We start from the raw sequence: 121,736 nt of genomic DNA, 5'->3' as shown, positions 1-121,736 counted from the left end.
ACCCTGCTGCCTGCTCTTGATCCTTAATCCACCTTTTCTTTCTCTCTCTCTCGCACTCTATTATGTCTAAGAAAGATTTTCTGACCGTCTGAGGTCTAAGCCGATTGATCGGTTGATTGTGTAGTTTGGCTCGATGATTGTAGATTGTTGGATTGTGCTTTTGTTCTTCAGTGTTGGTTGAACTTTTGTATCACATACGATAGTGGTAACTGATTCCAGCAGCGTAGCAGTCACAGTATGTGGGGAGGATGTGTCGTCCCGTGCACCTGCAGCCTAAATCAGGGCTTCTACTTGATCAACCGTGGTTAACTTTAATAGGCCGCAGGAGGCTGCTGAGAGCTGTTGTGTAGTCGAGACATATGGGTCAGTGTCTCATGAAAAAGTAGCACAGTGATGTCTTAGATAGACTCAGCAGTGGGCCATGCATTTTCCACCTAGGCCTTCAATGGCCTCCAACTTTACTTTCAAAACACCTCTTAATATGATTGTTGTGATGCCACTGCTATGGAAACCAATAACACAACAGAGGATATGCAATAAACCAGGACGTTGCATCGTATCTCAGAGCGAGGTGAATGCCATTACTAAGGCAAGAAACTTACTTAGAACAATTCAAAAAGTCTCCTCTCACTTACTGCAGCCACAAATCCAGCAGAAACATCAATTGACCCATTAAAATGATAAAAATATACATAAAAGATGTAAATGTAATTCATTTTACTCACCAGAACTTAAAAAACTAGAGTTCTCCCACCACTCATGGTTGCAGTCTTGAAAGTTTCCCCTAGCAGGGTCAGGCTAGCTAGCTCCTGGGTTGGGCGGCCTGTTCCTTACAATATCCAATATGATTGGATAAAAGCCGTAACATGAAAAGAATAGGCTATTGGGAATAATTTAGGAAAATTAATGGGAAAATATAGTGATATTTTGACAAAGTTTAGGCCAGCAGAGAAGGCTTTCCTTGATCCACAAGGGAAATTGTCTGGTCACAGTAGCTCAATTACACATACATACATACATACATACATACATACATACATACATACATACATACATACATACATACATACATACATACATACATACATACATACATACATACATACATACATACATACATACATACATACATACATACATACATACATACATAAAATAAAATAAAATAAAAAAAAACACTCTTTGTAAAAAATGCTGGTAAAAAGAAAAATAGACAAAATAATAAAAATAAAATAAATTAAAATAAAAAAATGATTTTCTTCTCTAACACTCCTTCTCCAGGAGAGGGCGGTGTTGCTCTACTTTGTGTCACACCTGTCTCTCAGTTAATATATATATATATATATAATTTATTTGTATGTTTAACAGGAACAATGTAATTTTTCCCCATTTTTATTTCTCTGTGTAATAGGTGCACTGTCAAAGTAATGACAAGAGGAGCATGTGCACCAATAATTTCGTTTTTTTTTATTTAGTTTTTTAAATGGTTTTAATCTTTGGACATCAGTTTGCGGGTGTTGTAGCATAACTAAACGACATATGTTGTACATGCCGGTGCCTCCCGTTCAAAGCCCCATCATCACTCAGCTGCTCACCTTTGCTGCGATCCTGCGCGTGTAAATTAAATGTCAGCCCTCGCAAATGGGTGTTTAGCGTGAGAGATTACCTCACGCGCGCGCGTATCCCCGCACAGAATCCACACAGCCTTCGCTGGTTAATGATGCTCGCGGGCTGCAGACACCCCCGCCTCCCTCTCTCTCTCGTTCCCTCTTCCTTATTCACAGCCGGGCCCAGGGTGACTGGAGCCTCCGCCGGCCAATCGGCTGCCTGCATCCCGCCTCTGTCATCAGCCAGTGCTGGAAGAAGGGATTGGCTCGTGCGATCGGAGCTTGGGAGGCAGATGAAATGCCAGGTCTGCTCTGCCTTTGGGGATAGCCAAGGCTGCCTTATAATGGGAACCAACACTTGCTCGAATCGGGGGCAGTAACATCCAGATCAGCGCCGGGAAAACACAGGCAGACCTCCTGCAGCTTCTTTTTTTTTATTTGTTCTTCTTCTTGTTTTAATCTGTTGCTCTTCTTGTCTACCTTCATGTGGAGGAAGAGGCTGCTGGTGGGCTCTGTCACTCCCCTGTCCTCATCATCCACCCTCTCCGGAACAGGTTGATCTTGAATTTTTTTTGTTTTTTATTTTGCGCCGGAGAGCTGCTTTTTGGAATCTCACTCCTCCATGTACGATAACTTGTACCTTCATGGATTTGAAGACTCGGAGGCGGTGAGTGAGTCGTCGTTGCGTGGCCGCCCGCTTGATCCCTTCCACAAACACCCAACAGAATGCGCCGAGACTCGAGTGGGCTGAGCGTGCACTCTTCTCGGGGGAGTTGGAAGAGGTTGGGGGAAGGGTGTGCACGAGCGTGTGTGTGTGTGTGTGTTTGAGAGAGTGTGTGTCCATAAGCTAACAGTGCTGTTTTCTCAGAGATGCCGTCAGGTGGCTGGCAATTTCACCTCCCGCCCGTGCAGAGCGCACGCAATTATTTCTCTTTACCACCCTCCCGTATGGCTGAATGGCTGCTGATCATGATCACTGTGACCGTATGGATGCGACGGCGGCATCTCGCTTGTCTGTGCGCCTCTCCCCTCATCGCATCCCACGGTACGTCATCGAGGTTCACCGAAAAGACCAGCAGATGCGCTCAATCCGTCACTACGGCCGTCTGCGCGATGCTGAAGAAGCGCTGTTGCGTCCGCCTTTCATGCAAGAACTCATTTAGTACAGCATGCACGGCGACGTAACAGGTGCTGCCTTTGACACAGAGAGGCGAGCACCGTTATTGACGGGCAGAGCATGCACGGGATGAAAGTGTGTTGCAGGAAAAATGCTTACAAAGGCAATAATAAATGTAGGAGCTGCCGCCGGGTGTGGAGGGGAGGAGGGAATCCCACTGAGGCAGAATCTGTCAAGACCCTTCTGTAACTCCACCTGACGCTCTGGCCGCCGCTCGGAGATTAAAAGTGGAGGGAATTCTTTTTCCTTTCCTGTCTGCAGTGAATGCATCTGTGCATATCTTGTGATGATGATGATGATTGTTTTGCATACCCAGCTCTGCTAGTGGCGTGTAATATTAGAGACGCACGCCTCGTATTGGGATTGTTCAACACGTAGGCAAGCTGTAAGCAGTTTCAGTTCTCGGTCAGCCACGAGAGATTTTGGCAAGCGCTGATGGCGATGAGGCCCAGCTCGCAGTCGGGGTTCCGGCTCCTCGTGCTGGATGAGTTGGACGAGGCTGAGGTCCCTGAGCTCCCCGCGGTCGAGCTCTTCAACCTCAAACTGAGAAGGATGCTGCTGCTCCTTTTGCACTCATTTATGCATTTGAACAGGAGAAAATACACGTTTCGAAAAAATACACTCGTCGACAAACGTGTCCACATACTTTTGATCATGAGAGCTTTGGCCGATTCAGAACGTTTGTACCAGTTCCATTAATTTTAGTACCTTTTTAGTATCTTAATTTGACTTTTTATCAAACATACACAGTTTTTTTTAATATTTCAAACCCAGTATTACTCCCAAAATGATTGTTTTCTGTCTACATCCCTGACAGTTCAGTACAATCCAGAAATACCACGTGTTTCCTGTTGTTTCTGCTACGTGCAATCGTTTTACTGTAATGGATCTGAATAACTGATGAGGCTGGAGACTATTTACTTGCAGGATCCTCTGTAAAATCATATTTTTTCCTAGGAAACTGTCTCTTAAATACTATATATAACTAATTAATTCAGCCGCTGCTCTCGCTTGAACACATATTCAGGAAACGTGCGCTCCACATTGTTCCGTGATTAGAGCATTTACTGGCAACGCAACAGAAGACATCTCCGAGGCCCTCGCCGTCCTTGCGGTTCGCTATCAGCGCTTGCCATTACTAGCCCGTGGGTGTCTGTTTTCTTTTCGGAAGTGAGACTTCATCCAGGAACGTCTGGGGCGGCAGGCACGGAAACAAATGCTCTTGCTGCATCGACCCGCTGGATCCTTTTATTACGTGACCTGTTTCCAGTTCATCTCCTGAGATTGTGTTCTGATAGTAATAATAATAAGGGTTCCATGAATTATTTTTAATATTTGCACAATCAGTGAGAATTGACTGGTCCGACCAGAACTGAGAGATGTGGTGTAAACCTTTGATAATCTGTTCAATAGGAATATACACCTATCAGGCATAACATTATGACCACCTTCCTGACATTGTGTAGGTCTCCCTTGTACCTCCAAAACAGTTGTGACTCATCAGAGAATGGACATGGGCCTTCTGAGGGTGTCCTGTGGTGTCTGGTAAAAGAATGTTGTTAGTGGATCATCCCACAGATACTCGATCAGTTTGGGATCTAGTGAATTTGGAGGCCAGGTCAACACCTTGTTCTGTTTTTCATGTTTTTTTGAGTTGTTCCTAAACTGTTTTTGTGTGTGCGTCAGGCTGCATCCTGCTGGGGATGGCTGCTGCCATCAAGGAGTGTCATTGCTATGGGGTGGGGATGCCTGGTCTGGTCTAGGTGGGTGCTACATGTCTCAGTAACATCCACATGAATGAATGCCAGGTCCAAAAGTTTCCCAGCAGAACACTGAATTGTCGCAAGATGGTCAATGTTATTTACTTCTCCCGTTGTCGGTGGTCGTAATGTTGTGGCTGATCAGTGTATTTGCTCCTAATAACCACATAATCATGTAAACAGATGATTCCTCTTCCCATTGAGCACTTGCACTAAGAAAGCAAGTAAAATCATGTTAATATATGAAATAGAAATCAGTTTTTTATCTATATTACATTAATTTCCTTTCTCTTTTAATATATTTTGTAAAATTATTTTTGGGGCCTATGCCCAGTTACTATTGATTCATTATTTAAAAGTTGTAAAATGAGTTGCAAATCCAACTTTACTGATCACAAAGAGAAAACAGATGATAAACGTAGATGTTATTAATAACTTCATTGCAGAGCAGCCTTCCTTCTCTGTCCTGAGGGAACGATGCAGACCACTTACTCCAGTTCTCCGAAGTGTTATTTAATGTGTGACTCACCTTTACAACAGCTATTATGCAAAACACAAAGCCTAGTAAACCCGCTGCACTGACTGATAGTAGCTCTACTACCGCGAGTGCGTTGGAGGGAGAGTTCTGTCGGCGTGAATGAAGACGTTTCAAGAATCCATTTAGGGAGTGTGTCTCCTTTAAAACAGAACCCGGGGGACGTTGACCTTCTGAGCTCCAGGCTGGCGGCTGCACCGACGGCTGGCGGCTGCACCGACGGCTGGCGTTGGAGAGAATGCTTTTAGCCTTACGGTCTGGGTCCGATAGGAAGAGAGGTCATCGTGAGGAAGGAGGATGTCGAGGCCTGGCGTCGGAGCAGATAAGGCTTGAGTGTGGCTCGATGGACTCAAGACCGGCCACTTGATGCTCTCAGATAATGACCCGCAAACAGCTCATTGTCAGTGTGTCAGTAGAGAAAGGAGACAGGCGCAGAAGAGCTGTTGCTCTGTGCTCGTGATAGTAATTTTGGGAAATGTTTTAAAGTGCTCTGAGTCACATACACTGATCAGGCATAACATTATGACCACCTTCCTAATATTGTGTAGGTCTCCCTTGTGCCTCCAAATCAGTCGTGACTCATCAGAGAATGGACATGGGCCTTCTGAGGGTGTCCTGTGGTGTCTGGAAACAGAATCTTGTTAGTGGGGGGGCCTTTGAGGATCATCCCACAGACACGTGATCAGTTTGGGATCTAGTGAATTTGGAGGCCAGGTCAACACCCTGTGCTGTTCTTCATGGTTTTTTGATTTGTTCCTAAACCATTTTTGTGTGTCTGCATCCTGCTGCCATCAAGGAGTGTCATTGCTATGGGGTGGGGGTGCCTCGTCTGGTCTAGGTGGGTGCTACATGTCTAATAGTTTAGACTTCTGCATCAATTTGATGCTATAGCTACGGCGACGGCACAGACCCTAACGCCGTAGCCTGATGTGCACCTCCTCAGAAATGTAACTACGTGCCACGGCGACGCAGACCGCAAGAGCCGTGATTGGTCCGAATGGTAGTAGCATGTTTCTACTTTAGTATTTCCGGCTGCTTCTCCATCTCCACAATTTTCAAATTATTTGTTTTGGACCAATAAAGATAGAACACATCGAGGAAAGGTTAAGTGAGGAGGTTCAGATATACAAACATTTGTATGACTCCAAAAGTTTCCCGGCAGAACACTGAATTGTCACAACATCGTCAATGTTATTCACTTCTCCTGTCAGTGGTTTTAATGTTGTGGCTGGTCGGTGTAGTCTTTGTCATTCCAAGTTAAAAAAAACTCTGAGATGATTGCTGGTAGATGATGGTTGCTACTTCCAGCTTCTTAAATGTGAGCTTTGTCTTTTAAAGTCATCGTAAGTTGAACGTTTGCCTTTTAAGGCACCAAACCAACTGTGTCGGACCCCCTGCCCTCCTGGCAGCTTTTCAGCCGATACGGTGAGAGAGACGTCTCTGACTGGCTGATCAGTTTAGCGAAACCGGCAGCAAACCAGAAAAGAAGAAGAGAAACGGAGGGGCTCTTGTAGCTCTTCCTAGCCTCCAAGCTAATAGTTGCTCTTCCTGTTTCCCCTTTTGAATAATGAATAAATATTTCTGCCACCTGCTGGTTTTAAAAGTCATCTTCTCTCACCCAGGTGCAAAATGTTTCGTGGTGTGTTCAAGTGCAACTTCTCAGCATTGGGGTGACATGAGTTGTTTAATGTCGGATTGGTGTGTCTGCATCTTTAAATTTAAAAACTTGCCTAATCTCTTAATACCTTTCCCACATTTTCATGATGCAATTAGTAAATGCGAAAAGCAAATGCTCTAAAATAGTATTCCTGTTTGAGATGTAATCAGACAGTGTTGAAGGTAAAAACGTATCCAGTAATTCATAAAGCAGGCGGTCGTCCACCGTAACCACTGGTGCTGCTTTTATTTTCCTTTCTCTCCAGTCCTCCAGTTATAGATTTCATTTGTAATGAGGCAGTAAATAACAGTTATTTGTATCAAGGAAAGACTCCCCTGGCTCTGAATGGATCATTAGCAGAGACGCCTGGAAGCCCTGGACAAAGGCATTAATCCTCTCTGTCCGGCCTTGGCAGGTTGATTTCCAAGACTTACTGCGATACAAATCCTCTGTTACACATTCTGACAAGTATTTTCTTGAAGTTATTGATATGCAACAGCGGTGATATTTCAACTGAACGCTTCAACCTTTAGGACAAGAACCATTTTCTTCGTCCAGTTCAGCAACTCAAAGCCGTTTTCTCGTACTAGGACTAAGATTATATGCTTTCTTTACCTGCATTTCCTCTAAAATTATGAGTTATACGTCACGTCCATGAGTCAAGCATGCAATTAAACTGATTATTGGCAGGATGCATTTACAGTTTCATACATAAATGCACATAGGTAACATACTGTACCGTTTAACCGTGGCGTGTAAACTGCAGATTGTGACAGAGTAGCATCTGTTCTGCTGTGAAAGGACAATAATTGGACAAGATGGAGGCTCTGAAGGAGGAGGAGAAGAAACTGATGAACAGGGCAGAATTTAAAGCAATACATCATCCCTTAGTCCCGGTGTCAAACCAGCCTTTGTAAGCATGTTCCCCCTCTTCCCAGGAGAATTACCCGGGTTGTTTGTGTGTATATGTGAGTGAACATGTACCATAGCTTCCACATATTGAGAGACGGCGCTTGAAATGATGTCAAAATACAGAGTAGATGGAAATGGCAATCCCCTCGTCCTGGGTTGTGTTAAACATGAGTATGTGACAGAATCCATCGGGGCAACAGACTGCGCCGTTCACCTGCTAGGTAAACATTTGTGCTGAGGTCCAGCTTTTCACCCCGTCGTTTGGCTGAGTCTGCAGGACTACCAACATCCGCCAGCCGGCTCTCTGGCAAAATTGGAAGCAGTATTCATTGGTCTTGACAAGCCTGAGCCGTGTCGGCGTTAGTCCACGAAGCATCTCCACGATTTAATCATCCACACTCATAGAAATTTAAGATGAATATGAGTTTAAACAAGATGTAATCGTAGATTGATCCAGTCTTAAAACTCATAAACCATAATTATTTTACTGGAGGAGCATCTCAGATTAATAGCGAATAAACTCAGAAATGCTGAGTCTGTTTTACTTTGCTATAAAATTACCCATCTACCAGGTTAAAGCTGAAATAAAAAGAAAAACGACACGATCAGCAGCTAGGAAGCAGCCATCGACCACACTCACTGTGTGATGGCTCCAAGCTTCACAAATGTGACCCGATGGCTCCTGATTCAAGCAGCGTAATCAGAGATGGAACGCTTCCAAGATTTGTTCACGCCACGGCGGACACTCGGTTGGAGAGAAACCGAAATGTATTCAGTGGAGATCACAGATCTGTGAAAGGCTGAATTAGGACATATAGGGGTTATAGGTTGACTATATAATGAGATTGTTGGACCCGATGTAACTGCATGCACAGCCAAAATTAGAATATATAAACTTATCCAGCGCCACCATCTCTGAATACATCAGCAAACGCCTCCAGAACTCAGATCTTCCGCTGACGAAATTGTGAATACCAGAAGAGGGGTTCTGTTGATGTGAACACGGTAAACATGACATCATTTGAAGTCGGTATAATGCAATACACTGATTTTATAGACAAAAGGTCTAATGTCAGCTTCACTTTGACATAAAAACGCCTGTGTTTGGACCTAAATGTTGCACTTAAACACCAAGACTTCAGCCAACGGCTAGCTGGCACAAACATTCTGCACCTGAGAGGAAATGACTCTTCCTATCAGCAGGTGGCAGTAGTCTGTAGTCACCGATCCAAAAGAAAAAGTGAGCCAGGAAGGCTAGGAAGTTACAAAGGGACGACAGAGCTGGACATGTTCCCCCTCTTCCCAGGAGATGAAGGTGTACAATTAGAGATTTGTGCTCAGCTATCCAAATCCCACACGTATGTATTTTCTGGATAAATCATCTGTTAAACAGTTCTGTCACAACGCATTTAAGTTGTCATTTTAGCCGTCAGCTGCCATGTTGCCTGACAGAGATAAAGGCTGGCAGAAGTGTGAGTGTTTACATGGAGAGGTATTTCTGGCACACCTGGTAATACGATATCCAGCTGTTTGGAAGCTATAGCTCAGACAATGGGCTGCACCACCTGCTCCACTGTCAACATGGCACTGTTGTGCTTTTATGATTAATTATTTTTAAGCAATTCACCCTCTGGGATGGTACGGTGCTACTGTGATTCTAATGCATGAGTTTTAGAATCTGGAAGAAACCGCACATATGGTTATTTACATGCACTTGTACACTGAGCAAGTGGACTTCATATTAGAAAAGTATTGGTATGATGTTTTAAATTTGGAAACCAGGAAGTAGATTGTACTCATAGTTAACTTACAGTGAAGGGCCCTTGCTGTTTAGTGGGCCGCCCAGAGTGCAATGAACTGCTTTGATTGTATAACATGAAAGAAAAATAAGTCATTAAAATGCATGAGTACATCTGTGTATTATGTCACGGAGCACCTCTTATATATATATATATATATATACAGTTAACGGGTGCATGCCGTGGCAGTATGCAGCCTCACGTCACGCTACATGGTTCGGTAGCAAAGTCACTGTTGCGTGCAGCAATGTTAACTGCATTTTATCTGCGGCGCTTCCGTGGTGTTTCTGTGCCTCCACAAATTGAAAGTGAGAGAACATGGCAGACGGGCGCGGATCGTGGCAGATCTAGGCAGACAGATTGGCGAACAGTGAGTTTTACAAATAGCTGCAGACGGGTTGGGTTGCGGACACTTGTGTGGCAAATGAATCATAAAGATATCAGCGGCGGTGGTGTTGTAGCAGCAGCAGCAACCGTGCTCGCTCTCATCCCTCAGGCCTTCCTCTCATTCTGTGCTGGTGACGGGGAGAATAACTGGATGCTGACCCCTGGAGAGCCGGGTTTGTGCAGCAGCCTGCAGGGCGCACTGCATTCTCTCTACCTGTACTAGAAGACGATGATGAGCAGTAATTAGCTTTTAGACCCCAGAGACTCTGAGCAGTGTGCTAGCTGTTCCTTGCCTGCGAGGCCGGTTGTCCAGCGTTTATGCTAATGTAGTAATTACTCAGCTGTGGTGTAGCGTGGAGTGCAGACTTTGTGTTACATAGCAGCGGCATCTCAATCCATCACAGAGAGAGAAAGAAAAAGTGGACGATAAAGAGATAATCTGCAAGAAATTAAAGTGATCTAATAACATGCTTTTAGTCCCTGATCATTTAGTGTTACTACAGGAGAGCTTGAAACACATGCACACTGCAAGGTATTCTTTTAAACCTTTTTCACTGCGTAAGATTACATAGGAGCTCACTTTCTGCAACGGCAAATTACAAATGGTAAAAAAGTGTTTGCCGTTTTTGTAAACTCCGATTGTTTCATCAGATCACTTAGCGACTTGTTACGCTAGATGAAGCATACGGAGACCTGGAAAGTAAATATCGAGAAAAAAAAGGATGTTTTTGTGCAAGATCTCAAGGCGTATTTACTTCCTGAGATGTTGCAAAGGTTTCTCAGTATATTGCAAAAGCACATCTTTTCTTTTTCCTTTTGTCATAGGCCATATTTTTTTTCTCTCTACATCGTCTCATTGGTTCTGTAGAAGCAGATATTCTGTTATTTTGCAAAGAAAATTCTGTTTCATTTATCTTAACAGACTGCAGCCTTCAGACACTGGTTGAAGAACTCACAGTGGTGAAATGTCTTTGAGAAATTGGTCCAGCTGTCTTTTATCAGCATGTTTTTGGACACTGTTTGAAGTAGTTTGAGTAGAGGTGAAGGTTCAGTTGACATTTATTTGGTTTGAGACACCACCAAATTAATCACAAGAATGATGAATTAACCAAATCCTGGTTTCTAATATGGTCACTCCATATTATATGACATTAAAGGGGAACTGCTGTTTTTTACAACCTGGACCTTCTTTCTGGCGTGAAATATGATTGTTTACTCACCCATATAACTTTTGTGTAATATGTTTTCCTTCGGGAGATAATTAGATCAGCATATATCCGTGTAGTGGGAGTGAATGGGGCACCGAAACGCAGCCTCTAAATAACGCATTATCTGCCGCAAAACTCGTTCATTTCACCAATGTTTTGTTATCGTACATTAGTGCTATTCCCCGTTGAGTCCAGAGTTACCTGTTATCATCATCCGGGGTCTGTAGATTGACCTACCTGTAATTTGCTACTGCTATGGTTCGTCCACAACCTCAGAATCAGAAAAATATTCATCCATGTTGCAAAAAACCAGCAGTAGCAAATTACAGGTAAACAAGTCGACCGTCGCGGGTGTGCGCGGCGCTCAGAGATGACATCATCCAGGTCAGTAGACATCTTTCGGGGTCTGTAGGTCAATCTACAGACCCTGGATGATGATAACAGGTAACTCCGGACTCAACGGGGAATAGCACTAGCGTACGATAACAAAATATTGGTGAAATGAACGAGATTCGTGGCAGATAATGCGTTATTTAGAGGCTGCGTTTCGGTGCCCCATTCACTCCCACTATATGGATATACGCAGATCTAAATATCTCCCGCAGGGCTACAAATTACACAAAAGTTATATGGGTGAATAAACAACCGTATTTTATGCCAGAAATAAGGTCCAGATTGTAAAAAAACAGTAGTTCCCCTTTAAAGCATTCTATGCCGCATTTGCTTTTGTAACTGTGGAGTCAAGTTCCAGAATAGTATTGAATTTACAAGTGCAATACTTTTTTAACATTAATATTTTCCTTAGTGTTTTTATTTTTAATGTTTTATAATGGAAGACAATTAATGACATTTGCCGTCCACTTACAGGAGGTTTTGCTTTTGTGCTCTTGTTTAAACTAAGTGATAATGATGTAGCGGAAGCCCAGTGGTTACAGAAGCCTAGTGTTGGGCTCACTGGTTCGATCTCCTCTATGTCCACCCAAAAACGCTTGGACAGGTTAAATGCAGAGAGAAGTACGTACATATATACGTGCCAAATAAAGTTCCTGGCTGCGCTTTCATTTGTTGAGTTAAAAAATGTTACAAAGGCACACCTACATGCCACCAAACTGTATTTTGTCATGGTGCACAAATGTACAAATCTTCCTTGGTGCAGTTCTAACAAACTGGACTCGAGGCCAACTCTCTGCGTGTCAACACAAATGGCAACAGCGCCGGTCAGCCAAAGGTGAAGTCCTCAGAGCCAAGGCATATTGTACGTTACTGTGGTGCAGAGATAATCTGAGCAAACTGTAAGTCAGCATTGTTTGAAAATTACACCCTGTAGATCAAAACATCTGCGATAATTGATGGGTTGTAGTACAGGTCCGTTAGCCACGGCCATACTTAGAGCGTAAGAGAGTATTCCTCAGGAGCTCAGGAGCCAATAACATTCAGCTGATGTATTCACATTGCTTGGCACAAACTAATTGTACAACAGCTTTCAGGGCTTTTGCCAAAAAAAATGTGGAAGGAGGGCTAAAAAGCAGAACAGCCAGGCAGTTTTAGATTTATTTTTACAGAAGTGCAAAAAATAGAGGTTTGACAGGCGGCCTGGCAAACAAGTAGATGGGAAGGTCATAATCAAGAACGTTTATGTGAGTTAGTGAAAGTTTAACAAAGAACAATGGGAAAATGGCTGAGGATGATTGGTGGATTGTGAGATATCTCCATATAAACGGCCGTCTCTTCTAGTATTCACAAAATGTTTGGAAAGATTCAAGTTTAGGTGGATGATAAATCAATATAGTGTCATTAGCCTTTGCATTTTCTCCATTAGTTCGCCAGCTTGCTGAACTGTTAGCCTCGGCGGCCTAGCAACGCTGAACATTTTGTGCACACAACTTCCCATGCCGCTACCATCACAGGCTCACAAGTTGAATTTTAGGGCAGCAAGAGCATCGATGAGCAGTGACATGAGGCCATCTCAATTTTAGCAGTGCTCGATTCAAAAGTGCTTGAGCGTGAGTGGAGCAAAGTCGGACGGATGACGCCTTGGTAGATAGCCAAGGACAGTGAGAGTTGTAAAAGAAAAATGTGTAAAATAAGTACAGTGTGTAATCCAACATTTCTTTGTAACTGGTTGAGGTAGAGCAGAGCACAGTATTAATTAAACGAAAATGTGAGTGAGGCTAGAGGAAGTGTGGTCGGGGCATCAATATTGTGGTTCCACGTGGCTCCACTCTCGGACCGTACTGGCTCTGGCTCCAAAGTCACAAGATGGCGTCGTCCATATCCCAGGGAAGGAAGCGTCAGTTTGGTCAATGCAAGGAAGTGGGGACGCATTGTCCATATTTATATACAGTCTATGGGCTCAACATATTCTATATTAATTATGACAAAATTTAGCAAACATGTCTAATGCTGCCTTCAAATAGAGCTCATGAACTTGTAGTTACAGCATATGAAGCCGTGTACGCAACTTGTTTAGAGTTCAGCTGGTAACATCTCCGGGAAATCGTCAGAAGCCCGCTGCTAGGCAACTGTTAGCGTCAACGGTTTAGCAAGCTAACAACAGAGTAGCTAATGTAGAAAATGCAAAGGCATAAGGAAAAGATGAGGTAGCTAGCCAGCAACCTGCAAGTGCACCCACCTGCCACTCAAAACATGGAGGTCTATTGCGATTGGCTCGCTGTTGGAGACGGCCTCAAGTGGTCATTCGAGGAACTGCAGCTTTCGCTTAATTTTTCATAGGAGAACACTAGCTAATAAATAAACGGATTTATGGTATTATTACAGCCATATAATCCGTTGTCAGCATGGAAGGAGTCTTTGCCATGGCTTGGTGTGGTGATCAAGAGCCCTCCCCTCTCTGCAGGATGAGCAGCTCACTACATGCTGATGCTGGAGCTTGATGAGCACACTGGTGCCATAACAAGTCTCCGTTTAGGGGAAATTCGCTCCCCAGCCACGCCTCCGCTCTTGCTCCTGTTTATGTTTCCACATTTTCCTCAGCTAGCCGGTCACGGTCTTGCCGTCCTCCTAGTTCACGATCATCCCTCTCTGCCATAAATAAGTGGGCGGGGGCGTATTTACTGCTCCTCTAACCCAGAAGACACCGACTTGCAGCTAATAAGGAAGAGAACTGAGGGAGCGGCTGAGCGAATGAGGAAAGAGATGACTCCGGTGATGGTGATGCGACGAGACTGATCTCCAGCCTGGGGCAGGCTCGGAGGTTATCACATTACTGGGACGCCACCGGGTCCCAGAAGAGGCCCCCAAACACACAGTCTGGAGACATTTTAAGTACCAGCCAGTCTTATGAGTGAATGCAACGGTGAATAGAGTTGTCATTTTTATATCATAATTATATACTTGCAGGCTCCTCAGTCATCAGATCTCAAACAGCACATGACAAACGGCTCTATACGGCCTCATCGTCAAACGAATGCCAACGAATGTAATTTTGAACAATGGTGCTGATCTCTCCTTTCAGAGGATTCCAAGAAGCACTGAAGGTTTAAGGGGATTTTCTTTTTCCTTTGAGCCGCCACTCGTCATGTTAAACATAAAGCTAAAGGCAGCTAATTTAAAAAAGGAGGAAACTGCTGGCCTGTGTCTGGACTGCAAGCACTCGCTATATCTTGACATATCTTGACTGCATCTAAGACACAAAGCCCACTCTTGTAAGACAATTTATTTAAAACAAGGGAGATTTAATCAAACAACCTGAGGAAGAGGTTGAGATATTTTCACCAGATCAGGGCACCTGGGTCCTGAGGTGGTGACAGGCATTTCAACATTGAATTTATATTTGATCAAACTGCCATCAGCTGATGATGTCTCTCGGTTTGTGTCCTCCGTGCCGTTGCTGATTTTATTCCTGCGAATAAACCAGCATCTTCTTGAACCTTCTCTCTGCCGACCGGTGCATCATCTTTAATCTGTCAGCTTTTGATCTTGCATGGAAAGTAATGCGACGGATCATGTGACACTTCAACGCCCCCAGCCGCACACACACACACACACACACACACACACACACACACACATGCCTCCTTCTTTTGTTTGTTCTTCCCGGCTTTAAGAAACAGGATCTTGTCGGGGGCCTACATCTATTTGCATTTGAATGTGTTTCCTTTTGATTGGGATGTATGAAATTACACAATAGAGCTGTTTATTATTATTATTATTAGGTGTCCTGGGCGTCAGGTTTAACCTGTATCACATCGGGAACGTTGGTTGTTGACAGTCTATATATTGTTCTCTTGTTCTGCAGGGCTCAGCTGATTCCTACACAAGCCGACCGTCTGACTCGGATGTGTCCCTGGAAGAGGAGAAGGAGGGCGGGCGGCAGGAGAGGGAGCAGCAGGCCACTGTTCAGCTGGAGAGAGCTAAGGTCGGTTTCACTGGGGACAACAGAGATACGCACTGTACTGTACTGTACTGTACATGACATTAAAACGTACACAATCTGAGCTCACAAACAAAAGTCACGTGATGCAGAATCACTTTTGGACCTAGCATTCATTCATGTGGATGTTTCTTAGACATGTAGCACCCACCTAGACTAGACCAGACACCCCCACCCCATAGCAATGACACTCCTTGATGGCAGCAGCCATCCCCAGCAGGATGCAGCCTGACACAGGCACACACACACAAAAACACACACAAAAAAAAACATGAAGAACAGCACAAGGTGTTGACCTGGCCTCCAAATTCACTAGATCCCAAACTGATCAAGCATCTGTGGGATGATCTACAGAGGCCCCTCCCCTCAAAGGACCCCCATTAACAACATCCTGTTACCAGACACCACAGGACACCCCTCAGAAGCCCCATGTCCATTCTCTGATGAGTCACAACTGTTTTGGAGGCACAAGGGAGACCTACACAATATTAGGAAGGTGGTCATAATGTTATGCCTGATCGGTGTATGTTCTGCGCCTGCGTGAAAGCTTATAAATCTTCTCGCCAGAAGGTGGCAGTAACCTGTGTTCCATTCAAAGGAGAAACTGTGAGGCTAGGAAGAGCTACAAACCGTCACACTGAATCATGCTCATTAGTTGGTCTACAGTTTATTCAGATGACCCGTTGAATCATCTGATACAGAAGGTGTCAGGAGTCTGACTAGTTCAACAACACTGTGGAGAAAAAAAACAAAGCAACAGACACTCACCTGCTCAAACACCTGCAAACGTCCCATCTGCTTGCTTGGCGTGTCATGTCCTTAAGCATACAAACCGATCCTGTTCCTGTCGCGTTTTCTGGGCTAAACAACCTCTTTACTTTGCCTCGCCGTCTGTCCTGCAGAGTAAAGCGGTGGCGTTCGCCGTGAGGACCAATGTCAGTTACTGCGGTGCGCTGGATGAGGACGTTCCCGTGGCGGGCACTGCCGTCTCCTTTGACGCCAAGGACTTCCTCCACATCAAAGAGGTACAACTCAGCCACTATATAGTGCTTTTAATGCTGTGGCAGTGCATGAAGTGAGTCCAGGCTGCACAGTTCAGTGTTTAACCACAGGAGAAGGCTTTTCTTTACTATATATATATATTTTTTTCAGACTTTCTCTCGATCTTAAATAATGTTCACCAGTCGTATGTCATGAAAGGATAGATATATTGTTCAAAATTCAATTAACAACGGGTGTTAATGCTTAAAAGGCGAGGTTTGGAGTTTTAGAGGAAGTAGTCTCACCACAAAAGTCCATACACAAACCCCTCTGGAGCTTAGTCATCTCATCCTGTTCTTAGTATTACACCAGTGTGGTGTAATACTAATATGTGAAATAATAAACTCAGAAATAGCTCTCTGCTTTGGGTCAGGATGATATTTATGTGTGTCCCTCCATTTAGTCTCGGGAAATGAAATAGATTTTTGCTGCACACAGTCCGTCTGCAGCTTTGAACGTCTCTTTTGTGTTGCTATTACGTTGTACATTGTATTTTCAGACCCAGATATTGGACACGATCTCTGCAGATGTAATAGTTATTTCGATTACACATCATGTTCTTTTTCGTCATTAAACTCTTTTCCCGAAAGAATACTTCATTCTTATCTTGTTTAATCACTGATTTTCTTTCTGCAGAAGTACAATAATGACTGGTGGATCGGCCGCCTGGTCAAAGAGGGCTGCGACATCGGCTTCATCCCGAGCCCTCTGAAGCTGGAGAACATCCGACTCCAGCAGGAACAAAAGAGAGGCCGCTTCCACGGGTGAGCAGGGGGAGTCGGCGGCAGATATCGCAGAGGAGGCGCACGGATCAAGAGGGGATAAGGAGAGATGGAGCGTTTGTGTTGAGTAGAAGAGACACTTTAGGGATGAGTAGAGGCTGGCAGTTGAGCTGGCAGATAAGCAGGAAGTCGGGTGGATGAAAGCCAAGTTGTGCTGCGCGGTCCAGCCTCTCAGAGGTGCGCCTGGATCGTGGCCATCGCAGAATTTTCCATCAGATGGGGCGATTTTTTTTTTCTTGGCCCCCGAGATGACTAATGAGTGCTTGTCATCTTTTCTCAGTTATAATGGTGACACACAAAAAAAGTCACTTTGCACAGCTTTTGGTTATTTCTTTCATTTTAATTTGAGCCAAACAGCAAAACAAATCAACAAAGCAACACAGACACATGGTCAAATTAAAGACACGATATTCTTATACTGCTGAACCAGCCTTCACACCAACGAAACAAAACAGACAATAAAATAATATTCAATATAATAATATATAATAATAATAACTCAATAGTAGACTGAATTAAAGTGTATTCATTAGAGGAAAGGTGTAGGAATTACAACTGATTTTACAAACCGTTGTTGGAGGTCTTGACTCCAAGCATAGACTGTATATAAATATGGATGACGCGCCCCCACTTCCTTGCATTAGCTAAACTGACGCTGTTTTCCCGGTATACAGGCGTCGCCATCTTGCAGTTTTGTAGCCAGAGTCTGAGCAGTACGGTCCGAGAGTGGAGAGACGTGGAGCCTCGATATGGATGACCCGACCACACTTCCTCCAGACTCACTCGTGTTCTCCTTTAATTAATACTGTGCTCTGCTCTACCTCCACTAGTTACAAGGAAATGTTGGATTATACACTATACTTTTATTTATTTTTTTATTTTTTTACAACTATCATGGTCCCACAGGACGCTTTACGGAGCGTTTGGCAACTGGTCGTCGCCATTATGTCACATCATGTTTCTATAGCGTCAAATAACTAACTAAAACTATACTTTTCCAACGAAATTACACTTGAACATACATCAACATTATATCAACTACCTAAAATGACAGAAATCATCCTTGAAAATTTTTTTTGACATGTACTTTAGTGTTTTAGTTTGGTCCAAGTCCCATCCGCTAACATGTAGGAGGCGGAGCTTATGAGCTATACTGCAGCCAGACACCAGGGGGAGCTCTACTTGCTTTGGCTTCACTTTTGAGGAGCAGTTCTATGATTCTAAGGAAGTGTGGCATCTGAATTTGGAAAGTTGCAGTGATCCCTCACTGTGTTTTCAAACACAATAGGAAACATAATAACTTAAATAAAAAAGTAAGTAACTAACTGATTTCAGAAACAAAAGGTGCTGTAGTTTTGAGGCAGGGTATCCAAAAACAGGCGAGAGCCAAAAACCAAAAGCAAGAAAAAAACAAGGAATAAGGAACAACGATGAGTGGAACGGAAATACCTCGAAGAAGCTTACAAAACAAAAACAGGAAACACAAGAAAACATTCAAAAGTCCAAAGCATGACGTCATTATGTGCTTACTGTCAAAGAACAAAGAACATGGCACCACCTTACCAAGATTTCACATAAAAGCAGTTAAAACACATCCAAGAAATACTACCAAACTCCTTATTTCTGTCTTTAAACTGCTATTTTTGTGCATGAACACAGTTTCTTTCTCAATGGAGCCTGACGGTTGATAACCTGCTAGAAAACCCATTAACACTTTCCTCTTTCTCTTCACTGTTATCAATCCAGCAGCAAGTCCAGCGGGAATTCCTCCTCCAGTCTGGGAGAAATGGTTTCAGGCACATTCAAGCCCAACCCAAACTCTGCAGGTAAGAAGCATTACGGTCAGAATATGTAATGGGAATTTGCTTGTGCCTCTATTATTCACCTCATGTGGTTTTGTCATGCTTTACAGTGTCTCATGTAATTGTCATTTCCAATACGCACTTACTCACCTGATCTTTCATGACTTTTTCAGGAAAGCAGAAGCAGAAAGTGGTGAGTACTGCAACTGAAAATGGTTTTAAATGGAAAAATGTCTTCTTCTTATGTAAAGCACAGGTAATATTCACAGGAAGTACTAAATTGTTCTGAACTTGTCCAGATTATTTAAATACTATCAAAGTTTAAGCATTTGAAAAAGACTTAGGCCACAAAAAGTACAAACTATACTCAGAAAATGTGACTTTTTGAAATGTAATTGCTTAAAAATGTAGGAAATTTGTCATTTTTTCCAATGCCAATGTCATTTTTCTTGATATTAATTAGATTATAATTTTTAAATATTTGGCGCAACCACCGGAAATTAAAATGCAAAAAAAAAAAAAAAGGAATTTAAAAGTGATTTAATGTGATGTCTTTTATTTTTTTAATAGTAAGCAGTGATAAATCCTAGATTATAATTAAACAGATTTAATTTATCAGTATGTCAGTGTTTCTATGTCTAGAGAAAACTAAATTAATCTAAATATATTTTCCCATATTTTGATTATTATGAATAGAGGATCCCAAATTGCAGGAACCTCTGAAAACTTTAAATCAACGTCTGCACTTTAAATGTTATATTGATTTCATCTTCATTTTCAACTGATACTTCAGTATGTTTTGATCAACAACTAAAACGACAAAAAAATGTGCCAGTGTCCAAACACATATGGACCAATCTGCATATTGGATTTAGTCCAGATTAAAGCCCATGTTAACTGAAAGAGTTAAACTACCATTAAACCAGTCCAGCACATTCTAATCCGAGGTCACGAGCCATGCATGAAGTCATTTCTTCATTTTGAATTAATTGGGTTGTGCATCTGAGTCCCATTCTGCTAAACTGCACGAGGTTGATTATGTCTCCAGCTTCGCTCCCTGCACCAGGACCGGGCTTTATCTGTTATTAAAACTCAATCTCCTGCCATTTATTTGGCAGATGCACTTACAACGATTAGGCCGGCTAGTACTACAGTGAATATTACAGGCGTGGCATTGTTGTGCTTTGAATTTTTAGGTTTTTACACTTGTGATCGGGTGGACAAATGGTCTTGCGATCAGGGACAAGCAGACTTATTGCATGTCCAAATACTCCCAAGTGTCTCATGTCATATCTCTTCCGCCTAGAGCATTTGCTTGTTTACTTAATGACTGATTGTAACTGTGTTCCCACCCTGACAGGCTGAGCACGTCCCTCCATATGACGTGGTTCCCTCTATGAGGCCGGTTGTCCTGGTGGGACCGTCCCTGAAAGGTTACGAGGTAGGATGCACCGCTGCTCCTGACGCGATATGACTCAGCCTTTTATTTTCATACAATATTTACATTGATAAGGTTTTCTGCAACTGATAACATACTGAATATTCTAGGTTGTGCATTTATAAAGACATTTTTTATTACTGTGACAAGCAAAGAGTTGGGTTTTCATACAAAAACATGTATCTCAATGGTAAAAATGAGTTTTCAGACATTAAACTTAAAAAAAAATAATAATAATTTGCCACATCATGGGCCTATTGTGACATTTGACACGTTGGAGTGACAATTCATCCTTAATAACAATTCATACTGAATCACCATTTCATATGTCGTCTGGTTCTGAAGGGAAAGTTCCCAACATTAAAATAAATCAAAACTGCTTGATTTATATCATCGGTGCCACGGTGCAAACAATAAAAGGAGGTGGTGGTGGGAGCTGGGAGCTGGGAGCGCTTGGAGTCAGTTGTCATGGAATCGCAGCCCTCGCCTCCCGTTCCGCCGTTGCCGTGGCAACAACCTTCCGGGGTAAACCGCATCGTTCCGAGAAAGTGGAGCACGGGCTTTGAAATGAGAAACGCGGAATAATACACTAAAGGTTTTATTTATTTCATTTTTTTAGTTTTTATTTTTTTTGAATGAGATGAGTCATGTTCAGATATTCACGTCACACCCATCTATCTCTCTCTCTCTCTCAAATTCAAATTCAAATTCAAAATGGGCTTTATTGGCATGAAAGTTTCTTAAAAAAACAATATTGCCAAAGCAGAGCATTAAAGTACAATACAATAAATCAAAGATATATACATTATGAACATTCTATTAGTTATATACAGTGTGTGTGTATGTGTGTGCCTCGATCACTCACTGTCCCTCAGGGTGTGGCATGTTAACACATACTGGGCAGCAAGGTGTGCCCGCTCTCCTTCTCCGAGGAGTATTTTTAATTTGGAGAGGTCGTCCAGCTCTTTGAAACCTGGAACCAAAGAGCTGAACTTGTTCCAATAAATTTTTCTAGTGTCATTTAATTTTGTACATTGTAGGAGAAAGTGCATCTCTGTCTCAACCTCACCTGTCGAACAGTGACCACATTTTCTGTTTTCTTTTGGTTGCCATGATTTTTTGTGTCTTCCTGTTTGGATTGCCAGTTTGTGGTCACTGAGCCTGTACTTGGTTAGGATCTGTCTCTGCTTTCTATCTCTGACAGTAGAGAGATATTCTGCTAATTCATAATCTCTTTTAAGGGCAAGATAACATTCCAATCTACTTTGGCTTTTAGTTGTTTCTTCCCAATGGTCCAGATAGCTTTCTTTACATTGTGCTATAATTTGATTTACCCTGATTACTTTTTGTAGAGCAGTGTTGTGTCTCTCTCTCTCTCTCAATCTCTCAATCTCTCTCTCTCTGATGAATCAGATTTTGTTTTCTTTCTGTGTGGCGGCAGAATGAGGATGTAGTTACTTTTATCGCTCATATGTTGGTGAATAAGAGTCACGTGGGCCGCGCTGGAAGAACTGTATTCTCATCCAATATGTTCAAGCAGAAACCCCCCCAAATAACACAAAAAGGTGCACTTTCAAAATGCTACAAAAGCAGAAGTACTTTTGAGGCATATTGTTTTGTTTTTTTGGAAGTTCCTCAAAATTTTTGAGTGCAGTGCTCAGACTTTTTCAGTCATTTCACTATTTTTCATGTGACAGCTGATTTGTGTTTCGGCACAGAGGACACGAGGCCCCTGTCGGCAATCCATCACCGTCGAGCTCATTCGAACAAATCAGAGAGACGAGCGCCACAGCCAAACACAGCCAAACACAGCGCTTGGCTCGATTCACGCGTCCACCGCCTCGAGTCAGAAGCCTCAAACTATTCCTATAACTGTTTAACGGCGACTTTCTCTTCCCGTCTTGAACTTCTCGGCCTCATATTCGCCAGCCATATCGGAGGCCGCGCTTTGTGATTGTACCGAATTCATCACCCGTGCATCCGTCTTTGCAACACATCTCACTGTAGCTCTTAATCACTTTATTTAATGTGGCCCGCGCTCAGGCAGCCGGGAGGAGGAGGGGGGGAAAAAACTGTGCTCACTGTAGGCAGTCGCTCAGTCGAGTGTGTAATGCACAGACCTGGCTCTGCAACAGCATGAACGGGCAGCTTCAGAGTGAATAATAAGAGTCCAGTTTATCTGATGCCGCGTTACAGGCTTCGTCTTTAAACCTCTCCTTCCTGGTTGATCTCCGCAGGTGACGGATATGATGCAGAAGGCGCTGTTTGACTTCCTGAAGCACAGGTTCGATGGGAGGTGAGCAGTGAATCATCTCTGGATTGTTGCCTCATCCCTCTGCTGCCGGCGTGCTCTGTGTGACACGTGTGTGTGTGTGTTTCCTTTCAGGATATCCATCACAAGGGTAACGGCCGACATATCGTTGGCCAAGAGGTCAGTACTAAACAACCCCAGTAAGAGGGCCATCATTGAGAGATCCAACACCCGCTCCAGCCTTGGTAAAGCTACAGGAACTGCCTCACTCAATGATGTGCATGTCGTGTTGGTGTCGAGGAAGCCACCTTCTCTCTTCCTCTTCTTGTTCATTGCTTTTTTTTTTTTTTTTTTCTGTAGCGGAGGTCCAGAGTGAAATAGAGAGGATCTTTGAGCTGGCCAGGTCTCTACAGCTGGTGGTTTTGGATGCAGACACCATTAACCACCCGGCGCAGCTTATCAAGACCTCATTAGCGCCCATTATCGTCCACGTGAAAGTATCCTCACCTAAGGTAAGATTGAAGGCTCAGACAAGAGACAGACTCTTTCTATTCTCTTTCTATTCTCACGTTTGTTTAATACTCTTAACAGGATACTATACACCAATCAGCCACAACATTATGACCACTGACAGGGGAAGTGAATAACATTGACCATCTTGTGACAATTCAATGTTCTGCTGGGAAACTTTCGGACCTGGCATTCATTCATTGGTGTGGATGTTACTTAGACATGTAGCACCCACCTAGACCAGACCAGGCACCCCCACCCCATAGCAATGACACTCCTTGATGGCAGCAGCCATCCCCAGCAGGATGCAGACACACAAAAACGCTTTAGGAACAACTCACAAAGGTGTTGACCTGGCATCCAAATTTACTGGATCCCAAACTGATCAAGTATCTGTGGGATGATCCGCAGAGACCCCTCCCCTCAAAGGCCCCCCACTAACAACATTGTGTTACCAGACACCACAGGACACCCTCAGAAGGCCCATGTCCATTCTCGGATGAGTCACAACTGTTTTGGAGGCACCTAAAATATTAGGAAGGTGGTCATAATGTTATGCCTGATCTATGTTTATAGTCTTAAAGCTCTTTAGGATTAACATTCTTCAAAACAATATGTGAGTTTTAGTTTAATTTCCTTTTTATTTACATTTCTAAGTGAACTATGAGGAAACCCGTCCAGGCAGTGAGTCTAAAGCAGAAGGCATGACTGTTACTCTGAGTTACGGGAGCAGTGACAGGCGTGTTATTACTTGCGTTGTTCCGATTTTCTGGAAATATATCTCCTCTCGCAAACTTGCATGTGGCAGATTTATTTAATGTCGGGAGGACCATTTTAAATGGGCAGGAGATGGTGATAAAGAGGCCCGTCGAGCTAATATGGTGGCCGGTTTACGGCCCAGTAGGTCTTTGTAGTCTGTGTGTGTTCCATATTTGGAGATATTCCCCATGTGCTTCCCCACAGGTCCTGCAGCGGCTCATCAAATCAAGAGGGAAATCTCAAAGCAAACACTTGAACGTGCAGCTTGTCGCGGCAGAAAAACTGTCACAGTGTCCCTCCGTGAGTAAAAAAAACTTGAAAAAAATAATTTAAAACGTAAAAGAGCAGCAAGTTTGTTTTATTTTGAAGCCGTCGGTGGTAAAACTTTATAAAGAAATCCATATGCAGCACCAGCAGCTACACTGTCTCCACTTCCTCTCCCTCCTCAGGAGATGTTTGATATTATTTTGGACGAGAACCAGCTGGAAGATGCGTGCGAACACCTGGCGGAGTACCTGGAGGCATACTGGCGTGCTACACACACTTCACTTAGCACGCCACTCAACCCCCTGCTGGGACGCAATCTGGGCTCCACTGCTCTCTCCCCGTATCCGGCTGCCATTCAGGTGAACGTTTCAGGCTGAAGAAATAACATTGCCTTGTATTACTTTCCTTTGGTTAGTTAAAGTTTGAACTCCCGGATGATTTATGGGTGTGTGTAATGAACCACAACTTCACATGTGTCTGTCTTCAGAGGAAAACATTCCATTACTCTGAGTTAATACCAAGCCACAAGTCATTTTTTTAATGGCAGCCAGCGCTATGAAACTGAATACTGGTGCTTGACACTTGTCGCTGCAGGACGGGCATGACAAACCAAAGTTGAGCCGGTTACTTAGGTTACACATTGCACTCAGTGTAGTTAAACAAAGGTGGTTATGAAGGAAGAACAATTCACTAACAAGACCAAACCTCAGTATGTACCGAGAAGTTTATTTTGAAAGGTAGGGGATGGGATGCGAGGAGCCCAATGGTGGTCCTCCGATGTTCAGATAGAGGAACCCAGGGAGTGAGATTCAGGGTGTTGGCATATCACTGGAAGCTTCGGCTCCCCCGGTTCCTGCAGTGAGATTGTAAAGGAGAAGAAAGAACAGAGAGACGGTTGGGGTGGGGGTTGAGAACTGAGCCAAATGGACGAGGGGAGGTTAGACGTGCCTGCATATGCAGGCGTGGGTAATTGGATGTTTGAGGCGTGGACTTGTTCCTGAACTTCATAAAACGGGGTATATATACAGATGGTGTTATTTGTTAATTAAGTCATTAAGTGTCACGTTTTCTGTCACGGTTTAGTTTCTTGGGTTTGTTTATTGTATTTTGTTAATGTCTCGGTTTTTCATAGTCATGGTTTAGTGTTTAGTTTTTCAGTTTTCTGTTTCCTGTTTTATTTTGTTAAATTCTTGATTTCCTGTGGTGTTCAGTGTTTTCCTTTTGATTAGATCATTGGTTTCACCTTGTGTTATTTCTTGATTTGCTTCACCTGTGTCTCGTCACCTCTGTTCCTCGTGTGTGTATATATAGCCCTGCCTTCCCCTTTGTTCCTTGTCGTGTTATACTGTTTATCTGCCACGTTTCATGTCATATTTTTTTTATGTTTGCCATGCCATAGTTTCATGTCTTGTTCTAGTTTTTTCATAGTGTTTTGGTTTTTGGATTTCCTGCCACCTCGGCAGCGCTTTTGGTTTTGTTATCTTTGGTCTTTTTTTTATTAAATATCTTTTTTTTTTTGCCTACTTCTGCCTTCAAAGTACTGCATTTGGGTCCGAAACTCCCATCCCCGCTACCCCTTCGTGACATTAAGTTAAAAATGTGTGTGTCTATGTCACACATACAGCAGTATTCACGGTGAGAAAGAGTTTGTACAAGTTAAAGAGGAACAGGACGGTGCAGTTAAACTGTAAATATGAGTATAATAATGTGTCACAGAAGTAGGTGCTATTGGAAGGGGACTGCTAGTGTTCATTAGAGTGACGTCCTGAAACTATTCATGCCTTGTTGTTTTTGGCGTACAGTGCTCCGTAGCGCCTACCAGAGGGTGGACTTGAATCAGGCTCTCTGTTGTGGAAACAAACCCGTCTTCAGTGTGACAGGGGGACATGCTGTGACACATCAGCCAGTCCCGCTCACTTTTAAACCTAATGACGACATAAGGTTGCAGCTCAGGTTGTATAACACCCGACTGGGGCCTTCCTGTGTGGAGTTTGCATGTTCTCCCTGTGTCTGCGTAGGTTCTCTCCGGGTACTCCGGCTTCCTCCCACCATCCAAAGACATGCTGGCTGAGCTCTCTTCTTTGCTGTTAATGGAAGCGACTCTTTATATGCATAAAAGTGTCTCCTTTTGTTTATTTTTACCATCCAACTCTGCAGCTCTTCGCACATTTGAAGCGTCTCCTGGTCCATGGTTTTGGGTTTTATTGCACATTTCCTGTACGCTGGAGGTTTCTTTGACGGCAAAAGTTATTCATTCCGTGGAACTTGTTTACTAAGGTGTAAATTTAAATTAGTCATTGGCATACTTTAATACAGTCCAACTCTCTTCAGATCATAGCTTCACAGGACAACTGGATGAATGCCATCTGCTAATGAACGGGAGACCACAGGAAAAGTTCCAGGAATGGGGCCAGATTGTGCCTTTTACTTTTCTCACACCTATTCAAAGTTGGTTTGATATCTATTTATATATAACTGTTATATAGCTATAGATATATAGTGGGCACAGTTACATGTTGGTTAGCACTGATGCCTCACAGCAAGAAAGTTCTGGGTTCCGTGTGGGTTCTCTCCAGGTACTCCGGCTTCCTCCCACCGTCCAAAGACACGCTCGTTAGATTAATTGGTGACTGGCGACCTGTCCAGGGTGTACCCCGCCCCTCGCCCAATGACTGCTGGGATAGGCTCCAACCCTCGAGAGGACAAGCAGTGACAGAAGACGAATGAATGAATATTGCAGTCGTAAAAAAGTAGTTGTAAATGTTTGCAGCTTACTTATTGGTGGAGGTCCACTCTTCAGTCCATTACAATTGTTCGCTGTGGAAAAATAAATAAAAAAAACAATCTCCTGACAAATTTTACAACCATATTTGATGACTATATGCAGCAGTTAAAGTAAATTAGTAAATAATTTTATATGCAGTGCTGTAAGAGAAAAAATAATAAAAAGCAGCACCAGCCTTCTAGGAACAGTTTCTCCAGGAAGTACCAGGATGTTTTCCGAGTATCTCGAAGAACCTGCCTTCTGGCGGCTCAAGTCTCAAGTTTCAGTGTCTCCTCTCGCTTCATGTATTTTCAGACTGAGAGATCGGGGCTCTGTTGCAACCACTGCTCCTTGCTCTTTTTGTCTCTGATCAGGGCTCTTTATGACTCTGTCTGTGTGTGTGTGTGTGTGTGTGTGCAGTTGTTTCTATGCTGCTGAATGAATTCAGGACTGATCTTGATGTCACTGCGCGGCAGATAAGAATCTTTGCGTTTCTCAGTACGGACGAGACAACAGTTTCTGACGAAAACCAGATATTATTTTGCAGTTACGAAACCTTAATCCTTCAAGGGACGTCTACCATTCTTCACTGCTGCAGCTTCTCAGAAAACAAAGTGCTTTCTGGGATTTCTGTTAAAGCCCGATACTTCAAACTCTGACTCATGAGTCCAGAGCGCCAGAAATCAAACAAGAGGCTTTTTGGTTGTAAGTTTTCCTTTTGAAGACCACTTTCCATCAGAGTGTAGGTGGGTAGGCCAGGGTCAGGCTGATTTTTACCACCTGTGAGCTCAGCTTAAGGTGCTGCTGGACATCATTTGATTTTAAAGGGAGGTCATCTTGATGCATCTGTTGTGCTCAGCCAACCACTTTATTTCTAACTTACAAAAGCACCATAGTCTAAACTGTCTAAAATATTATATTCCATCTCATATTTACACATAAAATGAACAACTATCACATGTAAATTCATGAATCACACGTAATATAGGTTCTGTTTAAGTGTAATGCTACATATAATCAGTATATCCTCTCTCAAACAGGCCCAAAGAAACCGAAACAGCAACCACACGACGGACCTTTCCCCCGTCGAACGCCGCAGCCTGATGCCCGCCGACGAGAACTACCACAACGAGCGAGCGCGGAAGAATCGCAACCGCATGTCCTCGGGCTCCCAGCACAGCCGGGACCACTCTCCTCTGGTGGAGGAGGATTACCAGGACCCCTACCAGGACTCTTACAAGCCTCACCGCAACCGAGGATCCCCGGGAGGCTACAACCAGGACTCCAGGCACCGGCTTTGAGCTGCGGCCCTGCTGTTAACAAAGCGCGGGCCCGCCTTTCTTTAACGCAAACCACCACGAACAGGAGAGCTGAAGCGGCTCTGACGTGACACGATGAAACTACTACACTCATGTGGACTGTAACAACCTCTTATTTCTGTGTAGTACCTCATTTGCACCCCCTTTGGCCTCAGCTCCTGCCAAATGGGCGTTTGGAACAAAAAAATAATAATAAAGAATCCTGCTCTTGCTTAGATGTGAACGAGGGAGTGGAGATGAAAGTAGCACGAGAGCAGAAACGTAATGTTTTAAAGGGAAGGCTGAAGCTGGGCCTGATTTGAAAAACGCTAGCAAGGGAAAGTGTGGGGCGTAGGCTCCTCTGGACCCTTCCCACTATCTCAGCTGTTACTGTAGCATGCAGGTAGGACTGTAATTACAGGCCTGACTCAAGCCGGTGCCAGACAGCATCCAGCAGTGATGATGAGCACAGAACTTGTTTGCACGCGTCCGGGAGCTCGTAGAAGCAGAGTGTAATGCATCTGTAACGCTCCTCAAGTTTGTGTGGCACCGTCCTCGATGTGAGTGTAATAAACCCCCCCCGTGAAAGCTTGTTCCCAGATTTTATTAATTTGTTTTTGAAGTGACATGGATGGTGTTGTGGTGTTCTCTTCAGGGTTCATGCGGTAGCTTCACGTGCCCCCATGTTCTTTTTTGTTTTCTCCAACTTTTGCCACATCGTGACCGAAACGTAAAAGTCATGCAGATACTATAATATATTTCAAAAGCTCCAAACCTCAGGAACGAGAGGTCGTTTAGACCTAGAAGTGTAGCGTTTATGTTCTTACCCATCCGATGGGATTTTGATTCTGGGCGTCGTGTTAAGTTGTTGAGAGATTTTATGATTTAGCCGTCACAAGAAAGCTATAAAACAAGGAGGAACGCTTCCAGCAAAGGAGTCACTGGATCGTTTTTTTTTCACGAACCACTCATTTATTAACTGCACTCATCTGCCATGTGTTTAGCAGCATTTGAGATTCATAGAATTGGATTTTAGCAAGTGGCTTATATTGAGGGCTTCCATGTGTAAATACAGATAAAATATTTAAAAGGAGAGAGAGTTTAATTTATTTTAAGTTCACTACGTTAAATCACATTCCATCTGTTTAATTTCTTTAAAATCTTCGCGTACACATATTAATTATCCTTTATTATTAAAGGTTTCATAAAATAAACAGAGTAGCAATTTAACAGACCCCTCTTTCACTTGACTGGCTAGGACCGCTGCATTTGTCCTATTACATGCTACTTTCACAGAAATTAAAGCAGCGAGCTGCAATTCGAGTTTCTACGTGTGCTACAGGATTGATATATCACCATATTTTAATGACATATCTTTGTATCTTGTAATTTTTAGATATTAAAACTCTCATGTTGAGTTTTATTTTTTTTCTTCTCCCCCCCCCCCCCCCCCCTTTTTTCAGTTCATAGGCCAGAGCTGCCGTTATCGCAGCGGTTCTGGAAAACAAGGACGATGGACAAGGAGACTTCTGTTCTTATCTGCCATATACAGTAGCTTTTGTTGTTGTTGTTTCGAGAAGAAAAAAAAACAAAAAAAACAGTGGAGCATACGCAACAATTTAAAAGATCTGAATACTGCCTGTGAGAGAATGATGCATCGATTAGAAGTTTGTGTGCACTGTCATTTTACAATTGTAATGAAATAAACTGCCCTTATGCCGTTGTATGAATGGTACTGTGCTTATTTTTTTTTATTTTTTTTTATCCTGCTCTAAAATACACTACACCTGTCTTAATAATTTTGATGCAAAATCTAAAATGTATTATATGATATCAAAATATTAAAAAAAATGCTTGTTTTTCTTACCAACAATGAAAAGTAATTTATTATTCATATAAGTAAAGTCTGTTACGTTAAAGATGTAATAATTTATATTTAATTATTAAACTTCACATACTAATATAATATAATATAATATAATATAATATAATTTAATATAATATAATATAATATAATATAATATAATATAATATAATATAATATAATTTTTCTTTCAGTCTGTAGTTCTGTCATCGGCTCCAAGGCACCCCTTGTGCGCATGCGCAAGACTGACAGCGCATCGCACTTCACAACAGCCAGCTGACACCAAGGAGCTAGCACCAGCGGTGGTTGTCGTTTTGGTTTTGTTTTAACCGTCCCACTTGACATATGCTGCCCGTGTGACAGACATAGTCGAGATTAATTCCTAACAAGTATGGCGGTCGCTCTCAAGCGCCTTGACAGCTCTCCGTCGGCGTAGTTAGCGAGGTGAGCTAGCCAGCTAGCCAGCCGTCTGTAGGTAAAGTTTAATAGCGCTGGGTATCACCACGGCTAGCTAGCTAACTTGCATCGGATTCTTACAAGCTGGCATCGAAGTCCTCCGCCGTCAGCCATGGGGATACTGTTCACGAAGCTATGGAGGCTTTTTAATCACCAAGGTAAGAGTGGCGTCGTGGCATATATATCGCGAAACTGTCGGAAAAAACGGGAGCTAATTTGGCTCGGGTTGGTCAGAGAAGGCCCGTTGGTCTGCTGCTTTCTTATTAGCCGAGGAACCAGGCAGCTTTCTGTTCATGACGCTCTATAAGATGTGTCTTATGATGTCTGCTGTGTGTGGCTTTACGTTTTCCACATTCAATTCTTGCTGTTTCGCCTTTTTATTGGCAAAAAAAATAAATAAAACCTCGCTCTTAGCACACCGTCTCTGGCTTAACTTTGTGTTAGATTATTAATGCAGGTAGCTGAAACCTAGTCTGTGCTCGGTGCCCGGTGATCTTGAATCATTGTGAAACCTCCTGTAACACGAATCCCGGCGTATGGTCCAGTGTTTTGCCCCGGTGACCGGTATTGTGACTGGAGGTGGCCACACACACACACACACACACACACACACACACACACACACACAAAGCACACTGTAGACAGCCTCATCAGCAGAATGCTGCGGGGCCAACAAGTCCCAATGAATGACTTTAGAGTGAATCACACTGCCTCTGTAATGTCCATGTAATCACATCACCTTATCAGTGTCACGTCAAGAATTCAAAGTGCACCGGCATTCATTCATTCATTCATTCATACATACTACATTCGCTTGGCCTCTCCAAATCAGGGTTAGAGTTCAACTATCCGGTTTTGTTTTGTCGTGGCACGACAATGACTGTGACGTCCGGACAACAAAGCCCGTATATATATATATCTCTTTCAGATCTAACAATGCTTCAGTGAACTTTGCTCCGTTTCCCGTCCTGTCCCCGGAGCCTGTAAAGCTTTTATTGTAACCCCTGCATCTAGTCTGGGGTTAGTCTCGCCGTGGCCGCCGTCCCCAGCTGATTGATTCAACCTTTGTGTGACAACAGTAGTTCATTTACAGAGAGGAAAACTTGTGATTCCTGTATGTGGTTTGAACGTTAAGGTCCTGACTTAACAACGTCCCATGATGTTCTTCCAGTTCTGTCGATTATTACCAAAAAGAAAAAAAAAAATAATAAAAGAAACCATTTTTAGCTGACACGCTTGGCAACAGGTGGGATACGAGATAGAGAAGAGGCAAAATCAGTTCCTCCCAAGAGTTTGAGCATATCTAACCATCACTCTGCACGGTACAGTGGTGTCCAATAGCGTTTGCCCACTTCCTGATTTTGTCACACCAGATCAAACAAACACATTTACATATGAGACAGATAACATGTAAACACAAAATCCAGTTTTTAAATGAATTTATTATGAAGGGGGAAAACCAAACCTACATGGCCCTGTGTGGAAAAAGCGATTGCCCCCCTAAACCTGATAACTGGTTGGGCCACCCTTAGCAGCAACAACTGCAGTCAAGCGTTTGCCATAACTTGAGACGAGTCCTTTACAGCGCCGTGGAGGAATTTTGGCCCACTCATCTTCGTAGAATTGTTGTAATTCAGCCACACTGGAGGGTTTTTCAAGCATGAACCGCCTTTTTAAGGTCGCGCCACTGCATCTCAATAGGATTCAGGTCAGGACTTTGACTAGGCCTCTCCAAAGTCTTCATTTTGTTTTCCGTTCAGAGGTGGACTTGCTGTAGCCTGGTCGTTACCATCCTACGTTTCCGCCCGAAATTTGATTTCGGTCTGGCACGTTAGTCTGGCCCAATTGCACTTCCGCGGTTCGCGTGTAACCGCGCCAATCAGCGAACAGTTGAGTGATGACGCGGAACTCGCCTGCCGAGTTGCTTGTAGTCCAGCCAGCGAAGCTTGTAGTTCAACAGCATAGCAACAATGGCGACGGAGGAAGAGACGCCGGAAGCCATCCGCGAAGTTGTCTCAACTCTCGAGAGCATCACGGAATTAAAACCAGAACAAGAGGCGCTTGTCTTGTCAATTTTATAAATGGCAAGGACGTCGTAGCTCTCCTTCCAACTGGCTTTGGGAAAAGTTTGATTTATTTAACTGGAAGCGGAAGTGGTAAGCGTAAGAGCCTGAACTCCGGCGCACAATATGCGTCATTACCAAACGTTGCTGGTTGGTTAAGGGAACTCCAATGATTTTAAACCTCAAAATAAGCATCCGCCCATTACGGAGACAGATTCCTATTACATTGGGCCAGACTAACGTGCCAGACCGAAATCTAATTTCGGGCGGAAACGTAGGATGGTAATGACCAGGCTAACATTGGAGGGTTTTCAAGCATGAACCGCCTTTTTTAAGGTCGTGCCACTGCATCTCAATAGGATTCAGGTCAGGACTTTGACTAGGCCTCTCCAGAGTCTTCATTCTGTTTTCCGTTCAGCCGTTCAGAGGTGGACTTGCTGGTGTTGTTTTGGATCATTGTCCTGCTGCAGAACCCAAGTTCAGCTTGAGATCACGAACAGATAACCAGATGTTCTCCTTCAGGATTTTTTAGTAGACAGCAGCAAGTCTTGCAGGTCCTGAAGCGGCGAAACAGCCCCAGACTGTCACCATATTTTACTGTTGGTATGATGTTCTTTTTCTGAAATGCTTTGTTACTTTTACGCCAAATGTAACGGGACACACACCTTCCAGACAGTTCAGCTTTTGTCCCGTCAGTCCACAGAGCATTTTGGAGTATCTTGGAGCTCATCAATATGTTTTCTGGCAAAACTGAGACGAGCCTTTATGTTCTTTTTGCTCAGCGGTGGTTTTTCGTCTTGGAACTCCGCCATGCAGGTCATTTTTTTGCCCAGTCTCTTTCACCGACCTTAACTGGGGCAGTTGAGGCCTGCAGTTCTGTTCTTTGGATGTTGTTGTGGGGTCTTTTGTGACCTCTTGGATGAGTCGTCGCTGTGCTCTTCGGGTTATTTTGGAAGGTTCGCCGCTGTTTTCGCCATTTGTGGGATAACGGCTCTCACTGTGGTTCCACAAAGTTTTAAACATGGATTTACAACCTTTTCCAGACTGATATAGACCTCAGTTACTTTCTTTCTCATTGGTTCACAACCTTTTCCAGACTGATATAGACCTCAGTTACTTTCTTTCTCATTGGTTCCTGAATTTCTTTGGATCTTGGCGTGATGTCTAGCTGTTGAGGAGGAGGATCTTTTGGTCTACTTCACGTTGTCAGGCAGGTCCTATTTAAGTGATTTCTTCACAGGTGTGGCAGTAATTAGGCCCGGGTGTGGCTAGAGAAATTCTTTTTCACACAGGAACATTTTCCCCCTTGATAATGAAAATCTTCATTTAAAAAAACTGCATTTTGTGTTTACTTGTGTTATCTTTGTCTTACGTTTAGATTAGTTTGATGATCTGAAACATTACGTGTGACAAACATGCCACAAAAGAAAAAGAAATCAGCAAGTTGGCGAACACTTTTTAACCACACTCCATTTGTCAAGCACAAATTGACCAAAATAGACAATATATATTTGCATGATATTGGTAATTATAATACAAATCTTGTTGGAAGTTTGCTTTAGGTGATGGGGAGCCAGTAGGAGCGTACCATCCCTGTGCAGTGTGCATTAAAAAGATGTTAACAGCAACTTATCTCGCACCTGCATAAACTTCACGTTTGATGCCACTGCTTTTTTCGCACCAGCTTCTTTCAGTTGCAGTGCGGTAGACACCGTTGTGAGATGTGTGTTGTGTCTAGTCTGTGATGTATCTGCTGGAATAATGTTCCTCCTCCTCGTTGCCACCACAGCTGCTGTGGGTTCAGCGTTGTGAACGTTGCATACGCAGGGGGCCGCAAAAATTAGGGTCACAGACACTGAACAATGTTAGCACAATACCTAAAAGTCTGTTGGAGCCATTGCCCTGTATGCTCATATCAACAGAAGACCATACGTGCATATGTTTGTGTGATGCTTGGCTTTTTCCACAGACCAAACACAAAGATAGTTCTGATAAACCGTACGCATGTTTAACACCGGAACAACGCTTTGATTTAAATCTCCTTCTGTCATGCTCGAACGTTTTTTGATTACCCATTTGAACATTACCACCAGTCGCACCAACCAGACTTTGTTCCTCATCTGCCCTCATCTTCCTGTCTCGTCACATGAAACATGGCAATTGTTCGATTTAAAAAACAGCCTTTAGTGCTGCTCCCGATGCGTGAAACTTGGCGTCATGTCACAAAAGATTTACAGAAAAGCAACCGCCACTTTGATCTCTGTCGCTGTGTCATCTTTCGCCTGCCTTTATCGCGTCCTTGTGCTGACTGCAGGACCTCTTTCTACCTCTCGTCAATTCAGCGTATCAGCCGCGAGATAGCAATCGATCCTGGTTGTCACATCTTGTTTGTCTTATTCGCAGGTAAAGCCTGTGTTTGTTAGAGAGAGACGCTATAGATGCCGTCTCCGCAGCTGCTGCTGCTGCTGGCACGCGCTTCTGAAAACCCACCCACTAACGCATCTACAGCTGTGAAAAGCACGCCGTTCACAATGTCCCAGTGGCGCTACATGTGCGAAGCTACACAATTCGGTATCAAAGGATAGCGTTAGACACAGAAAAGGCTGTTGTTTAACCGTCTCAAAGCACCGTCCCACATAAAATTAAAAAAAACGCCTTTTAAACATATTACTCGTCTAAGTTTACATAAGAGTCTTGCATCAGACCGTCACCAGCTCTTAACCCACATACTGATGTTGGTCTTTGTCTTTATTTTCTTTCAGAGCACAAAGTCATTATTGTGGGCCTAGACAATGCTGGCAAGACCACAATTCTTTACCAGTTGTAAGTATTGAAATAAGCTTCTCTTTTCACAACAAACGGCGTAAATAAGAATTGCACATGGCCATTTTGTGAAGGGTGCTTTACCCGCTCATAACTTCACATTTTTTCATTGTAGCTCAATGAATGAAGTGGTGCACACTTCCCCAACGATTGGGAGCAACGTGGAGGAGATCGTCGTCAATAACACTCATTTCCTGATGTGGGACATCGGGGGTCAGGAGTCCCTTCGGTCGTCGTGGAACACGTACTACACGAACACGGAGGTAACTCTGACGGGCCGACTGTGTATCAGAGGAGGACTGCTGAGATTCTTGAGACGTCTAATTAAAATAGTGGAACTGTCTGAGCTATATATAGACTGTTAAATGGTTGAGACTGATGACTGATGAGTGTATACAAAAGGAAGAGCAAACCAGTAAAAGGAAAGTGCAGTATGGGATGATACTGATAAGGTCTGAGACGCTATATAAGGTATATCAATGTACATCCAAAAGACGTATGGGATACAACAATACGATCCACCCTGCAGAAGAAAGAAGACTAGAAAAAAAATGAATAGGGAGAGTATGTCATCTGCATCTTCTTCATTTACAGCTGTGTTATAAACTGCATAGACTCTCTATATACATATATACAGTATGTGCTGCTGGCAGAACCCCACAGCTGCAAAATTTGTTCACGTGTATTGCCATTTCTACTGCTGTGTGTGGTTTGTAAGACAGGAACCTGGTTTAAAAAAAAAAAAACCCTATGTTCTGCTTTGATCAACATGTTAAACACCTGAAGGAGCTTTCTCAGAGATAGACAGGAAAGGAAATCCTGCGTTTTGTGTTTTGTTTTGATCGCATTATGGTGCTTGCCACATCTCAGATGCAGCTTTGCCTTACAAATTTGAGTCCACTCTGTACATAATATATTAATATGTGTATATAGTGTATTATTTCTCAGCCTAAACATATCAAGAAACTATTTTTGACACCTGTTACCTGCAGTTTGCATTTTTTTTCCCCCAACACAGCACACTTTAAATCAGCACACTGTTAGGTCTCATTTCTTTCACGTAATTGAGAATGTCTGCAGTCATTCTGGTCTGGCAAAGTTGACATCTTCTTTAATTAATTGTCAATTATTTCTCTCTGTCTTCTTTTGACTAGTTTGTAATTGTGGTGGTCGACAGCACAGACAGAGAAAGGATCTCCGTGACCAAAGAAGAACTCTACAGAATGCTAGCACATGAAGTGAGTAGCACAAAAACGTAATGGCAAAATAAAACTGTATTATTTGTGTTCATACAAGTTTACATTGTTTTTTTTTTTATATATATAAATGTAATAAAGTGTTATTTTAAATAGAATACAATTAAAATGCATAAAAATAAATTGTGCTCAGAGATGAGGCATCTAAAAGTGCACAATATCTGTAATTCTTTCCCCCCGGGCTCATATTTGACAATTTAAATTAGATAACGGTAGAAAAGGTGTTGATTATGTGATCCTTGTTTCTGCTTAGGACTTTTTTACTCATTTAAAATCCAAATGTTAAAAGAAACGTAGCCAAATTAGACATTTAATTGCCCCGTGCTATGAAATATATCAACAGATCTTTTGACTAATGCTATTGAGGCATACATCAATCTGCTATCAATCCATTTCTATTAACGCCTTACCTGTAGAATCACTGAGTGAGAGGTAGGAAGAGGTGGTGCAAGTCCATCTACCAACCTAACATGCATGTCTTTTGGGTTTTCCTTAGCTTTTAGAATATTTAACACCATTTCTTGTGGCTCTTGTTTACTTGCACAGCTTTTAATATGTAATACTGGTGACTGAGTTGAATGTAAGTCCACTCTCTGTGATTGTACACTCAGTTATTTCACCTCTTCGAATAAAAATGATAACGATCCGTGCCACGTCATCTTTTGATGCCTCTTATCTCTTCTTTTAGGACTTAAGAAAGGCCGGGCTGTTGATCTTTGCCAACAAGCAGGACGTAAAAGGCTGCATGTCTGTGGCTGAGATCTCCCAGAGCCTCCAGCTTACCTCTGTCAAAGACCACCAGTGGCACATCCAGGCCTGCTGCGCCCTCACTGGGGAGGGGTGAGAACTGCATTTATTACTCAGATATTATTATATGAGAAAAAGTACGACTTCAGTTTCTGTTTTAATACGTTAAAGGCACGCAGCTTTTATTTTAATGCTTGTCTGTATTTCTGTCCCCCTCTTGTCCACATCCCCCATTCCTCTATCTCTTTCCCCGTTGTCATTTTTTAACCCTCCAGGTTGTGCCAGGGTCTCGAGTGGATGATGTCCCGGCTGCGTGTGAGATGATGAACTTGATGACTTTGATTAGGAGTGCGCCCTTTCTGTTTTTTTTTGTTTTTGTTTTTTTTTTCTGCCTCCAGACGTGAGGATGAGAACGAGGGGGGGGTGAGGTCAGTTGATGGATGGCCCTCTCCTCTTTCCTGTGACGCTGACATAGGCAGACCGCTGCCGGGACGTTACATTCTCCTGTAATAATTTATTTTACGAGAAGACCTCTGAACAAAAAAAAAAAAAAACACACGACCTTTTCGGAAAGGACGATGGACAATAAAGAGACTCGAATTATTTAAATCTCTGCACGGTTTACCTTCAGCAAAACACACATGTCGGCAAAGTGTCGGACTCTGGAACTGTACATGGACTTGTTCTTCAGATGTGTGTGAGTCTAGCCCACGGTGGCCTTGCAGTATTGCCGGACTGGCTGTGGTGGTTTTTATTGCCCCCGCCCCCTCCCAACCCAACCCAACCCAACCCCACCCCACTCTGCCTCCCACCCCCGTGTGTACAGTCCAGTATTCTCTCTTAACTCGGTGCCTGCAGCAGAATGTTCAAGCGATGATGGTTGATGGTGACTGAAACATGCAGAAGGGAGGGTGGAATCACAAAGCGCCCTCCTCCTTTCAGTCCCTATGAATAATCACTGAAATAAAGTGTTTTTATCCGTTTCAGGTGAATTGCACTGTGTCATGAATGAGTATTTATTTCAGGTGACTCGCTAGAAAGCTCTTTTTATTCTTCGTAATTCATGTTTTTTGTTTCTGTCTTAGTCCTCTAGGGGGCAGAATGCGTCGCGTGAACTCATTGTCTTGTCGGGCGATGCTTTATCAGAGAGCAGAGCAGCTACAGGAGTAGAGTGGAGGCAGCCAAAGAGTAGGAAAGAAGAGGGATTCAGAAAGTGAAGACGAGACCTGCTCCTAAATGTAAGCAGCTCACAGTGAGTGCAGAGTAGTAAGGACTGTATATCAGTGTTGCCACATATAACAACACCCCCACCCACCCAGATCTGTTGTCATGGCAGTGTTGCTGCGAGGCAGTTGTGTTTTTTTTTTTTACAACGTCAGCAAACAGCCCCACCATTAACCACAATAATACTTTGACTTGTGATTATCCTTTCATCAGCAGCCTCATAAACACCGTAACGGCAAACACAGAGGAGCTCTCTTCTTTGCTGTGAATGGAAGCGACGCTCGATGTGCGTGAAAGCGTCTCCTTTTGTTTATTTTTATCATCTGACTCTGCAGCTCTTCGCACATTTGAAGCGTCTCTCGGTCCACAGTTTTGGGTTTTATTGCACATTTCCTGTGCACTGGAGGTTTCTTTGAAGGCAAAAGTGGAAGTTGTCTACCAAGGTGTAAATTTAAATTAGTCATCGGCATGTTTTAATACAGTCCAACTCTCTTCAGATCATAGCCTCACAAGACAACTGGATGAATTCCATCTGCTAATGAACGGGAGACCACAGGAAAAGTTCCAGGAATGGGGCCAGATTGTGCCTTTTACTTTTCTCACACCTATTCAAAGTTGGTTTGATATGTATTTATATATAACTGTGGCCGACTGGGCCTTTCTGTGTGTGGTTTGCATGTTTTCCCTGTGTCTGCGTGGGTTCTCTCCAGGTACTCCAGCTTCCTCCCACCGTCCAAAGACATGCTGGTTGGGTTCATTGGTGATTCTAAATTGGCCGTAGGTGTGAATATGCCGATGGCTGTGTGTTAGCTCACACCTATTCAAAGACAAGCCGACCATAACTCTTCACAGGACAAGCGGTTACAGAAGATGAATGACCAAAATACCAATTCCTTCAACACATTAGTGCTAATACAAACTCATTGACGTTCTCTAATTTTGTAATCATTTGCCACCAATGCACAGTCCGAATTTTGATGACCTCAGTTTGTTTTAGGCACTGATCAGTAACTTCTCAGACCTAGACATTATAATCACTGCAAATATGTGTTTATAAGGATTTATCCTTCGGTTTGTACAGGTCTAATATACACTCGCTTTCTAGTTCATTGAGTACACTAGTGAAAAGAAAAATGCATCCTAATGTAACAGCCTTGCACCGAATCCCCTTTAATGGCTGTTATGATGTCCTATTCATGTGGAAGTGGTGTCAGAAAGGGGTTAATTCAATTGTGTGATCATTTTGGAGGGTGTAGTTTGTGGTGCTGTATTGAATTAAGCGCAAAAGCTGTTTTATATCGTTTAGCCAAGCCCACTGACTAAAACGGAGCTGTCAAAAACGATAGAAACATGTGTCGTACAACTCAATACAGTTCAATGTTACTGCAAACCACAGCCTCCAAAATGAAAACAGATTTAGTGCCAAGACCGTGACATTAGTGACCAACCTTAGGCATCTCCTGTTTGCTACAGATCCACAGAGGCTCCTTAATCTGGAAGCCTTCCTGATTGTGAAACAACAACCTATCTTGATCAAGACGGGTCACTCTATAGCTGATCAGCCGGTTTAATTTTGGACTTTGTACCTCACTAGGATTCATTGTGTTCTTTTTGGCGTTAGCGGGATAAGATTTGCAGTTGGCAGTGTTTATGTTGTGGTTGTCTCCCCTGCAGCTGTTGTGTTTTTGGTCTCACCGGTCATCGGTCATTTTTTCCAGTGACTAAGCACCGTGTTGCCGCCCTCCCTGGGTGTCTTTGGCATTAGGAAGTCATTCTCCTGACTGCTACAACCATTAAAAGGCTCCCCCATTACATCTGAATTTGTCGTACATGTAAGTATTTTCATGGCCTGAAAAGTCTTCTCCGGCCATCTCTCAAAAAAAAAATAAAAAACTGTTTGTAGCATTGATGTTTGCACAAACCTGTAAGGGCTTTGTTTCTGGAGGAATGTGTTGCTGTTGAACTTGAACGTCATTATTTCATAAGCTATGCCAACGCAACGTGTACTTCTCTATTTGGGGCGAAAAGCAGAACTATCCAAGATTAAAATCTGAGCATCAGCCCTTCAACTTCTGCCTTCTTATCAACTTCTTGATGAGAAGTTGATGGACTGTGTAGACATCGGGGTTATTCTTCCATCCTGAAAAAGCTGAAGTCCTGTTCATTCATTCATCTTCTGTAACCGCTGGAGCCAATCTTAGCTATGCTACCCTGCACAGGTCTCCAGTCTATCGCAGGGCTGACACTGAATTCTTGTATATTTGGTAAATCTATTAAATTCATGTCATAAACCATGTGTAGATACCACTAGGAGCAGGTGATCTCAACCTTTAAAACACACTTTTTTATTTTTTATTTTAGTTTTGCAGATTAGGTGAGATCAGAACTGAACTGCAGGGATGTTGCTAATGAGGACCAAGCTGCAGTCAGCCCGGTGCATCACAGGACGGAGGGACACGACGGGGAGACATTCAGCTGTTGCCATCCATCTCGGTCCCCGGATAGCACCCTACTCCTGGCGCAAAAGAGCGAGAGTAAAGATATGGCATACCAGAGAGATACAAGTGTACACTTTTCATCCTCTGTCCTCTGTCCTCTGCATGTTTACAGTAAAATACAGCTAAATTTAACCGTATATGCAAATCGCCTCAGCTGTACGGTCTTATTGTAATATCTAGAAATAGATTTCGATGTATTTATAAAATATTCAAAAGCTTTGCATGCACTGAAAACACACGAACCGTGAGTGGCCTATCTGTCGCTTGTCCTGTAGTCTTCATTATGAAGAGATAATATGTGAAAATTGTTAGAATATAGGCTAGCATCTAGAGCTAGTAGTAGAGTCAGAGCTATACAGAAATATGCAGTACATCCAAACTTTGTTCAAATGCACAAAAGAACAATTAAAGTTGTAAGTTCGAGGAGAGATCGATTGGTAGGGTTAGGGTTAGGGTTAGGATGCAGTTGTTTGCATTGAACATGCCATGTATGCATTACGCAACTTCATAATTTGGCAATTTGTCTTCAGATTGAACTACTTTACATGCTAGGACGTGGCATGTTCATAAAAACCGAAAATATTGGGTCTGTTGTGGCGGCTCAAGTGCAAAAATAGAAAAACGGTTATCCAAGGACAAAAACCTGGCACTTGTGTTTCAGTGTAAACATCAAGTAGATTTAATAAAGAGTTGGAACAAACTCATACAGCCAGGCGGTGAGGAATAAGATGAGGGTTTTATTAGCACAGGAACATCACATGAACATTGCCCACACAGTGGACTAGTTGTCAGTCGTCTGAAATGTTTTCTATCTTGATGTCTTCGGTCTTCGTTCCAAAACATTACTCATCTACAGGCTCATCCCTACCCAGTTAGGATTGGTGATTTATCAGGAGTCATAATAATGTTTAGTAGCTGTTCACATGTGGTTCATGTTCTGTTCCTCGCCGTGTCTCTCAGGTCCTCAGTTTGATATTGACCTGATTTCTTGACAGGACGCAGCCAGCTCAGGGTCAGCTGACAGATGACCTCAACAGATCTGACACTCGCAGCCACGCTGGGCCCGAAGCTGGTCGCCTCATCTCATATTCTTAGATTTAATAATTAACAAAAATCAAAACAAAACAGTGGCATTATCTGTCAACTTCCCAACCGCCACGCTGCCATTCACTCTGGGTGGGTCGGTTGTAGTTTACGCTTGTCTTCTTGAGACCCCGCTGCCTTCCTCATAACTGTACCGCTGATGCATTAGCCTCAACAGGTGCTCCTTTCTGAAAGGATCACTTAGGTATATTTAGATTTTGAAACCTGAGAGTGCTGGCCTCTGATTGGCTGCGTCAGCCACATGATAACCTGGGTACAAACCGCAGCTGTGTGCTGTCGCCCAGTGTTTCTCTGGAGGGAAGCTGGGGAGGCTTTTGGCGGCTTGGGACACCATTAAACTTTAACATAACTGGTAAGCAAAGGAAAAGGATTCAAACAAACAAACAAACAAAAAAGAATGCCCTGCAAATCTGTCTATCTCTACACCCTGCATGGCTTTCCGTCTGCTCGGATATCCTTTGTTTCCATCCTCTGCTGCCATCTGCATCCAAGAAGAACTGACTGAGGAATAAGGAGTGCTAACTCTCCGTTGCACATTGAAGGAGTAACCAAACAGATCTGGAAGACTCAAGCAAGATCAGACCAGGCCCACGTTTGGATGTATCTGAAATTTCAGCTGCAGTCATCAGGCCATCTTCTTCCCAAAACCTCTGCACCTCTTGCCTGTTTTGTTCTTCTAAATCTACCTTTCTTTCGCCGTTCCATGGCAAAGAAAATCATATTTTATTTTAAAGACAGGGCAATCAAGTGCTAAAAAAGGTAGTTAGTATGTCATCCTATATTTAACCTGCAGCCTCAGAAGGCATTGCATCTCCATTTGCTAAACAGAGTCAACCAATCGGGCCGTGGCATTAGCTTACATGTCAAATAGCTGAAGCACTGTTGGGCAGCTGTCGCCAGCCTTCAGCCAGGAGGCGCAGCTCTTTGAGCCGTGTTGTGGCATGTCAGGGGAGGAGGGGTGGCTGTCACACATTCAAAAGGCAGGGGGGCCTATTATAATGCGCTCAGCGTCTCACCTTGCTAATCTACCCTTCTCCCTTGTCTGAGCTTTGATTGACACTGTTGTGCGGCGTTTCACATTTTGTCGTTTTGTTCAGGGGCTAATCACAAAGTTGGACTATCAGTTTGAGACCCTAGTGGATGGCAAGTGAGGCTTCGTTACTGTCAGGAAATACTGCGGGAATCTTTTGCTGGTATGACAAGAACATTGATTGAACATTTTTTTTCTTGCATGTGTTTGCTGTTTTGTTGTTATTATCATTATTATAATTTTTTTTGAATAAAGTAATCAGGGAGGGCTGGAAGCATCCTAAAATATCCCTGCAGCAGTTGTCCTTTCACGTCATGTCTAAACCCCAGTATACACTGTTTGAAACTGATGCTCCTGATAAAACATAGCTTGCCTCCCTGTTAGATGTGCTTTCCTGTGTATAAATATCAAAAATATGAATGTCAGACAAACATAATCTGCTTTTTTTTTCATTTATTTTCTGAAGAACCGTACCAAAAATGGCGGAAGTAGTGGAAGAATATGAGGAATTTGAGGAGGAGGAGGAGGAAATCATCGAGGAGGTTAGTGGACATCTTCTTTTTCAGCCTGCAGTAATAATGATTTGAAATTGAATTCATCCAGATAGAGGTAATCTGCTGGATAAGTGGCAGACTCTATGAATAGTTAAGTCAGTGACGAGTCCCCTTCCAGTCAGCAGTTCGTGTCCACGTCTGCTGGTATATCCCGTTTCAGACGGACACCTTCTGATGAGTTTTAAGTCCTCGGTTGGCCTAAACCATCAGCTGTAAATCAAATTCTATTTTATTGGCGTCCTTTTGAAGGTGCGTCTATCTTTACCTGAGCCCTCGCTTTTTAGCAAACTTGTGAAAATCTGTGATATAATCATTACAAAACAGCCAGGTAAAGTTATTTATTTCCACAGACCCCAAGCATATAACTTTACAACATTCATTCAGCTGGAATTTAGTTGCAGGCAAACATCATTCTCCAATATACCTATTGATGAACACATTTTACAACAACATAAAAAGATTGGATCACATACAACTTGGGGCTGTGCCAGTTTCTGGAAGTTTAGATTTTGTCTTTTGCCTCAAATGACCTGCTGAAAATCTGTCACACTCATCATTTAATTTTCTTTCCTCTGAATTATGTGATTAAACCTGAGATATTTTATCCTGCATTTTTTAAATCCATCTTGTGTATGAAATACTGTCATGTCACACTGTGCCAGTGTCCGATGGAAGAGTGAAAACAGAAGGCTAACACTTAATCCCGTATTTCCTGGCGAAATAGGATTAAAGTTAACCTCGTATTTGTTCATTCTTAATATTGCTGATATCTTATAGGGGAGGCCGAATGGTGGTTCTTGACTGTCACGATGTTTTTTTATCAGTCAACTGTTTTTGTTTTTTTAAATCATTTAACTCCCATATAACATATCAACGGTTTCGAGGAGATTTACCATCTTTACTGCAAAGATGTAAATCGTCTGGGAGGCGGGATACGTGGAAAATCAATACACTCTGGTTTCACTAGTACTTTCATCCAGACTGTGGAGAAAAAATTGCATTGTTTTCAGAAAGAACTGAGACGGCTTCTTATTTAATCTACAGAATGGGGAGAAACATAGTGCAGCTCAGGTCATAATACATAATATGTAAGAGACACACAATCACTTTAGAATTTAGAAAGCTGTAATGATTATATGATTTTAATTAATCCTTTATAACGATCTATTTTTATTTTTTTCCCTCTTAATTTAAAAAAAAATGACCCAACTTCCCGGGTCATTAACAGGGTGGAGTGTAGAGTTCGCCGTCTGGCATTCAGACAAATTTAGAAACCAACTTCTGCAGCACATTGGCAGAGAGATGGAGAGAGGAGGAAGACGTAGAGGGGGAGAAAGAGAGAGAGAGAGAGGGGAGAAAGTGAGACGAGGCACACTCTGATAGCCCGGAGGATGTTAACGTCACAGAGCTAGAAGTTTTCTTAGGGAAGGCGAACGCACAGAGGAACATGTCACTTTCGTGCAGAGTGCACAGTCATACGACTACGGTTCTCTCCTGTCTGATAGATCCAGATAGTGAAGCCTCTCACACATGTTGGTTAAAATGATTGAGATGTTCTTTCGCTCAGCTCTGGTTGTTCCTAGATTTCAGGTAGATTTGAAGGACGTTTGGCTCTATAGTTTATGCACCTATAAAAAGTTTCTCTGACCTGCGCAGGGGAAGTGTATTTCAGGCAGGCTGCAAGTTATGAGTCCTATTCGTGGAACAGTATATATTCCAGTGTGGGAATAACGTCACCTGATCAGAAAAGCACTCTTAAAGGTGTTGTTAGTATAAATAATAAAAGCTTCAAGAAAGTCAGTACAATAGAGATCAGTGGGGTTGTTATTTAAGCTATTTTTATCAATAAAAAGTTAGAAGAACTAAATTCTAAACCAGAATTGGATTGATTCCATTAAATGGGGGTGGGGGGGTATTTTTGTAATCCTATAAACCCACAAAAAGCCGCATGCGAGCAGAGACATGGAGATTATCAAGCTGTCCAAACAAGTTTGTGTACCGCCAGTGTGCCGTAGCAACTGATAACGGGAGCAATGGTCTATGAAACGACAAATAAGAATAGAATTATTGTCATGTGAGAGCCTGGTGTTTATAGACTCGGTGAGAGGATCAAAGATTTAGAGCTGACGGGCTCACGTAGCGTCGAGGATATTAATACGACTTTATCTTTTGTATAATACAAGCTTAATTAGTCAGAAATTACATCGTGCTGTAAGCCACCTCTGGGGATTCAAGCCTCGTATTTGAGCGGAGTTTATAGCAAGTCACAACAAAAAATCCCAGATGGCGGGAGCGTTGGAGAGAACAGCTAGTGATGGATGAACACCAGAGCTGTGGAAAAATCACCCTCAATCCACAAAAAAAAAAAAAAAAAAGAAATTCTGTGCTGCTTCTCCCATAACTTGTTTTGAAAACAGAGTGTTTCCTATATTTGTAATATGTTGAGCAGACTACATCGACGACTGTCTCTGAGCACAAGACTCAGGTCTTTCAGGTAAAAACACCTCCTCCCAAGGCGCAACAGTTCAGTGGGGCAGGGCACCCTTGTCTTCCCTTTGTCTTATGCCGACTCCGCCTCCTCGTCTGCATGCCTGTATGTGATAAGGTGCTGCTTTTGTTTCAGGGCCTTTAAAGTTACATTAGAAATCGGTTGTAATTTGCTTCTCTGTGGCTTTTCCGTGCAGCAGATGAGTTACTGTAATGTATGAGCCGTTGCTGAGCCTGTAACAACGCATGCAGCTCATTGGTCTCATAGATATACTCAGTAGTAGCTACTGATTATTCAGCTTCCCCCCCTCTGCTTGCCTTGGGTTTGTCTCCCCTTCAGTCGCCCCTCGTTCAGCATGATTTTAGTAATTCCATTATTCTCACTCACTGACTTCCATGTAGAATAAATTAGTGCTGAATAAATCCTCCACTTACCAAAGGTGAGTAAGTACACTAATGGGTTTATCGCAGACTTAGAGAAATCAGTTTGGTAAGAGGCTCTTCTTCCACCTTGGCTATCTTACACTATTATTTCTACCTTTTTTTTTTTCCTTTATGTGAACATAGTTTTACTTCCTGGCTAATTTATTTTGTAATATCTCTGTTAGACGGATAGTTAACTGCATTTCCCCTCTGTCCTCCACCAGTCTGGATTGCCCACCAGGAAAGTCAGGAAGAAGGTCAAGGTGGACACTTCCAAGTTCATGACTCCGTACCTGGCCCACAGCCAGAAGATGCTGGAGCAGTTCAGCCACGTAAGGAACAAGTTTGGGCTAAAAAATCGATCCAACGCCAGCCAATAGTTTGTCTTCCGGATCTTTTGATGTGTAATAATTGCATTTGTCGTCTTGCATTCAGAATATGTACCGCAAGGCCTATGATTTGTCCAGAGGGACTCCTCCTGCGCTCACAACTGAGACCCCTGAGATGATCCGCATCAGGAAGGCCCAGGAGCAGCTTAGTGAGGTACAGTGCTCCTCAGGACTGTCCTGGTAGTTTGTGGCCGGAACAGATCGAGTGTGACAAGATGAATGTGGAGGAGAGATTCTGAGCAACATGAGTAAAACGACTCGCTCAGACTTCTCGCTGCAGCTGTGAGTAATGTGATATCACACATATGGTCCTCAGGTTAAATACCGCATGGAGGGGAATAAGACTCGGACCACCAGCTTGTATGATGGTGAGGCCAAGGAGATCGCCCACGTCAAGCGAGTATCCGAACTGATGAGCAAGGTAGGCTACCTGAACTTACACCAACATGCAACGGCTTGAAAATGAATAAATATAACATTAACACCGTTGTCTCTTGCAGGTCCTGTATAGACAGAAGTGGGATGAGACTAAGGACCGGTACCTTCTGCCTCCCGATGCTCCTGAGCTGGTTCTGGCTGTGAAGAATGCTGCTAACTACAGCAAAGTAGGTCCAGCAATGGCACTCAAATGCAAAATTGCACGCTCCAAAAACAAAGAATACCGTCTTATTGATGACGTGATGCGTCCTTGTTCAGAAACTTTACACGGAGGCCTGGGATGAAGAGAAGACGATGTACTACCCGTACTCCGACAGCCCCGAGCTGCGCAGGGTGGCCAAGGCTCAGGAGGTCCTCAGTGATGTAAGCTGGCGTTCCAACATTAAGCATGTGTTTTAAATAACTATAAAAGTCTAAATAAAACAATTGTTACTTTAAACAAAGTCAGGTCGGCTGTGATTTATCGTATTTGTAGTTAGTCCTGACAGTCCTGAGATTCCAACTCGGCGTCAAATACTCAGACAAGCACATTTTTCCACCTTTTATGCTCCGTTTGTTTGCGCTGACTCAGATGTATCATAAACAACATTTTCCTCTCACCACGAAAGCAATTACATTACAATTCCATTTGCGTTTAACCTTTTTTTTTTTTTTCCTGCTGGTGCAGGGAAATCACGGGTCAGTTTTAGAATCGAGGCAGACTGAGGTCACGTATCGATGTTGCGGAATTAACCGTCCTCTATAAATTTTCAACTCCTCCTGCTGTCGTGTGCCTCCGCAGATTCACTACAAGAAGGGCCACGATCAGCGCATGGCCAAGTACACCTCCTTGGCTGATCCTCCGGAAGTGGAGCTGGCTAAGAGAGTTGCCCATCAGCGCAGTGATGTGAGTACAGCATGTTTATACTGGCTTCAAAAACAAACACAGAGGCATTTGACAACTAGGTAGAGAAACTCTATCTTGCTTCGAGTTAGCTTTACACATACTTTATCCACCTTTCCATTTTGTTGACGTGTGCAATGGTACTGGGAGTCAAAGCTTCTCAGGAAACTTGAATTTTAGAGAGTCAAAATTGTCCTTCACACCTAAACAGGGCCCTCAGTCACTGCTGGGGATAACCGACCACCTGCTTTCTGATATTAGTAGACGCACTAATCTGGAAGGGAGAGGCTAACAATAGGTTCAAAGGATTCCCGTCATTCCTAATGTGTTTTTAATAAACATGTGGAGATATTTGTAGAGCTAGTATCAACCATAAACCATCTACTCTGCTGAAAGATCTTCTGTAAAATTAATTTTGCTCATTTGTTCCCCACAGCTCAAGTACAAGGAAGATTACAATAAAAATGTGAGGGGTCAGTGGTGCGAGACGCCCTACTTCGACGTGGCCACTGCCAGGGTCGCAATGGACAACCTCAGCAATGTAAGAGCTCACCAACACAAAGGACAGGATCATCACTGAATTGCATATTTTTTTCAGTCGCTAACTGTGGTGTGCGTCTTCTTTTCAGAGAAAATACACGCAACAATATGAGGCCATAAAAGACCAAATTTATTTCATGCAAACAGACACGCCCGTTTACTCGACAAACAAGAAGGCCCGTATTGCTGCTAGTGAGGTGAGTGCGCAAACACACGCCCAAACGCAATGACATCACAGTATTTTTTTATAGGTCCCGTCTCATGTGGAAGACACGACAGAGAGTTGACCCGTGTCTCAGAGAGGAGCGTGAGTCAGCGCTCCGCCGCTCTGACGCAGGGACATTGTACCCACATTGTGCATGACTGAGACGCCTCCATTTGGGCCGGCGTGGCTGCACGGATTCACAGCGTGTGCTTTTCACCACTACACAGAATCAATACGTGAAACTGCACGAGGAGGCCTTTCAGTTCCTGTCTACCTCACAGCCGCCCACTCATTGTCGCACACACAATGAAAACATGCGTCACGATTCATCAGCACACGTCCATCTCTTTTTACTCCTTGCTGATCTGTTTCTGGCTTTAGGTCCAATACAAGAAGGACTATGAGAAGACGAAAGCGCAGTGCGACTACAACACGCTTCCCGCCACAGAGAATCCCCTCCTGAGACAGCTCAGATACGCCGGCACCATCCTCAGCGATGTAGGTTACCCGAAGACCCCTGTGTAGACAGAATTTTAAGAATTTATATTCAAAGGAAAACAAATTCAGTACTATAGTTTAGCATTCCTCATGCCATCTTGAGAAGGGAGTCTGCTAAAGTGGACAGCTACTCTTGTTGGACACTTAGCTAAAGTATAAAGTGACTTCTTAAATGATAACGGTGTCATCTGTGTGAATTGTAATATTAGTTTATTTTAGAGGTCACTTTTTGCATACAGTGAATCAACTGAAACCAATAGGGATTTCATTAATTCAGCTTTGATTACTTGGAGTTTTTCGTTTTGTTGTTTTTCTTTTTGTCATCGTCTTTTTATGTTTTCTGCTCTTCATATTCGTTTGCAGAAAGTCTATAAGGCTAGCTATGAGAAATCCAGGGGTTCCAGCATCAACTACTGTGACACGCCCAAGTTTCAGATGGACTCCGTACTCAAGAAGTTCACTGATGTAAGCATACTCAATAATTACAAATGCTTTCTTTTATCATAAACAATTTTTTTTCTTGTTTGAAATACGTTTTATTGTTCCCATTTTCAGACCCGTTACAAAGATAAGTATGAAAACGAGGTGAAGGGCCACTACATCGGCAGCTATGAAGACCTCTATATGCTCCACTGCCAGAAAGCGGAGGAAATAAAGAATGAGGTGAATCATTGTGTCCTTCGTTATTTCATTTATTACATGTAGTCGTTGCGTGCTTCCTTACAATTTCCACATTTTCCCCTCACAGCAATTATATAAAGCTGAATATGAAGATATAAAAACCAGATGCTTCTTCCCTCAAACAATTACGCCTGAGTACGAAGCTACGAAGAAGCTTGAGCAGTGCAAAGATGTGAGTAGTCATGGCTGATTAAACACACACAGAAATTCACATTGATATAATTTAAGTATTCTTATATGTGTTTCTTTTCTTTTTATGTTACGGTTTTCAGAAAGTTTACAAGCTACATCCAGACAAAGTGAAATTCACACAAGTGGTGGATTCACCAGTCCTGGTTCAAGCCGCCATCAACGCCAAACAGCTAAGTGACGTATGTACCACATTTTGGATCTTCTCTTCTTCTGTGTTAAATCAAAATGCATTAGAGTTTCCTGTAAATCAGCGCAGTAAATTCAATAAACTTGTCATTTCATCAGCCCTGCGAGGTTGCTCTTGTTTGAATATCATGAAAGTGGTTCATACGAGCCTGATGTCAACGTGATTATTTGTTAGATTGTCCATTTATTGACTTAAATTGCTGCAACCGTGACCCTGACGGCGCAGATCAAATTCTCCTACATATGCAGATCACCTTTAAATGTGCCCAATCATCCACATAGCCCAGCTGTCTTTCTATGGGCGCCATGGAAACTGGAGAGCCATTTCTCTGTAGTATAAATAGAAACAAGCATTCAGTTGGCCCAGAATAAACCCTGTGATCAGTGAGGGGCTGGGGAGGCAGGGAAAGGAGCATCAGCTCCTCTTAGATTGAGTGCATACGGTGCACTGCTGCCCTCCAGTGACAGAAAATCAGATAACACTTTACCTGAACTTCTATCTTGAAATCACCTGGAGCGTTACCCTATAATAAAGAGAAGGCGCTAATGTTATCACTCTGTTTTTTCTTTGCAGTTAAACTACAAAGCAAAGTATGAGGAAACTAAGTACAAGTCACACCTGCCCCCAGACTATCCCTTCTTCATCCAATCCAGAGTTAACGCTTTTAACCTCAGTGATGTAAGTAACTTAAAGCAATCTCTAAAATCAGATGTGAGCGCTGTCTGCTCTCAGTTTCCTGACTGTCATGATTTTCACCTCAAAGAACTGTTACAAGTACGACTGGGAGAAAACCAAGGCGAAAAAGTTTGAGATCAAGGGCGACACCATCTCAATCCTGGCTGCCCGCGCTCACACAAATATCGCCAGTGATGTAAGTGTGCTACCGTCTCACGTGTTTCAGAATTTCTTGCTCGCTCTGTCTTTCCAGTAACTTAGTCCTCAATAACATTTTGTTCCTCTTTAAAGGTTAAATATAAAAAAGAGTATGAGAAGAACAAGGGGCAGATGGTCGGAGCCCTCAGCATTAATGACGATCCCAAGATCCTGCACTCGGTTCACGTGGCCAAAATCCAGAGTGATGTAAGTCGTTAGCTCACTATGTGTTCATTTCTTATACACTTTCTTTACTATAAAATCATTAGAGTTGAGGACACTGTTTTGACAATCTCTTACTGATATCTCCGCAGCGTGAATATAAAAAGAACTATGAAAAGATAAAGACCAAGTATCACACACCTCTGGATATGATGTCAGTCACCTTAGCCAAGAAGTCACAGGGGATTGCCAGCATGGCTGGCTACAGGAAGATCAACCCCAACTACTTCCTTCCCTACGACAGTGTGCTGCTGGACCTGGCCAAGAAGGCTAACATCATCCAGAGTAACGTAAGTACAGACGAGACCCTACTGCTGACAGTTCAGTCATGACTTATAGTTGTTGTGAGATTAACTATGTGTCCACTCACGCCATTACTTTTGTTTTGTCTACATCAAAGAATGAGTACAAGTCGGACTACAACACCTACACCAAGGGTTCCCCATGGATCCCCTTTGGCGCCATGGACGTGGAAAGGGCTAAGAATGCTGCTCAGATCCTTAGTGAGGTACGTGTATGCCAGCGTTGCCTTCCTGTACACACCTTCACCATAAAAACTGACATAAAAAATATACATATTTGACTGCTTTTAGTAAGTTTTACCATTAATGTGTTTGTCTCTTTCAGAGAAAATACAGAGTACATCCAGACAAAATCCCCTTCACGTCTATTGATGACCATCCCATCATGTTGCAGTCCAAAGTCAACCAGCTTCAGAGGAGTGATGTGAGTGAAGATCACTTTTGAGAAGACTGTTTAGTTTTTTTCTAAGTGTGGCACATGTGACTTATGTTCTTATGGCCGTGTTTCCTTCCTTCCTTTGTAGCTGTTCTACAAGAGAGGTCTCCATGAGATCCATCAGAAGTACTCTCTGCCACCTGATATTCCTGAGTTCCAACAGGCCAAGTGCAACGCCTACAACATCAGCAAGGTGATACACACAAATACTGAGACTGAGAGGTTTATTATGTAAACCATATACTTCCCATAAATCCCACATGGTGCTGTAAGTTCAGGTACATAGAAATTAAAGGATTATCTAAATGGATCCATCTGTGTTCACATCTTTTGTTTTTGTCCATCTGTGATTTCAGAACTACTACAAGGTTGGCTGGGAGGAGATCATTGCTAAAGGTTATGACCTGAAGCCGGATGCCATCCCTATTGTTGCCGCCAAAGCAGCCAGACACGCTGCCAGTGATGTAAGTTTTCGAAAAGACTGATTTTGACATGGCATGCACCAAATGTGCTGTGCATCTTGCTGCATCACGTAATTGTTTCAATGGCAAATCATTTGAGATCCCATATGTGCTTTAACTCATAGGTCCAGTATAAAAAGGCTTACGAGAAGGCCAGAGGCCACCACGTTGGCTTCCGTAGCCTCCAGGACGATCCTCTGCTGGTTCACTACATGGAGGTGGCCAGGCTGCAGAGTGACAAGAACTATAAGAAGGACTACCACAAGGCTAAGCTGAAGTATCACACCCCAGTGGACATGATGAGTGTGGTCCATGCTAAACATGCCTCAGCAGTGCAGACCTTTACTGGCTACAAGCAGCACCATCATAATTACTGTCTTCTGCCCGACTCTATGAGTCTGGGCCTTGCTCGCACCATGAACTTCAATTCCAGTGATGTAAGAACTTTGCTCTAGCTATAATCTAGATAAATACTTTTCCTAAAAGATGGTCTAATTACGCTTTTTTTGATTTCTCTTATTTTCCAGTACAACTATAAACAGGATTATGAGTCCTCGGTCAAGGGAGTTGGCTGGGTTCCAATTGGTTCCATTGATGTGGAAAGGTCCAAGGCAGCAGCAGCAGCTCTGAATGAGAAAAAGTACAGACAGCACCCCGACACCCTCAAATTCACCAGTTCCACCGACTCCATGAGCATGGAGCTGGCTAAGACCAATGCCAAGATCATGAATATGGTACGTAGGAGGAACACAAATACAAATAAAATCATTTCAGTGGGTGAATTCCTTTAGCGGAACAGACTTAAATCCATCTCTTCATTGTGATTATCCAGAAAGAGTATAAAGCCAGCGGAGAGAAGTTCATGCACACTTACCATCTCCCTCCTGATGTTCCTGAACTGATGCAAGCCAGATACAACGCTGTCAACATCAGCCAGGTTAGTTTCACAGTCACATGTAATATTTCCCAGCCATTGTGCATATAAAAAAAATAACCTAATATAACTGATTGTCTTTTCATTTAGAATTATTACACCTATGCTCATCGTCAAGATCTGCTCAAAGGACATCACGTGAAGGAAGATTCCATCCCCATTGTTGCAGCAAAATCTTCAAGAGACATTGCCAGTAATGTAAGTTGTGATTATGCAAGTGCTAATATTATTTAAATGTTACTGTATTTTTTAATGATATTCATCATACCTCTCCTTTTATACAGTACAAGTACAAGCTGGCTTATGAGAAGGCAAGGGGCCACCATGTTGGCTTCCGCAGCCTCCAGGACGATCCTCTGCTGGTTCACTACATGCAGGTGGCTAAAATGCAGAGCGAGAAGAACTACAAGAAGGACTACCACAAGGCCAAGCTGAAGTATCACACCCCAGTGGACATGATGAGTGCTGTCCACGCCAAGCATGCCTCCGCAGTTCAGACGATGGCTGGATACAAGAAGATCCCTCACAGCTTCTTTCTTCTTCCTGACAACATGCACCTGCAGCGGTGTCGCAACATGATGGAGATTCAGAGCGATGTATGTTTTCACTTTGTGTGTTTTGCTGTGGTGTTATGCTTGCATGCTGTATGTATACTTTAAAATTTGACGTTCTCTTTATTCCAACAGAATGTCTACAAAGCAGATTACAACAACTACTATAGAGGTGCTGGGTGGGTCCCCATTGGGTCTGTGGATGTTGAGAAAGCCAAAGCTGCTAAAGCTGCGCTGGATGAGAGAGGCTACCGCCAGCATCCCAGTACTCTCAAGTTTACAAGCAAGACTGACGCCATGAACATGGTTTTGGCTTTGACCAACTCCAAGCAGATGGACAATGTAAGAATACTTGTGCTTCACTTTGTTATCTTTATTAAAATATGTGGGAAGTATGGATAAACTGTATATCAGTTGGAAACTTTTTTTTTTTTTATCAAGTATACTTTTAAAATTCACTCCTCTCTTCTCTTCCCACTAGACTGCATACAAAGCTTCTGGCGAGAAGTTCATGCACACCTATCATCTGCCAGCCGACAGTCCTGAGTTCCTCCAGGCTAAATTCAATGCCCAGAGTATTAGCGAGGTTTGAGCCCAGAAGAAATATATTGAAGTTATACAGTGTTGTATCAGCCAGATAAGTAAGTAAATTAAAGGAATATGATTTCCCTGACTTTACAACATGTTGCTGTCTATTTGCAGAGTCACTACAAGCACAAGTGGCTGGAAGACATTGCCAAGGGATACGACTTGAAGCCTGATGCTATTCCAATCTTGCATGCCAAACAAGGCAGACACATTGCCAGCAATGTACGTAAAAAATAATAATCAATCTAAATAAAATATTTATACTGCATATATAGATATTCGGCACTTTTTTCCAAACATGGTGTATGCATAACTATTTTATATTCCTTTTTCTTTTAGGTTCAATATAAGAAAGCGTATGAGAAGGCCAGAGGCCACCACGTTGGCTTCCGCAGCCTCCAGGACGATCCTCTTCTGGTTCACTACATGGAGGTGGCTAAACTGCAGAGTGACAAGAACTACAAGAAGGACTACCACAAGGCCAAGCTGAAGTATCACACCCCGGTGGACATGATGAGTGTGGTGCACGCCAAGCAGGCCTCTGCTGTTCAGACGTATACTGGTTACAGAAAAGTCCCTCACAACTACTTTCTTCTTCCTGACAACTTGCACCTGCAGCGGTGTCGAACCATGAACACCCAGTCGAGTGACGTGAGTAGCAGCGACAGTCACATCCATGAACTGTTTCTTTTAAATCTAGTGTGCTTAATTGACACATTTATTCTTAACCTTTTTCTCTTTTTTTTTTTAATGATTCGCTTTAACAACAGAACCCGTGTGTATCATAACCACATGTTCTGTTTATCTTCAGTGTGATTACAAAGCCGAGTGGAACAACTATGTCAGAGGTGTCGGATGGGTCCCTATTGGTTCACTTGCAGTTGAGACCGCTAAAGTCGGTGGTGCGATTCAGAGTGACAACAAGTACCGCACTCATCCATCCAACTTCAAATTCAGCAAACTGATGGACTCCATGGACTTGGCTCTGGCTTCGGCCAACAACCAGATCATGAACAAGGTGCAGCACGCACAAATCTATAATGCAGAGTCACGAAATATAAACACTACTCTTGTTAATAGATACCGTGATTCATTTGTTTTTCTGATTGCTTGATTTACAGAAAGCCTACACTTCAGCGTGGGAGAAGGACAAACTGACTGTCCACGTCATGCCAGATGCTCCTGAGATTGTCCTGGCCAAGGCTAACGCTCTGAACATGAGCAATGTAAGGCATTAAAATGGAATATATACACTGTATATGATTGATGTCTGTGTTGTGACATTTCATGCACTGTCCAGGTAGTGTCATCTTATAAGTTCTTATGTTTCTTTTACAGAAACTTTACAAAGCTGGTGTGGTGGAGATGGCCAACAAGGGCTACCACCTTAAAGCAGACGCCATCCCCATTGTGGCCGCCAAGTCTGGTACCACTATTGCCAGTAATGTAAGTTGGAACTAAATCCCTGTTCCAAACCAAAAAGTTGATTTCCTACAACCCGTCACTCATGGTAAACAAATATTTTTGTTTATGAATTACAGTACAAGTACAAGCTGGCTTATGAGAAGGCCAGGGGCCACCATGTCGGCTTCCGCAGCATTCAGGATGATCCCCTGCTGGTTCACTACATGGAGGTGGCTAAACTGCAGAGTGACAAGAACTACAAGAAGGACTACCACAAGGCCAAGCTGAAGTATCACACCCCAGTGGACATGCTGAGTGTAGTCCATGCCAAGCAGGCCTCTGCTGCTCAGACCATGGCTGGATACAGGAAGATCCAGCACAGTAATGTTCTCCTCCCTGATGCCATGAACCTCGAGCTTGCTCGCACCATGAACATCAATGCTAGTGACGTAAGTTTGAAATTATTGTGTTATGCTCACAAAAACTTTGAATATGGTCTGTTGAGTCATGACGTCTTACATTTCTTTTTCAGTTTAACTACAAGTCAGAATGGAACAACTATATCAGAGGTATCGGATGGGTCCCTATTGGTTCACTTGCAGTTGAGACCGCTAAAGTTGGCGGTCAGATTCTGAGTGAGCACAAGTACCGCACTCATCCCTCTAACTTCAAGTTTAAAAAACTGATGGACTCCATGGATGTGGCTCTGGCAACTGCCAACAACCAGATCATGAACAAGGTGCAACCTTTTTACCTCTAAAGTCTTTTTACCCACAAAAATGACGTTAGTAATTGTGTATATAGTCATTATAATTCGTTTATAACGTCATTGTTTACAGAAATCATACACTGCAGCGTGGGAGAAGGACAAACTGACAGTCCACATCATGCCAGATGCTCCTGAGATTGTCCTGGCCAAGGCTAATGCTCTGAACATGAGCAATGTAAGGGGAATTCATCAAATGAAATTACTGCATATTGATAATGTAATCAGTTTGTGGTTGTAAACGCTGCTTTGTCTTTTACAGAAACTTTACAAAGCTGGTGTTGTGGAGATGGCCAACAAGGGCTACCACCTCAAACCAGATGCCATCTCCATTGTGGCTGCAAAGTCCGGTACCACTATTGCCAGTAATGTAAGTCTTTAATAAAAATGTGTTCAAAAATACATTTGTAGAAATTCACTGCAGTCTCTTTGAATGGCAAATTATGTGCCAGTAATGTAAATTGTGGTTATGCAATTCTTAATATTATTCAACTGTATTTCTTAGAGATATTCATCATACCTCTTATTTTGTACAGTACAAGTACAAGCTGGCTTATGAGAAGGCCAGAGGCCACCATGTTGGCTTCCGCAGCATTCAGGATGATCCCCTGCTGGTTCACTACATGGAGGTGGCCAGACTGCAGAGTGACAAGAACTATAAGAAGGACTACCACAAGGCCAAGCTGAAGTATCACACCCCAGTGGACATGATGAGTGTGGTCCATGCTAAACATGCCTCAGCAGTGCAGACCTTTACTGGCTACAAGCAGCATAACCCCCGTTACACCGTGCTGCCTGATGCAATGAACCTGCAACTGGCTCGTAACATGCAGTTCATTGCCAGTGATGTATGTATACACACATTTACACCGACGTTTCCTTTACTGCATGTACTACTGTAGCTGTGCTGCATTGGGGAAGTAATACGTTTTTTGTTAATATCCTCCCTCAGAACCAGTACAAGAGTGAATATACAAACTACATCAGAGGAATTGGATGGGTTCCTATTGGATCGCTGGATGTTGAGAAAGCAAAAGTAGCCGGACTGGCCCTCAATGAGACACGTTACCGTCAACAACCCTGGAACTTCAAATTCACCAAAGACATGCACTCTATGGACCTGGTGCTGGCCTCTGCCAACAACCAGATCATGGATAAGGTACTGGATGTGACTTGTCAAGATTATGACAGAATATTATTTTTTCTACTTATGTGAAATTCAACCAAGTACCACATTTTTTTTTTTTTTTTAGCAATCCTACTCAAAAGCCTGGGAAAAAGACAAGACTTCCATCCACATCATGCCTGATGCAATGGACATTGTTCTGGCCAGAGAAAACAAGAAAAACTACAGTGAGGTATGGTGTAATACTTTACTACAGTATGGGTGACACTTACAGACTTAGAGACTTACAGTCAGGAAGTCACTAATTCAAGATACATATGCACTTTTTTGTGATACTATTAATTTTCTCTCTTCAGAAACGGTACAAACTGGATAATGAGCTGTCCAAGAAAAAGGGCCATAATTTCCGTGCAGATGCCATTGCGGTCCAGGCAGCCAAGGCCTCCACTGCTATTGCCAGTGATGTAAGTGTTTGTGTGTATTTTCTATGCTGTACTGCTTTCTCCACATATAATTTCTTATGTTTGCCGATTGACATTCTCACTGTTGCTTTTCACAGTACAAGTACAAGACGGGATACCGTAAGCAGGTCGGCCACCACATCGGTGCTCGCTGCATCCAGGACGACCCTCTGCTCATGCTGGCTCTGAACTCAGCCAAGATCGCCAGTGATGCTCTGTACAAGAAGGACTTCAACAAGTCCAAGACCAAGTTCCACCTGCCAGTGGACATGATGGCCTTTGAACTGGCCAAGAAGAACCAGATTCAGGTCAACCATGCCAACTACATCACCCGCCTGCACAACTGGACCTGCCTGCCAGACTCCACTGACGTGGTCCAGGCCAGACACGCTTATGACATACAGAGTGATGTGAGTATGAATCCTTGCTTATAATCTGTATAACAGATATGTATGTGGAAGATATTACACCGTAACTAAACACATGTGTTGTTTTCTCCAGGCTGTGTACAAGGAGGAGCTGAAGATGTTGCAGGGTATTGGTTGGGTGCCAATAGGTTCATTGGACGTTGAGAAGGCGAAGAAAGCTGGTGAGATCCTGAGTGAACATAAGTATCGCCAGCACCCAAGCAACTACAAATTTAAAGTCACAACCGAAGACATGCCCATGGTCCTGGCCAAGGCCAATGCTGACGTAATGAACAAGGTATGAAATCATTTTAAAAATTATGATCAAGGCAATGCTGATAATTCAGTAAAATCTAATATAACCAGCTTATTGAATATATGAGTGATATAACATCAGTTAGATCCTGAACATCTCTTAATTCTACTATGTTTAAAGCAAGTTTCTTCTGTGAAAAATAATATCACATCGTTTGCATAGTGGATAAAATATACAGTATGTTATCCATCACAACTGAACAAAAATGATCTAACTTTTCAGAAAGCTTACACTCAAGCCTGGGAAATAGACAAGACTACCATCCATGTCATGCCTGATGCCATGGATATTGTACTGGCCAAAGCAAATAAGGTCAACTACAGTCTGGTGAGTCCCTCTCAAACATCCTTTGAAACGTGTAAGCTGCTGTCTTTGAAACAGAATGCTTCATAATACAGTTTATAGAGGATGCTTGAAGTGTATTTCTTTTTCCCTTTATGCAGAATACGTACAAACAAGCCAACGAAGAGGCCAAGAAGAAGGGATATGACCTACGTAATGATGCCATTTCCATCATCGCAGCGAGGGCCACCAGAGACATTGCCAGCGATGTAAATTACTTGAATTTTCACTCTTTGCAAATAGCTTGAATTACAATTTCAGCTAAAACATATTACTGGTATAATGTTTTTACTGTGACCATAACATTTTAATTAGAGGTTTTGTTGTTCATTGACAGTACAAGTACAAGACAGGATACCGTAAGCAGGTCGGCCACCACATCGGAGCTCGCAGCGTCCAGGACGACCCTCTGCTCATGCTGGCTCTGAACTCAGCCAAGATCGCCAGTGATGCTCTGTACAAGAAGGACTTCAACAAGTCCAAGACCAAGTTCAACCTGCCAGTGGACATGATGGCATTTGAACTGGCCAAGAAGAACCAGATTCAGGTCAACCACACCCACTACATCACCCGCCTGCACAACTGGACCTGCCTGCCGGACTCCACTGACGTTGTCCAAGCCAGACGCGCTTATGACATACAGAGTGATGTGAGTATAAGTGTTTAAAATTCATGTTGTTAGGAAGTCACCATTTGTCAGTTGTGGGAAAACTTTCACAATAACAAATTCTTGTTGTTTTCCTCAGGCTGTTTACAAAGAGGAGCTGAAGATGTTGCAGGGTATTGGATGGGTGCCTATAGGTTCACTGGATGTTGAGAAGGCGAAGAAAGCTGGTGAGATCCTGAGCGAAATAAAGTATCGTCAGCACCCAAGCAACTTCAAATTCAAAATGACAACTGAAGACATGCCCTTGGTGTTGGCTAAGGCCAATGCTCAGGTTATGAACCAGGTATGAAATCATCAATCCTGAGAGTCTGTTAAATGTAAATAATACAAACTCACTCTGTTGAGCTATTACATGATAAGTTTATCTGCCTGGTTCATAATGTCAATAAACATTTTTCCACTCCTGCAGAAAACATACATTGAAAACTGGGAGAAGGACAAGACGAAGATCCATGTCATGCCTGATGCCATGGATGTACTTCTTGCCAAAGCAAACAGTGTCAACTACAGCGTGGTATGTTCAGCATTATAGTATTTTACAATGTTTAAGCAACTCTCAACCCAATATTTGGGTTACTTTTACGTAGGTCTGAGTGATATGATTGAATTCAGTCTTGCAACATTACTAAGGATGTTTTATTTTTATAATATTTGTCCATTTGTATTTGTGAAATTATTTTAAAGGTAGTCAGCTAAATGTTCAGTGAAATTTATTATTTTATGTTATTAATTTTATTATATAATAATATTATTTTGCTTTGAATAATCAGTTTATTTGACTTAATTTAATGTGATATGATCATGATCATATCTGGCATCAAAACAAATGATAGATACTCACCTTTACCCTTTCCCACTTGGGATGTTTGTGATCTTTTTTCAGAAAAAGTACAAACAGGCTAATGAAGATGCCAAGAAGAAGGGCTACGATCTGCGCAATGATGCCATTTCCATCATTGCAGCCAGGGCTACCAGGGACATTGCCAGTGATGTAAGCTGCTGGATTTCACCGTTGCTGAACAGTTACTTCGTGTCTCTCACTTTACATTTAAATATGACATTTTATTTTCTCCTTTTTCACCCCAGTACAAGTACAAGACAGGATACCGTAAGCAGGTCGGCCACCACATCGGTGCTCGCAGCATCCAGGACGACCCTCTCCTCGTGCTGGCTCTGAACTCAGCCAAGATTGCCAGTGATGCTCTGTACAAGAAGGACTTCAACAAGTCCAAGACCAAGTTCAACCTGCCAGTGGACATGCTGAGCCTTGAGCTGGCCAAGAAATGCCAGATTCAGGTCAACCATGCCAACTACATCACCCGCCTGCACAACTGGACCTGCCTGCCGGACTCCAACGACGTGGTCCTGGCCAGACATGCATATAACCTGCAGAGCGATGTACGTATGAATCCTTGCATTTAATCTGGGGCATTTCTCCACGTGTATAAATGTATTGTTCTCAACAATATTTAATATTTAATAATTTTTTTTTCCCCCTCAGGCTGTTTACAAAGAGGATCAGAGGCTGATGCAGGGTATTGGATGGGTGCCTATAGGTTCACTGGATGTTGAGAAGGCAAAGAAAGCCGGAGAGGTCTTGAGTGAAATAAAGTATCGTCAGCACCCAAGCAACTATAAATTCAAAATGACAACCGACCACATGCCCTTGGTGTTGGCTAAGGCCAATGCTCAGGTTATGAACCAGGTATGAAATCATATTCAAAGTGAAAATGATTTATTTAAAATGCATGCTTGCACAGGTCATGACGTTGTTAAATTGTTGTGATGTGTGTTTGTGTGTCTGCAGAAAGCATACACTGAGGCCTGGGAGAATGACAAGACCAAGATCCACATCATGCCAGATGCTATGGATGTTCTTCTCGCCAAAGCAAACAATGTCAACTACAGCTTGGTATGTTAAGATAAAACAGTTGTGGCGCCTCAATTTATTACATATTACATTTTAATGGTATACTTAACATCCATGGGATATTTGCATTTGTTTACAGAAAAAGTACACACAGGCTCATGAGGATGCCAAGAAGAAGGGCTACGATCTGCGCAACGATGCAGTTTCCATCATTGCAGCCAGGGCTTCTAGGGACATTGCCAGTGATGTAAGTGTTTAATTTACTGAATTAATTAAAGTTTACCCACCAAATTAAAAAAGGGGAATAAAATATTTTGTTCTACCCGTTGTAATTATGTCATTTTTTTATCTAGTACAAGTACAAGACAGGATACCGTAACCGTATTTACATATTGACATACTATAAATTAACGTTCTAGTTGTAACATGAACCATTTTCCACTGATTTCATCAGTACAAGTACAAGACAGGATACCGTAAGCAGGTCGGCCACCACATCGGTGCTCGCTGCATCCAGGACGACCCTCTGCTCGTGCTGGCTCTGAACTCAGCCAGGATTGCCAGTGATGCTCTGTACAAGAAGGACTTCAACAAGTCCAAGACTAAGTTCCACCTGCCAGTGGACATGATGGCCTTTGAACTGGCCAAGAAGAACCAGATTCAGGTCAACCACGCCAACTACATCACCCGCCTGCACAACTGGACCTGCCTGCCAGACTCCACCGACGTTGTCCAGGCCAGACACGCATATGACCTCCAGAGTGATGTAAGTGTGGCTTTCATGATTGCTTCTGATGGCCTTTCATTTTATATTCATGCTACAAAGTGTATCAGAAATTAAACACCATGCTACTGATCTTCACAGGCTGTCTACAAAGCTGACCTGAAGTGGCTCCAGGGCATGGGCTGGGTCCCCATTGGCTCACTTGACGTGGAAAAAGCCAAGAAATGTGGAGAGATTCTGAGCGATAGGAAGTACCGCCAGCACCCCAGCACTGTTCCATTCACTAGCCCCACAGATGCCATGAACATTGTTCTGGCAAAGAACAACGCCTTGACCATGAACCAGGTGGAATTCACTGTTAACTCAATTTGCCATCTCTCTCTGGTCGTTACCATTACCAATTAACACTGGGTTTATTTGTGATTTGTTGCAGCGCCTTTACATCGAGGCGTGGGAGAAAGATAAGACCAAGCTGCACATTAAACCTGACACTCCTGAGATCGTCCTCTCTCAACAAAATGCTATCAACATGAGCAGGGTTAGTATATTTTCTTTTGCACATGAATATGAACAGTACTTTATTTGATATGTGATCTCTGCTATAGCTATGTCAGCAAGAATTGCTCTTGTCATGTAAGCTCGACAACCTTTTAACAATTAACAGTCATTTCCACAGAATATGGAGCCCTCTTTTTGGTTCGTTGTGTTTCCTTATGAACCTCTTTAAGCCTAATTTAGATTACAATGCCTTGATGTACCATCCTGGTGAGATACATTGGATTGGATTTCCTTACTGCAAACCTTACTTGGCTTTACAACCGATAATTGTGTGCCAGAACTTGAACCTTTGTTTAAGTTGTTAAACATATTCATACATATCTTGTTTTTGCAGAAACTATACAGACAAGGTTTTGAGGAGACAATCAGTAAAGGCTACTTCCTTCCTGTGGATGCAGTCTCTGTCAAATTGGCTAAGGCCTCCAGGGACATCATCAGTGACGTGAGTACTGCTTATGTGATTTACATATTGGCATAATATAAATTAACGTTCTAGTTGTAACATAATCCATTTCCCACTGATTTCCGCAGTACAAGTACAAGACAGGATACCGTAAGCAGGTCGGCCACCACATCGGTGCTCGCTGTGTGGAAGAGGACCCTCTGATCATGCTGGCTCTGAACTCAGCCAAGATCGCCAGTGATGCTCTGTACAAGAAGGACTTCAACAAGTCCAAGACCAAGTTCCACCTGCCAGTGGACATGCTGAGCCTTGAGCTGGCTAAGAAATGCCAGATTCAGGTCAACCACGCCAACTACATCACCCGTCTGCACCAGTGGACCTGCCTGCCGGACTCCAATGATGTCGTCCAGGCCAGGAAAGCCTATGATCTTCAGAGTGATGTGAGCCCTTCTGTGATATAGTCAATGTATCCCACTATGTGACTGTACCTGTGAGTTTGATGTTACATGTATTTTTTTTCCCCCAACTAGGCTGTATACAAAGCTGACATGGATGAGGTAGTGGGCGTTGGATGGGTCCCTATTGGTTCACTGGATGTGGTGAAGGCCAAGCATGCAGGCAAGATCCTCAGTGACCATCTCTACAAGCAGAAAATAGACAAAATGAAGTTTAAGAGTGACATGACTGCCATGTCCATGCTCTTAGCTAAAGCCAATGCTGAGATTATCAACAAGGTAAAAAATATCATATCCCTCCTTTCCTTTTTTTATATATATATATATATATGTTCAATCTAGTTTTCGTGTGTTGATAACCTTTCTTTTTCTGTTTCGCACCACAGAAAAACTACATCGCTGCTTGGGAGGCTGACAAAGTTAAGACTCATGTGATCCCCGACATGCCTGAGATGTTACTTTCCAAAGCTAATGCTTACAACATCAGCAAGGTGTGTTTGGTTTCTTTTGACTGAATGTAGTGTTGTTACATTCCCGTTTCATTTCCTAATGATCTATTTTTTATTCTTTTTCAGAAACTATACAGGGAAGACGTTGAAAAGATATTCAGGAAGGGTTATGACCTCAAAGCCGACGCTGTCGCCATTGTAGCTGCCAAGCATGGAAGAAATATTATCAGTGATGTATGTAACATTCAACTGAATGCTCTTCACCTTTTTTGTCAGCATGTGCTTTTATCCATTCTTCACTTCACTCTTTTGTCTCTACACAGTACAAGTACAAGACAGGATACCGTAAGCAGGTCGGCCACCACATTGGAGCCCTCAGTGTCCGTGACGACCCTCTGATCATGCTGGCTCTGAACTCAGCCAAGATTGCTAGTGATGCTCTGTACAAGAAGGACTTCAACAAGTCCAAGACCAAGTTCCACCTGCCAGTGGACATGCTGAATCTTGAACTGGCCAAGAAATGCCAGATTCAGGTCAACGATTTCAACTACAGAACTCGCCTTCACAACTGGACCTGCCTGCCAGACTCCAATGATGTCGTCCAGGCCAGGAAGGCTTACGACCTGCAGAGCGATGTACGTATTGAGAATATGAATATGTTTCCTGAGCGCTGAATTAATAGTTTTTTCCTCTAACAAGGTGCAACACCTCTTTTTCCTCCTACTGTAGGCTGTGTACAAGGCTGACATGGAATGGATTAAGGGAACAGGATGGGTGCCGATAGGTTCACTCGATGTGGAGAAAGCCAAGAAAGCAGCAGAGGTTCTGAGCGAAAGGAAGTACCGTCAGCATCCCAGCAACTTCAAGTTCACTGCTCAGACAGTAGACATGCCATATGCCTTGGCTCAGGCCAATGCCCAGACCATGGACAAGGTACAAATAGCACATATATTATATGTGACATATTTTTCCTTTTGTTTGAAGAGTAACTCAGAAAACTCTGTTTATTTTGACTCAGATAGTCAATTCCCGTTCAGTTATTCTTATATATTTATCTCCTGTCTACAGAAAGCGTACATTGCTGCCTGGGAGAAGGATAAGACCAATATTCACGTCATGCCTGACACCCCAGAGATCATCCTGGCCCAGCAGAATAAACTCAACACCAGTCTGGTAACACTGTGTTACTTCATTATCTTAAGTTAATTAAGAAAACTGACTTCTCTATGTTTTACTGAAATGTGTTACCCTAACAGAGTCTTTCTTGTTTCCCCAGAAATATTATCGTGAAGGCTATATGGAAGCCATCAACAAGGGCTACTACCTTCCCAAAGATGCGATTTCTGTTTTAGCAGCCAAGGCTTCCAGAGATATCATCAGTGATGTATGTTTGTATTATGTTTTTATATTTCCTTATTTTATTTTTAATTTAACAAGCTGACTTCTGCTGCAGATTAGTTTTTTTATGTCACTTAAAAGGTGCACTATGCAACTAATCTTAACATTTCTGTCAACAATTTTCAGTACAAATACAAGGCCGGCTTCCGCAAGCAGTGTGGCCACCATATTGGCGCCCTGAGTGTGAACGACGACCCGCTGCTTATGCTGGCAGCTAATGCAGCCAAGATCTCCAGTGACAACATCTACAAGAAGGACTTCAACAAGACAAAGACCAAATACAACCTCCCCGCTGACATGCTGACACTTGAGCTGGCCAAGAAATGCCAGATCCAGGTCAACGACTTCAACTACAGAACTCACCTGCACCAGTGGACATGCCTGCCCGACTCCAACGATGTGGTTCAGGCTAGAAAGGTCTACGATTTGCAGAGTGACGTAAGTTTGATGGGGTTTAATGAACCTCGATCACATCAGTTTAATGGAATTGCCTTCCCTCAGACAAATGCAAAACTCATGGGTTTAAAACTGTATATCTATTACATCTATATCTATGTTTTTTAGGCTGTGTACAAAGCTGATCTGGAGTGGCTGAGAGGATGCGGCTGGTCCCCTCATGAGTCTGTGGATGTCATCAAGGCTAGAAACGCTCAGACTATTATCAATGAAAGGCTCTACCGCCAGCCCCCGAGTACCGTCAAGTTCACCAGCGTTGTCGACCTCCCAGCTATTGTCTTGTCCAAACAAAATGCCGACAACATCAGCGATGTGAGTGATAATTGTTCCGTAAATCTCAAATTCAATGCATAACTCATTTTTTTGCACAAATATCTTGGAGACCAAATGCATGAAAAAAAGAGAGATAATATTTTTGTTTGTTTGTTTTTCTGACAGAGGAAATATAGAGAAGTGTGGGATAAAGACAAGCTTTCAATCCACCTGCCACCTAACATGCCCGCGTTTGAACTGTCCAAGGCCAATGCTGTCGCAATCAGCAATGTAAGTCGGTATTGTTATACATTGCACAGGCCAATCTCTAAAGCATATAATATTACAGAAATGTCTTAAATGTAATGCTGTTTTTTATGTGTCTTCCAGAAACTCTACACAAAGGCATGGGATGACCAAAAGGCCAAAGGCTACCACATCAAGGAGGATGCTATCTCTGTGCTCAAGGCTAGAGCCTCCAGAGATATCATCAGTGATGTAAGGAAAGGACAACAACAATCACTCACATGAATATATGCTCCACCCTCAGTTTTCACTAACCTTTTTTCTCTTCTCCTTTAGTACAAGTACAAGACAGGATACCGTAAGCAGGTCGGCCACCACATCGGAGCTCGCTGTGTGGAAGAGGACCCTCTGATCATGCTGGCTCTGAACTCAGCCAAGATCGCCAGTGATGCTCTGTACAAGAAGGACTTCAACAAGTCCAAGACCAAGTTCCACCTGCCAGTGGACATGCTGAATCTTGAGCTGGCCAAGAAATGCCAGATCCAAGTCAACGACTTCAACTACAGAACTCACCTGCACCAGTGGACTTGTCTGCCGGACTCCACTGATGTGGTTCAGGCTAGAAAGGCCTACGATCTCCAGAGTGATGTAGGTTTGTGCAAATGAATGCCTGGATAGTATTCATTTGCCTACACTATTGTAAACATGCAAACTATTTTAATTCAGTAATCTATCCCGGAAATCTAAATCCTCTTGCTTTTTTCCCTCAGGCTGTGTACAAAGCTGACATGGAGTGGCTGCGTGGATGCGGTTGGATGCCACATGAGTGTGTGGATGTTATAAAGGTGAAGCACGCACAGAAGATCCTGGCTGAGGTAAGTTCGACTCCTGACGAAACTCACTCTGACACATACAAAGAAAAACATTGTATGTGTATATGTACCTCAATATTTCTTACATATGTTTCTTGTTTTTTAGAGAGGATACCGGGTCAAGTTAGACCAACAGAAATTCACAGTTCCAACCGATAGAGTTGACATGGTCTGTGCAAAGGTTGCTGCAGAGGCCCTCAATGAGGTGAGGATGACGTCCAGTGTTTAAGATGCTGTTTTTGATTGTGCTTTAAGTTCTTCCTTCGTCTTCACAGAATGGTGGCAGATTTGAGATGTTTTAGGTTGCTGATTCTTCATTTTATTATTCCCGTCAGGCAAAATATCGTGCGGCCTGGCACCAGGACAAGACCAAGTACTCACTGACGGACACTCCAACTCTCGCCACTGCCAGAGAAGTGGCTAAGAATCTTCATCCGGTAAGACTGGCTCCTGATTGCAACATATTTCAATTCAACCGTATTTTATAGATATACAGTATAATAACAATTTCCATCTCTTGCAGAAACTGTACACCAAAGCATGGGACAAGGTCAAAGCCACAGGTTTTTTCATGCCTGGAGATGCTGTACCAATCAAGCAGTGCATCCTTACCAGTAAAGTGCAGAGTCAGGTGAGTAGTTTCTTTCATTAAAAAACAAAACAAACACTAACTTGATGAAGTTATTTCTCTATCTTAACTGGGAACTTGTCTTTTCTATAGCATAAGTACCTGGAGTCTTACCGCAAGCAGGTCGGCCACCACATCGGTGCCCGCTGCGTCCAGGATGACCCCCTGATCATGCTGGCTCTGAACTCAGCCAGGATTGCTAGTGATGCTCTGTACAAGAAGGACTTCAACAAGTCCAAGACCAAGTTCCACCTGCCAGTGGACATGCTGAATCTTGAGCTGGCTAAGAAGTGCCAGGTCCAAGTCAACGATTTCAACTACAGAACTCGCCTGCACCAGTGGACTTGTATGCCGGACTCCAACGATGTCATCCAGGCCCGCAAAGCCTATGATCTGCAGAGCGATGTGAGCCAACGAACTAAGGACTTATTCATCTTATTCGTAAACTAAAGTGACAGACACATCTGTTCTAATTTCCAACATTTTTTTTGTTGTTTGTAGAATGTGTATAAGGCAGATTTGGAATGGATCCGTGGGTGTGGATGGGTAGCAGCAGACTCTGTGGACCATGTCAAGGTCAGGAAGGCCCAGGAGATTCTCAATGAGGTATGTTGACTGTATTACATTCTGTCTTTGGGTTTTCATTTACCACATTTTTCCCATGTTGGTATCAGTACACTGCGTCTTACCTTGGTGCTGTAATTCTATTTACAGAGGTTGTACAAGAAGCACGCCAAGGACTGCTTTGGAAAATTCTCCCTGATTGTGGACCGGCCCGAGATCGTCTTGGCAAAGATAAACGCCGCTAACCTCAGTGACGTATGTAAAAAAAAAACTATAATTTAAAAGGATGAATTTTAAAAGAACATACAAATAAGCAATGATCGAATATAAATTCTGTTTTCTCCTTTCCAATTTAGCTGAAGTACAAAGAGACCTTTAACTTAGAAAAGGGCCGTTACATCGGCTCAGAAGATACCCCTCAACTGGCCCACAGCAGGGAGGTCAACAAGATCATCAGTGAGGTAAAACAATTTGCTCTTTGACTGGGTTCTTCTTTTATAATATATGCATATCAGACATCATATGTTGTTATCAACCTTGTCTTAACCTTTGTGCCTGCTCTGTGTGATTTCAGAAACTCTACAAACAGGGATGGGACGAGTCTAAGGCTACAGGCTACCAGCTGAACCACGAGTATATCCCACTGGTCATCGGCAAGAAGGGCAGGGAGATCATTAGTGATGTATGTTTTGCATCCTTCTTCGTAGCATTGAATCCTGATAAGGCAAAAAAACAGCAGATGGTATCACTTGTTTTCATATTTTTATTATCCTTTTAGGCCAAGTACAAGGATGCCCATGAGAAGGCGAAGGGTCACCACATGGCTGGAACCCTGGTGGACTTCCCTGAGGTGATGCGTTGTGGAGACCAGGAGAAGAACAAGGGACTGGTAAGATATTCATAACAGTTTGTCAATTTATTCCATAAATAGTGCATAAAGGCAGCCTAAGACTTTAACAAAGCACTATGAAAGAAAACACGATTGTCCTGAAAGTGTTATTTCAAGTTATTCTGTTGTAAATTAACAACTCTCCATGACCTGAATGTCTTTACAGAGGCTCTACCAGAAGGATTACCATCAAACCAAGACCAAGACCCACCTCCCCTCTGACATCATCGCTAACCAGGTGGCTAAGCGTTGCCAGGACATGCTGAGCGATGTCCTCTACCGCACCTACCTGCACCAGTGGACCTGCCATCCCGAGCAGGAGGATGCCATTCGTGCCCGCAAGACCAACGAGATTCTCAGTGATGTAGGTCGCCCTCTCTCTGTGCACATCTACTACCTCGCTTATACTTGACAACTGAACAACCTCACATCCCATCAGTTGATACTAGATCAGTGCAACCATTTTTATGCAAGGTTTAGGTTTTTCTAACCAGCAACTCTATCCCAGGACAAAAGCCCACTGTGCTTGCACACCATAAGTGATTAAATAAATATGCAATCCAGTATATAATCCTAATAGATTCATCTGAAACATGTTGAATGCATATTGAACATATCGTTTTCTTTTTGGTCATTTGGCAGGTGTTCTACAAGGATGACCTGAACTGGATGAAGGGCATCGGCTGCTACGTCTGGGACACACCAGAGATCGTTCGCGCCAAGAAGTCCTACGAGCTGCAAAGTGATGTGAGTACCAACGTGAAAGAGCTCAGAAATGTAATTCGTAATGTATGTAGGTTCCAAAAAAATGATTTGTGATAATTTACCTGTGTGATCTGTTCCCATACAGCTCAAATACAGAGAGGAGGCCAAGAAGGAATTCAACAATTACTCCATTGTGACGGACACCCCTGTTTATGTGACTGCTGTCCTGGGTCACACTTGGGCCAGTGATGTAAGTGAGCTCCATTTTTTCTTTTTTAAAGAATATAAGTTTAGCAATATCTTACTGATTACATCATTTGTCATTGACAGCTCAACTACAGGGAGGCGTATCATAAGGAGAAGCACCTGTACACCACCGTTCTGGACACCCACGACTATGCCAGGTGCCACAACTTCAAATACTTCTTCAGCAACGTAAGTTAAGATGGATCTACCTCTCTTTCGGTCACGTTTGCACGTATCGACATCTTGATAATGTTCTGTCTTCTCCATCAACAGAAAAACTACACCGCCGCCTGGGACAAAATCAAAGCCAAGGGCTACCAGATTCCACATGATTCACACGCCCTGCAGCACGCTAAACAACAGAGGGTTGTTCTCAGCAACGTAAGTTCAACTTTTAGTTCTGAATCAATACGACACTGCAACTTTTAGCCTGTTGGTCTTTAAGTGACAACACGGATCTTCTTGCCCCTTTAGGTGAAGTACAAGGAGGATTACGAGAAGTTCAAATCCCTCTACAGTCTGCCCAAGTCACTTGAGGACGATCCTGCCACTGCTCGTTGCGTCAAAGCCGGAAAGCTGGTCCTCGATGTAAGTAAACCTTTTTTTATTTGATTCTTTTTTTGCAGGGGTCGCACTGTAGCACCAGCTCTGTCGCTACAAACTGAAATAAACATCTGTTCACATCTTTACAGCGTCTGTACAAAGAGGACTATGAGAAGACCAAGGCCAAGAACCACATCCCACCAGACATGCTGGAGATCCTGTCTGCCCGCAATACCCAGTCCACCGTCAGTGGGATCCACTACCGCAAGTATCTGCACCAGTGGTTGTGCCTGCCCGACATGCAGATGTACGTCCAAGCGCGCAAAGTCAACGAGCAGCTCAGTGACGTGAGTAACAGCTTGACATACAGATACAACGGCATGAACAACCATGTTGAGTATAATTATCTGTTCTGTGCTTTATCTGCCTTCATACTTTCTGTATATAGAAAGAAATATAGGAATTCATGGAAAGCACATTGAGTGATTTAGATAATAAGTAAACTGCTTTTTGAATCCTTATACGTGTCAAGGTTTTCAGGGTGAGGTAGGACCCAAACCCTAGGCATCAGGCGATGAGGCAGGAGTAGGCAGAAATCAAATTTAATTAAACCAAAAAGACAGGGAAATCCAAAAAAACTAAACAAAATCGAACATAACGTGACAAGACTGGAGCTTGAAACATGGCAGGGAAACAGTACAACACAACAGAGGACAAAGGGAAAGGCAGGACTATATATACACACAAGGGCAGAGGAGACACAGGTGAAAACAATCAGGGCGGGGCAGACAATTACACAGGTGGGAAATCACAGGACAGGAAGAAGGTAAGACAGGAAACAAGGTAAAACTTAACAAAATAAAACAGGAAACTCAAAAACATGAACACAGGAAATCATAACACAGAACCGTGACAATATGAAAGTAAAAATGTCAGATTTCCACTGAGTGCAGTCACTTAACTTGTGTCCTTCCTCCTCAGATCTTCTACAAGGACGACCTGAACTGGCTGAAGGGTATCGGCTGCTACGCCTGGGACACGCCGGAGATCATCCGCGTCAAGCATGCTGGTGATCTTCAGAGTGAGGTCAGTATTTCTGGTTTATAACCTTACATTTGTTACCTCGTCTCATCTTTCTCTTCTGGTAAATAGAGGCCTCTACCTGATTATTTAATTAAGAAGCGATGCTGATTGCCATGTTTTGTTTGTTTTTAATCCAGAACAAGTACAGAGCCAAAGGTGTGGAGGCTTTCAAGGAATATTCGGTGGTGACGGAGACTCCAGTGTACGAGACAGCCAAGCAGAACGCCCAGAACCTGAGCGACGTAAGTCACTGGTTCTCAAATGTCGTTGTCTCAACTTCTCAAAGAAATTTAACAAGACAACAAGTCTTAACATACGTCTCATCTTTTTTTTTTTCCCCCCTTTTCTCTTACCAGCTGCACTACCGCTACGATTACAACGCCAACGTCAAGGGCACCAACACCGCTCCTGCTGTTACCATGGAGACAGAGAGAGCCCGCCTGGCCAACTACATCCAGAGTGATGTAAGATAATACTCCTTAATGTAAAGAACGCCTGTTCAGGACTTACCATCATATATGTGGACAGTAATTTGAAATCTGGGGCGCGTAAATTTCACATTGAGAAACTGTAGGTAGCAAATATGAGTGTTTTTAGACTTTGATCTCATAACTTTCATTGTTATTATATTCTAAACTGGTCACTAGTGCGCAGAAATATATCAGTCATCTTTGGCAGGCATTAGCAGAAATAAAAACTGCAAAGGAATTGAGGGTTTTCCAAACTGGGTGAAAGTTAGACAAATATTGACAAGAACCAATTTTGCTTACGCTTGAAAAAACATCCCATCTGACCCTGTGTGCTGTGTTTGCTTCTCTCAGAATTGGTACAAGGAGGCCAACAAGAGCTCCATGCCCACTGGTTACTCTCTGCCAAGTGACACCCCGCTCATCAAGCAGGCCAAGATGAACAGCGTTGTCTCCAGCAACGTAAGTCTTCTTCACAGTTTTGAATCAAAGCAATTGTTGCCAGTGACATTTTGATGCTTTTCCTGAATCACTGAATCACCATTCGCGTGTATTTGTCCAGGTGAAATACAAGGAGGCCTACGAGATGATGAAGGCCAGGGCGTACACTCTTCATCCGGAGGGCGTCAACTTTGTCAACGCGAGGAAGGCTAACAAGATCACCAATGACGTAAGATGATACTTTCCATGGAGGTTTCCGTTATTCTCTTGTGATACTTGTGAAACATGAATCTCACAAATGCTCTCTTTCGCTTCGACAGCGTCTGTATCGTGAGATTTACCAGAAGCAAAAGGACAAGATCCACACAACCTACGACACTCCTGATATCAGACAAGTCAAGATGAACCAGCAGAACCTCAGCGATGTACGCAACACATTTTATGTTCTTCATGTTCTTTTATTTATGTCACTGAATGGGTTTATAAAAAGTATTTGTGCCAACTTTTCGTTCCCTCTCTCATCTTAGCTGTGCTACAAAGAGAAATTCTACAACAGCAAAGGCCAGCTGATCTCCATGCCCATTACCCCCGAGCTGATGCACTGCTACCACGTCAATGAGATCACCAGCGAGGTACGGAAACACATCGTCTCGACACGAAGCTTTGCGGCTTTTGTCGGTAGATGTTAGTTACAACTCTTTTGTGTTTGTAGCTGAAATACAAAGAGGATCTGATGTGGCTGAGAGGCATTGGCTGCTTCCTGTACGACACCCCAGAGATGGTCCACGTTCGCAACATCACAAAATTCAGGGTACGTGTTTCCGTCACCTTCACCTCCTTTTAATGCTTTAATTCAGCTTTACACAGTGGTATTACCATAACCTATTTTTCCTCTCTTTTTTAGGAGAGCTATCCAGTGGAGGCTAAGAAGAACCTCGCTAACTACTCCGTGGTCCTGGACACGCCCGAGTATAATCGCGTCACTGAGCTGAAAACACACATGAGCAACGTGAGTCGTAGCTTTGTATCATCAGGCCTCCGAGAAGAAACAACTTCAAGTATCTCCCAAGGTTATTCAGACGTTAAAAACTGCATCTTTTTCCCTTTTTTTTATTCTCCTCTTCTTTACAGCTCATCTACAAAGCTCAGAGCAAGGAGGAAATGGCTAAGGTCACCACCACTTTGGACGCCGTGGACATTCAGAGAGCCAAGTGGGCCCAGCAGCTGACCAACAAGGCAAGCTCAAACAGCACAGCACTGATCATTGCGTGTATTGTAATGCTTGTATGTTTCCCGACCGTCTAATCATCAGTATTTCTGTCTTTTCCTCTATAGTACCAGTACACAGATCTGGCTGCTAAGGAGAGAGCTCACTTCACTCAAGAAATTGAAACTCCAAACATGGGCCACGCTAGAAAGATGAAAGTGGTCTGCAGTGACGTAAGTATCACATTTTTAGCCGATATTTATCGGGGGGCTACCTTCATTACCTCTATGGGATATTTATTTGAGACTTAACCCGTCTTGTTAATAAATTCTTTCTTCCTCCAGAACAAATACAAAGAGCAGTACGAGAAGATGAAGCACAGGTACACCGCCATCGCCGATACGCCTCTCCTGATCCGCTCCAAGAAAGCCTATCTCCAGTCCAGTGATGTGAGTACGCTCATAAAATAACCTATGTTTCAGTTTCACTGTGGGACTTAAGTTTGTCTGATTAAATCTTTTCACCATACAACGAAGTAATGCTTGGACAAATCTGTTTGAAAATGTAGTTATCACCTGGATTTGATATCAAATTTCGCAATTTATGTGCACCAGAGATGAATAAATACCTATAAAATAAGTACCTGTATTATTAAGTAAGCAGAAAAGTAAAAAGCAAAAGTAAAACATGCTTTTTTGACGAATATCTCACTCACGTGTCTCTCCCTGTGTTCAGCTGCGTTACAAAGAAACCTTTGAGCTTTCCAAGGGACACTACCACACAGTCAAGGACGCTCTGGACATCGTCTGCCACCGCAGAGTCACCGACGACATCAGCGAGGTCAGCAGTTAAAATTGATTTACTATGAATGTTTTTATACATTTTTAAGATCGTTTTCATTTGAGCTCCTTTATCTTGACTTCAGGTTAAATACAGAGAGAAGTACATCAACTCTCTGGGTACGTGGAAGTCCATCCCCGACCGTCCTGAGTTCTTCTTCAGCAAAATTGCCGGCGACAACATCAGCAACGTGAGTACACTTGGAACCATGTGTTACATGTATTTTCTTTTACTGAACCACTTTGTATTATTTAAATTAAATAAAATTTTCTGTGTTTTTTTTAGGTCAAGTACAAGGAGGATCTGGATTGGCTGAAGGGTATTGGCTGCTTTGTGTGGGACACACCTGAGCTGGTGCAGGCTGAGAGGAACAAGACGCTGTACAGCGAGGTGAGGGATCGGTTTAGTTTGTTGTTCATTTGTAATATCAGCATATCATGTCTCAGATTCATGTTTTTAATGGTTTGTTTCATTTCTCTGTTCACATTTTCGCTAACAGAGACTCTACAAAGCCTCCTTTGAGAAGAACAGAGGCAACTTCAAGTACACTTGCGACTCTCCGTTCTTCCAGGCCGCCAAGAATGCCTCTTTTCTCATCAATGATGTGAGTTCCTTCATTCTTTAACCCAACACAGTTATGGATTTCATTAATTTGTTGAATCTCATCTTTAAAATAGACGATAAAATTGTTAATTTCTGTCTTTGTGCAATCACTATTGGACTCTCAGCCTAAAGGTAAAAGAGATCATTTGATTAAACTAGACTTGTGACCTGATGTTTTTATATCCATATGTTTTAACCATGTCCATTTTTCATATCAACTTGTTTTAACTTTCTTCTCTTCCCTTAAAAAGTTTCCATCACGTGACAGGGGGATTGTTTTCTGGACATTTATTTTTTCTAACTACCTTCTGACATTCTGAGCAGAGAGTCTACAAAGCTACTTATGAGAAGACCAGGGATAAGTTCACAATAACTACAGACGATCCTAGGTACCAGCTGGCCAGGGAGAACAGGAAGATGAGCCAGGTAAACGCCCTGGTGGTCGCCTCGTACCACCGGCCTGCTTCCTCCGCTGGCCCCTGCACCTGTGACACCGGTGCATGATGTTGTCGACAGACCTGTCGGCGGTGGTCGTCGCATGGCTGTGATAGTTCTTCCGACAGAAAAGAAATAATTCTCACTCTGTCTGTGTCAGTCTCTTCCTTTTTTCACTGCAGGTCAATGTGACTTTTGCCACTCAAATAGCAGCTGGGTCGCTATCTTGAGTGAGCATCGCTCTCCTTCATCTGTTCCCTCAGAAGGACAGATGTTTGACTAATGATCATACTCCGTTTATTAACTATTACTGAAGCTGATGACTTCGGTCACTCTGAGGGCACAGATGACGACGAACAGCTTCACCGTCACACTCGGATCTCCGGAGATCTCCTCCAGTCCTCCCAGTGTTACTGCTTTTTCTTTCTTTTATGTCCTAAACGATTGCATGCTGTGTGTGTGTTTGTTGTCATGTGTACGGACAGGCAATGTATAAATCCAGAGCAAAGGATCTACTAAAGAGTGGCTGCAACGAGCTACTCCGCCCTGACATCCTCAGAGCCCTTTACCAATCCACTGTGGGCAGTAAGGTAAACATCCAGAGAGCGGTGAACTGTGGTTAACGCCGATACCTGTCCAGAAACAGGCAGAAAATCAGCTTTACGACTCAAATCATGCATTCTGTTTCTGGACAAGGTCTTTTTACGTCCAATTCCCTTCATTCCATCAACTTAAAAGTGACTTTCATGCTCTAATCCCTCCACCAGTGATTAATTTCTCATTTTTCATTGATAACCGAAACTTAAATGCATCCTATTATGCAGTGCAGTAGTCACCCACCTGCAGACAGCCTTATTCAGAGTCAGAAGTCCAGCAATTTGGAAGAATTACACACAAATAAATTCAAATTTAAGCTGCCGTAAGTATTTGTTTTTGTCAAAGTAAGCTATTTTAGGTTTCACCTGTATAGACGCTGTCCCTCTACATCAGCCTCAGATTCAGTGGTTACCATGAACCACCTGGGCACTGCAGACTTTCATGACCGAACAGTGGTAACACATGTCCATGTCCTCATTTTCACCTGGAAAATAACTCACTCTCTCTCTGTCTCTCTGTTTGTGTGTGTTTCATAAGGCATGTTTTTATATATATAAATGTCTGCATGGCACCACTTCACTCATACAGATTACACTTCACATGCTGGTTAATGGTTTCTGAACTATCCAAGAAAAAACAAAGAAATACACTTTAGTTTTTGTTGTGTAGTGACAGAATTAAATGATTTAAATTCAAATTATTATTATTTCATCATCGGATCTGACTAAAGGGGACACCATTTCCTTATTCAGCATCAGAATATTAGTCATCTCTTTTCTTGGATGGTTTTTGTTCAGTATACACATTTAAAAAGCAAATTATTACAGCCAATTTAATTATAATGCATACTGACTTTGCTGTGTTTTCGCGTTATCCTCCTCCACCAGTGGAAGTACAGGGAGCAGTATGAACGCGCCAAGGACAAGTTCACCTCCGTTCTGGAGACGCCCGAGTACGAGGCCCACAAACGCAGCAAGAAGATCAGTGATGTAAGATCTGTTCAATTTTTAAAATCAGAAACTCCTTCACGATGTCTGTTTGTATTCACCTGACTATGTGATGTGATGATTCTTGTCCCCTTAGATCATCTACAGGATGGAGTACAACAAGACCAAGGCTAAGGGATACACCTTGCCTTACGACACACCATACCAGCAGCACATGAAGAAGGTCAAGGAGCTCACCAGCACCGTAAGTCAGACTCGCTGCACTCCTTCTATTATTTACAAGGCAGAAGAAGTCAAAATATGGGCTATATTTCTGTGTTTAATGGTGTACGTTTTATGCATCTTGCAGCTGAAGTACAAGGAGGTGTACGAGAAGAGCAAGGCCCAGATCAACATGGACCCTGAGGCTCATGAAATCCGTGCCGCCAAGGAGGCGTACAAGAACATCAGCAATGTGAGCGTCTTTAGTGGAAACTTCATTTTCTGTTCACTGTTTAAATTAATTCAAAATATTCTTGCAATATTATTCATCTTTTTGTTTTCTGTCTTTTTAGCTCGACTACAAGAAGAAGTATGAAGCTACCAAGAACAAGTGGATCTGGACTGCAGACAGACCTGACTTTATCAACGCTGCCAAAAACACTCTGCAGCAGAGTGATGTGAGTTGGTGCTTTGTTTTTTTTCTTTAATCTTTAATTTTAACAAATTACGACTCAGCTTTTTCTACTCCTCATCGTTTCTCACACAGGTTGAGTACAAGTATGACAAGGAGATGATGAAGGGCTGTGTGATACCTGTCGTTGATGACAAGCTCACCCTCCTGTGCATGAAAAATGCTGAAATAGCCAGTGATGTAAGTTTTTCTCCTTCTTTATTGCTAGATAAAAACATAATAAAAAATACTAAGGCTCAAAAAAATGATAATTAGAACATGTTGTGAGCTAGTATTTTATTAATTCCCCCTTATAGGTGAAGTACAAGCAGAAGTATGAAAAGGAAAAGGGCCACTACGTTCCTGTTTTGGACACGCCTCAAATTCTCCATGCCAAGGCTGTGCGCATTCTGGCATCAGAGGTAAGAACTTTTTGTTGATTATTAAATAAAAATGTAGAATACAGCTGTTCCTATGACTACAACAGCAACAATATGTCATTTTGTGTCTTCCACAGAGCAAATACAAGGAGGCCAGTAAGAAGGACATGCAGTCCGGCTCGTTCACCACGCTGTCCGAGACTCGTGACACCGTCCACAGCAAGGAGATTAACAAGCTCGTCAGCGGGGTGAGACTGTTAAACACGTGTGCTACAAAATCACCCCAGAATCCTGCTCTCCGTGTATCACTGACACCCTCTTCTCGCTTTATAGAAACTGTACAAACAGAAGTTTGAGAAGGAGAAGGGCAAGTCGGTGTACAACCACATGATGGTGCCACCCGATGTCCAGCACGCCATGGACGTGGCCAAGAACCAGAGCAGCGTGAGTCATTTCGACGCGGTCCTCGTGCTGGGATAGTTTCACGGCTTCTCTTATTTATAATACCGATGTTCTGGACGGTTTTTGGCACATGCATGGATTCAATCTGCCCTCCTGCTCAAACCAACAGGTTGCCTACAAGAAGGATGCCAAAGCTAACCTGCACTACACTTCTGTAGTCGACCGTCCTGACATCAGGAAGGCTACCCAGGCTGCTAAACTCATCAGCGAGGTAACGGACAAGTACATGCAGCCAGATGTTTGCATATGCCGTGTTTGTTTTACAAGAACACACATACATAAGTGTTTGTCCAGTGCACAACAGACACTACACACACCACACCAAATCCATGAATGCATTTCCCAAGCAAACAAATACACTAAACCAGAGTTTGTTCTACAAGTTGCATAAGTCTCTGAGGGAGAAACTCGGCTTCTCTGCTTCAGCCATTTTAATTAATTGCTTTGTTAGTTACAACTGACATTGTCCTAAACATGTATTTGTAAATCTGATGTTCATTTTCCTAAAGTATAATACCTCAATCGGGAAAGTAACTTCCACCTTCAAATTTTAAGGGGTCCATGCAACGACGTTGCAGGATCCCCATTGATTTTGTTGCGATTTTTCTTCTTCTTCTTCTTCTTCTTCTTATTCCCCGTTGCTTAGCTAAAAGTGTCTGCCCAAGACAAATAGCAAGGGTGAAAGGCATCAAACCTGGTAATTTGGCAGAAGTCCTACCATGTCACTTTGCCAAGCTGTCAATATACATGCCTACAGCTAGGTGGCGCTATAGTAAGCCAATTTACGTTTTGGCTCATATCTCAAGAACCGTGTGCCCTAGAAACAATATTCTGATTCCTTATATAGTCCTGGTTCTAATGGACTAGGCCACGCCCATTTCCATCTGCCATTTTTTTTTAATCCCTGCATTTCCTTACCTCCTGCCAATGAAACAAGATAGAGGGTTCTTCCCCACATTTTCTCCAACACATTGTGTCTTGATTTGTCTTTTGTGCCGGTGTTGCGCAAGCTTGGTTATCACACAATTAAACAGATTGTTCAGCTGCTCTCTGCCAGTTTTTAAACCTTTCTAATTAAGATCACCAGATGCAAACATGTGTCACCAACACATGACGTCAAATATTTAGAAAAAAATAATATTTAAAACACGTTTGTTCACGCTCCACTGATTCATGTTTGGTCTTATCCTCACCAGGTTGGTTACCGTGAGAAGGCTCGCGAAGAAGCCAGTCGTGGAGGTTCTCTGGCCCACCGCCCAGACATCGCTTTGGCAACTGAGGTGTCCAAGCTGACCAGCCAGGTACCGCAAACCAAACTATCCCATGAAACCCTGGGACACTCGGGTTGCTTTCCCACTGGTTTCAGACAGTCATCACCTCCTAGAATATGTTTCCTTTATTTCTTTTTTAGAAGTGATCGCTGGAGTCAGTCAATGCAAAGATTATCTGACTGGGTTTCATTGTCCGAGCAGCTTCTACAAGCTCATATATGCAAACTACTATTGCTGTAGCGCTTAGCAGCAATTCTGTAGAGCTAATGATAGAACCAGCAGCTTTTCCATAGTGCTTCCTCTGCCATCCTGCATTATAATCCATGTCTTAATCTCCATGAAAGTACATGTTCATGTTTAACTGCTTCTATCATTGTACATGTCCCATCCCCATCTTTAAAGCTGTCCTTCAACACTACCTCTACCTCCATCCTGTTCCTAATCCCTTTCCTTTCCTCTCGACCTCCATAATGTCCTAGTCTGTGTGTTCTCATCCCTCCATCTCACTGCGCTTTGTAGGTGGAGGCCAAGCCCTCCCTCCATGGAGCAGCTTCCTATGATACCCCCCAGATGCGCCACATTAAGAAAATGAGTGCGGTGACTAGTGATGTAAGGAGGTTTACGCCCTAAAACCGAAGGGCTGCTGCTACGTGTTTGTCTCCTCTTGTCTTTTTTCACCCTGAATGAATAATTGATGAGTTTACCACAGGGTTCACCGAGCCATTGATACAAACCACAACGAACTTTCATTAAATGTTCATTCAGATTGTCAAATTTTATTAAGCTATCATTTTTATTTTGCTTGCAATTTGTTTAGCATTGTGTGCACCTTCTTATTTTTTTTTTCTTCTTTTGCCCTGGCAAGCTACGACTCATTGCTAAGCATAGTCGAATGCATTACTGCCTTAGCTGTACTGCACTGGTACTAAAACTGTATGTTTATTTGTATATTTATATTTAATTTTTTTGTCTCAGTGAATGTGTGTGTTTTTTGAATGGTAACCTGGAAGGATTTTATGAAAATGAGCAAGCAAATGCACCTGGATTCTCCTCTGTATACTAAGTTGTGTAAATCCTGCAGTCAAACATGTGTTGCATTATTTAATGTGGACACCAGAGGGCAGTATAGGCCTTCATAAAAGTTAAAGTTTACAATTTAATAATGATTAATGCTGGATTTACACATCTACTCTCAAAGAATTACTGTGTCCCTTCTTCTCTGATCTGTGTTCTTTCCTCCAAATATACTGCCTTATATACGTCATATATATGTGGATGCATGTTGTTTGAACAGATCATTTAAACTCACATAACATGCGACACAAATACCGTACGTTTAGAAAGGAAGACGGTTTTCATTGTTGAAGAAACCAATGGATGCTGCATCCACGTTTACTAAATGGGGGCCGCGTTGAGCCAGTGTATTCACAGATTAGGATCCGTTAATTAATCCATCTGAAATTAATGTAGGTACAACAGGTTTGAACAGGCGTCTCCGCTTCTGGTCAGTTTGGCCGTTTAGTTTAAATGAGAAGACCCCTAAAGTGACTGTTTTTATTAATTTGGGTAACCACTTACAATGCCAGTACTAGAAAAAAATACGTATGTGATATATCAGGATATATAGAGAGAGAATAAAACTGTGATCTGAATTACTGCAAGTTCTGATATGGCAGAATAACTCATTTACAAGTACTTTATTCTCAGCACTAGATCAAACTGCAGATGTTTGAGATCATCTTTCCGCCTAGGACTAATTATGAATGCTGATTGCAAATGCATGTAAAAATAATCATGTTAAGGAGGAGCAAAGCAAGGTTTAGAAACTAAAGTTACATTTTTAATTCTCCAAACACAGTACGCAGCATGTCCGCGGCTTTTACGCGAAACTATCAAACGTTGTTTTTTCGTTGTTTCCTCTGTGATCGGATCTGTAAACCTTCAGCAGGTGTTGGTCTCGCCTACGTCACTGCTTGTGCTAACTGTTTAACTCATGTCCTGCCTCCGTAGTTGAAGTACAAGGAGAAGTTTGATAAGGAGATGAAAGGAAAGAGGCCACAATATGACCTGAAGGAAAGCAAGATTTACAAGACTTTGAAGGATGCCAATGTGCTGGCTAGTGAGGTGGGTGCTCACTATTTTTAATTTGTCTAATGATTATTACACATTTTTATTATTCACAGGCAAAGTGGGTTAAAGGGAAGTTATAGATAAATAATTCTGAATCTGCTAATCTGCTTTATTTTTTATCTATATTTATTTAGCTTTCTGTATTTTTTCCATTTTATTTGTCTTTTAATGCTTCTTTTCTGTTTGTTAATTTAATGAAATATACCTAACTTAATAAAAATCCATCACATATGTAATTAACTGTTTTTCTTTCTAAATCAACCCTTAAAAGGGAACTACTGTTTTTTACAACCTGGACCTTATTTCTGGCTTAAAATACTAACTCCGGACTCAACGGGGAATAGCACTAGCTTACGATAACAAAATATTGGTGAAATGAACGAGTTTCGCATCAGATAATGAGTTATTTAGAGGCTGCGTTTCGGTGCCCCATTCACTCCCACTATATGGATATACGTTTGGTTTGACTACTGTTTTTTACAACCTGGACCTTATTTCTGGCATAAAATACTAACTCCGGACTCAACGGGGAAAAGCACTAGCGTACGATAACAAAATATTGGTGAAGTGAACGAGTTTCGTGTCAGATAATGCGTTATTTAGAGGCTGCGTTTCGGTGCCCCATTCACTCCCACTATATGGATATACGCAGATCTAAATATCATCCGAACAACTCCAAATGACACCAAAGTTATATGTGTGAGTAAACGATCGTATTTTATGCCAGAAATAAGGTCCAGGTTGTAAAAAAAAAAAAAAACGGTAGTTCCCCTTTAATAATCCACGCTGTAATACTTACCATCGCATCTGTTAATACTACCCCCAGGTGAAGTACAAGGGTGACCTGAAGAAGATCCACAAACCTGTGACCGACATGGCCGAGTCTCTGTCCATGCAGCACAACCTGAGCACCAGCAAACTGTCTAGCAACGTAAGACATCATCAGCCATTTAACTCGCCCACATTCCCACCCAGGATGCTGCAGCTCAGTGTGTCGGTGCACCCTCTGCGGTACACTGTGCCCTGAACTCAGCGTCTCCATCACCCCACAGTAACAACCGACACGGTGTAGTAAAGCTTTGACCATCTCATGGATTTATATGCACTAAGCTCCTCCATCATCTGAACATCCATTACTCTATGACACCTCATCTGGTAGTGACCCTTACCCTTCTCACCTTTGACCTTCTCATAATATCACCCTCTATAACCTCTACTGCTTCACTTTTCTCAGTTTGATTTATTTTTCTTGTAGTTCGCATAAAACCTTTATTAATGATCCCTTAACACAAACCCCCCTTCTTCTGCATTGATGATCATTTGTCACATAATTTCTTAACTTCCCCCTTTTCATTTTAAAGTGTTAAGGTTACAAACTTTTGTTTCCATTATAAAACATGAGAGTTTTTTTGCTGTGTAATGGATGAGCGTAAACTCCAGACAGACACTCTTCTGCCTTACTTTACTGGGAAATCCCTGTAGTACTGCTACAAGAAGAAATTTGAGGAGAGTAAAGGTCACTACCACATGATTCCCGACACACCAGAGCAGCTCCATCTCAAGGAGGCCTCTGAACTTCAGAGCAACGTAAGTGGTACAAACGCTGGGGGGTGGGGCGTCAACAAACACTCCGCCTTCACCTGTTTTGGGTTTTCAGGTATCGTCAAGAAAGTGGCTCCTGCACAAAGAGGAGGATGGTGATAACTTACAAATGGGCAATGAATTAACTCTGGTAGCATACACCGATCAGGCATAACATTATGACCACTGACAGTAGAAGTAAATAACATTGAGCATCTTGTGACAATTCAATGTTCTGCTGGGAAACTTGGACCTGGCATTCATTGGTGTGGATGTTACTTAGACATGTAGCACCCACCTAGACCAGACCAGGCAACCCCACCCCATAGCAATGATACTCCTTGATGGCAGCAGCCATCCCCAGCAGGATGCAGCCTGACATAGGCACACACACAAAAACACTTTAGGAACAACTAAAAAAAAAATATGAAGAACAGCACAAGGTGTTGACCTGGCCTCCAAATTCACTAGATCCCAAACTAATCAAGTATCTGTGGGATGATCCACAGAGGCCCCTCCCCTCAAAGGCCCCCACTAACAACATCCTGTTACAAGACACCACAGGACACCCTCAGAAGGCCCATGTCCATTCTCTGATGAGGAACTGTTTTGGAGACCTACACAATATTAGGAAGGTGGTCATAATGTTATGCCTGATTGGTGTATACGTTCCATACTGTGCATACTACTGTTTGAATCATTTGAATATGAACAGGTAAAGAAACCAGCTGAAATAGTTATAATAATTACCCTATATTGATTAGTGTGTCTATGTTCATTAGATAAGTGTATTTTTCTTTCTTTCTACCATGTTTCCATCCATGCCGTTACACCAAAAGATAGATCAATAGTTGTGTAATCCATCACAGTGAACAGGCAGAGCAGGGTTTCAAATATATCTGCATTTTACACATTACACATTTAAGTTAAAATAAGTTTTACGTGAACTCTATCTTTAATCATGCCATAATAGATCACACGACTCAAACAGAGCCCGACCGAAACTAAATTTGGACACAGATGGTTTACTAACAGAAAAACTATGTGGAAAGTTTGAACTTTCCAGCGAAATATTTGAAAAACTAGTTAACAACTAACTGTGACGACACCACTTTACGACACTGACTGCAAATAAATGATGGCTGAATCCTCTGTCACGTCATGCTGGATTTCCTGAAGAGTAGGTTTGAAAGGGAAAGGGTGGTGTCTCCGGTTATGGCAATCTTGGGAGTGCCTGCCTCCACCTTATTCCAGGCTTATTCAAATATGTGCAGTACCAAGCTTTATAAAAACCCATGCATTAGTTGGGCTCCAAACTCAAGCGCATCTATTTAGGCGTACGGAAATAAATGCAAACCAACATATAATCCACCTGCATGATATTCCTCAACCCTTCCACTGAAAACAGCTGACTTGACATTTTGTGCGCCGTTCCAGGTGAAATACAAGGAGAAGTATGAGAAGGAGAAGGGCAAAGCCATGCTGGACTTTGAGACACCCACATATGTGTCTGCCAAGGAGGCCCAGCACATGCAGAGCCAGGTAAATACTGTGTAATTAACGTGTCTAAGAGTATAACACGTCTTCCATTACAGGCACCTCTCTCAAAATGTGCTGCCCTCCTCATACTGTACATTAATCTGTATTGCTTTGCTTCTTGTTTATTGATAAGCTTGTTGGATGTCTTGGATATATTACACTTACAGATTGTTTGCTGAAGTCTGGAAAACATTTTACAGTGCCTTTTAAGCTAGTGCGTTGCATCAAGACAGTGGTTCAGTTGCTTTTTATTTACTTACTGAAGTTAAATCATTAGTTCTAACCCACTTTCTTCTCTTAAATAGCCACTGTTAGAATAAAAACTAGTTGAAGGCGGTGTAAAATGAGTTGAAATAAAACTAATACTTCGACAGCTTAAGCTTCCACTCATGGTGCAGGCATGACAAAGGTAAAGTATGTTGTATGTCTGCTGCAGATTTTACACTTAAGACATTTATTCTGATCATAAATGTTCAGTTGTGGTCCACACACGTCCACTCAGACACTCACATTTAAAGACCGCAGACACACAGGTGGTCCTAAATGAGAATGAGGTAACTGCATTGTGAACCAGCATTGCCTGCATGTGGTTATCTGAGCTCTGTCTGTCCCCTTGTCTTATCTTTGCGGCCAATAGAAAGACTATAAGAAGGACTATGAGGAGAACATGAGGGGAAAGAACCTCTCAGGCTTGGAGGTCACCCCTGCCATGATTCATGTCAGACACGCCACCAAAATAGCCAGTGAGGTAACTAAAGGACAAAGTGATCCCTGACCCCATTTACCTCTCCCATGCTTTGTACTTATACTAAGTCTACATCACAACCACAGTCCTTTTAATTCCTACAAGTGTTTCCCACAAATTAAGTTTAGTTTTAGTCCCTTGGTCCCTTTGCATGATTCACTACCACCTTCCTTCCACTGCGTGTCTTGCCGTAAAGTAGTCACTTCATTTTGTTGAGTTTCTCTGTATTTATACCATAGGCTGTATAAATATGGACAATGCGTCCCCACTTCCTTGCATTGGCCAAACTGACGCCATTTTCCCGGGGATACGGGCGGCGCCATCTTGCCACAGTCAGTGCAGTATGATCCAAGAGTGGAGCCACATGGAGCTGGGATAAACTCACGTCTTTTCGTTTAATTAATGCTACACTCGGCTCTACCTCAACAAGTTACAAAGAAATGTTGGATTATACACTGTACTTATTTATTTATTTACTTCTTAGAACTATCACAGTCCTACGGGATTGCTTCACAGAACAATTGGCATGGCAACTTGTAGCGATCGTGATGTCACTTCCTGTTTCTATTGCGTCAAATAACTAAAACGAAACAGAAAAATGGACACTTGGCCATGCATCAGTATTATATTAACTACCTAAAATGATAGAAACTATCCTTGACCCTAGTCCCATCCACTAACATGGAGGGGGCGGAGCTTATGACCTATACTGCAGCCAGCCACCAGGGGGAGCTCTACTTGCTTTGGCTTCACTTTAGAGGAGCTATTCCGTCGTCCATCTTTATACAGTCTATAATTTATACCTGTGTCTTCATAAACTCTTCATTTCCTGATCAACCCTTCACGTAGCAGGAGGTTACCAACAACTTTATGTAACGATAGTCTGCATGCGTGCATGTAATAATCTGAATGGAACAACAATGTGTTTTAAGATGAAAAAATCTCACTTGTTTTCATGTTGTTGTCAATGCTCTTTCTGATAAAACATGGTTCAACTTGTCTTTTATTAAGATTTTTGCCAAAGTCACCAATGCCTCCGAAGCTTGTCACAATCTTTCTTTATAATAATAACAAAAACAAAACAAAAAAAAACATGAATAATGAGTTTTATTTTTAGGAGGCTTGGTGACTTTGAGCTTAAATGGCAAGCAGCGGAGCTTGCCCACTGTATTGTCTGTCTGTACGTGTTGGCCTGGCCTGCCTGTGTGCCCCTCTTTGCAGTCTCTCTGTTCTTCTTCCGTCCTGTAGAAAGAGTACAGGAAGGATCTAGAGGAGGGAGTGAAGGGTAAAGGGCTAACTGTACTGGAGGAAACTCCGGAGCTTTTGAGAGCAAGGAATGCCACTCAAATCCTGTGTGAGGTACGCCTGACTGAGAGGTGATGGGAGGGGGCATCGCACTCTCATCTGAGTGACTGCCCACCCTGCTCGCGGGGAATCCTTTCCCCTCTTAACTAAGCTTCACCCTCACACTAAAAAAGCAGCTGTGCGGGGTTTGACTCTTACTTTTCCACCTGCTTCATGACACCACTAATTTTCCAGCGCTCTCCTTTTTTCTTTTTTTTCCCTGATGTTTATAAAATGTTGTTAATCTTTATTTGCATCTTATTTAATTCTGCCACGACTTTCTCCTACACCCTTGATCTTTTTTTTCTGACAAATCTACCTCAATATACCCAAAGCATATCTTGTTATCTAATAAAAAAAACAAATAAAAAAAAAAAACAGGTTGAACCCTCTGTGACTTCAAAGCAGTTTTGAAGCTCAGTGTGAATGTCTCTGGCCGTTGCCATCTTGACAGTGCCTGGCTCCATCCAATTAGGATACGTTTAACCCCTTGTCGCAGAGTGTCGCAAATTCGCGACGCACTGTTTCCGCTCAGACTACAGCCGAAATAATGCATGTAATCCTCCAATGTCGGTTTGTGCACATTCAAAAAATACATAAGAACCTTTTGCAAGCACTAGTGGTAAGCAAAAACACAAATAATTAATTTCTTTATATAATTGAAAAATCAATTCAGGCGTCATGGGGTTAAAGGGGAACTACTGTTTTTTACAACCTGGACCTTATTTCTGGCATAAAATACGATCGTTTACCTATATAACTTTTGTCTACAGACCCCAGATGATGATAACAGGTAACTCCAGACTCAAAGTGGAATAGCACTAGCGTGCGATAACAAAATATTGGTGAAATGAACGAGTTTTGCAGCACATAAAGCGTTATTTAGAGGCTGCGTTTTCGGTGCCCCAGTCACTCCCACTATTTGGATATACGCAGATCTAAATATCTCCCGAAGGAATACAAATTACACAAAAGTTATATGGGTGAGTAAACGATTGTATTTTGTGCCAGAAATAAGGTCCTGGTTGTAAAAAAGGTAGTTCCCCTTTAAGATGAGCTGAGGCGGACAGATGACCTGTGAGGTCATCCACCTGTCAGTCAAACCATCCATGTCCTTTAACTATGCTTAATTTTAAACAAATAAATGACTGAGTTAACCGAACAGTTGTCATGTGGAAATCAAAACTATTTTTTTCTAAGTTGTAGAAATGTTTATTTCTGCTAATATGGGGGTTGACTCGTTTTTGGAGCCTGCCTCAAATGGCCATTCAAGGAACTGCAGTTTTTTTTGCACCTGGCTTTGACTTAATTTCTCAGTCCTGGAGGTTGTGACTTGGATAAAACACGTGCTAGTTATTTGCGAAAACATGCTTTGGGTGCTTTTGAGATTGATTTATAGAATTCAATATAGACCCAAGATTTAAAAGTGCCTTTTTTTTGCATGTCATGCTCCTTACATGTGCCTTAAATCGTCCCGCCTGGGGGCCAAATAAAGTTTTCTGATTCTGAATCTGTAAAGCATAGATAATTTTTTTTTTGACAAATTTTTCTTTAATATACTGTTCTTAACTGCTGACTACGATTTATTTTTCAGTTTTGAGTGGAGCTTCACGCACAATCTGTTGACCAGCACCCTATTAAAAAACAAAATCCCTAATCATCTTCTAACCTCCTCTTGTTCACTGTTCCCTCAGGTGTTTTGCAGCCCTCCTCGTGTATGAATGAGTAGAACCCCTGTTGTGTATTAAAAAAAAAAATCTGCTATAAGCAAATATAGTAATTATATGCAACAACTTTTCATGTTTACAGAGAGAGTATAAGAAGTCACTGGAGCAGGAGATTAAGGGCAAAGGAATGTTGGCTTTGGCTACGGACACGCCAGACTTTATGAGAGCCAGAAATGCCACCGACATCCTGAGTCAGGTCTGAATCTAATCCTCTTATTCTGTTTTTTTTTTTTTATGTGCTTCCCGCGACATTTTAAGTTGCTGTTGAGATCTGAATATCTTTTTTATTTTTTTGATCCTTAGACTAAGTACAAGCATACTGCCGAGATGGACAGGGCCAGCTACACCAGCGTCATCGACACACCCGACATCCTCCACGCTCAGCAGATGAGGAACATCGTCAGCCAGGTAGATTCAACGAACTGATCCAGTCGAGAATCAAGAAATCATCTCCTTCCAGTCTGATTTACTCAATGAATTTATTTTCCTCCAAACAGAAAAAGTACAAAGAGGAGGCTGAGAAGACCATGTCTCACTATGTCCCAGTCCTGGACACTCCGGAGATGCAGAGAGTCCGTGAGAACCAGAAGAACTTCAGCACTGTAAGTAAAGATGGACGAATTTGTCAGGGGTTTTTTCAGCGTCCAGCGCCTCTACGTATGTCTCTATGTCAGCTGTAAAGTATTATCTTTCTTAATTTATACTTCTGTGCTGTTAGTGCAGCGTCTTTTGTGTGATTTTCTCCAGATTAAGTGCCTCCATGTAAGTGTTTGTTGTCACTTTATGTTCTCAGAGCAGAGCAGTACTCCTCTGGCTTTCTGTTTTCTTATCGTTATGACTGTGAAACATTTTAACTGCACTTTTGTTTTTCTCCTTGTAGCTTCAGTACCAGGCTGACCTTAAAAACATAAAGGGCAAAGTGTCTACTGTTAAGGACACTCCTGAAATGCTCCGTGTTAAAGAGAATACAAAGAATTTCAGCTTGGTATCTACCCTGCAACGTTTTTAAAAAATATTTTCTAATAACACGATTTAAATTTTTTATTTATTTATTTATTTTTTGGTCTGCGTTTTCTTATTTATTTATTTTTTTTAACCAACCCTGATATGCAGCCCTCGTTTCTTTGGAGCAAAAAGTATTTTTTTTTAATTCACGCAACTAACCCCTTGACCACTAGCTCTATAGTGTGACATTTTTAGTTGTTAGTGCAGAGCTTGTGTGTCGTGCCTTTAAATGTTTATATAAATTTGTTTGTCTGACTTTGTGTGTTTTTGGTGCTCAGAAGGCACAATACAACTAAATCAAGCGTAGCCTAGACATTAAATTAATAACTTAGTCGTCTTTATCCGAGAGGAGCAATCAGGCTTAACCATGCTCTCACTCCTCGTCCATGTAAAGATTCAGTACAAAGAGGATTTGGGCGGAGGGACGGCTTTGCCCGAGACCCCCGAGATGGAGAGAGTTAAACGTAACCAGCGGAACATTAGCACGGTACTCGGAGTGACCCCTGACCTCCATCACCTCCTCATCCTCAGCACCTCCATCCATACTCCTTCCTCTTCTAGTGTCCCAGAATTAAACCAGACATGACTCGACATGTAATCTCTTCAAACGACCATTCTCAGACCACCGTTTTAGTAATACGTTTTTCTTTTTTTTACGATATATGTTACTAATTATATGATTGTATGGAGTCCCTAAAAAACCCAACTGTTTTATACAGTGGAAACTTTCTGTGTGATAATAGCTTGCAGTTCACCAAATGGCCAGAAGTAGGTGGTAAACTCTGTTCAGTTTTGGAGTTTCCACTCATTCCTTATTTATTCATTCATTGCCTATTACACTTACCCTCTAGAGCAAGGGTTTGAAACTCATTTTTGTCCAGGGGGCCCCAATTTGATCTCAGCAACATAACACACCAATAATGTTTTCTTTTATTTTAGTGCAAAGAAGCACAAGTACATGATGAAAATGAGTACATTTAATGAACTATCCTTTTACAAAACATTTTATGAACAACGTACGGTGGCCCTGAAGGTTAAAACACAACGACATTTCAGAAAACACAACATCACAGATTACGGAAAGGGCGCTTTGTGAATGGTCAGCTACGCGGAAGTGTAGATACTGTGATGCGCTTTGAAAGCAGACAACATGTACTGTCCACATTGTGGAAAGAAGAATGAGTCGTTGCCAAACAAACTGCATGTCTTGCGGAAAGACATCGGCATTATTTAAAGAGGCCGAAGGGACGCAGGATGAGGACGTAGTTGCCCCGTCTCCTCAGTCCTAACTCCTTCAACCGTGCTTGCTAATGTCATGATGGGTTGAAAGCATATCAAGAATGACATTATATGTATGTCCTCTTTCAAAATATTCCTCTATTAATGCCATCCTGTCCTCCATTCTTTCCAACACGGTTTAAAACTCATGCACGGACACAGCGGAGTAGAAACAGGAAATTACGCTAAACTGTCGGGTTCTGTCCTGTCAGAAACAAGATGTGTTGTCCCTACACTTTCCGTAAACTGAAATGTAGTTGTGTTTTGACCTTCAGGGCCACCGTAATAACCTGACATTTCTTTAGAAAAAAAAAAGGAAATTTCAGCACATTACTGCCACCTACAGTTTGTGTTATGTTCGCAGCTCTTACTAAAAGAGTGCGACTCCTAGTGGAAAAATTAGGAATTGCAGTTATTTTTATTGAAAAATTGCAGCTAATGTCTTTTCTGTAGTTTTCGGGCCAGATTAGATCCTTTTGTGGGTCAGTTTTGGCCCGCGGGCCTTATGTCTTGACACCTCTGCTCTAGAGGGTCAAAGTGCGGTACAACCTAGACAGGTTGCCAGTCAATCACAGTGCTAACACAGAGGGACAAACTACCATTCGTAGCACTCAAATGCACACCTGCGGCCAATTTAGAATCACCAATTAACCTAACGAGCTGTGGTGTGTGGGAGGAAGCCAGAGCACCCAGAGAAAACCGAAACACCACTGTGTCATGTTGAAGGGAAATCTCAATGCTGCACCTGGCAATGATATTTATGACAATTCAAATTGTTAAGTTGGAGGAAGACAGAGAAGTAAATAGTGAATGTACGTCTCATCATCCAGCATCAGAGGTCGACCTTATTAATTATAATGGGACCAAATCCCTGCAGCCTAAGGAGTGGAGGCAGGATGGAAGCAGCTGTTTGGGTGTCCACATACTTTTGGCCATATGGTGTTGATGGATCTTGTTTCCGCTGTAAAATAATTTATTGGGACTTTGAGGGCTGTCACGTTAATTCCCTGAAATAATAAAACTAAAAGTCGTCTTTGCAGCGAACCCTGTGAGTGAGTGGAGTTGATGCAATTGAATAGACATGTCTGTGTCTACAGTACATACTGTGATTTTGTTGGTCCCTGTCTCACTCTGTGTGACTTGTGCGATGGGCAGATACAGTACAAGGAGTCTGTGGGTCAAGGCACAGCCATACCAGACCTCCCTGAGGTGAAGCGGGTCCGAGAAACCCAGAAGAATATCAGCCTGGTAGAGGAAAAGGACTGCAGTGACCCTATCCCAATAATCTGACCCGCTCGCTGTCCCAGTCATCTAGAAAAGCTCCCGTTTTCAGTGCCGGCTTTCCTTCCTCCATCTTTAACTACGTTCCATCAATCATTCCAATCATCTCAGCCTTGGATTGTTGTTTATTTCTCTGCAAAAAAAACCCAAAAACAAACAAAAAGCATAACTTCTTCCCTTTTTCCCTAATTAGTCTTCATTATCTTATCTTCCTTCCCTCCTGAATATAAAAACTAATCCTCCTTTGAGTGTGCTGCCTCCATATTTGACGTTTTTTGTTTTTGTGCTGTCTCGTTCAAAGCTTCAGTACAAAGAAGGAGTGGGACAAGGCACGTCTGTATCAGAGACCCCAGAGATGGAGAGAGTTAAACGCAATCAGCAAAATATTAGCACGGTACTCCACTGCAGTGACGCCGTACCCTACCTCATCTTTATCTCCCTGTCATAACAACTCTCCTGAACCACTCACCGACGTTTAGATATCGTCACATCAACCCCACCGTGTAGATCTAGGTCTAACATAATCTGCTTCTTCATTTCTCAGGGTGAAAGAGTGTGCTTCATTCCATGTTCCATGTCTGCTGTGATTTATTTTTTATTTTTTGTGTGTTGCTGTGCTGTCTCTTTGTCTTTTTTTTTTATTCCGTCCTGTAAATTGTCTTGGTATTGATTTTCTCTCTTCTTCTACTCCTTCCTCGATCCTCCTCTGCATGAAACCACGAAATCTTTGTCCGGTAGATCAAATACAAGGAGTCTGTGGGTCGAGGCACGGCCATACCGGATCTCCCCGAGGTGCAGCGGGTCAAACAAACCCAGAAGCACATCAGCTCGGTAGTGGAACAAAACCGAAACCACGTGTGCTCCTAACTGTTGAGAGTGGACAGTAGTGCCCTTTTAAAAAAAAATAAAAATGCCCATCATCAGCCTCTTCGCTACTCCATCCCCCCCCTCCCTACTTCCCTCCCTGCTGCTGTCATCTCATCTTCTCATCACCTCTTGCTCATCTCATCCATCTCATAATCAAGACGCAGTTTTCCGAGCCGTCACCCCTGTTGCCTTAATTTCCATCCGCCATCTTTAATCCCACAGCCGTCAATCCCCCCCTCCTCTTTGGCCTGTGAATATTTTCTAACCCACAGCCTGTTTTTTTTTTTTTTTCTGTCTTCACATAAAGCTGCTGTTAATTTCCACTTCACAGCAAATGACAAGCTAAACCTCCTGCTGAAGCGTGAGGAGCGTTTGCCTCCACGTTGTTTGTTTGTCGCTGGCTGTTCCAACAGGAGCCGCCAGGATGAATCACTCTATAGGACCAGTTTCTCAGACTCTGCTTGAATACATTCCAAAAAAAAACAAAAAAAAGAAAAAGAAAACAAAAGCAATTAGATCACTTAATCTCCCTTAAAACTGATCTCTTTGCATCTTCCCTGTTTTTTAAGAGTTCAAGGTTCAAGAGGCCAAGTCTATGAAAGCAGTCCTATAGGTGTGTGCTCTGCGTTTGGTTTAAGAGTGTCTGACTGTGCTTCTGTCCTGTAGGTGTTGTATAAAGACAGTTCAGCCAAGGGAACTCCAGTGGTGTTCACTCCTGAGATGGAGCGAGTCAAAAGGAACCAAGAAAACATTAGCTCGGTACCTTCAGAACCACTCCAAGAACATGTTCTCCTCGAGACGTGTTCCTCTAACCTTTTCTAACCGACGTGTCCTCCCCCTTGCCTCTGGTTGGTTAATCGTATTAATTCTCCCGACTGCGCTCTCTGTGGTCACCACTACTAACCTCTTCTGTTGTTCAAACTACTTCATCTTGTTCCCCTGCCGTCCACCCACCGAAGGTTGGAACGTAACTTCCTTTAATTCGTCAACCTCCTATCTAATAATAAACGTCTCCCTGCTACTTCATTCGTCTTAAAAAAACAGCTAGCTCTTTCTGCCAGCAGCTGTGTGTGTCTCTATGCCCAGCCCTTTGTGTCGTGGATGCTAATGGCTACCTAATGATGGCTTCGGGCTTATAAATGTGTTAGTTGCTCATTTTGTGTCCCACGCTGTCCCCACCAGGTGCTGTACTCCGACAGTTTCCGTAAGCAGGTCCAGGGCAAGGCCGCCTTCGTTCTGGACACTCCTGAGATGAGGCGCGTCCGAGAGACCCAGCGCATCATTTCTGGAGTATGTGGCTATTTAATTTATTTCCAGTACAAACAGCTCTCCTGTAAAAAAGTAAAAGTTACAATCAAGTCATTGTTGATCTTTTTCTCTGCATAAATGACGCTAAATGTAAAACATAATTACCTGGTGTTATGTAGCCTAAAACATCTGATCTACAGCGCGCTTCTGTCTCTTACCGTTTGTTTGTGGTGTGCGTTCTCCAGGTGAGATACCACGAGGACTTTGAGAAGAGCAAGGGCAGCTTCACCCCCACCACCTCTGACCCCGTGACGGAGCGCGTGAAGAAGAACACGCAGGACTTCAGCGACATCAACTACCGCGGCATCCAGAGGCGCGTGGTGGAGATGGAGAGGAGACGCGCCATTGAGCACGACCAGGAGACCATCACTGGTACGCTACACAAGCATGCACGCTGTCCAGCTGTAGGAGCTGATGACGTATCTGCAGATGAAAAAATGAAGATAGAATAGAACAGAATAGAAAAGTCTTTTTGTTTTGTCACTGCAGAACACAGGTGTGCAGTGCAATGAGATTTTGTTTAAGCTCTGTAAGATGAACAGTATAAACAGTAGGAAAAAATATATACTCTCAAGCTAAATTAAAATTGAAATATGAATATAAATATAAATCTGACTGTGGAATAGAGAACAGGACTAGGTAATATACAGATATTATGTTCAGTTTTGTGCAAATTGACATTCATTATAGGTGGGTTATTTATACAGCAGCGCTGTTGACGTGGTTGTGCGTCAGACAGAGAGCTTCTTAGATTGATTTAGAGCAGCCACAGCTCAGATGATAGTGAAAAACACATTAACCAACAAATAATTAGTTAAATATTTTGTAGTATCTGTGGATTTTTAGCAGTTTTTTCTTGCTCAACTTGTACGATACGCACCAAGATTTACCTGCTGTATAGAATTAATATTCTATTGTTATAAATAAATGCATCGATATGCATGTACAAAATAAGTGTCACAATGTTGGAAGCAAGTTGAAAAAGCCTTTGTGCAGGCTTGGTATTCACTGATCCATTCGTTTGCTCTACCTCCTCAGATCTGCGTGTATGGCGCACGAACCCCGGCTCTGTGTTTGACTACGACCCCGCTGAGGACAACATCCAGTCCAGGAGTCTGCACATGATGTCAGGTGAGAGGCAGAAGTGTCAGGATTGGGATTAGGATTTGTTTCTCGAAGATTTTAACATCTTGGATCTTGCAAAGCCGGCCTGAGGAGGGAGAATTTGCTCATGGCGCTCTGATACTTAAATGGTTGATAGGTGGTATATGGTTACCAGAATATCAAAACAAATTCAAATTTCACAGAAATCTGGACACTATTTAACATATATGGCAAACATGGACACAGTAACATGCTGTAGTCAGGTAACTTTTCAAACAGCGGGATAGTAATCCAGCTCCTCTAGTTTGATTATATTTCACATAAAGTCTTAAATAATCTTTTCTGTCTCACTGCTCTGACAGTCCAAGCTCAGCGTCGCAGCAAGGAGCACTCCCGCTCCACCAGCGCCCTGAGCGGCATGGCCGACGAGAAGTCCGAGGTGTCCCAGGACGCCGACCACCACACGTCCCTCTACAGCAACGGCTTCATGGCCTCCTCCATGGGTAACGATCCAGCATCACCACAACACACTTTAAAACAGATCAAATATGATCTGTGTCTCATCTGTGTTTCCTTGTGACACCTGCAGGCTACCAGCATGCTAAGACTGTGGAGCTGCAGCAGAGGTCATCATCAGTGGCCACCCAGCAGACCACCGTCTCCTCCATCCCCTCACACCCCTCCACCACCGGGGTTAGTAGCACACATTTCAGACTGTGATCACTACTTAGGACAGAATGGAAAGTTATAGAGTTAGAATTATCTAAATCTCCTCTTGTGGCATGTTTGTGGAATTATTTCAAGGAACATTCATGTTTTTGTGAGAGGTTGACAGTAAGAAAACCATTCTTAACACACCGACTCTGACTCCCTTCCTTCAGAAAACTGTGCGTGCCATGTACGACTACGCTGCAGCCGACAGCGACGAGGTCTCCTTCAAGGACGGAGACGTCATCGTCAACGTGCAGGCCATCGACGAGGGCTGGATGTACGGAACCGTGCAGCGCACCGGCAAGACCGGCATGCTGCCGGCCAACTACGTTGAAGCAATCTAAAGACAAGGCCCGCCCATCGTCCCTCCGGAGTGGGCGAGACACATCCACGGGGCAAGCTGACCGGGCTTCCTTTACTTGTGATCGCAACTGTGGCTTAGTGCAATGTGTAGCTCTTAGTTTATCGTCGCCGTGTATTTGAACTTTGTGTTGTATTTCCGTGTTATCAATGAAACTGCTGCTGCCCCCGTTGCCCGTGGATGCAACATAAACTTCACAACATGACACACGAACACACACAATGTACCTTCTATGAATGACGGACTAATATCACCAATTTATGTTGGGAAAGTAAGACGCCCTGACATCCAACCTGACCTATTATCTTGTACATTTCAAAAATCTAATAATTTAACTTAACATTTTTATCCAACTTGTTCTCCTGAAACCAAAGGGCTCAAGTAGCTCATTTAAAGCCTTTAATTAATAAAGAGAGAGTGAAAATAAAAAAGAGAAACGATTAAAATAATGAAACTTAGAAGGAGTCAGTTACCATCTACCTCCTCCATGATTAAACCACTCCTGAAGAGTTGTATGAGACGCCTCAGTCTTCCCTCCGTTACAGTGAAGGCTGACCACTAGTAGAATGTGTGATTATTTAGGTCCTGGCTATGGTACGTCCTCTACCTTTAATCAGTAGCTAATAAAGCACACCAAGCTCCTGCAGCTCTCTGCCTCCTTCTTTTCATTCTGAATCTTCTTCCATACATTTTAATGCACAGGTTTCCTGCACAGTAGTCTCATGCTGGCATGTTGATCATCTTTTTTGATTTTTTGGAGGAGTTTCTCTTGATTTATGTCCAGATTTCAACATTTTTTAGCCGCTATATTCAGAGGTTTGGTGTTAAAGCGTCATATTAGCATTGCTTTTGTAGCCTTGTTTCCTTATTTATTCTCTTTATGTTGAAACACAATTATTTTTGCAGGATAACACAAAAAGTAGATGTTATTTTAACCTAAAAATGTTACAAGTTGCGACTCAAATTATTCAAATCTAGCTTTCCAGAATCTGCTGAACTAGTCTTTTACAGTCTGGGGAAAGAAAGTCAACCTCTTCCGCCCAGTTCTCCATGTGAGGTACTTCTAGTAAGTGTACTTGCAATTTTAACATTATCCTAAACATGTGTTAGTTTCTGGAGTTCGTAAAAGTCTCAAAGTATAACACCTCAGTAGTGAAAGGAACTTCCGTCTCTCAAACTTCATGCATTTCTTTATCTCTTGCCAATAAAGTGTGATTGAGCGACATCCCTCGTAGACATGGAAATCTGCTTTATCTGCTCCACATTTTTTTTTTCTCCAGCATCTTCCATCGTTATTTTTCCATGTGTATTCTTTCCATGGCAGGGAACATGTTGTTTTCCACTGCTCCTCAATAACCTCTTGCCATCCTTCCTCTATGTTAACCTCTTTCTCCCACCTCTCATATACACAGCATAACATTATGACCACCTTCCTAATATTGTGTAGGTCTCCCTTGTGCCAGGAAAGAAGTATAGACACAATAAACATTCATTCATTCATCTTCTGTAACTGCTAGTCCTGTGAAAGGTGGTGGGGGGTTTTGGAGCCTATCCCAGCTGTCATCGGGCGAGAGGCGGGGTACACCCTGGACAAGTCTCCAGTCTATCTCAGGGCTAACACAGAGAGACAGACAACCATTCACACTCACACTTACGGCCAATTTAGAATCACCAGTGAACCTAACGAGCATGTCCTTGGACGGTGGGAGGAAGCTGGAGAACCCGGAGAGAACCCACACAGACACAGAGAGAACATGCAAACTCCATGGATTCGAACCTGGTACCTTCTTGCTGCTGTGAGGCATCAGTGCCAACCACCACTCCACTGTGCCACCCACAATAAACACAAAAATAATTATGACAGCTGTTCACTCATACAATGTGTCTATCTAATGGTTTTTCCATTCCACATTGGTTTTATTTGTTGTTGTTGTTGGTTTTTCTGTAAATACATAAGTTTCGAGGGCGAGGGACGCTGGCCAAATGAGTGTGTATGCATGTGACTTCATGCTGGTCTCTAATTGGTCAATCAGCTTAATGCCATTCTTCATCCAATCTAATTGATTCGCGACACCTGTCAATCAAAGTCACACCCTTGGCCGCCTCGATGCGCAGGCGCAAATGCAAGGGTGACCGTTACCCATCCAATCGACGATATAAACTCATGGAAGTCGGACGTATTTTCACGAGACAATGGCAGCTTCAGAGGAAACAATGGGAGCAAAAGAACATTCGGTAAATTTTTTTACCAAAAAAAAAAAAAAAAAAAATTTCACTAGACGTTCGCTCGAGGAAAAAAAGCGGATAAAGGAGCTTGGACCAAGCCAACCAGCAGCAGGCAAGTGACCGTGGGAGGAGTTACACTCGGGGCTTCCCCGCTCGTTTGGCTACCTGGATGTGACGTGTGTTAGCAACGCTTTTTATTGCTTTCCCTGCTTGCCTTTTCTAAGTGTTGACACTGAAGTTTTGTGGGGAACAACGGGGGTTAGTAAAGTTGCCAACCGTCGCTTTAAAAACGGAATTGTCCCGTATTTAGAAACAAAAGTACGCGTCCCGTATTGAGCGCACTTTGTACCGTAATACCGTGAGAATCAAAAATAGTGCGTAAAATGTCAATGGAATTAATGAACAACAGGGCGCTTTATATGGTAATTTACGGTAAACTCCCAGGCCGTCTCCTGCTCTGTGACCAATGAGCTGACAGCGGGATTCCCGCTGTCAGCTCATTGGTCTAGGAACCGGAACTCAACAAAGCAACAACTTTTCCTCACACTTTTTGCGCTTTTCTTATTGCACTGTTACAAGAGGAATGTTCTGCTTTCTGTTGTTTAATATTAATTTATACAGTTTTAAGTAAAGCAGGACAGGTTTCTGTTTATGAAAGATATTTATTTTATTCTGTTAATTTTGTTATTTTGTATTAAAATTAATTGAATAATAATTTGTTTTCCACGTGTTCACTCAAAAATATGCATCGAATTCAATTCAGGTTCGAGTCAAATAGTTTAAAAAATCGTTTCACACACAAAAAAGGGCTAAAAAAAAAAAATCACCACGCCTCAAAGGGTGAAGGCAATCTGGTCGGCCCTGCCAATGAGGTGTCCCTTATTTATTTTTCAGGGAGTTGGCAACCCTAGGGGTCATAGACCTGAAACCATAGACCATAGCTTAAAGCTAAGAGTTGGTATTGCTGAGCAGTTAGACGAGGGCTATGGGATTGGCATTAGAAGGCACAACGAAGAGGTGACAAAAAATCGTCACATATTTATATTTATTTGTTTCTCTACATGTTTATGTATTCTTTTCTCTGTAGGTCTGCAATACAATTATGGGACACACGACATACCCAATGCTGAATGAAAGCAAGCAAAAGACAGACCAGATGACAGGCTTCAATCAGAGAATCTGGCCAGAAGGAAAGGAGAGCAAAATTTATGGTCAAGCCGTGTTTATTGTTTTGTATCCCCCGCCATCCAGTGCACACCCCCAAATTTTTTTTATCACCAGCCGCCACTGGTTCAGTATCTGGCTGAGATCTACGCAACCGTACTGCTTGTCCTCACTGCACTTCCTCTGAAGACGTCTTTCAAATCTGCATATTGATTCTGCAGAATTACGAACAAAACAGCAACTCTCTGGCTGAATGATGAGATGAAATCAATTTCCTTCTGCAAAGTCTTTTTTATTTAAAGCAGTGTCATCTTTTCTGTAACCGCATCGATTCCAGTCACTTGAAAAAGTCTGAAAAAATATCTTTAATCAAAGTGCGTTCATATTAAAACTTAAAATATTGAAACAAGAGTGATAAAAATTAACTTGGAAAGAAAAAGGAACACTCATTGCGTGCGTGCTGTAGATTTGTCCATAATGCTGCACCGTTATTTGTAAAACTCCCTAATGTGGCAGCCTTCTGGAAAACTTCAAACTAGTTTCTAAAATCAAGGACTTTGAGCTCATGTATGATTTATTAACCTTTAACGAGTCGTCACCTGTAAACACTTCATAAAGGACGCCTTATTAGAGCAAATTATTTTCTCCACACCTCAGTTTAACTGCAGGCATCCTCATGGCAGGACAAGAAGGAAATAATAGGAATATCTCAAGGCCATCAGCACTAAATAAAAATATAATTTAAAATGTATATGTCTGACTCCAGTGAGTGGACCATTGAATGGGCTGCTACTGAGATTTGGAGCTGAAAATTAGGTTTTTGGATCAAAATATTCGACGCAAAAACTCCTTCTTGTTGTCAGTTACAGGTCAAAGAAAGTCACAGGTCGAAGGCTGCAGGAAATATCAATATGTTAAACATCCCAGAGAACATTAAGGCTCTTTAGCTAGTGAATCTGAAGCTCTGTCACATTCTGTCAACTGATACTGATACTGTGTTTGTATTCTACAAGACATTTGGCTTGTGTCGTGGCTCTGAAACCACGCTTCACATTTATTTATTTATTTAGTTTTAAGTCATCTGGTCCCTTGCTGCAGTGTGAGCAAACCGGCCCGCTGGTGGTACTGGTTCTCCTTGGCCTTCGCGATTTTCGCCGTCAGATCCACGGGCTTCTCGAAGAAGTTCACCAGGGCCTGTTCGGTCAGCAGCGACGCCAGGATCTGAGCGTAGCTGATTGTCCACTCCTTCTCCGCCGCGGAGCTTCTGTCGCTTCTTGCGGCTACTTTGGGTTTCGCCTCCTCCTCCTCCTCTTCGCCGGTGGCCTCCGACCTCGAGATCTGCCCGCGGTGGCCGGCTTCGCCGATTTGCAGCACGAGGCTGGTTACCGTGGCAATGGCCTGGAAGAGGTCGTTCTCCTCCGGGTCGCTTTGGAACAAGCTGTAGAGCGTTTTACAGAACTGGATGAACTCCCTCTGTGGAAAAAGATGACGACTAGTTTATACAACAACCAATTTGTGCTGGAATCATTAGAAAACATTGTTTAGATGGAAAAAAAAATATGTTTTTTTTTTTTTTTTTTTTAAGAGAATAGAAAGTTTCCAGTACCTGGTTCATGAGTGGCAGAGGCTTGTCTGCATCTTTCTCCCTCTCCTTGGCCAGATCCTGCAACATCTGCTTCAGCTGCTGCTGGTAATCCTTCACCTCCGCTTCATCGCCACCTGGAACAACAGTCAGATTTCCTTCAATCAGACAAAAAAAGCCCCCTGAATTATGTCATGCATTTACACATATACACAGTATATACACCGATCAGCCACAACATTAAAACCACTGACAGGAGAAGTAAATAACATTGACCATCTTGTGACAGCTCAATGTTCTGCTGGGAAACTTTTGGACCTGGCATTCATTCATGTGGATGTTACTTAGACATGTAGCACCCACCTAGACCAGACCAGGCACCCCCACCCACCTAGACCAGACCAGGCACCCCCACCCCACCTAGACCAGACCAGGCACCCCCACCCCATAGCAATGACACTCCTTGATGGCAGCAGCCATCCCCAGCAGGATGCAGCCTGACACAGGCACACACACAAAAACATGAAGAACAGCACAAGATGTTGACCTGGCCTCCAAATTCACTAGATCCCAAACTGATCAAGTATCTGTGGGATGATCCACAGAGGCCCCTCCCCTCAAAGACTCCCCACTAACAACATCCTGTTCCCAGACACCACAGGACACCCTCAGAAGGCCCATGTCCATTCTCTGATGAGTCACAACCGTTTTGTTGTTATGGTTTTTTTTCATAGGAAGGTGGTCATAATGTTATGTCTGATCGGTGTACATTATATGCCAAGTGTATAAGTTTGGACTGACCAGAGGGCAGATTCATATACAGAGGCCTGTTTGTGGACAGCAGGGGGCTCTTCATCAGCGAGGGGTCATCCTCATTCTCCGTCAGAGCTGCACACATAAACGGAAGAGTTAACTCATAGAAAGTTAAAGCTTGAAACTCTGAATCACTTCCATCGTGTCGACGTGATGATCGACCTGGAGGGATGTGGAGGCGGTACAGCAGCCTTATTTTCTCATTCAGCTCTTCACAGTACAAAGTGTCTGGAAATAGAACGAGGAGACAGGAGTTAGTCCTTCTCAGTCCTAGTGTTGTATTTTTTTATTTCTGTCCCGCGTCCACGTACCCAGCCAGCTGGCAAACTCTTTGAAGGTGACCAGGCTGTCGCCGTCCTGGTCCAGCAGGGTGAAGGTGCGGTTGGCCAGCGTGTCGGTGTGCAGGCTGCAGCCGCCGGGCCACGGCGCCAGCAGCCCGTACAGGCTCTTGAACTGGGGTCGGTCCAGCCGGTACTGCCGGTCCACGAAGGAGCGGCCGGAGTCGCGCCACGCTGCCGCCGCAGCCGCCGCCGCAGAGCTGCTGTCCCCCCAGTACATAGTGATGAAGTGCTCCGTCTGGGTTGGACAGGAAGATGATTAACGTTTCCTTCTACTCACCAACATCTCTGGATAGTAGCTGGAATTGATAAACTGGAAGAGGGATAAGAAGATACCTTGAAGAGATCATAGACATCAGACAGGTTCTCTGGAGAGATGGAGACATCTGGCAACACCAGTCTCAACTGCAAAGACAAACGCAGAGAGGAGTTATAAACTGTTGAGAGCGTGACTAACAGCCTAAAAGATGTTTCTATTCTCCGTCTGCTCACAGCATTTTCTTTGGTGGTGTCCTCATGCGCCTGCAGCACTTGGATTCTGTGTCGACAGCGAAGCCGCTCAATCTGCCGCACCGTCAGGTCTCTGAATTTCTGACGAAAGAAAACACAAAGAAACATGAGAATAACGTGAAGGCAACAGAATTTACACAAATTACCGCCTTCCAGTTAAATGTAAATGACGCAATACTGACACTAAAGCGTGAAAGCGTTAAGCTAAAACACAAAACGTGCAGAAATTCTGATTATTTAAGGCCTCAGAGAGCTTCATATTTGCGGGTCTCTCACCTCACAGGACTCGTTGATGAGGTTGGTGATGTTTACGTGTTTCACGGCGGGTATCTCGTTGTCGCTGCTGCTGCTGCCCGTCTCCTCTGTAGCCGGCGGGGAGGACGGAACAGGAGACGACTCCTCGCTTCCAACTTGGTCTAGAAAACTGCAAAAAATAAAAAAGAGCAGTGTTTCATATGCTGTCAGTTCATCCTCATCAGACATCCCATGCATTTTCCAATATGAAAAATAGATGCACTCCCTTCATAAATCTGATATTCATAGATGCATTTGAAAATGTGCAGCAGGCTCCTCTCTTATTGTCTGTGCTCCTTACATGGCATGTGCAAGGAATACATGTGCGTAAATCCTGTGCATGCGTCGTGTAATTGCTGGATGTTTTGTTTTTTTGTTCTCTACCTCGTTAGAATCATGAGCGCCTGGCCGTCGTCGGTGCTGGCCGAGAGCTGCGCGGAGTTGGCGTCCAGCACGGCCAGGCCGAGCTGGAAGATGGCTTTGATCCCGTTGAAGAAGAAGCAGTCGACCACGCAGACGGCGCACTGGAAGGGCAGGACGCTGAGGAAGAGGGTGAGGAACCAAGAGAGGGAGACGGAGGAGAGGGCGGTGAGGTCTGGAACGGTTTCGGCCAGCTCGGGCAGGCGCTCCTTGATCAGCTCCTCGAACACCGACTGGTCCACCTGAGCTCCTGCGGGACGAAAGAACGACAATCAGGTTGGTGTGAATAATCTCCTCTGATTGCAGGTGAACATTGGGCTGTAAACAGACACATGAGTTTACACAAAAACCTAAACTTCCCACCAGTAATTTAGAAATGAAAAAGACACTTAGACGTTTCTTTACTTCTCTTGCAGATGTATCAACATCATCATCTTTGTTTTAGCTGTTTTCTTACATATACCATGACCTGGATGACTGTGAATCTTCACAGACCAAAATATATTTATCACAAACTGTGTGATCAAATATTGAGCAAACAAAATGAATAATCTGGCAAGGCTTCATGCAAGCTTTAAGTACTTAAAGTACCGTTTTACTTTGGTAGTTTGCAGATGCATTGTTCTTTTTCTGTCATTCGCAGTTTCGACCACTAGATGGCAGCATTCAGTCAGAATATGATTTTTAATTTAACCTACAAAATAATTAATTACTTGATCATTTCTCTAAGCTCGGCTGTTTCCTTCATTCAATATAAAGACAAATACTTACTGTGTACCCATGACATAATAACCATAATAAGCTGCGCTATAAAACCATACTTTTATCAGCATATCAGCTTTATCGTGGCTGTTTTTATGTCTCTCTTGAATTAGGGATGGAAAAATAAAGATATAAAAAAAATCCACTTATCCTTAAGTGTCTATGCTGCCCAGAATCAACACAATCACTGCTGTTACAAAACATCTGGACATTAAATAGAGGAGGAAATTGCTTTTAAAAATAAATATCGTCTCAAACACAGGAAATAAGCTCTTATTTTAGAGCCCAGAAATTAAAACCTTTATGGGCGTCCGAGAAGTAATGCGACCGCAATACAATGACCACTTCTGACCGAGGAGAAGCTACTGAAGTGGATATGAGTGAATAAATTGAATAAATGCGCCGGGGCCTCTTACCTATGACCCTGCGGTTGAAGTAGTCGGGCAGCATCCTCTCACAAACGGCCACCAGCAGCCAGAAAGCTTCTTCTTCTTTAGCGTACAGCAGGAGCACGGACGCCAGGATGTTCATGGACTAGACGCAGACGAGAGGAAGGTGCAGCCAGATCATTATTTTAACATGTGGCGCACCATGTGGAGGCTGTTCTGTGCAGCCTGGAGTAGATTTATGCAAAGTTTGCGGTCTTAAAATGATACCTTAAGAAAAAAATAATAATAATTCTGTTTCCTGCATCCTATTACTTAACTTCCATTTGTTTGCTTTAACATTTTACATTTACGCTTTTACCTGGCAGTATCCGATCTTTGGGTTGCGGTGAGCGTAGGCAGTGAGGACACGCCGGAGCGCAGCGATGCCGGTGGGGTTTTGGAAAGCCGGATGGTCGGGAAGGGAGCGGTGCAGGTCGCGCTCAATCTCCTCCGTGGCCAGGTTGCTGTGGCCCATCGACTTCTGCACCTGGCTGGCGTAGTAGCCCGGGTGGGACTCCAGCTCCGAGGATGCGTCTGCAACAAACCGCAGGTAGAGAAAACCGCTTACTTCCAATAAATACGTTAAAAACAATACCTGCTCTCAGCTGTCTGGCTCAGAAGCCGGGGGAAAGTGTCATCTCAAGAATTTCCAGGCCTCTTTAAGTTGATTTTGATACTAAACTAGCATTAAAAAGATAAATCAGTGGCTGTGAGGGAGGAAAAACAAATGGTATAGAGAATAATGTTCTCACGTGTGGGAAAATCCAGCCCGTGTTCTTATTTCTATCTTTGAATTATGTCATTCTCCATTTAGAAATCGTGGCACTCCCGTTTCTGCTTCGCAACAGGTACTTTTCTATAGGTTTCGGTTTTTGTTTCGACAGCCTGTTCTTCTTCTTTGTCGTGTCAGACGGCGACGCCGGGAAGTGAGATTGAGCAGAGAAACCGACCGCAAACCAAAATAAAACCTTGACTTGGTTGTGACTCAAAAGGTGTCCTCAAAGGAGGCACCACAGATGGAGAGGAGGAGGATGTGAAGCCTGAGCTGAGGTTCAAACACAGACCCTGTACTTCTGCCTCCGTGACCAACCCTCACTGTCTGTCTGCTGGGGTTTAAGTCTGATTTGGTTTCACTATACACACACACCAGCCCACAGTAAACTTCTTACTAATTTCTTGCACTGGGTCATTAAGAGACTTAATTCATTCATTTATTTTTGAGTTTGTTGCTTCCCTAACATGTGTCTCCATTCAGAGTAGTGGGAAAAAAAAACATCCAAAATACACATTCAGGTGTTTTGCTGCACTTTGTTTCGTGGAAATGTATGCAAATTAGTGTCTATATTAATGGACAGTTTCTCATTTGCATATTTAAACTGAGAATTTCAGTTTCAGTTATTTTGTGTTCCATTGTTAAATATATATATCAAACTTTCCTATTTTATTCCTGTGTTGATTCTTAAGGTTTTTACATTTTTGCATTTGTCCATATATCATTCATAGCCTGAATAATTTATTATTTTCTTATTCATGGAGTGATAAAAATAGATGTCCAGACGTCAACGGTCAACAAAAAAAAATTAAGAAATTAGATATTTTCCAATGTTCAGTTTTGTTTTAAGACATGTATGCAAACTGGTGTATATTTAACCATATAATACCCACATTTTCATGATTTAACATAACATTTTATAAAACCTGTAGTCCAAATAATAACTGTTTGAATATACGTAATCAACTGGGGAGGTTTCATGATGATGAAAATATCTGGAATTACAACAATGCATGTATCTTTAATGGCCAGTTTCTCAATAATTGGCATAATATAAAACATTATACCCTCATTAAAGGCAGGATATTGTGCAGAATGTGAAAACTCATCCATTTGTGTGCGTTTTCCATCCTGTAAAATATGTATATTTGTAAAATATTTGCTTTAAAGGTGCCAGTCTTGATCTAGCCCTAAGTACAGACTCTCAAGAAGAAGAGAGGTGGCCCGTTCAAATTATCTTTAGCCACTGTCATCTTTTATATTTTGGGCTTTCTCTCACCAGAGAGCGTCATCCACAGCTCCCCTCGCAGTGACTCTGGTATCCCCATGGCAACCAGCTTCAGGATCTTCTCCGTGCGAAACATGTGGACGCCTCGGCCGAACTCATCGAAGTGATCTTCCCACAGGCGCTCCTTCACCTGGTCCGTGCTCTGACGACAACAAGCACACAGGTAAACCTGCTGATACTCAACGTATAGCTACGTTACATCCTACTGGTGAATCTTTTTCTCGTACAAAACTAAATTCCAACTTTGATTTTAACTGGTTACTGATTGAAAACTCCGGCCACCTTGCTGCCGTTGGTTCCCGGTTGGTTATGGTGGAAGGCCGTCATCAGAGCTTCGCTGTTGACCGTGTTGCGCAGGACCTTCTCTTCTTTCTCTTCCTCATCGGAGAACCCAGTGTCGTAGTAGAAGGTGTAGTAAGGCGTTGGAGAGCGCTGAGAAAAAAAAAAATGACAAAGAAAAACAAGCATTTTCTTGATGAATCATCATTTTTCATGAACAGGCCCACATTTGAAATCATGTCCTGGTTCATAGACGTCCACTACTGACCGAGAGGAGAAAAAAAAACTGCATCTGTTAAGATCCGCTTCGTTCCACGTGTGGCGTTTTAATTTCGATGAGAATTTCACATCAGTAAAAAGTGTTTCCAGTGTGTGTCTAGATGTGTGCCGACAGTTATAACAAGAAAACATCTTGGTATTCATTACATCTCATTTTGGTCTTTAAATGTGTAAACTTGATCTCATACTGCATAGTAAATGTGTTAATGGATATTTCTAGTGTACACAGTAGGAAATGTGTTCTTACTTGCTGCTTGGAAACCTTAACAGTGTGTTTTTGGTTGTGTAGTAACTGGTTTCGGCTCATTTCAACTTTAAAGTGCCACCAACCAGCAGTGCGTACCCTTGTTCTTCTTTTAATGGTGTTTAGTCAGTTTGTCGTCATATTATAAGCTTTACTTGACCTTCCTTGTCGAGTCAACTTCCTGAGTGAAATTACAATTAATGAGATCCAAACATCACGCTCACCACGCTCCTCCTTCCGTCTTTTTTGCCGCGGAACATGGACTGTTTCCATTGCAGGGCTCGGAGTCTGCAGCTCAGGCTCTCCACCAGCTCGTCTCTGTCCTGCAGCTCGATCAGCTGGAAGGCCTTTTTAGTCCGGAGGCTCACTATGACGGGGTTCGGGAGCGGGCTGGTGCTCTCTGCTTTCTCTATGGACAACACCTGAAAGGGGGGAAAAAAAAAAAAAAACAGAGGAAACAATACATCAAAACACACAGCCCTCAAACAAAACGAGAACGGGGAAGCAAACTGATTTCTGACATTGGAATCCGAGCAAGAGAAGCGAGTTAATTTTGCTGCTAACCAAAAAAACAAAACTGCAGATAAAAATGCAGCATCTAATTTAAAATCTAAAATCAAAACTGCAACTGAAAAATTAAGAATTGAAACTACATGTGTACAACTGCAGCATGTTAATGGCGGCCACCAGTTCCACGGGAAGTGTGCCAGAAATAAAAAAGACAATAGAGGCTGGAGAGAATCCACAGTAACCGATTAGGTGGGCGGAAGTCATTCGGCTTTTCCAAAGACAATGAGTCGATAGAAAAGGGAGGAAGTGGATGATCAGACCTTCCTCCGCGCTAAAGGAAATAAAGTACGCATGACTCCTCACGTGTTTCACGGACAGCTGGCTGACAATCTTCTCACCGCGAACCAAACCGAACACGTGAATTACATGAGATAATATGTTTAATGCCTCTGGACAATCAAGATTTATTTAATCACAAGCTTTGTCTCATTATTTACACTGTCACGGTTTGATTACAGTATCAAAGATAAGCATACACTGTCCCTTTAAGAGAGCAAACATGTATCTTGGCTGGCCGTCACTTCCACCGCTGCAGCAAACATCTTCCTGTGCACAGAAACGTGTTAGTGTGTCAACACGTAAAAACCGGTCCCTGTGTTACTCTTTAACCAGGAGCCGGCAGAATAAACACAGACAGTTTAACAGATTCCACTTTTCACGCCTATCCATTGCATTAAACGGTAGGTAACCTGAGAGGTCTTGAATAAACTGTGAGCGCAGCTGTTAATGCAACGTCCCTGGCTTTGATACCAGGTGAGCTGGAAAAGTCAGATGTTGCTTCATTCACAAGCTAAATTTGTCACATGAACCAGACCGTTTTTAATTCTTATCACTTCCTGTAGGCTTTTACACCATATAGCTGAATTTACTGTATTCTGGATTACTGTGCGTCATGTCTTTTATTATTTTATATCTCTCTTTTATTGTGCTTGTTGAGAGCCACCCAAATGCACTTGCGCCTGATTTAACAAGCCTGTGCAGGTTCAGTTGTACTTTTGTGTCAGTAAAGCTGGTGTATTCCTTCACTGAGTGCATTAAACTCCTGATCGATGAGGCTGCACCGATGGCAGGTACCGTACCTCTGAGAGGGGTATGAGCAGGGTGCAGCTGCCCTCCTCTCGGCTGGAGAAACACAGGTAGTTGTCGGTGGTGTAGAGAGTCCCGGGCGTGTGGCAGCGGGCGTGAGGGGTCCACACCGAGCAGGAGGCCACCTCGTAGAGCTTTTCACCGCGGGGCAGCCGAAACAGAGCCAGGACGTACTCCCTTAGTGCCTGTTCCTCGAGGATCCTGGAGAGAATACAACGGGAGGAAGAGGTCTGAATATAATTTATAGTCATTCGGAGGCAAACATAAAAAAGTAAAGTAGATTTCTTTGGCTGAGACAACATTTTTAACTTTGCTAACATAAGATCATGACTTTTCTGGATCGCTTACACAAAAGGAATTAGATTTCCCTGATATGAGAAATGACTCTGGTCTTTCAAGTTAAATTAGAAATTTAAGATTGAGGTCCTGGAAGGACCAGTTTATCCCTTCAGATTTTGGCCACAATCTAAATCAGCCAATCATGTCATTGCTCTCAGTTTTACCCTCCTCCACCCATGACGTCCAGGGTCCAGGTCAGGCTCATCAGAGTCCACTCCTCATCACATTGAGATCTCTCTGTTTCTTCTGAAAACCACCACCAGTTTCTCACGCTAAGCGCGGCCTTACCCTCCTCCCCTCAAGACGAAGAAGATTGGATCTAATCGCCCAAGACTCTCACGTTTCTGTTATTGAGCATGTTACTGTTCATTCTGAAGGATGTCTTCCCTGATTGTCCATTTCCCATTGTCCAGTTCCCTTTGTTTTGGCTTTGTTAGTGACGGCAACAGTATAAATGAGGGTGAGAGGTGTCGGGTTATAAGGGAGGCACTGCTGTTACCAATCAGCTAATAGGCTAATAAAGGAGTATTTTAATTTAATTTTATCTTTAATTTAAAACAAGATACAATTTGTACTTGGTGTGTGCCACGTGACTTTTCAGAATGTTTTTCCATTTCAGAAAATGTAAACACGTCAAGTTAGCCTCGGCTAATATCAAAATGTTTTACGCTAGCTGTTGAGGAACATTATTGAACATGAGCCCACCGGCTGCCACAAACAATTCACAATTATAACCGCACTGTTTATTAAAACTATAATTACCTTCAGTTTAGGCGTGAAGTGCTTAAACTCGATAACACCTGCGGCTACTGACAAAATTAATATCCTAGCAATATCATGCTAGCAGCTATTTGCGTCGCTTAGCAACCAAGTTATTAGCTCCATTAGAAGTAGCTGTACAGGGTTTTTTTTTTTTGTGAGCGAGTGAGTGTTACAACAAATACAAGCAAAGAGGAGGAGTAGCAGGTGAGTATGGAGCTGCTTGACGAGAGTTTATTGCATAGTCGTAGACTTGCACCTATAATTTTGATCTTGAAGGAAAATGCAGGAGAAGCACAGGCAGCCTCATCTACTTAAGTACTTCAGTCTTCAGCCAGTCTTTGGAACAAGTTTCTGGCCGTTGTCTTTATACTCTTTCTACTGTTCCATCTGGCACATCGACCACGAAACAAACAGTCCAACAGCGAGGACGCTTTCATTGTCTTCCAGGGACGTTTGGTCAACCTTTGCCAAAATAAGCTGATCTATTTTTGGTTCATGCTGCTCTCCCAGAAATGTGTGACTTTGTGAGAAGCGGGACTTTCTCACTTTATTTGTCTAAAAATGCGCAACAGGAACATTGTGCAAATATGGACGTACATACTGCATGAGGCCGATCTGGAGAGGGGGAAGGGGTCTGCCTGCAGGCCGTCATGGGACAGAAGTCTAGTGTGAGCCTTAAGGAGATGAATTCTCTTCTACACTGTGACACAATATGCTCTAATTTTCCTGCCAGAGGAATGCTCCCCCTTATTTATTTTTTTGTTTTTTACATAAAGACCGAAGTTAAATTAATTGACAGTTATTTAAGGAAATACTGTTTCTTTATCTTTGTTTCGTTCTATATTTGACTGCCCTTTATCGGCCACATCTGATTTCATCTTTAGCAACCCATTTCACACACATGTTGATTTCCTACTGTGGACTGTCTGTGGTCTCTGTGTCCCGCCTTTCTTCTTCCTTTTTTCAGTTTTCTTTGCCTCTGTATGGGCAGAGGGCAACGCTGTCTGTTGTTAATGCAGAAAGGAACATTTTTGTGTTCACATGCACAAAAAAGCTCCTGTTCTGTGTTGTGGTGTATTGTGCCACTTTGCTTTTAACTCAGCTTCCTGTTACGGTTTTGAGGTCTGTAGATAGAAATGGTTAACCCTGTGTGTCAAAGGCATCTGAGGATCTAAGACAAATACGTTTTTATTTTAGTGCACCCGACTCAAGTCTGGCTGTTGCAACGCACAAGACACAACAACATGTTATCTCGGCTATCTGTTGTATAATTTAAACCACAACTGACTTGTTTCTGTACAGGAGAAGCTTTTATTTCTAAATGTTGGGTCATAATTCAACATACACTGATCAGGCATAACATTATGACCACCTTCCACCAGCCCATATTGTGAAGATCTCCCTTGTTGCCTCTGAAACAGTTGTGACTCATCAGAGAATGGACATGGGCCTTCTGAGGGTGTCCTGTGGTGTCTGGTAACAGGATGTTGTTAGTGGGGGTCTTTGAGGGGAGGGGCCTCTGTGGATCATCCCACAGATACTTGATCGGTTTGGGATCTAGTGAATTTGGAGGCCAGGTCAACACCTTGTGCTGTTCTTCATGTTTTTTTTTTAGTTGTTCCTAAAGCGTTTTTGTGTGTGTGCCTGTGTCGGGCTGCTTCCTGCTGGGGATGGCTGCTGCCACCAACATTGCTATGGGGTGGGGGTGCCTGGTCTGGTCTAGGTGGGAGCTACATGTCTAAGTAACATCCACATGAATTTATAATAAATTTTACAAGATCCTATTAAAGGGAACTATGTCGGACTCTTTCAAACACTTTTCAAAGCTGATACTTCCTGCGGAGATCTGTCAGCTTTGTGAAAATGAGGAAGGAACCTGGGTTTAAACTTCTCTCACTCGAAATACGAAGTGAAATTGTCTTTAAACTAAGTCATCTTTATAGCAAATTATCGGTACCCGATAAAAGGACCGGCCCTGACCTTTTGGAGATGCGTGCCGGCTGCTGCAGCACTCGGTCCAGCTCCAGGCCTTCGCTGTCCAGCAGCCGCCTGAGGGCAATGTCAGCCAGCTGACCTATGACCCCGAAGGCCTCGTCCAGGTTCAGGAACATGGAGAACTCCCTCTGCCGCTGCCGTGTATTGACACGGATTGCCTCCGTCATCAGGCCGGTGGAGACCCGCTCCAACCGTATGACCTCAGCCCAGGGAATCACAAACTTGACTGGGGAAGAAAGAAGACAATGAAATATTAGACAAACATATGTTATGGCTATCACTTGTTTCCAAACTGATTTAAAACAAATTCCCAAGCGGACCAACAAGACAAACACAGGCAGGTATACACATGAGTAAATTGTGAGGAATGACTCCATAACTGACTTTGCATTCAGTCTTGCTTTGAAAATCAGAGCCCTCACTTTGGTGTACAGACCTTCCTTCCCCAGCAGGAAGGAGTAGAAGGCCATGTGGTTGATGCTGAGGTAGAGGAAGCCCTGCCGAGGCACCCGGCCCTTCCAGCAGCAGCAGGAGTAGAACGTCACCAGCTTCTCCGATGACGGGAGGCCAAAGTGCAGCTCAAACTTCAGCAGAGCCTCCCTGAACTTCTCCGGATCTTCCTCCTGGGCGGCTTGGCCACCCCGAACCTCCTCTGCAATAAGGCCCTGCAGAGGATGGCGACATTTATTAAAATAGGTCCAAGCAGAGGAGTTTAATTTGGAGGATTGAGGCCTGAATTTGAATGTTTCACACCTTGACTTTTCCTTTGACGAAGCTGGCAACATCGTCCTTGTTCTCAAACACAGACAGAGAGTGAAGCAGGTTGTGGACCAGCCAATCCCAGTGCTTGTTCACCTCCTCGATGACGGCTCCTGACAAACACAAGGACAAAACAGGGTGGGAATGTAACAGCTGCGACCCGTCTAATGAGTCACCCGAGGAGGGTACAGTACACGCAGAAACCTCGTAGGCAAAAGGAGCACGAGCAGAGAAACAAAAACATGGGCAGAGATGTGGCGGTTCAGCTCACCAATGGCAATAACCCAGCTGATCTGAGAGCCGGGAACCTGGAGGAGGATCCGGAACGGTGTGACCCTGGCGTTTGAGTCGAGGACTGTGTCTAAAGCGCCCACCAGGAGACCTGCAGAGACGACCAGAGGCACAGGATGAGAAGAAATTAAGCCAGGGGAGCAGAATATTTTATGTGTTCATGTCTCCAAAACAGTTGTGACTCATCAGAGAATGGACATGGTCCTTCTGAGGGAGTCCTGTGGTGTCTGGGAGCAGAATGTTGTTAGTGGGGGCCTTTGAGGGGAGGGGCCTCTGTGGATCATCCCACAGATACTTGATCAGTTTGGGATCTAGTGAATTTGGAGGCCAGGTCAACACCTTGTGCTGTTCTTCATGTTTTTTTTTTTAGTTGTTCCTAAAGTGTTTTTGTGTGTGTATCTGTGTCAGGCTGCATCCTGCTGGGGATGGATGCTGCCATCAACGAGTGTCATTGCTATGGGGTGGGGGTGCCTGGTCTGGTCTAGGTCTAGGTGGGTGCTACATGTCTAAGTAACATCCACATGAATGAATGCCAGGTCCAAAAGTTTCCCAGCAGAACACTGAATTGCCACAAGATGGTCAATGTTATTCACTTCTCCTGTCAGTGGTTTTAATGTTGTGGCTGACTGGTGTAAACCCTGAGTAGAGTTTTCATTTTTAGAGAACAAAACAATAGTCAGCCTCTTCAACTCCCGCAGCAGTAAGAGAACAATGGGCTAAACATCTGCCGCAGATTTATTTCACTAATTTTGTCTCATAACGTCACTTCCTTCCTATTGAAATGAACGCGTTCAGAAACACTAATCCGACTAATGTGTATGAATGTCATTAAAAGTCTCTCTCTCTCTGCGGGCCTTACAAAGAACAGAGAGGGGGGAAGAGTTCACACTCAGACAGCAATATTTCACAGCTGCATGACAGAAACACAGCAACAGGCGACAGGGAGACAGGGAGGCCTCAACAGGAAGCACACACTGTGAATTTTATTGTCTTTGTGGTGATATTTTAACTACACTGGCATTCAGTTTCAAGGTTCACGTTAAAAGACAACTGGCGGACTTGAATCGTAGGAATTCAGTTAGCTCACATTTATTCATTTTAAATGGCTGCACAGCAGTAGCAGCAGTAATTGATCATTTCCAATCTACTGGAGTACTTTATCAAGGACGTTATTTCGGCGGTTGGACTCTGGTGTAAATTGTCGCCTGGAGTTAGTAAATCTTTTCATAAGACTTGCCTTAAATGAAAATGAAACCATAGTTGGCCTTATGAAAGTATCGCACGAGTAAAATTAGTTTCACTCGGAGGCATGAAAGCCACACAGCGCTGCAGCAGAGAGCACACACGGAAACCTCATTACAGCTTAGATGAGTCTCATTTAAAAACAGAAGGGCCTCTGCATGTAATCAAGCACGTAATAAACTCATGTCTCTTCAGCGGACAACTAAACAGTCGGTCGGTTCAGCGTTATTGCTGAAGTCCAGCAGGAAATCTGTTCAGACGAAAGTCTTAATCTCTGCACCTGCAATCAGAGGACTGAAACGCTTCCCTAAACGCAGATAGAGTCGAATCGGCCGTACGCACGCAGATCCACATCCTCTGAACAGACAGAAGCTCTCAAAAGGGATGTCAAAAAGGCTACTGCCGCCATATTTTCATTTGCATAACCACAGCTGATCTTAATCCTACCTTTCTAATAACTCCTCTCATTGTGTTGCTTTAATACTTTAATTACCTACGTGGAAAAACACATATCAAGGCAGCTAAGGGTTTCAAACTCTGCTACGAAGCCTTTAAATATTTTTACACATTTTACACATCTATTAACTTGATTAATACATCATAAAAGAACTAGCATCAGTGCTCAGTGTTGCACGCCGATTTGTTTTGAATGAAGACGCAGAAAGGATGCGTGGAAGTGTGGTAGCACATGACAGGAAGTGGTAGATTATTTGAGGCTTTATTGGATTTGTGTTTTTTTTTTTGTTTTTTTTTCTTGGACAGCTCATCACTATAATAAACCGTCCGTGAGCTGACCTTGCGTAAAGACTTCCACAATCATAACCACAGAGTTATTTAACGCAACTCCAGCAGCCTCAGATGGAAGTGACCCGTCTGACTATAAGGATTTCAATACAGTTTCTGCACGTTATAATGTCCTATTGAAGTCGATCTTTCACTTTTTTGGTATAAAATTGCACATTTTTGTATTTCTTAATAAGCCTTTAGATATTTGCATAGAAAAAAAACATAATTTGAATATGAATTCCTTAGTTATGGATAAAAATTTATGTTTTTCAAAGATAACTCTGATTATTATTGCTTTAATAATAGAAGGACGTCCAGTAAGTATGGAAAGACAATTGTCATAACGCCCACGGCCGCTGTCACATGATAAGCAAACACCATCACTATCTGTATATCATGAAATTGTAAGACACTTTATACAGCCAACACACTTAAGTTGTGAAAATAAAAGGATTCTGTTGAGTTTGAAAGATAATGAAATGACTAACTAGGCCTGCCCTAATCGTAACTCTTAAAATATTTTAAACCAGCCGTTAGTCACTGGATGGTATTATTATCCAATGGATAATCCCTTGGAACAATGTCAAGAACCATGAAACTAATTTAACGTTCTCACAAATATTATCATGAATGGTTCAGTGTAAAATATGCAAAGCTAGTGTAGGGCTGTAGTGTAGTACATCTGAACTGGAGGCTGGTTCAGCGCTGGAGGCCGGGCACTCGGCAGTAGACAAAATAAAAGTTGTAGCTTAAGTTTAAAGGCCATGCTTTGCTTTAATCCGGTGAAGCATTTCTAAAGCAGCTCTATCAGACACATCAGCCCCACCTGCTATAGCTGAGAACAAAGACCCATTTCAGAGTCATGGCTGAACAAGATGAGGGCAGCCGGATCTCTATCTTTGTGTTTTGCAGTGTTTTTCGTATCGTGGAAGGAAGAGGAACAGGAACACCCCGCTCAAAACCTTCTGAGCTGTCAGCCTTTAAAGCCTGCTGTGAAACTGCCTCACGCTGCCAAAAGACTGAGCATTTCATCAGAGCGGGATTCACTGGAGACAGTTATAGTCTTTTGAGACTTTTCTTTTTCTATTTTTACAACAATCAAATAAAATATAACTGTCGTGTGCTTCAGTGAAGCTATCTGGTGAGATCCCGAGCAGGTGGAGAGGTGTGGAGAGGTGTGAAGATAAGACTCCACCAGCAGACGTCTCTGGCTCTCAGCCAAAACCACATCTTAGATTTGAAATCGCCTGGAAACACAAAACCATCCGTCTGTCACATAAAGCCCAGAAAAGGTTCACGCTGGTAAACCTTCCAGAAAAAACAAAAAAAACGGGGAGTCAAAGTGAATCATCGCTTTTCTCTCCGCTCATGGTCACGTTGTTGGGGGAATACCGCAACCGTGGAGAAACGAAGGCCACTCCCGACCTTTATAAGGAGAAGAAAACACAAACAGAGATCTGCTTTCACGGCACTGTAACGTCTGTTTGCTCTCTGCTTTATTTAAAAGCATTAAAGCAAGGCACGTTGGAGACAACACGAGTCTGGTTTGATAGTGAAGAAACTAAAATAAACGTACTGGAAAGACTGATCTGCTGCAGATGTTTAGTAGTTGCCCAGCCCTTCACAGAAATGCGGCTGAAAGTATGTCATCATGAAGTGATAGGAGCAGGAGGGTGGGCTTCCACAGCTTTGAAATAACAATCAAATTAAAAGTAGGCAACATCTGTTCATCTGTACAGCGTGGTTTTCTCCACATGCCAAAGCGAAGGTCGTGTAATTGGTTAGACGACGTGACAACAGGGCTTGACCCCTCGTCCCTCTCGCTATGGGAACAGCGGGAGCAAACACATACACAAAGAAAACTCAGTCAGGAAGTCCCTACTATTCTGTTGTTATGAGGAGAGCTCTGGCCTGGTTTCGCCACAGGGAAGAGCGTAAAGAGGACCCTAAATGAAGCGTTTGACTGGTTCAACGTAGCTGCGTGTCACTCGTCACATAAAACGAGACGGCTTCCCGTGTGGCAGTGAGGCCTGCTGTGCACAAAACACAAAGAGGAAACCGCATTGTGACTGTAGGAAGCAGTCAAGACAAGCTGCAACAAGCACACGGCCAGAAATCCGTACAGTAATCAGTCAGTGATAGCGGCGGGACGTTAATCTCCCACAGGAAACTACACAGAGAGGTCACCCTTCCAGACAAACTGCAGCTTGAGTGAACTTTAGTTTGGGGACTTTTCTTAGCAAACACATGGAAGTCCAGTAAAAGACGAGCCACGTGTGACCGAACAATGGCCTTTGATGCTTGAGGCTGATATCGTTCTTGTTATATTTTGAAAACCTGCGATTGATCCTCAGTTGTAACTGCATCTTTGCTTTTGAGAAGAACTATGAATTCTCTGTCAAATAGACAAAACAAGCCATAGTAATTACTTAAAGGACGTTATATTGATGGTGAAAATGTTTGATTTTAGCTACTTTTAAGAGTTTTGACCATTTAAGACTGCTTCTAAATCGATTTCCAAGACTAGGAATAATCCTTGACAATTTGTTATTTCTGTTTTCAATCAAAAAGTTTTTTTGAGACAAACAAACAACAAAAAAACAACACTAGATACTCTACAAACTAACCCGAAAGGCATTTAGCTCCAGCAATTAGCTTAGCATGTAGTACAGCATTTAGTTTTTCTGCTTTAAGGGGCGAGAAAGGACGACTTCCATTGATATCAACTTAAAATTCAGAAAAATAGGATTTAGCTTAGCATGTAGCGTGGCACTTTGCATTATTTTTCTCTTTTTGACTCTGTGGGGAAAGTATAGGAACACTTGCAAGACTTCTGTTTATGTTAAGTTCCGAGAAAGCATGTGAAAACCCTCATCCGTGTTCAAAATGAGCATAGGAGACAAACAGAAAGTAAACCAAACTTTGCTATCCCTTTAAGTTTTAGCCACTTTTAACTGTTTGTCCCGTTTGAGACTGCTTCGTCACTCCTACTTAATAAGTACTTTGTGCCAGAAATCCAAACTCCCCTCTATAATCATTGCTTTGAAACATCCGTGAAGCATTTTAATTCAATTTAATTTATTCGCACAAGGTCCAAAACAACGCGGACCGTCTGAAGAAGGCGCTTCACACCACTATAAGTCTAAAATACCACAGCCACCGCAGAACAGGAGACTATTTTTTGCTATGACCCAAAGGACCGTTACAGACTTTATGGAAACTTGTGTGTTCCCGCTCTGTGGATGCTCATATTTAAGTGCCGCAGCCTGAAGGCTTTGAGCTTGGGGCCAAGTAAACCTACCACATAGTTTTCAGGTTAGCTTCAGGCCATCAGTTGCCATAGTAACAGACTACAGTCCAGGTATGTGGAACAGGGAGTTTTCCTGTCAACCTTGTGACTGTCATTTTCAACAATTCACGTTAACTGTGCAGTCTTTCTTTCTTTCTTTTTAATTTTTTAAATCTGGGACACCCCCCCTCCCACCATTGTTTATGTGTGATCCTGCTGTTCCTGTTTTTGTTGTTTTCCTGACAGTTGACAGTCATTGTTTGCCCAGGGCTCCTCTCCTTCCTCGTTTGTTGGTTGTTTTTACCTGTGATCTTGCCCGTCCGCTCCCCGTGGCCTCTCCTCCTCTGCAGGAGGAAGAAATCGTTGCTCTTCTCGGTCACCCAGAGCTTCAGAGCGTTTTTCAGCAGAACTTCCTCCGGGTTCAGCCACATTTCTTCCAACAGGGAGGGACCGGGGGAAGCCCTCCGCCGTGTCGGTTTCTGCAGCGGCCGTGTATAAAGTTGTCTCCGCCTGTCCTCCGGCTCGCGGGGCGGCCAGATCGGTCCTACAGCGGCGGGTTTTCGGGTTTGTCCATGATTCTCCTGCGCTCCAAACAGCTGCAGGTCTTTGGACTTCCTCGCCCCGCGTCTGCTCTCTCACGCCCGATTTGCAGCAGCTGTACAGTACACACCACCCGAAGATGCTCTGTATGAGGTGATGACTCACTCTGTAGCTGAACCGAGTGGCTCCAACTTTGCAGAGTGAAGTTTTTAAAAAAAATTAAACTAAATATTACATCAACATCTTATCAGAAATCATTTTTAATCACAAATAAAAAAAATTACAATATTTTTTGTTTCTATCTTTCAC

At 42.9% G+C, this 121,736-nt stretch overlaps 4 protein-coding genes across 7 annotated transcripts; 3 read left to right on the top strand and 1 right to left on the bottom strand.

The window, feature by feature from the left end:
* Positions 1-1,989: 1,989 nt before the first annotated feature.
* On the top strand, positions 1,990-30,071 carry cacnb4a (calcium channel, voltage-dependent, beta 4a subunit). Of its 3 annotated transcripts, XR_014699085.1 has the most exons (14): positions 1,990-2,274; positions 15,301-15,420; positions 16,338-16,460; positions 17,113-17,240; positions 19,005-19,084; positions 19,234-19,253; positions 20,421-20,501; positions 22,736-22,794; positions 22,885-22,994; positions 23,110-23,261; positions 24,223-24,318; positions 24,468-24,644; positions 28,090-28,907; positions 29,811-30,071. XR_014699085.1 is itself a non-coding variant. In XM_084545225.1 (13 exons), exons 1-13 carry the CDS (start codon positions 2,230-2,232, stop codon positions 28,348-28,350), a joined length of 1,449 nt encoding a protein of 482 aa, XP_084401351.1. In that variant the 5' UTR covers positions 1,990-2,229; the 3' UTR covers positions 28,351-29,759. The 3 variants fall into 3 exon arrangements, 2 of the variants coding, with proteins under 2 accessions (XP_084401351.1, XP_084401350.1); XM_084545225.1 differs by lacking the exon at positions 29,811-30,071 and having other exon boundaries at positions 19,008-19,084; positions 28,090-29,759; XM_084545224.1 differs by lacking the exon at positions 29,811-30,071 and having other exon boundaries at positions 28,090-29,759.
* A 415-nt stretch (positions 30,072-30,486) lies between these two features.
* Positions 30,487-38,548, top strand: arl5a (ADP-ribosylation factor-like 5A). Its single transcript, XM_084543997.1, has 6 exons — positions 30,487-30,825; positions 35,493-35,553; positions 35,669-35,816; positions 36,708-36,791; positions 37,498-37,649; positions 37,832-38,548. The coding sequence occupies exons 1-6, from the start codon at positions 30,780-30,782 to the stop codon at positions 37,878-37,880; spliced, it is 540 nt and encodes a 179-aa protein (XP_084400123.1). The 5' UTR covers positions 30,487-30,779; the 3' UTR covers positions 37,881-38,548.
* A 5,198-nt stretch (positions 38,549-43,746) lies between these two features.
* neb (nebulin) lies at positions 43,747-99,086 on the top strand. Its single transcript, XM_084544688.1, has 138 exons — positions 43,747-43,954; positions 46,416-46,460; positions 47,101-47,208; positions 47,312-47,419; positions 47,582-47,686; positions 47,766-47,870; positions 47,962-48,066; positions 48,485-48,589; positions 49,023-49,127; positions 49,216-49,323; positions 49,713-49,829; positions 50,193-50,294; positions 50,385-50,492; positions 50,578-50,682; positions 50,783-50,881; positions 51,463-51,567; positions 51,653-51,760; positions 51,856-51,969; positions 52,077-52,274; positions 52,385-52,492; positions 52,612-52,710; positions 52,811-52,915; positions 53,079-53,186; positions 53,309-53,620; positions 53,711-53,917; positions 54,016-54,120; positions 54,208-54,315; positions 54,402-54,713; positions 54,804-55,010; positions 55,150-55,254; positions 55,371-55,478; positions 55,596-55,907; positions 56,068-56,274; positions 56,378-56,482; positions 56,595-56,702; positions 56,798-57,109; positions 57,193-57,399; positions 57,500-57,604; positions 57,689-57,796; positions 57,963-58,274; positions 58,379-58,585; positions 58,680-58,784; positions 58,909-59,016; positions 59,112-59,423; positions 59,515-59,718; positions 59,959-60,063; positions 60,180-60,287; positions 60,416-60,727; positions 60,825-61,028; positions 61,155-61,259; positions 61,629-61,736; positions 61,832-62,143; positions 62,247-62,450; positions 62,553-62,657; positions 62,755-62,862; positions 63,070-63,381; positions 63,481-63,684; positions 63,773-63,877; positions 64,232-64,339; positions 64,429-64,740; positions 64,831-65,034; positions 65,142-65,246; positions 65,331-65,438; positions 65,528-65,839; positions 65,934-66,137; positions 66,273-66,377; positions 66,481-66,588; positions 66,729-67,040; positions 67,167-67,370; positions 67,497-67,601; positions 67,701-67,808; positions 67,893-68,204; positions 68,327-68,431; positions 68,535-68,633; positions 68,764-68,865; positions 68,952-69,059; positions 69,150-69,461; positions 69,558-69,662; positions 69,771-69,875; positions 69,977-70,081; positions 70,195-70,302; positions 70,399-70,509; positions 70,676-70,873; positions 71,152-71,256; positions 71,360-71,464; positions 71,545-71,649; positions 71,734-71,841; positions 71,935-72,048; positions 72,153-72,350; positions 72,985-73,089; positions 73,224-73,328; positions 73,443-73,550; positions 73,908-74,015; positions 74,116-74,223; positions 74,315-74,419; positions 74,522-74,626; positions 74,707-74,805; positions 74,899-75,003; positions 75,126-75,230; positions 75,330-75,434; positions 75,546-75,650; positions 75,937-76,041; positions 76,127-76,231; positions 76,327-76,431; positions 76,541-76,645; positions 77,565-77,669; positions 78,564-78,665; positions 78,760-78,867; positions 78,973-79,077; positions 79,178-79,282; positions 79,372-79,476; positions 79,593-79,697; positions 79,793-79,903; positions 79,989-80,099; positions 80,227-80,328; positions 81,314-81,418; positions 81,908-81,997; positions 83,399-83,512; positions 84,345-84,449; positions 85,001-85,105; positions 86,537-86,641; positions 87,276-87,386; positions 88,632-88,742; positions 90,537-90,650; positions 90,758-90,862; positions 90,952-91,056; positions 91,335-91,439; positions 91,854-91,946; positions 93,893-93,985; positions 94,320-94,412; positions 94,757-94,849; positions 95,552-95,644; positions 96,068-96,175; positions 96,379-96,565; positions 97,232-97,324; positions 97,660-97,800; positions 97,887-97,990; positions 98,179-99,086. Exons 1-138 carry the CDS (start codon positions 43,892-43,894, stop codon positions 98,350-98,352), a joined length of 18,990 nt encoding a protein of 6,329 aa, XP_084400814.1. The 5' UTR covers positions 43,747-43,891; the 3' UTR covers positions 98,353-99,086.
* Positions 99,087-101,475: 2,389 nt separating this feature from the next.
* Positions 101,476-121,507, bottom strand: tbc1d8 (TBC1 domain family member 8). Of its 2 annotated transcripts, XM_084545475.1 has the most exons (20): positions 121,192-121,507; positions 115,551-115,661; positions 115,274-115,392; positions 114,957-115,185; positions 114,506-114,746; positions 111,418-111,625; positions 109,993-110,190; positions 109,249-109,398; positions 108,958-109,108; positions 107,226-107,440; positions 106,895-107,012; positions 105,681-105,966; positions 105,279-105,426; positions 104,985-105,083; positions 104,829-104,897; positions 104,466-104,730; positions 104,317-104,382; positions 104,143-104,229; positions 103,366-103,478; positions 101,476-103,232 (listed from the first exon to the last, which is right to left on the bottom strand). In XM_084545475.1, exons 1-20 carry the CDS (start codon positions 121,316-121,318, stop codon positions 102,837-102,839), a joined length of 3,396 nt encoding a protein of 1,131 aa, XP_084401601.1. In that variant the 5' UTR covers positions 121,319-121,507; the 3' UTR covers positions 101,476-102,836. The 2 variants fall into 2 exon arrangements, with proteins under 2 accessions (XP_084401601.1, XP_084401600.1); XM_084545474.1 differs by having other exon boundaries at positions 104,143-104,382.
* Between the last annotated feature and the right edge of the window lie 229 nt (positions 121,508-121,736).

The sequence above is a fragment of the Chelon labrosus genome (genome assembly GCF_963514085.1).
Source record: "Chelon labrosus genome assembly, chromosome: 5".
Taxonomy (NCBI): Eukaryota; Metazoa; Chordata; class Actinopteri; order Mugiliformes; family Mugilidae; genus Chelon; species Chelon labrosus.
The sequence above is the reverse complement of the archived record's forward strand: the minus strand, read 5'-3'. Positions and strand labels throughout refer to the sequence as shown.

What these genes read in the sequence shown, in the direction of transcription:
- tbc1d8 (XM_084545474.1), bottom strand. Translation starts at nt 121,318, where the DNA reads ATGTGGCTGAACCCGGAGGAAGTTCTGCTGAAAAACGCTCTGAAGCTC. An exon ending in CGGGAACCAACGGCAGCAAG is followed by an intron (nt 109,109 to 109,248) that starts GTGGCCGGAGTT and finishes TGTTGTCGTCAG; the next exon opens with AGCACGGACCAGGTGAAGGA. An exon ending in GCGCTCATGATTCTAACGAG is followed by an intron (nt 105,427 to 105,680) that starts GTAGAGAACAAA and finishes TATTTTTTGCAG; the next exon opens with TTTTCTAGACCAAGTTGGAA.
- cacnb4a (XM_084545224.1), top strand. Translation starts at nt 2,230, where the DNA reads ATGTACGATAACTTGTACCTTCATGGATTTGAAGACTCGGAGGCG. An exon ending in AAGCACAGGTTCGATGGGAG is followed by an intron (nt 22,795 to 22,884) that starts GTGAGCAGTGAA and finishes GTTTCCTTTCAG; the next exon opens with GATATCCATCACAAGGGTAA. An exon ending in AACTGTCACAGTGTCCCTCC is followed by an intron (nt 24,319 to 24,467) that starts GTGAGTAAAAAA and finishes CTCCCTCCTCAG; the next exon opens with GAGATGTTTGATATTATTTT.
- arl5a (XM_084543997.1), top strand. Translation starts at nt 30,780, where the DNA reads ATGGGGATACTGTTCACGAAGCTATGGAGGCTTTTTAATCACCAAG. An exon ending in GAGGCTTTTTAATCACCAAG is followed by an intron (nt 30,826 to 35,492) that starts GTAAGAGTGGCG and finishes ATTTTCTTTCAG; the next exon opens with AGCACAAAGTCATTATTGTG. An exon ending in CGTACTACACGAACACGGAG is followed by an intron (nt 35,817 to 36,707) that starts GTAACTCTGACG and finishes TCTTTTGACTAG; the next exon opens with TTTGTAATTGTGGTGGTCGA.
- neb (XM_084544688.1), top strand. Translation starts at nt 43,892, where the DNA reads ATGGCGGAAGTAGTGGAAGAATATGAGGAATTTGAGGAGGAGGAGGAG. An exon ending in ATGCTATCAACATGAGCAGG is followed by an intron (nt 63,878 to 64,231) that starts GTTAGTATATTT and finishes TTGTTTTTGCAG; the next exon opens with AAACTATACAGACAAGGTTT. An exon ending in CTAACAAGATCACCAATGAC is followed by an intron (nt 74,224 to 74,314) that starts GTAAGATGATAC and finishes TCGCTTCGACAG; the next exon opens with CGTCTGTATCGTGAGATTTA.